General features: G+C 44.3%; 3 protein-coding genes and 1 long non-coding RNA gene across 12 annotated transcripts; 3 read left to right on the top strand and 1 right to left on the bottom strand.

Annotated features, from left to right (window-relative positions):
* Positions 1-7450: 7450 nt before the first annotated feature.
* RSPH1 (radial spoke head component 1) lies at positions 7451-15106 on the bottom strand. Its single transcript, XM_054217929.1, has 9 exons — positions 14907-15106; positions 14242-14355; positions 14015-14120; positions 12749-12839; positions 12376-12511; positions 12002-12073; positions 10023-10239; positions 9451-9594; positions 7451-7616 (listed from the first exon to the last, which is right to left on the bottom strand). Exons 1-9 carry the CDS (start codon positions 14958-14960, stop codon positions 7567-7569), a joined length of 984 nt encoding a protein of 327 aa, XP_054073904.1. The 5' UTR covers positions 14961-15106; the 3' UTR covers positions 7451-7566.
* A 10243-nt stretch (positions 15107-25349) lies between these two features.
* Positions 25350-64103, top strand: SLC37A1 (solute carrier family 37 member 1). 8 transcript variants are annotated; one of them, XM_054181792.1, is made up of 21 exons: positions 25350-25410; positions 26488-26552; positions 29552-29833; positions 31517-31598; positions 32438-32561; positions 34493-34571; positions 35445-35580; positions 37121-37197; positions 39005-39171; positions 39920-39957; positions 45551-45634; positions 48684-48815; positions 50424-50514; positions 51972-52034; positions 53775-53860; positions 54508-54556; positions 56174-56247; positions 57749-57827; positions 58394-58491; positions 60830-60882; positions 61502-64103. In XM_054181792.1, exons 3-21 carry the CDS (start codon positions 29778-29780, stop codon positions 61515-61517), a joined length of 1584 nt encoding a protein of 527 aa, XP_054037767.1. In that variant the 5' UTR covers positions 25350-25410; positions 26488-26552; positions 29552-29777; the 3' UTR covers positions 61518-64103. The 8 variants fall into 8 exon arrangements, with proteins under 8 accessions (XP_054037767.1, XP_054037775.1, XP_054037748.1 ...); XM_054181800.1 differs by lacking the exon at positions 25350-25410 and adding an exon at positions 25468-25799 and having other exon boundaries at positions 29557-29833; XM_054181773.1 differs by lacking the exon at positions 25350-25410 and adding an exon at positions 25468-25799.
* A 5251-nt stretch (positions 64104-69354) lies between these two features.
* LOC128916262 (uncharacterized) lies at positions 69355-71963 on the top strand. The gene is made up of 3 exons (XR_008468880.1): positions 69355-69482; positions 69792-69877; positions 70740-71963. It is a non-coding gene; the product is annotated as an uncharacterized LOC128916262 (long non-coding RNA).
* Positions 71964-102936: 30973 nt separating this feature from the next.
* PDE9A (phosphodiesterase 9A) lies at positions 102937-132286 on the top strand. Of its 2 annotated transcripts, XM_054192577.1 has the most exons (15): positions 102937-103024; positions 104649-104703; positions 105660-105730; positions 110400-110484; positions 114553-114634; positions 116957-117031; positions 120111-120197; positions 123347-123451; positions 124595-124677; positions 125559-125715; positions 126901-127014; positions 127689-127793; positions 129254-129382; positions 129572-129667; positions 131397-132286. In XM_054192577.1, the coding sequence occupies exons 3-15, from the start codon at positions 105709-105711 to the stop codon at positions 131445-131447; spliced, it is 1191 nt and encodes a 396-aa protein (XP_054048552.1). In that variant the 5' UTR covers positions 102937-103024; positions 104649-104703; positions 105660-105708; the 3' UTR covers positions 131448-132286. The 2 variants fall into 2 exon arrangements, with proteins under 2 accessions (XP_054048552.1, XP_054048543.1); XM_054192568.1 differs by lacking the exon at positions 105660-105730 and having other exon boundaries at positions 102966-103024.
* Positions 132287-142920: the final 10634 nt, after the last annotated feature.

Here is a 142920-nt window from a genome sequence, read left to right as displayed (position 1 = left end):
GTCTTAAATATTTCTCTTGCAATGATTTCTAATTCAGACAGTGCTGAGCAGGTGAGGACAAATGCTCCGTTGCGAAATACTTTCTTTAACTTATAAATGCTCCTGCGTTTCTACCATCCAAATCAATTGAACAGAAAGAACAGGCAGCAGAACTAGCGTCGAAACTGTATCTCAGTCTTAATGAAAGGGCAAGGGCAAACTCTTCTACTCACAAGGACCCCGCTTTCAGCTTTCCTGGGACCCCAAGTGAGCACAGGTTCACCTCTAAAGAACAACTTTTTAGGATCAGAGCTGAAATTATCTCTTTAACATACAAGGGTCCTAAGTTGTAAAATCTAATGCTTAGGAGAGAGTGAGAATTCCTAATGTGATGTGTTCATAATACAAAACTAATCAATGAACACAGGTGAAATGAGGAAAGTGTCCTCAGAGGCTTTGAAGTTATTTTTTAATAAGCAAAAGAAACAGGAAATTCTTGTCCAGCTTCAATATTTTTTATGAACTTCAAAAAATAGGTGTTGCTTTACTCCATTGCAATTTTCTTTAACTGGATCTGTTTAATTGCTTGTACTTTAATAGATGCTTTCAGTAATATCTACAGAATCTGAATGTTTTGTTTATATCTTAAAAACTGAAAATATATATTCTTTAGATAAAGACCTACAATGAAGTTAATCTATGGTGACACCTTGTGGGAAAACACAACCTTAGATTTACATGATTAAAGAAGATCTGGTGTGATTGAGGGATGGAGAAGAGGAACAGCATTTTTTGGGTTTCGAAGAAGAATGCTCCTTTCACACGCTTTGAACACATAGAAATGTATAATAATGTTTGTGACTACTTTTAGGTAGAACTGCTTGGAGAGACACTTGAGTCCAGTTTTTCCAAAAAGCAGGACTAAAAAATGCTATGAATGTTTTGTTCCTGATTTTTCCAAAGCTTTTTCCTTGTGCCAGCATTGATACTGGTGCAAAGTGAACGTTCAGTTCTGCTGACTCAGAACAGTAGGTATTTCTATTCACTTTGCACAATTTTAAATCATCAGGCGGGGAGTAAAGCAGTTGAGTAGATTTTTGGCTGTCTCCTGAGAGATTTGTTACTGAAATGCCTCGAAACAAAAAGAAATTTTTTTGAAAAGACTGTATGCAGCTGTTTATTGTGAGTTCAGAAGGATGTATGGGTCTGGTCTTGATCTTTTAGTGCTTTCTTTAATGGGTGCTTAAAAATTGAAATGTTCATGACCCTCGAACTTGAGAACAGCACAAAAGCTTTGAACAAATGAAAGATTGTACTATGGGGAATAGGAAAGAATTAGTGAATCATTTAATTTTATGGTCCAGTTTTTGTGGAGATCACAAAGGGTCTGGAGAGCGCTTCAGGCCTCTTGATTCTAACACCTAGTTAGAAAAAAATCTTCGAGAAAAACTGTACAAAACCTCCAAATGGGGTCTCCCTGAGCTTCCCGGGTTCTCGGTGTGGATACCCAGGAGGCAGCATCTCCTACCTCTATAGGTGCAAGGGATAAAAATAAAATCATATTGTTAAAAGCACTTAACCTGATCCACCTGAAAATGCCTCCTTAATGGAACTATTTGTGTAATTAAGTGTTTAGAAAACCAGGGCCTCAATCTGTCGCATTTTGGTGTTCAGATACTGCTGGGCTGGGAAGGGGGAAGCAAATAGAGATGCTACTAACACACATATGCTTTCTAATTCACAGCAGGAACTTCTGTTGCAAATGTGTTTATGAAAATTCATTAATCTAATTTTGACAGAACACATCTAAAATACAATGACCTCATTTCTCTCTTTTAAAGCTCAATTGTCCCTAAATTTGTCTGATGCTAAGATATCATTTTCCAGGTGTTCTGCCAGGTTTCTCTTGCCACCTGTGGGCTAGAAAGCTGAATAAATAACACACAGAATGGAAAATATATGTAATATAACCTATTATCCAGTACCAAGTTATTGAAAAGGACCCTGTCTTTACGAAAAATAGCAAGCTAGATGTACTTAAGAAATGGGGTTTTGTGGTCACACAGAACTTGTGTCAGGATGTTAATTTAAGACAAACTGTGGTGTTCAGTTTAAAACCATGTAGTACATCACTGCACTTGAGTAGGGTTCGGAAACTGCTCCAGCGCATGAGAGTAACCGTGTCATTTAAAAAAAACCTCTAAAGAGTCTTTTGTGGAAATAGCTCTGCCAGTGAAAACCTCCGTGATTGTGTGGGTTGGCAAATGAATCACAAACAATTGCTCGCCTTCACAAGTGGAGCCAAGCTGTTGTATTCCAGGCAGGATAATAAGGAACACACATGTAAATCTCTTTTATGGCTTTGTTTCCCACTTTATGTACGCAATAAAACATCAGCCCCTGTGGTCATCTGTGCTTTTCTGCAGGGCTGAAATCACAGACACTCACATCTGCACTGTAGTTCTCCCTTCACTTGCCCACATGGTTCAGCAGCGCTTCGTGCAGAGATCCTTGTGTCCCTGTCACACCTGGAGAGATGCTCTTGGCACAGAGCAGCAGGCTACAGATAACCCCTTTGATGGGCCTACAGGCTGAACAAGGCAGGTTACGAAAGACCCTTTCAAGGGGATGTCAAGTTTTGGGATACTGTACTGGTTTTGGCTGGGATGGAGTGAATGTTTTTCATAGTACCTTGTACGGTGCTATGTTTTGGATTTGTGACCAAAACAGTGTTGATAAGACAGGGATGTTTTAGTTATTGCTCAACAGTGATTAAATAGCGCCAAGGCCTTTTCTGCTTCTCACCCCACCCCACCAGCGAGTAGGCTGGGGATGAATGAGGGAGGGGACACATCTGGGATGGCTGACCCCAGATGACCAAAGGCATATCCCACACCATATGATGTTGTGCTCAGCAATAAAAGCTGAAGGAAGAAGGAGGAAGGAGGGGGGGTGTTTGGAGTTATGGCGTTTGTCTTCCCAAGTAATGCATGATGGAGCCCTGCTTTCCTGGAGATGGCTGAACACCTGCCTGCAGATGGGAAGAAGTGAATTAATCTCGTGTTTTGCTTTGCTTGCTCCCACAGCTTTTGCTTTACTTATTAAACTGTCTTCATCTCATCTCTCAAGTTTTCTCATTTTAACACCTTCCAGTTTTCTCACCCATCTCATTGTGAGGGAGTGAGCTCTAATACGCTCTAAAATGATCTTTCTTCATTACTGAAAAGTGAAAAGGCAGAAGGATGAGAGAGGTTTAGCATACCTTTATGCAACAAGTTTTGGCAGGGGCTCCTCCCTCTCCAAGAGAGGGATGAAAGAACTACTACTAACTAGTTTCCAAATTATCCTTAAGGTATTTCTGGAAAATAGAGTGACATGAAATGTCTCCTCCGACAAAAACACCGGTGGTTTCCGAAAGGAGCAAGCCATCTTCTTGGGAGCACTTTTTTGCACATTAGATAATTCCAGATGTTCTTAGCTGCTCTTGATTGTATTCCAGACAGGATGCATTTTTTGCAGGTATACCACTGGAGGTCACTCATGTACTAATAAACAGTACAGTACTGGCTGCTGCAGGGCAGAATGTAATTTCATAAATTATCCAAGAATGAACTCATCTTGAGCTGAAGATTACCTTAAAATGGAAACGAGTTGGGAAATATGTTGTGTGGATATTTCTCAAATTTACAATAGGATATACTAAAACTAGCAAATAAACTCATAATTTCTAGTTTTATATAAAAAGACAAAACCCCCAACAAAGCAAGCCAAGTTTGCTTTGATCAAGATCCAGTAATAATGGAAATGCAGCACTTCTCTTTGCCAAAGAAAGTAAAAAGAGGAAAAGATAACCAGATCTAAAAATGCTGACTGAAGTGACAATTGGTGTGACAAGAAATTGCAAACAAAATGACATGTAAGATAGGAAGGGAAAGATTGCATGTGAATTTTCTTACTATGACATTTCTGATAGGAGAAAAATTGCAGGAAGAAGTAATGAACTCCACTTACATGACTCATTTTTTTTTTATCTCTGCTTTCTGTTAATCCATTTTTATCACTACCTTTCAAACTTCTGGGCATACCTTTGCTGAAACTGTGAGTTGTCAAGAAAAGGAAGTTGTTAAAATGTTTTCCCTTTTTACCCTAAACTAAAAATTTAGTATAGATGCCCTGCTCCCAGGTGAAGAATAAAAAACCTGCAGGTCTTGTTTCAGCAATATCAGTACAACTTCTCTTATCCCAACTGGGCCAAAACGAGCTATTTTACTTCAAAAGCAAACTGCTACTGGCTGGGAACTCTCTACCTCGGGCTCCAGGCCCATCAACATTCATACCAATATTCCCACAGCTTGAGAGAGTCAATTGAAGTCAGACACATACATAAGTTAATAATTAAGGTATTCCTTACATACTATCAGGGAAAAAATGTTTCAGAGCAGTTTTATTCACCCGCAGAAGAGGAGAAAAGTTCTGCCCGTGGCATTTAGCGCTTGTACAACACTTTGTGCAGCTCTGCCTTCCTCAGTACTTGTAACTTACTATTTATATAATGCCATTTGATTCTGGTGCCTTCTAGGGTCCTTCTGCAGCTGCTGTCTCCCGCTGGCTGCTCCCTGATTGACAGCTTCTTGATTTAAAAAGAGCTGCATGTTCAGGAGTTAGCTGCCTGCTGGTTAGGGGGTGCTGCACTCGGTTTTTGCCTGCCACATAGGGGTGCTTATTCAGCTGGGAGGTGGGAATACAGCAAGCAGAGCTTTTGGTGGTTTGTGTGGGTGGTGAGGAAAAGCAGAAACTCTCCTGCAAACAGTGCGGGACTGTGCAACACCAGTGTTGACGAGCTACTGAGTCTGATCTCCAGCACCAGTGAAGAAAGTACCCTTTGGCACATCAGTGGTGACAGCCTAGACAGGACTTGGGCAGGGGGATGTTGTGCCCAGGTGTCTCGCTGGGGCTGTGGGTGATGTGGTCCTCCCCTGTGGAAGGTGTGTAGTGGCCCAGGTCCTCTCTAAGGACCTGCAGAAGGAGGTTTTCAGACTCTTCGCCATTAAGGAGGGTAAATGGGATATCAGCAGCGTCTCCACAGAGGTGAGAGCCTGAGCCTGAGGTGGAGGGATGTCTAGGGGCTGTGCTGGATGGAGAGATGGATGAGGACTCCCCTGAGGGATGCTGCTGAAGTTCATGACTTCCGGCAGCAGGAAAACTGTTCCTCCTCCCTGCTCAGATCTGAATGCAGAGAGCTGGTATCAAGCCCCGATAGGCATGGGAGGGGAACAGATGCTGCTAAGGGAGGCTTCAGAGCCAGTTGTGCCCAGCTTGAGCATCAGCAGCAAGTAGTAGCAGTTGGAGATCCCCTTCTGCAGTGAATAAAGGAACACGTCTGCTGACCAGACATGCTGTCATGGGAGGTTTGCTGTTCAATAGATGCCCAGATACTGAGTGTTATAGAGAGATGGCCAAGGGTCATCCAGTCCCCTGACTGTTACCCCTCATTGCTCATCAGTGTGACCATCAGTGATACTGATGAGGGACACCTGGAGCAAAACAAGTGTAACCCACACGATGTGCCCTTGATCCTCCATGGGAAGAGGTCAGGTAGGAGGGGACACAATCCTGAAAGGTAACAACTGGTCGCATGGCCGTTGCCATTGGTAGTGCTTTGGCCTTCATCACCACGGGTCCCTCTTGGAGGAACGAGGAGATCTAACAAAGTCGGGTAAGAGTATCTTTGCCAACAGGTTTGTAGATCTGGTGAGGAGAGACTTAAACTGGATACCTTGGAAGATGGTGATAACTGCTTACATTTAGTGAAGGAATGGAGTCCAGGAGTAGTAAGTAAGTGGGACAGGGCGGTGGGAGCAAGCTACCCCTTGGGCAAGATAAAAAAAGTCAAAAGGGAGCCTACCTTAAATATATGTATACAAATGCATCCAGCCTGGGAAACAAAAGGGAGGAACTAGAAACTGCTCTGTCTGCAGATGCAGAACTGTTACTTTATTGGAAAAACTGAAACACGGCGGGACAGCTCACACAACTGGAGCTCTCCAATGAATGAAGGGCTCATTAGTAAAGACGGAAAGGGAAAATGAGAGGGAGAGTTTTCCTCTGTGTGAACAAGCAGCTTCTATGCATGGAACTCTTCTCTGCTATGGACAACACGCTGGTTGAGAGCCTGTGGATCAGCGAGGGTGTTAAGTGTGGCATAGTGTTGGGAATTTGTTACAGATCCACTTCCTCACCCTGATGGCTGACAGGCGCCTTTAAACAGCTTAAGAAAGGCCACAAGGCAAACAAGAAATTTGGGACTGACCTGTAACACACACACACACACACACACACACACACAAAGTAGTAATACACAGAAAACACTGAATAAGTAGTAATATACAGAATATACTGAATTTTGTATCAGCAATCACGTGGCCAGCAGGACTACAGCAGTGATCATCCATCCGTACTCAGCAAGGGTGAGGCCGCACCTCAAATACAGTAGTTTTGGGCCCCTCACTACAAGAAAAACATTGAGGTGCTGAAGCGAGTCCAAAGATGGGCAACAAAGCTGGTGAAAGGTCTAGAGCACAAGCCTTAGAAGGAGCAGCTGGGGGAACAGGGGTTGTTTAGCCTGGAGAAAAGGAGGCTGACGGGAGACCTTATCGCTCTCTACAACTACCTGAAAGGAGGTTGTAGAGAGGTGGCGGTCAGTCTCTTCTCCCAAGTAACAAGAGATAAGACAAGAAGAAACATACTCAAGTTGCACCAGGGGAGGTTTAGACTGGGTATTAGGAAAATTTCTTCACTGAAAGGGTTATGAAGCATCGGAACAGGCTGCCCAGGGTTGAGTCACCATCCCTGGAGGTATTTAAAAGGTATGTAGACGTGGCAGTCAGGGACATGGTTTACTGGTGGACTTGGCAGTTAGGTTGACAATTGGACTCGATGATGCTAATGTTCCTTTCCAACCTAAATGATTCCATGATTCTATGAAAATGGAAGAAAAAACAGACTACAAAGGAAGAATTTAAATACACTGCAATGGTGTGTTAGGAAAGCAAAATTCAGTTTGCGTTCAAACTGGCATGGGGATATTTAGGGCAACAAGAAGAGCTTCTACAGCTACATGAACAATAAAAAAATAACCAAGGAAAATGGAGGTCTGTAATCAGTGGTCTAGTGACAGGGGATACAGATAGAGCTGGGAAACCCAACGCTGCCTTTGTCTTCAGAAGCAAGACCTCTAGGTCTCTGTGCCCAGAGGCAGGGTTCAAGGAAGAGAAGAACTACCAGTAGTGGGAGAAGATAGAGTTTGCTGCTGCAGACTTATGAGGACAGAACTTCATGAATCCAGAACAATCCCGTACTGATTTCAACAACTGCCTACCTGCTACATGGAATAAAGTTGTTGTGAGATTGTGCACTCTGAGATCATAAAATTTTGAGATACATATTCCAGACAGAACAGTGACAGAAATGTTTATTCAAAGTATCTTAACTCAGCCTTTTATGAATAAAAATATTGCAGGGTTACCATAATAAATGATTCACTCTGAAATTTCCTTTTTTTGGCTCTTTGTCTTTAGTTGTATCCAATTACTCTGCTTCCTTTGATTCATCTTCCTTATCCTCTAAACCAGTAGTTTCTGTGGAGGTGAAGGAAAGACAGGACATAAAGATGCATTTTCTTATAAAACACTGGAAAGTAATACTAGAAACTTAAACCATAATTCTAGGACTATGCTGTCTACCTCAGTCATCTTTCCTATTGCCTTTCACTGCCAATACTTGAATTTAACTGTTATACATTGTTTGTCAGCTGCCAGACAGGCTCAGTACACACATATTGACTGCCAGCCAGCCCATATGTAACTCTGGAATAGCCAAAGAATGTCTCCCATTTAGACAAATATCATAAGAAACATGGAGCAAGAAAGATGGAATTCCTGTGTGGAAAAAAATTATGGTAATGGGACGGAGAATACAAGGCTGCAAGAAACCAGATTTTGTTACATCTGCTCTTCACAGTATGCATATTTTCTTCAAATCATTTCCTCTTACTATAGCTTAATCCTGCTAAACATAAAGAAAAAGGGAACAGTATGTTGCCTAATTAATTATGGATGTAGACCTATGCTGAAAAAATGTATAAAATCCAGCTCTTTAATTCTAGCAAACAAGAGCTGGAAGGAACTTCGAGAATATCTATCACATTCCTATGTTCTCACGAATTATAATCTACATCTATGCTGTCTCTGACAGATACTTGAGTCCACTTGTTCTTTTTAAAAAGAAAAATCAACACAAAAAAACAATGGGAATACCAGAACTGCTTCATTGTGGTAGGCCAGAAAATTTGTTAGAATCGAGTTCAGTCAAAAATGTTTATTTGAGTCCAAAAGAGTTTGAGACAAACCAGGCTCAATGAACTTTTGCCAAATCCAAAGCAGAGCTATGCAGGAAACCTGCTTAGATTCCTGGTGGATCTGATCCAAGGCCAGGGATCCTGTTAAGATGTCAGTCCTACACAATAGAGAAGCTAGCTGGCTAGTCTGCCCTGAAGCAGGAGTGCACCTTCAGAGGTGATGGGTAAAAAAATGAGAGCAAATAAGACTACGAAAATTCCTGGAGTTGACCTAAATGTTTAGTGTGTATCTCCAGGCATTTTCACATGATTTAATAGTCTTTCTGATCCCTATGGATAGTGCTTTGCTTTGATTTATTGTAAAAAGAACTGATTACAAATGGATAAATTTATCTTATGTTTTCATACATCAGATATGTAAGCTTGTAAATGTCAACACTTAATAAATACAAACACCACAATTGGGTGGAGGCCTATAGGCTAAATATGAGTAATCATAGATGCATCCTTTTGTTGCTTCTTAGTAATTTTGTATTTAAAACAGGCTTCTGAACTGCCTGGAAGAAAACCTGAGCATCTGAATTCCCAATCTCTTTGGTTTGTAAAAGAAACAAATCAAGCAGAGACTGTTCAAATCATAATGCATAACAACAACTAAAATTTGTTTCTTCAGATTTGTTTTGCCTGCTTTTTAATTTCGGTTGAGAGAATAAGAATACATAGTTCCATTCATGAAAGAAAAATGGAGTGCCCAAAACCCCCTGAATTTCACAGGGTCTGAAATTTTCTCTCTCCTTTTGTAAAAAAAAAAAAAGAAGTTTGCAAATGCAATCACTTATAAACTCAGCTTTGCAAGTGCTGTCAACTGTACATGCACAGATAATGCTGCACAGAAGTGTCACTTCTAATTTGTACTGTTACAGTATATGAACTTGACTACTTAAAACCAGTTTACATCTATAGAAGACTTGCCCCCCTTATGAAAGGTAGATTCCCATGGTCTCTTCAGCTTGAAATGGACCTCTCAGCAGTAGCACGCCTTCAGTTGACTGACATACATAATTCCAAACCCTGATTGCTAACTGAAGAATGAGCATGCATGCTTCATTCCTCACCTTGATCCTCCTGATCTGGGTTTTCTTCTTCTTCTCTGCTTCTCTCATCTTCCTCTCCTGCATCCCTTACTGGGCCAAAAACTTCACTGGATACTTCTTGAAGAGAAGGCTCATCATCCCTGCCCTCAGCAGACTCATCAGTGACTGAAATATGAGAAATTAGAAATAACAAAGAAAATTAATTTTTACAAATTTGCACTCGGCCATTGTTTTCATGCAGTAACTAATAACTCATACTGAAATCTGCAGTCTTTACTCAGTAGAAATCACACAAAATTTTCTGTAACGGTTTATAATCAAGTTTGTATAACAGACCATGATATAGACTAAAATGATTCACAGGCTTCCCAAGACAGTTATATCTCATTATGCTATGTGAGATAAAACAGAGAGAGAGAGAGAGCATTTTGGTTTGCAAACTGGCTTGGAAGCTCTGAACTTTCAACATGTGGTTGGGAAAACAGGGGAAAAAAACCCACAGAACCTCTTACACAACTTGGTATTAAACATGAAAAACACAGTTTCAGGAGATAGTCAAAGCATGGAGTTTCCAGATGTCCAGAAGAACAAACCTGTAATTACTGGCATTTTTTCCATTTCAGTTACTGCTTCTGCTGCTCTTTCTCCCACTGCTTCTGCTGCTGCTGCCACCACTTGGGAGGATTCTCTGGGAGAAGGTGTTTTTTCCCCATAGGGAGTCCAGAGTGTTAATTTGGTAATTTCTGATGCTTTCCATTTTGGTGCCCCAAGAAATGAGGGTTCCTCCTCTTCTTCTACCTCTCCTTTATCCTAGAAGACAACTCATGAAATCCAGCATCTCATCTTACGGATATTAAGGGAGTAACTAAGATGATGATTTTGTGTACTAAAACCTCTTTATCTGGGCTCAAAATGGCAATGACGTAGCTTTTAAAAGTATTTACAGGTGGAGGAACTTCAGCAGTCACAAATCTTGGAAGACAACTACACTTTGAACCTTGATGAAGTCAGTTGACTATTAATAATGACCAATGCTTGCTAGCTTGCTTTCTTGAAGCTAAAATTTTGTCTCTGCCTTGAACAGAATGGCTGTGAGGGACCTGCCAACTATGTCTCCTCCTATGCCTGTCTACAGTATAACAGCAGCAAATAAGACCTAATGCTCTGTCTGGTAGATGCTACACTGTCTCTCTCACACAGGAACGCAGTGGCGTTCCAGATCTTTCTGCCTCAGTCTTTGCTTAGGGTAGACTATGGAATGGATCTAGGAAGCAGTAAGGTACTACACAAAGCTTATGTTTTTGAAATCTGAAGGTAATTTTTTTTTTATTTAAAAATTCATACTTTATTTTATCCAAATATGAGGGAGTCTTAGTAATGGAATCATTACCTGTATTTCAAGTTAATTTATTTTATTTTTTTAATAGGCCTTCAACTAAAGCAAAGAGGCAAAATTTAATCTTACTTTAGTGACAGCACCATCCCTTGCTTTACACAGTCACTACAGCATTCACATGAGAAGAAATTAGTGTTCCTGAGAGTAATGATTTTCAGAAGCCAAGTGCTTAACCTTGGATTCTTAAATTCACATTTAAACTCTCATACCAACGGCCTAATATTCCAAAATCAGCACATCCAACAATTCCCAACTGAACTGAGGATACTAGATACGCATCACTTTGGATACTCATATGAATCTGATACTTAATTTGAGCATCACTTGCTTTTAGACAAAAGAGCAAAACATTCTCCATGTTTTGCAAATCTCTATCACTAATGATAGGATATTTTTATTACTATTATTTTGTCCTTGTCTTAAGAAAAAATCATGGCATTGAAGAATTTTCAAAGAGCGTGAAATGAGAACTAACAACCTAGGTAGCAAACTATAAGCTAAAATGTGGCACATTTTCTTGAAACCAAAACAGTAATATGAAGGTACATTTCTTACTTATATAGCTATTTTGCACCATATTAATCAGAAATGTTTCAAAACATTCATGTGTGAAGGAGAAGGAAAAACAGGCCCTGATCCCAGCTGCTCCCTACATTTATTAGGAGCTGTGAATATTAAGCTCTTAACAGGACCAGAAAAACAATGGGACATATTTCCAAAACATGAATCTGCTGGAAATTACCATTTGTACACAGAGCATCAAGCAATTCAGAAATATAAGAAGAAATATTTTTCATTGTTTTCTGGTGTTCACAACAAAGTGAAATACAGGCTAAATGTACAGACAAATACATCTACATTCTTCCATAGTTTGAAACTTCAAATGTTTTGGGAAGGTCTTGATTCTTCTCAACTTTAAGCAGAAAGGACTCCTCTCTGCAAGTAGTGCAAAAATCAGACTTTGTACTTGTCAAAGTTTATACAGTAGAGAAGTTACAGAAAAAAGCAAAATGAAACCTCATTTAGTTCTTAAGAATGCACAAGTTTCTACCCTTTTTTGACAGGTTACATCTACTTTAACATCAGTATCTATAAGGCATTTTATAGATTACTCAACAATAGATTTCATTTACTGAGTTGTCTGATATGCAGTATAATTTGCACTATTTCTTTTACCTGCTCCGAATGTATGTATTCACCATGCTGTTCACATCCAATATCAAAGATATATTTGCCATGACCTACAGGCTGCATAAAGATACAAAAATGTTAGCAAAACTATAAAGTTAGTACATTCTAAGCACACAAATGTAAAATATGCTTTGCTACAAAATTCACTCAATAGTCAGTAACTAGTTTGAAAGCAAAGTTGCAGAGAAATTTGGCATTCTGTCCTGCAGATTACTTTGGTTTCTTCTGTTACACCTATGGTACCAAAAATACTACAAAAGATCATGAGCCTAGCTTCTTATTTTAAGTGGAAACAGATCATATTAAGGCAATTCCATGATAACTGTTCAGATGAATAAAGAGTATTCCAGTACACTTACATTTCCATTCAAAAACTTGCCCCTAAATCGATGGTTTAGGTAGATAAGTTCAGCTTCTCCTTCCTGGTTTCCATTTACCCAACCACCAACGTATATAGCTCCTGTGTCTTTATAGATATATCTACCTTGTCCATGCCTAAGGAGAAAATAATAATTATGCTTTGTATTACTGAATATTAAGAATGTAGAATATTGTTATACTTAAGGTATTACAGCTGTATTATTTAAGTAGCTGAAATGACTCAAGTTGGCCTAAATTGCCAAGGTCATCCACTAGCACTTGATTTGCTGCAGTCAGCCACACTTTGAAAATAACCTTTGCATTTTAATGCCAGTGGGTGACTTGAAACATCACTGCAAGAATGAAACAAACCTATTGTGATTAAACCATTCTCCAGTGTAGGTGTCTCCGTTTGCATATGTATACACTCCATGGCCATGTCTCTGGTCATTCACCCAGTCTCCTTTAATGAGAATACAATAAAAACAGTGAGATGTGGTATATTTCATTGCGTGATACAGCGGTCAATTTGGGAAGTTATTATACACGAATTATTAGAGAAGGAAAAGGAATCTATGACATCATTGTGATTCCTTACCATTCCTTACACCATTCTTTACTCTAAACTCCCGTCTTTTTTCTTCTGTCTGCCCCTCACCGCACATACTTATGCAGCTGCCTGATCTTCCTTACACTCCAAACACGTTTTGTCCATCATGGTCTATCTCCATTATCTTAAGATGAACACAAGAAGCCATGGAACATGCTGCTCCTACCTTTACATTTGGTAATGTATTACAGTTTCATTAGATAATGTGACATCTCCACTCAAATAAAAAGGGGGACTACTTTGGTTTGACTCATTTGCTAAAATTGTCCTGTCAGTCAGGGGACATATATACTCAAAATGATGCTAGATTGTGTGTCTTAATTACACTTCTATTCAAACTTAAAAAAAAAAATAAAAAAAATATAAAATCACAGGTGGATACGCTCCTGCAAGGCAAGAATTGGGCTGCTCTTTCTGCTCTCTGCTTCTAGCCCTCACAATGTGAATGTTCTTTCTTGCCTAGCTTGGAAAGGAGGGGGTGGAAATATTGTGTCTTGAAGGCTAACCGATAGGCAGAAAGTTTTGAGTACTATACTGAAAAAAGGGAAACAATGTGAGTTTCAACTTCTTCAAATTTCAGAGGCATCCCAGTCCCTGAGTAAGTGCGCTAATCAGTAGAACATTTTTTAAGGATGAACCTAATAATGTTCTAAAATACTTTATACTGAACACAGTCAGTGGTTCTAATCATCATCCAGAAATATGTAATTATACTCTCTTCTACCAAGATTGCACTGATTTGTAAAAGATGTTTAATATTTCTCAGGACGTGGAACATCCCACTTGAAAGGAGGACATGACAAGCATAAACTGCTACTAAACACCACAATTCTCACAGTAATTGACAGAAACCCACACTTCTTAAAGCTTGTAGTCAAAAAGGAATAAAACGAAAACATTTCATAGAAAATGCATCTCTTCAAAATAATATGCTCTCCAGTTCACTATCTCCTTGCATTCCAGACATGGGGAGGGAGCTGGGGTAATGTGTCCTTTCAGTTACAGAAATCCTTGCAACTGGGCTTTACCTTCATATTTTGATCCATCTGGATAATAAAAAATGCCCCGGCCATGTTTTTTGTTTAGAAGATATTTTCCAATGTAGCAAGCACCATTTCTAAACCTGTAGGTCCCCTGAAACATATTTGGTATAGATAAAATACTTGTCAGTTCTCATTCTTGTTTCAATATAGTGCCCAAAATAACAGAACTGCTGAAACATAAGCACAACCACTGTCTTCCGTCACTGTCTCACCTGTCCACTTCTGAAACCATGTTCATATTCTCCATCGTATATATCACCATTGGGTAGAAATGCTTTTCCACGTCCATGTCGCTCACCTTCTGAATTGCGTTCACCATCATACTCCTGATCAAATGTGGGGGGAAAAAAAAACCTGTTTAAGAGGGCTGTGCCTGACTGAATCTAACCTCCTTAGACACAGGAAAACAGGTGTTTGCTCAAAGCTGCTCCAGTTCAGCTTTGAATCGGAGACTGCAGGAGCACCTGGCCAACAGATGTGCTGCTTATGTGCCACTTTCCTCGGATCCTGGCACCCAGGGGCTGACACAGTACTGGCAAGTATGGACGACTTCATCCAGCAGAGAAAGTCGGGCAGGTCCCAACTGGAACGGCACAGCCCCGCTTCCCAAATCCCCATCCCCACCGATGAAGCGCCTCGGGAGCTTCCCCGGGCTCGGCAGGGCCGGCACACGGTATTTAAGACTCCCTGAGCGGGAACGTTCACTCTGCCCTTCCCCGCCGGCACTCCCCCACCGCCTGCCCGAGCCGCCCGGGGCAGTCGGCCGCTTCCCTCCCCGTGACGGGCCCCCCGCTGCCGCCGGGGCCGGGAGACAGGGCAGGACCTCCCCCGCCCGTGCTGTTGAACCGCCAGCGGCAACCCGCCCGCCCCGGCGGACCCCCAAATCGGCCTCGGCCTCCTCGGCCTCCTCCTCCGAGCTCAGATCCGACATGGCCGCAGCGTCGCCGTCTCCCTGGCAACCACGGCGCGCGTGGCGGGGGGAGAAGGAGGGGGGCTCGCGCTGTCCCGGGTGCTGAGTGCAACGGCCGGCCCCGCCCCTCAGGGCGGGGGAGCGGGGGGAGCGGGGCCGTCCCGCCCGGCCGCCCTCTCCCCACTGAGGGGAAGCGCCGGCGGCCGGCGCCGTGTGAGAGGAAGCGGCGAGCCCCGGCCGCCCCAGGAGGCCTCCCGGGAGGGGCGCGGCAGCCGCCAGAGGGCTGTCGTGTTAATAGACCCGCGGGGGAGGAAGAGGGGCGACGCGCCGCCTTCCCCCGGCGCTGGTCTCCCTTCTGCTCCTGGCGCCGAGCTGTTCCCGACCTCTACCTGCGGTGTCGTGAAACAGGCTGGTGGCATTTGAGGTGAGACACAAGAGCCCTCAGTCTTCTGACAGCTCCCAGTAGTTTGGCCGGTTTGGCCTGTAAACAACATTTTTTTTTTTTTTATTTTTTTTTTTCCCCCGTCAGGTTTAATTATGTTCAGAAATTCCAGTCCACGGATCTCACCTTTTCATTTTATATCTTCACAGTTTCAGTGTGATGAGCTTCATTCACCCACTCGACTGACCAGACATGTTCCTTTCCCCACCTTTCGCAGCCTGCTGAATCCCACTGTAAATTCGGTACGCTCCTTGAACTGGAGCCAGAAGGCCAACAGCATTCAGCTCCAGTCTCTGAAATCCCACAGGATCGTCACAGCTGGCTTTCCCCGCCATTTTCCTCCGATGGTGCAGTGGGAGACAGAGGAACCACATGTATCCTCAAGAGAAACGTGCTTGGGCTGTCACCGGCACGCCTGGAGCACTGCCCTACTGTTAGCCATCGGGCTCTGCATTTCGGGGCGCTCTGAAGAGATTCCTCTCTTTTCTATGCAAAGCGCAGCGGAACGGTCTGTCTGGCTAATTTGGCGGATCAGGACAGAGATGGGGAAATGCTCTGGCACTAATCACTTCTGGAGCTTAGGCACTGGAAGTCATCGAACCACCGTGTGATATGGCCTGGAATATCCTGTGTTTCTGCATAAATGGATGAAGGGAGAGTGCAAGTGACCTCTCCCGTTATTTTTTCTAGATTGCAGTGAACTGCTGTGGTGACAGGGGCACTGTGCAGTTCTAACAGAGTTACTAGTGAGACAGCAGAACGATGAGTCACTCAGGTTTTTACATAACTTAAATGTCTTCTGCTTTCACACATACAATGACTTTTACTTACACTAAAATTTTTTTCTTCTCCTTTTAATAACTATAATTCTCAATGATCTTAATGTGTAGGAAATGCTCTGTATTCTGACTTTTCTCCAAACCCCTCTGCTCAGTCAACTTCAACAGTTATCTACATAACTCTGGTGACAAGTTCAGCCCCCTCAGCCAGTCAAGAGCCTCCCATACTAATATGATTACAGCTAAGTCAATGCAAGGAGGCAAGAGAAGGGCTCTCCTTTCTCAAAAGGCCAAGAAGAGTGGGAGTAACTCACAAGGAAAAGGAGAGACAACAGTACATCATAGCCACTATATTAATCAGTAATAATACCCCAACTGGAAAAGACCTGCTTCATATTTTATGTCACAGTTTTTTATGTTTCATATGTGAGCTGCAGTATTCAAAAACAATCACTCTTTTAAAAGATCTTATGTGCCTCAATGGAAAGTAGTGTTTTCTTTACACAGGAAAATGTCCTAAAAATCTACCTTGGCTAAGGGAGATGATGGTGACTGCAATACGGCTCGTGCCTCCCTCCTGCAGATGTTGAAGGCGAATTGTCTTGCTGAATGCAAGTGGCACTTCGCTTCTCTGCAAAGCATCATCATCACAGTGCTTGCAGGAGCTTGGCAGGACTCGGGGCCTGCCAGTGACACAGGAGTTAGGCAAATCACCTCACTGTCACTTTGCATGGGAATTTAATGGCCAAGATTTCAAGAGAGGAGCCATGCGTGAATATGCGTGGTGAAAAGCCATTAGCTAACTAAGCACTGGGCAGAGGAGGTGACGCTTCTGAAGTAGGCAGCAAAAGGAGTGGTAACTGGTTGGAAGACGTGGTGGAGGTCACCTTATACCCTAGGTCAAAGCTTCACCACCCAAACCAGAAGAAAAACAGGGTCATGTCTCCACAAAGATATACCATATATTCAGGTAATTTTCTTAGTTTTCACAGGTAGGAACCTAAATAGCCAGTATTTAGATAATAAATAAATAGTGTTTATTTATTATGATTGTCACTTATGTGGCATATGTGTCTTTTTGTTTTCAGTTGGGCAAAGGTGAAAATGAAAGAGAACTATTGCTCAATACCATAGTGTTCTTAGCTCACAGGAAGCATTTGGGCTTCCACATTAACACACAGTTACTAATTTGAGAGTGCTTTCTGTTTAAAACATTTAAGAACATTGAAATTAAATTTTGTTAGCTGGCAGAGTTTTAAGAAGTTATACATTTATTAACTCAAAATTGTATGGTTATTTCTCTTTCCTGGACATGCCCAGCGTTTAACTAGGGAAGCCTAATTTGCATAATGGCTGTACTTTTAGTAATAACTGCAGAGTGTGCAAACTACTGCTCTGATTGCTTACCTCCTGCAGAACTGGATATGAGTGCATGTTATCTGAAGCATAATCTGCTCATTTCCTCCTTTCTCACTCTTGATGATGCCTTAGTTTCTTTTTTCACCTAAGGATGGCTAAATTCTTTTATCTGCAATAAGGTAATGTTTCTAATTATAAAACCAGTTACTTAGTCTGTGAGCGACGTATTAATTCTAAGCAGACACTGCGGCTGAGAGTTGCATGGAAAAATACAGTCGGGACACATATAGAGGTGCTCCCTGTTAAACTCGATGACGGAAATAACTGGATATGTCTTCTGGCTTCAAAGTTCATGTAGCCCAGGGTCACAGCTGTGACACAAACAGGACACAGTGACAAGCTGTCAGATACGCTCCCAATGATCACTAACTGCACTTGCTCTACGTATGTTTCAGAGTCCTAAAGGAGGAAAGGGTCTGAAGGAGGAACAGTTCACTTTTCTTGGGAAGCAGCCAGGAACTATTTATTTATGAAATGTAAACAGCTCTGAACCTAGAAGTGGCAGACAGCACAAACATCTGTGTGTTGGGATCATATAGTTTGACCTAAATGAGGGAGGCATCATTTAAAGTTTTCTATACCTGGAAAGTGTCTTGTGAGGACACCTACAGCTTGTACAGATGCATATAAGTAATGACAAGGAGGATATATTTTGTAGTTTCTGGGTTTCCAGTTGCATTTGGGTGTGTTTCAATGTCAGATTAAAGTTAAGCTTTACATACGTTACTATCGAAAGCAGGGCTGCTATCATCCTTATTTTCTTGCTCATTTTCCTTTTCCATCGAAGGGCCAACATAATACCATAAATATTCTGGTCCTGCTGATCTTGTATATAAATTTCATTTGGCAAAAGCCTGGAGAGGGTTAGCAGATGTGCTGATGATCTGCTTCTGCTCTTTCTGCTGGCTCAGCTGGCAGCTGCCGGCACCAACTGCTGGTCGCCCTGGCAGGAGAGGGCAGAAGCTGCCATAGCTGCGAGATGCCCTGGAGAAGTTCCTGGTTTGCAATTTGAGCAGAAGGTCTGTATGGAGAACGAGCTCCAGGGAAATCTGAAGCCGTTGCTGCCAGAGGTGCTTACAAATGGGAAAAGATAGTGACACAGCAAAGCAAAAGGCTGGTAGGCACGGGACTCCGTCAGGTGCCTCCTGCGGGAGGCTGTCCTCTTATCCTGCGTTGCAGGTCCTCATTTTGAATTTAGCCAGAGAGCTCCTCTGTAGGGAGGAATGGCCAAAAGGCCTCTTTAGGGTCCGCTATGCTCCCGGATCTCTTTGGACTTTACCCTACGTTGGGGCGGGGGGGGGGACACTTTTGGCAGGGCAGAGCTATTGCAGGGAAAATGCTGCTGTGCCAGGCCTGACCTTGGGGGCTCCTTTCCAGCACTGACCGAGCGTTGAAAACACATTGCAAAATGAACATAAGAAATGACAGTACCTATTTGTTCACCTCTACGCTGCAATCAGTGTCTGGCTTCAAAAGGGTGCTAAAAACACAGCAGAGTGCACACATTACCTCTGATGTGGTAAAGGTGGCACGCTTCTTAATTCACCCTAGGTGCACTTCGGTGTTCCTGCCCGCCAGGAGCTCTGTCCTGCCATGCATCCTTCTCCCAGGGGCAATGCCTCAGTGAACCAGCTTCTCTCCACTCAGCCAGCGATGTGTCTCTAGGGAGCCACCTTTTTGAATTCTGCCATCAAAATTAATAGGGAGAGTGGAGGTAATGTGCCTGATTCACAGGTTGGTTTCCTCACTTTGCATACTCTTCAGTTGTTACTGACAGAGCTGGGTACGTTGTGAGGGCCAGTCCTTGGGCACTCAAGTCAGTTTGAGTTTTGCTCTGGGTTAAATCAGAAATGCAAATGACCGTTTATTGCTTTTGGTAGGGAAGACCTGGGCAAGATTACGTCTTTTGACAGGAATTTAAAGAACATAAATCTGTTGGGAAATATTTTGTTATCTCTTGGAGGATAGTCATTTACATCTTTCTCCATATAAAAGCTAAAACCACAGTCTAGTGTACTGGTCAGTACCAGACACTAGCAAAGTGTAAACTGGAATTGTCAGAAAAAACTTAACGAATCAGCTTTCTTCCTCCTGAAAATTAATATAAACCAGGTTGATTTCATCAGCCTTTTGGAGGAAAATTCTGCATCAGGGAATCAAAATAAGGTCTAACGGGGAGTTCTTGTTTGGGAATATATATTTCAGGTCTTTTTATTATTCTGCAATGTATACTATCAGACACACTTAAGGAATTGAAAATATTTTCTTAGATTATGGGAGCAAATAGTGGGCAAAGTGAAATTTACTGTCATTAACATCAATATATTGGGTTTTTTTCGTCCAATTCAGAATGAAGCCAGATTCTGAAATGTCAAAGTCCTTTACAAAATGGAAACTTCTCTCCACACAACTCTTTTTAAGCCCTTTACAGCAAAATGAAAGCTGCTTAGTATGTTTGCATGCCAAGTAAAGATAGCCTCTTTTTGTGCTCATAGCCAAGTCCGAAAAACAAGTAAATGACCTTTCTAGTCACTTGGTTTACAGCTGCCTCCTCCAAGTACAATTAACATTGGGATATCCCAAAGGCGGGATGATTAGGAAAAAAAAGTTTGTATGAAAGCCATTCTTGAAATACCAGCAATACTTTTTTTGCATCTTGGCTAAACACAACCTTTCAGTTCCCTCCTGCAAATTATCCAAGGGAAAGCATTCTGCTGTGTTTATACCCTGCCTCCCATTTCTCTGACCTTACTGCTCATTTTGAAATACAGAGCGCATTCCATTCTTCAGACATATGGGAAAATCATCAAGTTTTTCTTTTATATATGGTGTCTCCCTTTTCCACTAAAGTGCAATAGGGATATACACAGGTCACTTCTATTCCATTTAGGAAATTGTTGCTAATGTCTTTTCTCAAGACTTACATGATAGTCAGCATTACTACTACTGCTATCAAGAAAGCAGTTGACATTCATGAGATAAATCTTATGGTCAGTATAAGAATAAAGCAGTGATAATATTACATTTTTCTCTGCTTATCTCTTAAAGTGGGTTTTGTTTCATTAAATAAACCCCCAAACCTAAGCTTCTTTATTTAGGCATATCTTGTAATGACATAAAGTGAAAGCAGCCCAATCCTTTTGTCCATACCATCTAAAGTCCTAACCTGGTAACTCAGAATGAATTCAATAGAGAAGAATGAAACGATTGAGGTAGATGGCACTAATTTGCTGCCTCCTCATTCCTGTCAGCTTCAATACCTTTGTGCTTCATCTTCTCATACATGACTTGCAAGGCAATTGCTTTAGTGTAAGCTCTCTGTTCTGATCTGCATTCTATTTTACTGTGGTATTTGTAACTGTTCTGGTATTTGATTTCTATTAAAATATACCTCAGTCCTCCCTTCTTATATAACTACCTCCAGTGATGAAGTCTGCAAGCACGAAGAAATGAAATCTATCAGTAGTCTACCTGCCTATTTTGATCTGTGCACTCCTCAGCCATTGTTTCCATAGCCATTTCTTGCACTTCCACTCAGCTCTGCAGGCAATCTAAGAAGAGTAGAAATACAGGCAAAGTAACAAGAGAAACTCTTCCATTTCCTCCTGGAAGCAGAATTAAATTCTTCAAGATAAGTTCCTCAAAATAAATGTTCTTCTTTTGTAATGAAAGATGATCTAGATGTTGTTCTGCAGTTTCCTTTTTTAATAATACAGCTTGGTTGGGGTTGTTTTGGTTTTTTTTTAATTCTGCATTCTCGGTACATTCTTCATTATTTTTCTGTGAGCAGGCAGCTGAAGGTATGAGCTGATCTGGATCTCTCACCAGGGAACCTCCATCCTAGCTGCAGGGGCCACTGATCCCTGTAGCAAAAGGTCATGCGCAGCAGCTTTGCCCAGGACTCCCTCCAGTAGATCCTACCCCAACAGACGCCACCATTGCTATAATCACTTTTTTTTATAGATGTTTCCTTAGACAGCATGAGGTGATTTAACAGCCCCACTGTCCACCCCTCTGGAAAGCCTTGGGGAGAGTCAGAGTAGCACAGTCATCACCACTGATCTGTTTTCTGAATGGAACCAGAGATCGATAGGCAACTCACAGGGTTCAAATAAATGCCATTATTCCTAAATGTCTCCTATGTGTTTTTATGTAGGAGGCCTGGAGGCAGTTTTACTGCCCCTCCCTCTCCATGTTCCACATTCTATATGGTTTTTTCTTCATAAGGAGCCTTTACTACTCAGGTACTGTCCTGGCCTGTCTTGGGAAAAGGCTGTGCTGGCACAGGGGTCTTGTCCGCTGGTCTCTTTTCCTAAAGCTACTGACTGGTGATTCTCACTAGCTTTCTGGCGAGCTAGATGCAATGAAAGTAGCAGTCTGGAAACCATGTAGTCATATTAGTGTGGCACCGTGCCGGCACTAAAATTCCTCATCAACAGGCAGGACATACTGTGCTAACTCATCTCGATAGCGCCCAGACCACAGCTGGCTGCCCTCCAGCCCTTCCTGAGCACGGACACAGCAGGGCTGTACCCTTCTCTTCCCACACATACAGGCATAGCCTTTGCAGCCTCCTTCTGTTTTGGCTCTTTTGGATATTATTTTTTTTTTGTCTGCCAAAGCTCGATGGCAGGTTATATTTGGATGGCACCCAGTGTTGATATGAATTGCTTATACAATATCCCAGCTGCTCTGTTGGAAAAACAAAGCATGCAAAACTAATAAATGCAACTCAAATCTGCGATTATATCAGTTCTGAGAATCCTGATACCTCTGTGAAATAAAGTCTAAGTAAATATCGATTTTTATGTAGTAAAATACTATTTAACAACCCATTATTATGTAAAAAAGTTATGAACTTTTCTGATCCCGTAAGACAAAGAGATCACTCAGTGGCTAAACGGATTAGCCTCGTCCATCTGTGCAATTATGGATCATAAAATATACTTGTGCAGTTTACTGGAAAGAAAATAAACACATGAATCAGCTCAAGGACGCAATAGTCTGCATTCAGACCTCTGTTCAGCCAGCATCACCTCTTCAGCAAAGGAAAGACACTGCTGACATCCACGGACTGCAAAGTGTTTTGCTAAATCAGGACTTGAGGAGTTAAGAGCACCACTCCTGTTCCCTGGACATAAAAATTAAGTGTCAGCCGGGAAATGAGATTATCTTTTCTGAGAGAAGGGCCAGCAGAAGCATGCATAAGCATCTGTCAACTCATACATCTTTACTTCTGTTTGGTTTTGCAGACGAGAACACACCCTTTTCTGTTTCCTCTAGTATCAACATTGCCAGAGGCTTAGAAAGCCAAGCTGCTGCCATGCTTGCTACCCAATACGACCATTTACTGGACTGTATCCTTCATTTGTACTCCCTTCTAGAAAGGAACTGGCAAACTATCCTTTCATGTGTTATATTAAATGATTTTTTTGTGTTCTGTTTTTTAACCATTTACTCCTGGCTGTAGATCCCATTTTATCTCCGAGGGACCTCTGGCCTTCCTTTGATACTCTGTGGAAACAGAGCTGTTGTGCAGCGAGCAGCACAAGGTCGTGCTGCTCCTTCCCTCTGTGTCCTCACTGATTTGAGGGCTTCTGGCAACTGCAGCTGCTGGGGACCAGCCCTGGCACAGAAGAGAGAGCAGCTGTGCCAAGCGTGGCAGACAGCAGGTTCCAGTGATCTTAGAGGAAGGGATTAGGAGGGACCTTTATTTTAATGGGAGACGCAGCTTCTGATTTAAGTAGGAAAAATATCAGGGGGTTTTGTGGCTGTTCGGCTTGTGCTTTTTTGCAAGTTGCTTGTAATGGAAGATAGAAAGGTACTCAAGCAAAGATAAATTCTTTAAGGAATTTAAAAAGGGCCAAGCCAACATCAGTTTAAAGAATATGAGGATCCTGCATGATGATGATAGCTGCTGTGATAATTTGGGATGGCTAATCATGTATACACACAAGTGCACTGTGATGGGTCTGACCTTTTCTGCTGTAAAGAGACAAATCTTCATTTTTGTATCTCTGTGTGTGCGCCAATCAGAATGAATGGTGCCTAGGTGCTTTCCCGTGCTGGTGCAAAAGTGCAGCCACATGATTCATGCAGATCCCTTTTCCTAGAGGAGCATTCCCTGTCTAGCTTTGTCTCTGCTAAATGGTTGCTACAGCAGAAATGGCAAACATCACCATACATAGACGTTCTGCTCTGGCTGTAACCACCTCATCTATATCTGATGTTAAGCATATGCTTTTCTACCCCAGGGAGCAAATGCCCTCTCAGTAAGACAATGGCATTTCCATGATACATGTGCTCAGAAGAATAACGAGGCTTGAAGTATTTCCTTGATGGCTTCATGCACCATCACAGAGGGGACAGTAAATGTGGAGAGCTAAAGGGGCTGTGGGACATCTCTGTTTATGCTCCACCTCGAGGTGCTGAGAGTCACTAAACTTAGCCATGCTGCTCAGGACATCATCCATTTCAGCTGAGCTGGCGAGGGTTTGGGGCAGATGATTTTTCCTTTGGATTCACAAGGGACATGGGACTGTGCGCAGTTGCTTTTTGACAACACTGTCCCTTTCCTGAGACACTGGACAAAATGGTGGTTTGTCTTATACTGCGCAGGACAGTTCAGTAACAGCTGTGTGAGACCTTTTGATGCTGAGTCGTGGCTTTTGCTTTTATCTGTGAACCAAAATCATCTCCTTAGATAAGATTGATACTAATCAAGAGCAGTGCATTAGCTTTTCAAGTAGGAACTTCGTAGCATTTGGGGACATGAAGTGAAGACTCTTTTTTAACTTCTGATTCACTGTTTAACCTCTGATTCACCTCAGCTAGAAGGATGTCAGCCTGAGCACGAGACATCATCTGCCGGTGAGAAGCTTAATAGCAGCAGGTTGTGCAACACCCAACTGCACTGCAGTGCTCTGGTGCAACTCCCAGGCCCCAGTTCTGCAAATGTTCTTATAAGGGAGAAGCGCTTGTTTGTTGACTGGGAGAAAGTGAAGGAAAGATGCCACCGGGGCCCTGGAGCAACGCCAAGCAGGTGTCTCAAGTGTTTGAAATGTGGGGCCTCAGTAATACCATTCTGGGAGCCAAAGAGTTCCTTTTATTAGTATTAGCAGCATAGAATCAAAGAATCGTCTGCGTTGGAAGGGACCTTTAAGATCATCCAGTCCAACCATCGACCTAATACTGACAAAACTACCACTAAACCATGTCCCTCAGCACCAAGTCTATCCGTCCTTTAAATACCTCCAGGGACAGGCAGGGCAAGACACAAAATAAAACTGAGCTTTTCAGTAAGTGCCTTAGGTGAGCTGCTTGTGCCAGGCAGGTGACACTCTACAGGGGACAACTGGTTATACAGATAAATTAAAACCTGCACCAGGTAAATGTTAGCAGCTATACAGTTTTGGATGAAATAAACAGCGTAGGGTTATGCGCGTGTGTGAGGTGGTCATGATAAAGAAATAAACCCGCAGCTGAAAGTACCCGTTTCTGTAAGTAACTAAGCTTTGAGATATATATGGTTGCCAAAAACTAAAAAGCACTGCAGGATCAGGAAACCAGAAGGCAAATAAAACAAATATATTATTTCATTTTTAAAGAAGTGCCACTGATTTTTTTTTCCTCAGTTTTCGGGTGAGCTGCTACGTGATTTCTTAACGTTTGCCGTTTGGCACCAGAAATACCCTTGCCTATTTCGGGCGGGCAGCCCGCTGTGAGCCACCCCCGCACGCCCACCGGGGACGGGGATCGCCCCGGCCATGCCGGGCCACGCAGAGGGCGCCGGGCCGCCGCTGCGGAGCGGGAGAGGCCGCCGGGGTGACAGGTGGGTCGGCGGGGACGACGGCCAGCGCCGGCTCAACCAGCGGCTCCGCTCTTCTCTCCACAGCCCCGCCGCCCCCTCACCGGCGAGGCCCGGGGAGCCGCGGCCGGCGGGGGAGGCCGGGCCGGGGGCAGCGGTTCCCCCTTGCAGGCTTCGGCGGCCCTTACAGAGGCGGCCCTGAGCCTCCGCGGGGCGCCCTCACCCTCCTCCTCCTCCTCCTCCTCCTCCTCCTCCGCGGCGCGGCGGGGAGGGGCCCGGGCAGACCGGTCCCGCCGCGCAGCTCCCGCGGCCGGCCGGCGATCCGCAGCCGCGCCCGGCCGTCGGGCTCCGCGCAGGCCAGGCAGGAAGCAGGAAGCTACCGGCGGCGGGGAGGGCAAGAGCGGCGGACCCGGGTAGGGTAGGCTCAGCTCGGCTCGGCTCTGCGGGCGGGAGGCGGCTGTGCACCTGCCGTGCCGGCGGCGGGGGCGGAGCGGGGGCGGCGACGCCGCTTCCCGCCTTGTGCGGCGGCGGTGGCGGCAGTGGCCCCTTTCTCCGCAGGGCTGCCCGGGGGCGCCGGCCCCGGCTCTCGGGAAGGCGGCTGCCGGGGCTCAGGCGTCCGCCTCCCCAGCTGCCGCCCCCGGCTCTCCGCTTTCTTTCCTTCACCCTTTGTCTCGCTTTCCCCCGCTTATTTCCCCGAGGCTGCGAGAGACCCCCTGCCGCCGCCCCGGCCGGCGGGGTCAGGCCCCGGTCCCGGGGAGGAGTGTTTTTGGGGGCACGCCCTTGGGTTTCGTTGGTAGCGGAGGGGAGTAATTGTGTGCTTTCTGTGTGAAATGGAAGGAGATAACGGCCATTTGAGGTCTATGGCCGGTGGATTTGGCAGCCCGTGGCTCAGGTGCCGGCGCTGCCGGGTGTCACCCACAGTCTGCCACTTGATCTGCCTGTGTCCAAAGGCCCTTCCGAGTCCTTGAGGACACCCTGGTGAGGGCTCGGGCTGTCTCTGCGTACGCAGGATTAACGTCAGCCCTCCCGGGGCAGGGGACAGGGTTGGCAGTACCTGGGGGTGGTAAAAGCCGGTGACAATTGACTGTTTCCCTGAAACAGGGAGGGAGCTGCGTTTTTCGGCTAGCGCAGTGGGAAGCCTGAAGAAGCGATGCGAAGTTTGGAAGGTAAATATGGATTCGAAGTAAGTACTGGAATACTGCTGTACACGTTGCAGGGCAACAAGGAGGAAGCGAGAGTTATTTGTTGGCACTGTCAGGTAAAGGAGTTGCTGAAAATGAAAAGAATGTGAAACCGGTTTGAGTGATTGGAGTTTGTCCTTGGGCTTCGTTAGTAGAACAAAAATATAGAGGATGTATTAGTATACTACCAGTTATGCGTTGTAGCCTGTTAATGTAATTTCTGAAGAATAGTTTGGTTTTAAAGTCTGGTTTAATCTACAGCAGGATGTGATCTTTATAACCTGTTATCACAAGTCTTATTGCCACAAGTTTCTTTGCTTCTGTGGAGGAAGTTTTATTTATTTTATTAAAAGCCCGTGAACGTTAGAGGAACTTATGGATATATGGTGACAGAGGTAAGCTGCTGATGAGTAAATGAGGCCTCGGGGGTCTCTGCCTGCAGCAGATGAAATCAGCCCCTGTCATATAGAGTTAGTTCCCTAAATGCTGCTCATAGTCCAGTCTTCTTTGCTGGGGCCTTGTGACTTGGGATTTACGGCCAGGATACGCTGTTAGGAAGCTGGTGTGAGTATGGTCTGTGCAGCAGGTGCACAGATGTGCAGCCTTGTGTGACCACTAGCATTGAAACCACCTTTTTGTAAGACGTGTGAAGTCTTTTTCTGCTTACACTAAAGCTGTTAAATAGTAACTTGCTAAACAGTTACTTTTCTGTGATGACAATTGACGTGTCCCATTATATTTTAAGGGAACTGTTTAAAGAGATTTATGACATCGGATCTTTGTTCTTTGCTGGACTCTCACTTTTTTCCTAGTAGATATTTCTGTCTGCTCACCTAAAGTGGGGTCAGTTAAGTAATACTTTTGGTGTTTGGGATAAGTGTGAGAGAGGGGAAATGGGGTTTGGGATCACCCTGAAACGGATCTGTTACTGCTGTAAGAAAAGTTCACCCCTATTCTGGGCTGCTTGTGCCCACCTCTTTTTCTTCCTACCTTTCTTATCCCACTGGAGCTATCCACAGCTCATTTCGACCTGACACAAAATTACTGACAGGCAGTTGTTGGTTTGAAATTAAGAGTTAGCTGACCTAACTAGCTGGCTGTGGCTGTAAGGGGCAGTCCCACCTTTAGTCCCTGCTGCTTTGGATTCATCTTATGTAGCAGTTTGGTGGTGACAGAGTGAGTTAATATTCTCTGTTGGACAAGCTGTTTTTCAGGGCATGTTTTCTGATGGATCAGCCACCCGTGAACCATGGCTGTATGACTACCAGGTCTGACACAGAGGGAGGCAGGGACCTGCAGCTGGGGGGGTGGGAGAGGGCAGGAGAGCGTAGGGTTGCACTTTCCCTAACCTCTGCAGCCTCACAGAGGGGGCGGGAAGCTCGTGTTGGGTGGGAATGATTTTGGTGTTTGCTGATAATTGCACAACCAGATACCTGATTCAGGGCCTGGGGGAGGAGGTGGAACATGCCAAACGAGATTAGCAAGTCAATTCACTTTTAGGGGAGGAAGGTGTCAAGCTGAACCAGGCCACTGTGGAAAAATTAAAGGTATGACAAAAATGTGTTAACATAAGGGAGCAGATCCTTGATCTTTTGGTGGGATACTCTGTTACATGAGGAGGTACTAGTTTTCCTCCTTTCTTGGGAAAAAAGCCTATGTGGATAGTGAAGCGTTCAAGTTGCCAGCTTTGACACAGCAGATACTGTTTGATGTTGTCATTCAGCTGGCTGAGGAGGAGTAGGCTTGCTTTCTGTAGTAAGATGGGGGAATAAAGATGAGAGGAGAGAGGTTCACACTTCTGCCTGCCCAGTGGCAGCCTCTGAAGTTCCCAGGCTAAGACAAGCCCTTCGTCTTGGCAAGTGTGCTTTCTTCAAAGGAGAGTTTGCTTTGGCTCACCTGCCGGGATTTGCCAGGAGAGCTAGTCCTGTTATCCTACCAGCTTCCCATCCAGCCACATGGCAGTGGCTGGTGCTGGCGTTAAGCCCTCTAGCTGGGCTAAACAGGAGGGTAGGGGTTATGTTGCAGACCCCGGTGTGTTATTTGGCATCCTGCTGCGGTGACTCTACTGTTAGCGCACAGGGAGGCTTGGCTTGCACGCACGAGTTGCAGTCACACCTTTTGCCTACAGTGCCTGTTGTCGTGTCACTCAACAGTTGGCTCAGACTTGCTGCGAAGTAACAGTGCAGCTAGTCCCTCATGCAGTGCCTGTAATAAAGGGTACTGTGCATCTTTTTCTGTTGAGGGGCTTTGGCCCAAATTCGAATAAACAGGAGGAACTCTACAACATTTTAAAACCAACTGAACTGATGCTGTGACAGGCTCACTCTTCCGTGCATGTCACGTACAACGTGAGCCTGCCATCTCCCTTGTGCTGGATGAGCTGGTGTAGGGAGCTCAAGCAGTGAAAAAACTTTTTTTTTTTTCTCTTTTACAAATTTATCTGACGGTGTGGTGCTTTGTGCAGCACTGGTACTAGGAGAGGGAAATCAGGCTGGAAGAGGGAGTGCTGGTGAAGCCCTACTGGCAGCATTGTTCAGCTGCCCCCACTCTCAAACTGAAGTCTCTATTCTGGGCTGAAAACACTACAGTTGTTTTTGAACGAATTTCAACCTCATTAATGTTTCTGATGTGTTAAAATAGATCTTTGTACAGTGGGGAATTGCCTATTTGTAGTCTTTCTGGAACAAAAGCAGAGTGCTTTGATGTCAGCTGGTTTTGGATCATGTTGTAAGTGCATCTTTTCCTATTGTCCCTACTGCTTTATACTATGCTGATTTCTCAAAATAGATTATACGTGATAAAATTCAGGAAAAGCTGCGATTTACATTGGCTTAAAGTTCTCCATTACATTTTTGATATCTAGAAGGATAGTTGTGGTAGTTACTTGTTTCTGAAATAGATAATTGCTGATTCAAATATTATGATTAGAGAATATTATAATAACTCGATAAGAATATTTACTTATCAGCTTCTCTTATTTGAAGATCAGCAATTAACAAAAGCAGAGCAAAGAAATTTGCCACGTCGTGACTGAAGGTACATGAAGAAAACCTACAGGGCGATCAACTTAGCAGCATATCTTCCACGTTTGTTAGCAGCCTACCATTGCACGGCTTTGGGAGGATCTTTGTTACGCATTCTGAAGAACAGATAACGTTGTCACAAGTACATAATTGTGTTGCCTAAAACTTGATACCAGTTGCAGAGTAGATGGCTCAGCTTCCTCCTGGGATTCGCTTCATCACTTCATTTACACGAGATCAGTGGTAAGTCTTGAAGTATGGTGCTGATCTTTGGTTTGGACAATGTGAGTTTGTATCTGGGGAAGATGATGCTGTTGCCTTGTTCTGTTTTTGCTTTTTCATTGCTTAATATATACAGCAAGAAAATATAGTCAGTTGTCTAAAAAGTAAATATTGCTGACATGTAAAAAGTGAGATACTTTGTTAGGGGAACCCAGACAGACCCTTATTAGTCAAGTGTTCTAGAGAATAAAGCCTTTTGTCCTTTTCTTTGCAAGTTATGTATTTGAAGGGTTAAACTTCAGATTTTTATTTTCAAACTCTTTGGTGGGAGGGGGTGCTCGAGGTTAGCTTTCTTATCCTAACCAGAAGTGTATTTTCTCCTCCATGATTTGATGTGTAATATAGACTTATAGAGTTACAGTTTTAGTTCTTGCTACTGTAATATTAAAAAAAAACAAAACAAAACCAAAACCCTTTCCCTTTTGGAAAACTAATCCTGGAAGTTGGATGGCATCAGTTCTTGTGCTTTCTGAGATAGAATACTGAGCCAATTGTGTGTGAATAACAAAAAAATAACAAATGAAAGACGAAATACTTCCCATTTGAGCAATTTTATCACATGCTTTCTCTAGTAGAGCAGCAAGAACAAAGTCATTTCAGTTTTATCACTTGTGAGGATGCCTTCAATTACGGGGTGAATAACTCAACTGGCAGTATAACTTGCTCTTTTTTAATGTCAATGTGATTATGCCAGAACTATAAAACAAGACCCTTGTTATGATCATAGAATCTATGATCATAATCTATGATTCTATGATTCTGTAAAAGTTTATAAGGCAGAAAATGATTGAGAAAGGTTAATTAAAAATTAGGGACAATAGTAGGCTGTGTGATATCAGACCTTTGTATGTATGTCGTTAAAAGCACAGATCCCTAAAACGCTCTCCTCCTTAAGCAACTGAAACATATGCTGCAGGTAGAGAATAGAATAGATCAGATTATCTTTGTTTAACCCTTGCAGTGACAGGGAATTTGAGTTGTCCTTTTAGTTCAGATGATCTGCAGAGAAAGACCCAAGTATGCCAATGAGGTACAAAGGAAAATTCCTTCCCAATCCCAAAGCTGGTTAATTATGTTCATGTGCTCCAGCTGACGGTACACACAGTCAGTGTCAGTCCCTTAGTCCATCTCCAGAAATGTCTGATTTCCTCTGTTACAGAGGAAGGCAAAAGTAAAGCAAAATCCTAAAAGCAGGAAGGAAAGAAAGAAGTAATAACCCACAGTAGCCAAACTGACAATTCACAGAGCTGTCATGTCCAAATCCTGCCAGAAAACTGGAGGAGACAGTGAAATGTGAAATCTGGTTATCAGTATGTTTAATGTTGAACTGCCTTTTAATAGTCCACAAAGGAAGGTTGCAAACAAGGCAGATCAGCTCTGTGGACTCCAGAGCGCTGCCGTGTGGTCCTGCCCGTACCTGTGTGCCAACAGGCTCCCTCCCAAAGCCAGATCAGAGCAGATGTTGTAAAGCAGCAAAACTGCTAGGGTGGTTCTTCAGGCTGTTGGAGAACAAGAAAAAAGTTGTCTTCCACTATTCCAAGATTAACAATGACACGTGTAATGTTTTTATGTAACTTAGTGCTAAAAGTAAATCTGAAAAAAATAATTCTCAAATACTCTTTTTTTTTTTTTTTTATATTGTAGGTATAGAGCCTTCATTTTCTCTCTCACTTTCCTGTTGTATGCCAGCTTCCATTTATCAAGGAAACCTATTAGTATAGTTAAGGTAAGCAAGGTCGCGTCCTTGGTTAAACATCCTTCTACTCCTGTCAAACACGGAAGTAGTTGTCTCTTTAAGTATTTCCTTTTGTGAAAGGCAGTGTTAAACTTTACCTTGGAATGGTTTAAAAGATGAAAAACTGATAAAGCTCGTACACGGTGACACTTGGTAAACTTCAGTGAGACCACACCTAGCATATTGCATATACATCTGATCTTTGGGCTTAAGACTTGAAGCAGCTATGCCTACACTTAATTCAAGTGAATTAATCTAATTATAGGTATTTAAGAGTTTAGAGGTTTGCATTCATATGTTTAAGAAAAGTTGCTCATAACTGATGAGACAAATGTGATAAAATTCTATTGGCATGTACAAGGCTGTTCAAAGTACTGTTGAGCATCATAGTCATAGTTGTCTGTACACTTGGGACTCTGTTGCCAGTGGAGCTGGTGGCAAAATATTATCTAATTCTAGATTTGTTAGGTTATAATCTTTGACCTGTATAACTTGCCAAACACAAATCAAATCCCTCAGGGCTGTATTGTATACAATGGATGAGTAACAATGGGCAAAGTAGCTTGATGTTAGTGAAGAATTTTGAAATTCTGCATTATCAGAAACATCAGCTCACTGTAACACGTTGTTTCTAACCACATAATTACTCTTTCATGTGATGGTGGCTTCATCCAGCAAAATACCGAGCCGTTAATAACAGCTAACAATTTTACTGATTTCAGTGGGTTTGACACAGGTTCATATAGAGCTAGAATTGTTAAATTTGTTGCTGTATGGGGATTAACAGCCACAAGTGTATTTTCCATTTTCAAATTTCCTTTCTGTATCAGGGAGAGCTGCATAAGCATTGCGCTGCTCCACAGGAAGTTGAACTCAACGACAAAGAATATGCTGCTCGGATTCAGCCTGTCAAAAAGCTGTCTAATGTATCTCAGTGCGGTTGGGAACCATTTGGTAAGGGTTGTTTTCTTGGTTTTGTGGGGTTTTTTTGTTTTTTTTTCCTTTTGTAATAATGAGCTGATATTCATAATTAGGTTATTTGCCTCTCTTGCTATTTCTTCATGTGTGGGGGGATTCAGGAGATGTGTATGGGAGGGGTGTTTTGTTTTCCATGTTCTCACCGATGTTTTTTCCCAAAGAAAAGTTAAGTTGTGAACTTACCTTATGGTATCTTTCCTACTTAAATCACTTAAACAACTGACATTATTTTACCTGTTTATAGCTTTGAGATAGTTTCAGTACATCAGTTTTCAGTCAGAAAATGGGATTTGTCTTTAAATTGTCTATTAAGGAAAAAAAGGGTGAAGAATAAAATAAATCACTATAATTTTCTGCTGTTTTAATGCAAGGTCCAACAATCATTTAAAGGAAATTACTTGGTGTTTATCTAAATTGGAATTTTTCAGAGTCCTTATCTGCCAGAAAGAATATTTTTCTTCCCATTTTAATGGAGAAAAATGGGAGACTTTACTGCAGAATAGAGTTGACAACTTACTGAATAGCTTATGAACCTGGCCTTTCACTTAAATATTTTCCTACTTACAATTAAACTTGAATTTAATTGTATTTGAATTTAATAGAGGTTCTGAATCATTCCTTGACACTTTTATCACTACCAAGAACATCAGTGAAGTAGAATAGTCCATTCTGTCAATGTGCCAGTCTATTCCAGTCTATCTAGCCATCCGTTCTAATTATTCTTTAATTAGCAATTAAAAAAAAAAAGTCCTACTCTGTTCAAAGATAATTGAAGATCTGAGCTCTGGATTTTCTGTGGACAAAATTCTGTGTATTAACTGCCTGGTGTAAGGTAATCAGTCTACTGAAATGACTTAGTCCCACAGGTTTCCAAATGTATTGGGACGCAGTTAAACTTAGTTGTTTGTTGGGTCTTGTCCCTGGACAAGGGGAGACTGAGGTTGCTCGTCAAAAATACTAGTTAGCTTTCCTAATGCAGACTTCTGAGCTCCAGTGTCCTCCTTTTTCCATAAACACACAGATTATTGCAAAGCTACCCCCTTGGGATGACACTCCAGACTTCTTGTTTCAGCTCTCTTTTTCAGGCAGGAAGGCTGGCCGGCTGGGAGTAACACTGAAAGAACGAATGCTCTAATAACTCTGACTTTATTCCCAAAATCAATGGGAATTGTGGCGCCTTGCAAATACACAAACTGGCTTTCTTGGTATGAGCTCAGGTCTCTTTGAGACTAGACTTGGTGTTTCTGTCTGGGTGGAGTCCCTCCTGCTCCCTCCATCCTGCTGACAAGTTCCATTTAGTTGTCATTCTGGTCATTTGCTGTACAGAGCAGAGCCCTGGTTGGTTTTTTATAAACAGGACTTCTATCTCTGTGCCTTAGGAGTAGTTGGAAAATGAAATGCAAAAGGCTTTAACCATTTAAAAAAAAAATATATATTAAGCTGATTCCTTAAAAACCTATATGATGGATCTATATGATGATTTTGACTGTTAGGACCTCACATGTTTGCAACACATCTTTCCACTTTTAACAAAGTCCATAAAAGTTTGGGGTTTCTTTTGTCTAAGGACTTATAAGAAAGGGGCACCTCATTAATAACTGATGTTTCTTCTCTTTCAAAATTCTGTTTTGAATAAGATGGAATTAAGAATGGGCCTACCAATATTTTCCTAATGTGCTACAGACAAAATAATCAGTTGTAGAGGTGTTAGGGTTTTTTTTTTGTTTTGGTTTGGTTTTTTTGTTAAATAAAATGTGTTTTGCAAAATGGATACTTAAGTCTAAGAGTGCCCTTTGAAAATTAAAAGTCAGTGCATGTCCGCTTACATTTTTCTTGTAATATGTAAAAATGGTTGGGAAATTACTGGTACATTTAAACTGACAGTTTGTTTTGATAATTATTCTTAGATAAGAACAACTACAAACAGTTACTGGGAGCGCTGGATTACTCATTTCTATGTGCGTATGCAATTGGAATGTATTTAAGGTAAATCTTACTCTCTTGGAAACCTGCTTCATGGCTTACTGTTAGTATATGAGGCTGTACCGCTTCTGAGATACTGTCCTTTCCTGCTCTAATGTTTCTGGTGAAGAGAGTGAAAACTTGGATGTAATTATCCCACCTCTGTGCTAGTTGCTGTGGAAGAAAATGCATCATCCTGAGTCCCCAGTGGTATCATAGCTTTTGGTTCATAGGAAGTTTCCCTACCCACCCCTGTCCTGACTGTCTTGTGCAGGAATGCTTTACAACTGACAACTGAGCCTGTTGTTCCTTCATATTGCATACGAAGGACTATATGCTGGAATATATGTCGCCAAACTTTATCAGTCTCCAGCTTGCTCATGTAGACTACGCTGATTGTCCTGGCTTTCTCTGTAGTCAAAGGACAGAAGCACACACCTCCTAAAAATAATAACAAACCCATCTTAAGATGTGCAGTATTAGCTACCATTTGGAGATGAATCTTTTTATTGACTAAAACCAGAACCTTCCTAACTAGAATCATTAGCAAGGGAGACAAGTCTCACTTTAAATTGCTGGAGACACGTCGCACCTTACAGGTCATTTGGAAAGTGACGATGTAAGTAAATAGCTTCCAACGTGCTCCAGGAGAGTATCTCCCCAAAAGATGGTTGTGCGGATGTCAGCACTTAGCAATTAGGGAGCATGAAATGTTTGTTGTTTTTTCCTGTCAAGTGCTAAAAATTGCTCACGTACTGCAGATGAACAGCAGTTACCAGTAAAGTTTCTCCTCAACCAGAATTAAACAACACAAAAATATTCTTTATTTGTGAAGGCTTGGGGTACGATCTGATTTTTAATTGTCACCTTTCTTTTTATTTCCTTCCACATTCCCAGTGGAATAATAGGAGAACGGCTGCCTATCCGGTACTATCTGACAGTCGGGATGCTTGCTAGTGGATTCTTCACTGCAATGTTTGGATTGGGTTATTTCTATAATATACATAATCTGTGGTTTTACATAATGGCCCAGGTAGGCACGATGTTATTTAGATACTCCGAGTTTCCATGGTGCTGTTTAGTGTTGTATTAGGGGTTTTTTCAGTTGCAAACAGTGATTAGTGGTTGGACGGGAGGATGTAAATGCTGGCATGCGTTGTCATTGATGACAGGCAGAAATGATAGAGTGGAGAGCCCCAGGTTTTATTTTTGAAAAATGTTTTTTTTGTGGAAGAAATCTTTGAAAACAAATTAAAGCATTTCAGTCTGTGTCAAATCAGTGATCAAATCTTTGCAAGCTTAAATGTGGGTGAGTTTTAAAACAAATGTATTTACTTTTGTCAGTCTGCCAAGACCTGAGTGACGCATCCTGGCTTTCTCTGCAGGAAAATTACATTTATGCTGCTAATGATGAACAGTCTCCCACATTGGTGTGGCTGAGAACAGGCAGCTTTTGTAACGAGATTCATTGTGTGGGATTTTTCAGAGCGCTTGTAGATCTAATCAGGCGTCACAAGAATATTTAGCATCGACGTGATGTGGAATTTAGCTCAGGACCAGGATATAGTTAGCACTCGTGAGTCATTTCGGACAGGTCTGCGCCTCGCACTGCTGCTTCCTTTGTGTTATTGCAGCAGCACTTTCACCGCTGACACGTCTGCATGGCATTGTGCAACGCGGCATGCAGCGATACTAACTTGGGTACTGCAAGCTTTTATAACCGTTTCACCAAGTCATCCGTTTAACCGTGTCACTGCCCCAGCCCTCTTGGCTTATATGGTTTCCAAGACAGGAGCTGGCTCCTTTAGGATTAAGCTAACTGTCTCTACCAGTGCCGCACTGCCTGGTGTGCTCACTGAGTTCTGTAATACCAAGGGTGGTCTCGCACCACCAGCCTAATTGGTTTTTGTTGGGTAGAGTGAGGTTGTTTCGTTTCATGTTCAAATGCTGGTTGTACGTGTGAATTATTGTGTTCTGATCTTTGTGTTAATGTGTAATTCTAGATAGGGAGCTTTTTAGGAGGTGAGATGAGCTAGGGTTATGGTCTGTGCAACATGGAGGCTGAAATAGCTCTTACTTCAGCCTGAGTATAGTAAGTTAAGTTTCTCCTCTCAGTTTATTTACAAGTGCCTGTTAAGCATTTTAAAGTTAGTATTCAAACTAACTTTAGTTAGCCTCCCCTAACGTTTTCTTTTTTTCCACTTTGATTGCAAACATGCTTTGCTTTATGTTCAATTTGAGATAAGTAGTAGTATGTTGCTGTTTGGGCATGGGGAATTCATTTCTCTGTTCAGCGTAATGTGATTTTTGGTAAGGATGTGATCGATTTACAATTTTTTGTGGTTTAAATCATGAAATAATTTGAGAGATGTAGGCAGTGGGAGGAATCTTTGCAAAAAATTGTAACTTGTTTATCCTAGGAAAAGAATGCTTTGAAAACCCCCTACTCAATTTCTAAATTCAAAGCATTTGTTTAGGCTTCCTTTTCCCAATGCAGCACTCGGCAGGAATTGTGTAGGAACCTGACTTATTATAGGGTATGTTTATTTATTATTATTTTTATATACTTTCAGATAGCTAATGGGTTGGTGCAAACCACTGGCTGGCCAAGTGTCGTTACATGTATTGGCAACTGGTTTGGAAAAGGAAGGTAAATAATACGTAATCCAAAGTTTTGGAAGTACAAATCAACACGTTCTGGGCTGTAATATTATAGTCAAATTAAATATCTTTCTTTTGCTTCAGTGTTTTTTTTTTGGGATGAAACAAGCAGTTAGGTAGATCCTTGAGAGGAATTTTCTTTGTTACACTGATTAGTTTGTGTCAGTTTGAAATATTCTCTCTCATATCAAAACAGTGTTCTGTGGTAGCTCTTTAGTCTGATGTTTAATTTTTCAGATGAAATATTTCAGAACTGAATTAAGAATAATTCCTGCAAATATTAACAGTCTAAACCCACTTTTAATAAAGGCTGTTATTATGCCATTTTAATGTGGAATTTGTGTGTTCATTTGTGTTTCAAAGTAGTTGTCAGGGTGCAACTCTAAAAGTGTCTTTTTGTCTAATGTCTCTTTTTCTAACACACTTACAGAAACTTGAAAATTTAATTAAAAAAATAAAATAAGTATGACATCGGATTTAACTTTTTATCACTTTCTTTAAATCATCTTTTTTTTTTTTTTCACCCCTAATCCTATATAGAGATCACTCATTATGTCTATTGTCATATCATACAGGAGTTTTCCATAAATTTTGCATGCTAAATCCATTGGCTCTGATAATGGTTGATACAAGTAGTAATGCTGCTGTAGTGGCATCCGTTGTAGACACATACCATTGAATGAAAATTATTGTCAATTGTCTCAAGAGAAGGACATGCAACAATAAAGTATATGCTTTCTATATAAAATCACGGGATAGTTAAGAAGATGTAGGCTCAAACTAGTTTTCCATAGTCCCTGCAGCCTTTTTGGTGAATGTTACAAAACAGAGAATGATAACCATCAGTCATACAGTACTGAAAAAAATTGGTAAGTCTGTGCAAAATAAATAGGTTTATTCATATTTTGCTTTGTGCAAAAGCAACAGCCTTTACTTCTAGGAGGCTGCATAGTGGACTGGTGGGTAAAGCTCTGGTTTGAATGTCAGTGATCTGGTTCTTGTTTTCATTTTGCTACAAATTCTGTGAAACATGAGCAGACCTCTTAGATCTTGTCTTCATCCAAAAGAAAAGATTTGGTTTAGTTCAAATTAGGTTGCTCCAGGTAAACTCCAGCTGAGAGCAAGGCAGTTTTCCCATGACTTATGAGGAAAAAACCAAATTGCTAACTGTCATGATTTCAGTAGGATTTTTGTGGTTTAGGTTAGCTCAGCTGGAGCCTATTTACAGCAGCTCTAATCTGGGATTTCCAGGCAGACAGCAAGTTGATGTGTCTGTTAGCCAAGCTTGTGCAGGTGTTATCTTCTACTAGTGCCTAGCAAGTCCACAACGTGATCAGAAAATACTGAATTTGCCCTACCTATCCTGTACAGATTGTTTTCTTCTGCATGATAAGTCTAACGTATCCTAAAAGCATGAGATTATCGGTGCAGTGTGTTTCCAGGAAGACTTTCATTCCCAGAAGCATCAGACTTAGTGTGCATATGCTATGCAACATCTGCATACTTGTTTCTATTAAAGAAACTCTACCCAGAAATAAGCAAACCCGAGTGGTGCCATCAAATGCAGGATGAGTTCTGTCATACACAGACTATTTAGAACACTTCTATTAATATTTGGGTTCCTTGAAATTGCCAGATGAAAGACTAGCATAAAGAAGTGGTCAGTTAAAGAACAATAAGATTGCAAATATTTCACTGACACCACAGATGAACAGTCACTTTTGATACGCTTTTCTCGATATAGTAATGCTTATTGTTGAAATAATAAGAAATGTTTGTGGTTTTTTTAAATGCAGGAGAGGTTTGATCATGGGAATCTGGAATTCGCACACTTCAGTGGGAAATATCTTGGGATCCTTAATTGCTGCTTACTGGGTGTCTACATGTTGGGGTCTCTCCTTTGTGATGCCTGGTGTAATCATTGCTGTGATGGGAATTGTTTGTTTCCTGTTTCTTATTGAACGTAAGTGCTTTAATGGGATAGAACCATGGAGGGCTCATTATGGGTGAAGAACACCATCTGTTTAAGCTAAATGACCCAGTGCAAAGTATATTCCTCAAGCTATGCCAATACTTACAGAACTTCTAGGAAGTTCTAGAACACTAGATGGAGAAGAACCTGTGTATGTCTAAAGAGTTTATATGCTCAGACTCTGGCATACCTGAGAGAGTAAGGCTTCAGAATTCGGTCCACTGCCCTGTCATTACTGCCCTGTCTCTATAAATTGTTCAAGTGTATCTTAGCAGCATGTCCCAACTGGCTGCAGTGTATATTCTGTGCTACCGCTGAAGCCATGCCATCTGTATTCTGTGCTGTGAAATACAGAAATCGGATGATAGAGCAAGTTTTGTGACTTTAAATTAGACATTAAAAAGGAATGCCTTGTCTTGTCCCTATGTAGATTCAGAGATATTAGTACGAATGCTTATTACTGTAACTGTCCTATCTCAGGAAGTAAAAAGTTCTGGGGATATAACGAATGCTGTAATGAGCTGGACTGCTAGAATAGCACTTAATGTGGTCATAGGATGGGAAGGGTACCATGGAGCACCCTTTTCTTTCTCCCTAAAGATACAGTTACACATTTCTACCAGGACTACTTCTGTGTTGTCTGTACTGTTGGTTTATTGACAGTAAATTACACTGGTGTTTTAAGAGCTATTCATTATGCATGTTTCCACTAGTAACTATGTGTGGTATTGTATTTCAGATCCTAAAGATATAAATTGCTCCTGCACACCATCCAGTGTAAGTGAATGCTTTTTCTATTTTGATTTTTGCCTCCTAATACACATGTTTATTATGATAGTTCTGGAAATCAGATAAGCTGCCTGGCCCTTTTGTTGCCAGGCTGTTATAACTAACCCTATACTTGAGGGAATGATTGGTCTTCTGTGCTTCACTGGTAAACCAGTAGCTTACTTTCTGTCAAAGCAATGTGAATCAAGAGGTGGATGAGTTTGTTTTAACTAAAGTTTTGGAATAGATGATCTTACTACAGTAAACCAAGTAAAAACTGTTCATCTTTTTTTTTTTTTGAGTTCTCTAACTTTCCTCCGGTCTTCCTGGGCACCTTCAGAGCATTTTGACCTATTCTCCTGCTCTTGCCTTCCTTGTTTAGGTATGGCATAATGAGATAGTTGCCAACCATATTGTGTGAAGGGTCTTGCTGTGTGAGAACCCTGTATTAGACACTGCAGAAAGTAAAGAGCAAACAGCCCTTTTGCTGACATAGTGTCAATGAACCAGGCATCTGTGGGCTTGGGGATGGAAGGTGGGATGTTCCCTGGAATAGAGGAAAGCACAGTAGGAGCACGTGGCTAGGGAAAAGAGGAAGCAAGGGATGGATATGAAGCCGAGGTGAAGATATTGGCGCAATTAGTCTGTGTCAGTGAGTTTAGTCATGATATAATGTGGCCTATATTTAACCAAAACTGGCATTAATGAAGAGCTGTGAAAAGGAGAGAGAAACGATCTGTGCTTAATGGTATGGGTCACATGACAAATCTATGCTTTAGTTTTTGTGACATCACAGAATAATTTAGGTTGGAAGGGATAAGACCTCTGGACATTGTATGGTCCTACCCTCTGCTCGTGGTAGGTCTAAATTTGACATAGGATCAAATTGCTTAGGGCTCGTCTGTCAAATTTTGAAATCCTGAAGGATGGAGATGCTGTTTATACATACATGATTTTTTTCTTTTTTTAATATACAGTGAGTTCTTAGACTGCATTGATCATGTGTTTTACTGGTATCAAGGCAGTGCATCTTGCTATTTATGAGAGCTTAGACTTAAAGGACTTAAATTTCGGCAGCTTTACTAGATGTAAACATACTATTACCCATACAAACTGTGGAACGCATACTGCCTGGATCACGAGGGAAAACGCAACTCTCTTGGCGCAAGAGTTTGAAAATCCAGTATCAGAGATTGACCGCTCAAGGCATTGTTGAAGCAGGATTGAAGAGTGTGTCTGTGCAAATGTCTAAGCTTTCTTTGGGTTGCTGAACATTGTGTGTATGCGTCCTTGTGCCACTGTGGCAGCAAAACTCAACTTTTAATTGTATCTAAAATGAAAGCCTTTTCTTTAAGTCTTAGTATAAGGTTGTTCAAAACACAATTTTAAAAGTAGGTTGGAAGTAGTTAAGCTCTGGTACCAAGATGTTTGCCCAATGTTTTGGACCAAAAGTTCGTAAGACATTTTATGTACTCAAAATTAAGTAATGCAGAAAGCCATGTCAATGGCCAAAAGATGTGCCTTAGAAAGCTTTAGCTACTATGTGAGGAGATGATTCCTTCCTTTCTTGCCTCGTGCAGCTCTGACCCAACAGGAGGGAGGCAGTCCGAATAGAATGAGAGAAAAATAACAAGCGAGGGAAGGGAACAACAGAGTGAGCATTAGGAAGACGGGCTGTGCATAACTTCCTGTAATAGAATGTCATTTGTAGCCCAGTTTCGTTTAGGAGTGTGCTTGCAAGTTCATTTCTGTTTCATGTTCCATAGGACTCTGGTATGTGTTTGTCTCTAATGAAAACCTAGAGCAGCGTGTTGCTCCAGGCTCTTTCTCCTTTGGCTCCCAGGGATCTCTGGGCAACCGGGTCTGCCACATTTTCAACTAGTTTTTTGGAAGAATAGTAGGGGGAGATTGGCAAAGAAGGTCTTAAGGTTTCCTGTGGGTGAGGGCAAATCTGGGCTGTTGGGGAAAGGGTTGGAGGGAAGGACCCAAGGGACATGTTTTCCATTGCTAGGGGATTACACGTGGAGATGGTCTGCACGTGTAGGTATACGTGAACTGTACCTTTCAGTTGCAAGTCTCACAGGTAGATTGTACAGGGGTGATTGCTGGTTTTTTTACCACTCTCCCCAATAGTTTCAGATAGGTGGCTTTTCGAGTAGTAACTGAAGGCAACTTTTCTAGTGTGTGTTATTTCCTCTTTACCAGTTAATGAGGTTTTTCTCCTCATGCAAGTTACTCTTGGTAAAGCTTCTGAAAACTTTTAATGGTCTGTGAACTCCTGTTCTTAGTTTGTTACTGAGAGGTAAGGTGTGCTCACAATGCACTCTGTATTTTTCATTTAATTCTCTTTCATGTCTTAAAGGTAACTTCTGTCAAGTATGAGAATACTTTAAGTGACTCTTAGAGACTTCTACCGTTTTTTTCCTTAGCTTTTATGTAGTTCAGAAATGCTCCCATGAACACTTCAGCTGCTGTTTATAATACCTAGAGCATTATGTTTACAGAATTTGCTGTTAAGCTTTATGGAAGTAAATGTTTGTTTGTTTCAAATACACTTTTACTGGAAAGCATAAATAAAGAGTTCTGCACAGCATGTTGCTCATATGTCTTAAGGAACCGGTATGGAAAAATTTGACATTCAGTATCCACTTGCCATGATATTTTTAACAAAAATACAGTATTTTAGGAGCTTTTTTCCCCTCCTTCCATTCACCACCTTTTTCCCCAGTCCCAGGAAGGGGCTAGTATTTGAATTAATCTCCTCTAGGACACCAAGAAGATCACTGCTCCAGGCACAGTCTCACTGTGTAGGGATGCATTTGACCTTCTGTTTCCCTGGAAACCTTGCTCTCCAGAGCAAAAGGCATCACTTCTTCCTTCCCTGTTCCTTATATTCACATCTGCAAATCTTGTAGGAGATTTATAAAAGTGCTTCCCCACCTGCCTTGGACCCTTCAGTTTAAGATTTGCCATTGTCTTGGGAAGCTGTATGCCATTTGAATTGCTCAAATACCTCTCTTAGACCTGTGTGGTCTGCAAAGTACAATGGATTCTAAATCCTTAGTAATAGGGCTCACAGCTTCTGTTAGCTGCGGGCAGGGTGGTTTTAGAAGTTAAGGAAATTACTAAGGTAAGAATAGAAGTTCAGGAAGATCTACAAATGCAGATGTGGTAGTGACCGTGTCTGATTTTAAAGAAAAAAATTATTGCTAATTGAGGGAAGGCTCATGTAATAAAATAGACTGTTTTTACTGGGAAGAAAATATTTCAGCCGTGTTGTTCAAGGCATAGAATTTACTGGCAGGGATAAAATGCTAGCTGTCCTTTTTTGCTCAGTCATTTCAGTGACAAACTGAACAACCTGTGTGCTTTTGCAGATAGTTAGAAATGTTTTTTCTAAGAAATTAAAGAAACACACACACTTGCTTTGCTCATAAGGCTGTAGTAGGTCTCTGGACAGATGCCTTGGTTAGGTGCAGGCAACTCTGCCAGCTGGTGCCAAAAGCCAAACCCCAGTGTGGAAGAATGAGGCCAGTTAAATTTAAGTACAACTAAAATAAATGTTCAACATGAGGGAAGGACTTAGGGTAGATTTATATTAAGATTTATAAATCAGATTCATCTCTGTGTGATATTGCTATCTTCAAATAATTTGGTCTACTGTTTATTTGCAGCATGATTGTGAGCCAAATATTTCCACACAGTTTGTAGTGGTGAGTAATCAGATTTCACTGAGTTGTCCAGAAGCACAGGCGGCGAGCCAGGCACAGAGCCTCGAATACATGGATCTTCTTCACTCACCGATTTCTTGGGCTGTGCTTCATTTGCTTGTATTCACTTTGGCTCTGGTTTATAAATCTGAAATTTGTTTCAAAACAAATATTTGAGTACAATAAAGCGCTTTTAAATGCCAGCGTTGGAGGTGTAATCTATAACTTTACAAAAGGCTATACCTATGACAAAAGCAAGCGAGAAGTCAGTGTGCTTTCTTAAGCATTGGTGCACTTTCATAATGAAAGTTAAAGAGCAGATTTACAGGTATTTGTGAAATGTGATGATTTATAACTGGTTTTATTGCTTCTCATCTTTTCTCCCTGTACCTTTTTTTTTTTTTTCATAGGTAAGCATGTTAGTTGCAGCACATTCATACAGACCTGTCTTTATGTTCTAGGAACTTTCTTTAACCTGACTTTGCATTTCTAGGAAACTTAGCTCTCTTTAGCTCCTGGGGCAAAGTGTTTGTGCATTTGAAAGATACCAGGCTGCAGTTTTTATCTTCTGAAAAAGAGAAAGAAGTCTAAGTATTAAATGTGCAGCCTCTCAGTCTAGTCCTTTTCCCCAGACATTTCCTCCTTACCACAGTAAATCTTATTTTTGACAGTCAAATGAAAGTGTCTTTAATTTTTTTTTTCTCTGCTGAGCTGCTGAATAAAGATGTAGATGACTTGTCTCTAGATAATGGATTTTCTTCCCCACAGATTATTGTAAATCACTTTTTTGACAGGAGCCTAATTTTCTGTAAGATAAAATTTAAAAATCTGTTTTATCAGATGCTGCGGTTTTGAGTGTTTATCCTTAAAATTTTTTTGCCTTCTTAGAAGGATTTGGTTGATGAATGGCAGTTTGCCTAAAGAATACTGCAATACATATTGTTGCATTTTTGTTGGGGAAGAATTGCATAGTGATTGATTTTGAATTAAAATGTTCAGTGTTTTATTATTTGTGGTGGGGGGGTTTGGGTTTTTATTTGGGGCAGAGTTTGGGGTTTTTGTTTTATTTTGCTTTTTTAATGTGGCATCCAGGGTGTGATTAGAAACTTAAACAAATATCTCATCCCTGAGGAATGCACAGTGCCTCTTGTGGTCTTAGCAATAGGTTGTCCGTACCTGACTGCAAACCTACTTTGAAGCTGTATATGTAATTTGGTGGACAAACCTTAATGTCCCTGACAAATCTTTTTTAAACCAAGGATCTCGGAATGACGTTTACCAATGAATGCAATTTTTGTTGTGAACTGATACACTAATGTGCTTGTTAATAAGTAAATATAACAAGTAGGCCCGTCTGGGGCCCAAAATACAGCTTGTCCTTCCTGCCCACAAGAGCACAGTCCCTTTCTGGGTTAGAAGAGTAGTGTGAGCGTAAGATAAAGGCATAAACTTTTATCTTAAAAGGGATAGGAAAATGAAGAATCAAGGTTTTCCTGAAACGAAACAAATTCTCTGTTGTTGTGAGGATCATCTTCTTATGAGAAAAAATCGTTTGCAATGTCAGTGAAAGTTCAGTAGAGGAAAAAGCAGATAAATATGTTAAGAATGGCGTGACTGTGCTCTGAATTCAGCATGCTACTTCTGTATAAAACCAGTATGAAATTAGCCTTCAAATAAATTTGTGATTGCATTTTATGTACATTGCTGTAGGTCTGCAAAAGAAGTTTTAAAACCCAAAATACACAGTTATTTAATGAAAGGCGCTTCATTTTGCGTTATGTTTATGTTACAATGCACAACGGTTTTTGTTGCAGAGAAATGATCAACACTAATGTAGTCCTTTAAAAAACAAGCAACAAAAGTATGGGGGTTTTTTGTTTTGTTTTTTTCAGAGTTCTAAAACCATCCTGAATGGTGCATGTCGATTCAGAGTCCAGATGCCAACCTTAAATGCTAAGGAAATGAGCAAACCTCAGGTAAAATACAACATATTGTTGTAAAATAGTATAGAAGACTTCCTAAAGCTCACATGGAATATTCCCATAGATTTACTATTGGTAAAGATTGCTCTTCATTTTATTATGCTGAAATCTACTTCCATCTTCATACAAAATGTAACTTCATACAAGAGAACTAAGCCTTATCTAACATAAATACTGCAAACTGAGCTGAATAAGTCAGCATGCTTACTCACTTGGTCTTAACTTGCGATCTTCATCCAATTCCAGCAAAAGTAATGCACTGCAAAGTATTTTAAAGATAGCCATTTGAAATCTTTAAGCTACCTATACTGTGTTTGTCCCCTCCTTGCAGTCTCACTTCTCTCCCTTTTTAATGTAATAGGTGTATGTACTTAGAATATTACACACGGAGACAGAGAGTTCTAAATGTGAGCAATTACTCACAGAAAGCCTGCTTAAAACTTGTGCAGGTAATTCTCACTGGAAACTGAATTCTGGATGTGCCCATATGTTGGCAAAAAGACATTTTATCTTTTGATGGACATGAACTAAAAATTTCCATTTGAAATTTTGTATTTGTATTCAGTACACTTGGCACATCATATCCTGAGAGGGTAACTTTTTTTAACTTCTTTCAGTCTTTTACAGGAAAATAGAAGCTTTTGTTCTTTTCGTCCTCTGCCCATAAAATAATAATCAGCATTCACAGAGTATAATAATCAGTGTTGATGAAAAGGTTTTGAAATTTTTGTGAAGGAAACACTTTACTCATAATTTCAATCAGTCTAGCTTAAACCCTCTCTGTATGGAGTTTATTCATATTTGGTTTTAGCTGCCCAAGAATAGTCTGCAGCCTGAAAACCATTTGTCAGTATTATTTCACAACCAGCTGGAAGATAAGGGGAGAAGATCTAACAACATCAGCAGGTGTCTTTAGACCAGTCGTGAAGACAATTAAAATATAGTCAGGAAATTAGTAGACAAAGATTTCTCTTCTAACTCTGTTAGTAACTCTAATTGGCACCCTCGCTGTTGGCCTGCACTTGCCTGCAAGCGGGCAAGGAAGACGTATCCCCCCCCCTCACACTGACTGCTGCTCCGTTGTGAGCAGGACAGAGAGGCAACATGGACAACAAAGCATGAGAGCACTTGCTGGCAATCCTGTCAATATTCCCCCTTTTTTTAATTATTTTTTTTTCCCCTTCCACCCTGCCAGCTGGGTTTTATGTTTGTAATATGGAGTACTAACAAGGCTTTCAAAATAAATTAATAAAAAATTAAAAATCATTGTTTGTCGCTGTTTGGGACCCCCTGATTTTCTGCTGGTGACAGAAGATAATCTTATTCCTGTCGAAGTGGAGTTGAAGTTGAACATCTTTCCTTCCTGCAGTGGTTGTGCTACAGTTATGCTGAGCTGATTATCGGAGTCAGCTTTTGTGCCTGCACAAACAACAGATGTTTTGGATTTATGAGCTGGTCTCCTCCAAGCACACTGGAATGGCAGCTTTTACTGATTTTTCATTGACCTCTTCAGTTACTGTAAAAAGAAGGCAAATATTCAGGATATGCAGTGATTAGAAGCAGAATGTGGTTTTGGCTGCGTTACCTGAATACCTCTGTGTGTTCATTACTGCTTATATGAGGTTAGCCTCTTAAAAATTACACAAAATCGAGGGATAATGAATCCTTCCCCAGCGATCACGAGTCTGCCATATGCCTAATCACACTCTATGACTTGCTGACAAGGCTGCACAATGCTATCTCTGCCAAGCACGAAGTGCTTTCTTTATTTTATCATTTGGCTATGTAGAGTATAAAAATCCCATATTGTAGATAAAAGTTTCCTGCATGAGTTGCTAAATAAGTTATTTGGACTTCGGTCACTTCCACTTCAATATTTAACCCTCTCTTCTTAAATAGGCTTAGAGCTACCTGTCTGAGCAATGCGCAGCATTACCTCAGACAATCCTGATCAGGTTTGCTGTGCAAATTGTGCAAAAGATTTTCACATAAGAAACTATCAAGACGTGTCTTCCTTTGAACCAGTGAGCTTGTTCTGCATAAACATCCCTTTTTTCCTTTTTTTTTTGTTTTTATTGTTAGTAGCTGATGGTTTGAATTGCTACTGTTAAAAATAATTCAAGTTATGAAGTTGCTTCAGTAATGCAGAAAATAAATACTGATGATGATGCAGTGACTCATGTGCCATAGCATAGATTTACAGTGCTGTGTTAGAGGTCTCTAGATGTTTTCCCTGTCTTCTAGTTCCTGCTTCATCAGGGTGCACCGTCTCTTGTAAATCTTGGATCCTATCTGCCAACCCTCTACAAATGTTTTGGATGCTGTATGAGAGTTTCTAAAATAATACTAAGTGCCTAGGCTCAGGTGCCCAGATGGTTCCCTAGTGTTTTCTCCCAAATGCAGTTCTTTAAAAAAAAAATTTATTTAAAATCACTGAGTGTTAAATAGCAGGATTGAATTTGAATTTTTCCAGCACTTGATTTTTTTTTTTTTTTTCTTTCTTCCTCCATCATCTTGCCAAATAGTAATCTGAAAGCTTTCATCTTCATAATAAGTACGGGAAATGGAATGATGTGCTGTTTGATTTTTACTAACCTATAGCCAAATATATATGTGAGGCTTAATTCTTAATAAGGCTTTATTCAAATGCACAAGAACTGGAAGAAAGAAGACGGTATGTAGAATACGTCCATAGTTACTAAGAGTATGCATCTAGGTAAGTTTCTCAGCGAGCAGGTGGAAGTGAGGATAGCTGTAGGTAAACTCCAGGCTTTTATAATTTGTGGATTGCAATGGTCAAATGAAACAGACATGAAAAAATAAGTGATTGCTTAGCATAAAGCGCTCAGTATCCATAATTCAATTGGAAAGATGGCCTGCATTTAAATTGGTGAAGAAGATTGATGTTACGGAGTCTGAAAAATGGGCTTAATATTTGTATAGAAGGAAGATAATAACATGCTTTTATACAGAAATGTGTTGTAATACTGAGTAGTACATTGTTCCTTTCTTTTTCATATGGTGTTGCTGGGGGAAATTGCAGGATCCAGAGATGGAGCATTTGCTTATTGACAGTGAAAACTGCAGTGTGTCACTGAACTCCAGCCCTGTGGCCACTGGGGAAGGTAGACACGGGACATCAGCTATCAGCTTCTTTGGGGCCTTGCGAATACCTGTGAGTACATCTGCTATTCTTGTCTGTTCCTCCAAGAATTAGGTTTTGCCTCAGAATCCTTATTACCATGAAGTTCTAGATGGAGTGGTAGATGACATTAACTTTGCATCACAGGCTTTGATTAGCATCTCTGGTGTATATAGGCTAAAGCAGATCCTGGTACACAGGACAAGGTGTGCCCTTCTCCGAGGAGAAGTGAAAAATCAGTACAAGAGTACTCTCTTCCCCAGTAAGCAGATGGCATAAGCTCATTGGTAGCATCTTAGAAACTACAAGCATCTAGGCTTCAGTGCCCATGTAAATGGCTTTTTTTTTTTTTTTCTCCTCATTATAAGTAATATTAGAGCAGCCTGTAATGTAGTGGTTCACTGGTCTTAGAAATGACACGTGGATATTAAGAATGGAATAGCAAGCTGAGTCTGTAGGCACTGCTCTGCATCAGAACTTCCTTCCATGGCTTCCCTTTAACACACTTCAAAATTGTTTTTAAAAGCTTTAATTTAAAAATATTTTGTATGGTTTATATTGAGAAGTTTAAGATGGCCCAAACGTTTGCAGTGCTTGTAAAAGGAAAGAAAGGAAGTTTCTTTTAGGTCAGAGACAATTGGCCTTGATTGTCCTCTCAGCTTGAAGTCTAGCAGCTTCAATGGGATGCACAAGAAGAATTATATACAAACCGATTTGGACCAGGTATAAAGGTATATAATTCCCAGCACTGTATTCCTGCATGCTCTTGTTCTGTTCAGTCTGATCCTCTCTCTCAACTGTTTTTCCTGTGGCAAAGCGGAAATAATGGGTAGAAAAAAATTGTGGCTGACACCTGCAGTCTCTGTAACTCTGCAGTATTTTTCCTGCCTGTTGTTGGGAAGGGTCACAGCTGTATGTGAAGTAGAGCCAGCTGTGTATGTGTGTTGTCCATGCACGTAACTGCAGTGCTCCATACCAGCAATGTAAGAAATCCTGACTCGAACAAAAACATATCAGATGGCGAGAGGAATGAAGGTAGGTTAATACGGTAGTTTAGTTGCAGCCCTGTTCAGTTAGCATACTTTTCATGTACCAGCGGGAAAGAGGATGGAACAAATTAGTTTTTAGGTAGGTCTATGCCCTGTTTGTAACATACTCTTACCACATATTGATTTGAACTGTGTCATACTGGTTAACTGCGTGTTTGCAAAGAGTTAAACAATACGGGAGAGCTTGTAAACTCATCCGAAGGATTGATCTAAAGAACACAAAAATATGCCCATTTCTCTGGAATACACTCCAAACCTGCTATAATGCTATATCAAAAAACTCTTTACATGAGGAAAATGCGATGCAGGTCCCAAACAGTATCAAATCCTTCCTGCTCATTTTGGTGTTCTCTCAATTTTAGTGTTCAGTCAACTCAGTACAATTACGAGAAGAGAAAACAAAAAAAAGAGGAAAAAAAAAGTCTGCTCTGATTGTCAGGTTTGTGATCTCAGGGAAAGAATGCTTCTTGGGAATTCTTAAGAGAAAAAGAAAAGCCTAAATGCTTCTTAGAAACCATTTTCATAATGGTCTTTGAAAGCAAATAGCAGCCTCTATGAAGATACTAACTTCCTATTTCCTTTATTCTCTTAGGGAGTCATAGAGTTCTCCCTTTGTCTTCTGTTTGCAAAACTGGTGAGCTACACTTTCCTCTTCTGGCTTCCCCTCTATATCACAAATGTAGGTAAGTACCACAATAAGGGTATACAGAATTATGACTACAAAGTGTCTGGAAATAAGAGCTTGAAATAAATAAGAGAATAAACATTACTGCTTCTGAAATAGGGTATCTTTGCTGTAGCAGGAGAGTTGTAAGTCACCAACTGACATATTTCTTAGTTTTATGAATTCAGTATTATCAGAGGGCATTTTTAAAACAAACAAACAAAAAGACTGTGGCTTTGGCTCTTGCAAACCAATCAAAAAAGTTTAGTTTCTAATAATGTTTTCAAATGATCCAAGTGCCTTATTAAAACATATGCCAAAAATCTAAATAAGCTTCTTTATCTGTTCAGTACTGCTGTTTTGTTTTGTGCTGTAGAGTAGAGAGGCAGGAGTTCTCCTTAGCCAGAGAAATACATGTTCTTGTGAGTCATGATGTGACCTTTAAACGCCCAGCTAACAAAAAAGTTGTCCTGGACAAGTATGGTGCTAACAACCAGCAGGGAGAGACACGTTGAACGCCCTATGAAAACACATAAAGCTGCAAATCCTATAGCTGAAGGCTGTTGTATGTAGACTCCAAATAACCAGTGCTCCTGCAAGACTGGGTACCTTGAAAGCAGTGGAGTTTTAATAGAAAGGCTAGGGATATTTACCACAGTACTGCCATCTGTGCTGTGGCAGATGTTGGTGACGTTATGGTAGTGCCACTGCCACCACTGTTTTAGCACATGCTGCTCTTTCAAATGTATTTCAGAGGCTTAAAAAAAAATAATACCAGGGGGTTTAGAAATTAGCTCCTTTTGAAACGTCACACTGAACACAGTGGGACTTAGTTGCCAAACTTTCTGATGTACTTCTAGAAGTGTACCCCGTAGCGTATCAGTAACTACATCAGACTAAATATAAGTATGTGCAAATAGTGGTTTACACTGCCCATGGCAAACAGTGGAGTTGAGGAAATCCCTGTCTCTTCCTAGTCCTCGTAAACTGCATGTTGCATGTTGTGCCAGGCAGGGTGGCCAGACATAATTTAACGATGAATATTACTGGTCATGTGATGGAGGTTTCCAGGATGAGACTCTGGAAGTGATCCAAATGTATGCTAATCAGGCTTTTAGAGCAAAGAGCCTCACTTAGGAGCATTGGTTAACTGCTTATGAATCTGTGGCTGTTCACAAATAGGAATATTGTTAGTCCGAACTTTAACAATCAACAGCTCTGTTGCTTGGACTGTATCTATAGTTAAAGTGGTGAAGTGTCCTGCCATGGGTGTAATTGCGTTCAAAAGACTGTATCCTTGAATAACCAGTTCTAATATATTTTTATTTGTCTCATACGATGACACCTTATGGTAGCTTATTCCTGTGAACAAGCAGTACTTCTGTAAGATGCCTTTACGTAGCATGACAAGACTGTGGTGAGTTTTTTACATTTTGTAGTCTGGAAATGAGACAAATGTTTTACTTCCCTCACTAGAGCATCTTGATGCCAAAAGAGCCGGGGACCTTTCTACGCTGTTTGATGTGGGTGGAATCTTTGGTAAGTTTTAATATTAATATTTCATCCTTAATCAGACCAACTTAGGAAAAGCTGTAGTGTGCACAGCTTACATATATTATTAATCCTTGTGCTTTATGTACTCTGAAGAAGAGTGGCAGTAAAGGTAGTAAGCTGAGAGCTAGGTTAGACATTGAAAACCTAGTAAAATGTCTTTAAATTGAACACAGAGCCAATGATGTTGTCCAGTACAGATTGTGAGAGCCAGATATTATGGAATCTTTTAGCTCCATCAGCTCTGGCCCATGGCTCTTGGCCACTCCACCTGTCAGAGTATTTTTGTTTTGTCACTCTAACATAAAAAAAACTATCCCAGCTGTACAGTTGTGTATTTTTTGTGGGCACAAAGGTGAGCGCCCACAGCTATTTTTCCTTGATGCATTATGTAGCTGTATGTGATAAAATTGGGAGATCGTAATAATAATAAGGATGAGACTATTCCTTTGTAATTTGTGAGGCAATTACAGAATAATTAAATTTTTATGTCAGTGCAGACAGTATAGCTCACAATAAAGCAAGCATAATCATCTTGATGCCCAGCTGATTTGTGTGACCTGCTGTTCCCCTCCACCTCCCCCAGTTCCCTTATGGAAACAAGCCCTGTATCAAACTATTGAAAAATGATGCTCACGATGGGGAAGTTTCACTGGATCAAGAGCTATGTAGACCCTTGTAGTTCGAGATGCAGGTGTTAAGGTGTGTTGCAGTTACTGTTCCAGTCTTCTGCTGGATGCGACTTCTGCCATTTCACGCTGTTCTTTTCATCACAGATAGCTGGAAGCCAGAGTTAGTAGTAGCTTAGAGATGTGGGTGAGTTCTTTCAGCAGCATCTTATTCCACTGTGAATGCAAGCTTAACAAGGTGCCAGTGCTGCTTGGACTTTATGGCTTTATGTTTAAATTTAAGTCAGATACAAACACTTTGGAGATGGGTGTATCTGGGAAAGGAGAGGCAGGCCTAGCAATGTTTAGGAATCTGGAGAATCCAGTGAACTTCCTTTCCTTCTCCCCTTACCAAGTTCCCTTTATATCATTTTGGCAGCTCCTTCCCTCAGGCCTTCCAGCCCCCTTCTGCCATATGCTCTGATGAGTACTTCTGTGTACAGTCGTTGCCAAACACAAGGAGCAGGGAAAATTAAAGAGCCTGAGTGTCTGCCTGGAAAAAACCCCGAAATGTTTCATTTGCCCCAGGATCTAGAATAGCTCATTTCCCCTGGTTGCAGTGAGACACAGAGAGAGCGCTCGAGAGCCAAGTTTATTGTTGCATGTGAGGAGTTGAGACCAGTGAATAGCTGGGCACAGCTGGATTCCAGGGTGCCAGCAGTGGAGCCACGTGACACCTGGCAAAAAGGCTTTATGCATTCAAAAGCAGCAGAACAATGATTTCTAAATATTTCTTCCATCTCTATTCCACCCCCACCCCTGTCATCTTGGTTATTCAGTTAGAATAAACAATGAGGAAGAACAACTGTCTGCTTCTGTTATCCTTCAAGTCAAAACCGGTTGGGTTAATAAGGATCTTGCTAAGTGCAAATTATCTTGTCAGTCACATGCTTTGTGTTGCTGTGTAGAACTGTACGTTAAAAGTTATATCGTGTTTTTTTTTAATCTGGGTTGGGTTTCATTAAGTATAGCTGATATCTTCTGTGTAAAACATGGACAGAGTGCTTTCTTCACACACCTCTTTTTTTTTTTTTTTTTTTTTTTTTTTTTTTCCTCTCAGGTGGAATTTTGGCAGGCCTGATTTCAGACAGGCTGGAGAAGAGGGCATCAACCTGCGGAATGATGTTATTGCTTGCAGCACCCACAGTAAGAATTTGCCCCTCTCTTACAGCTGTGGCTGAGACTTTGACAGCATTCCTTGGGAAGTCCTGCAAACAGCATCTTCTAACTTGGATATAAAGAGTTCAGACCAGGTTAAAAGCTGGCATGGAAAGTTGAGCATGTGAGCAAGTATAGACATTGAGGCTGCCTTTACTAAACAAGCAAACAAGCCTAATATATTGCTTGCTGTAGGATCATATGGAAAGTTTATCATTCTCTTGTAAAACTTGATGTTGAGTTCTTAGCCAGAATTTTAGCTGCTCAAGGGCTAAAATTTCTGTGCTATTGCTGTTGGAATACTGGCAGTTGGACACATGAGATGCATTTTTCTTTAATTCTTTTGTGAATAGTATTCTGTGCTGTGTTCAAGCTGGTGATTTGAGAGTTTAAAACTGAGTGGTCTCATAACACAGCCCTTTCTTCTGAAAGGTCATATTGGGGAATAGGAGCATATCCCTTATCTCCCTCCTCTGTCCAATCAAAGAAATATCCTGCTGTGGTCTGAAAAGATTTAGTAAAACCTAGAACTAGCTTTCACATGATACCATTTTGTAGTTAACGTGGGGAAAATGGAGAACCTAGGTTTAGTCCCTATGCTGGTATTCAACATGTTTGATTTTTCATCTTCACAGTTGTACATGTTCTCTGCAGTCAGTAAAATGGGCCTTGAGGCTACTGTAGGTGAGTATTTTTAAATTATTTTTTGCCTGGCTTTCTGTGAACTTTTCACTTATCCTTTGGTGCTCTTTCCTTTTCCTCCTCCCCTGCCCCACTTCTTTTTCTTTTGTTTTCTCCCTGAGAGAAGGAAGTCTGGAATCAAATTCCCTAGACTTTGCTTTCCAGGCTTTTTACAGGGTAAGGAACGAGGCTAGGAAATAAGTTAAGGGGTGGCATGAGAACAGTGATTCACTTAACATTATTGGTCTTCTTTCTGGAGCTTGTTGTGTCAGCACAGGCTTTATTATATTCCAAACGCCCAGTGTCAAAGGTGTTTAAAAGCTACTTATGGTACTTTCGATGGCAACATTAAATTTACTTGTACAAGCTGAATTCACTTGTGGGTTTCTACCTGTTACCTCAAAACAGAAGTTGAAACACAAGTGCTGACAGTAGGCCCCCTGGTTCTTGGTGCTGTACAAGCAGAGAAGAGGCTTATGGGTGGCTCCCTGTGAGCATCCCCTGCTCTTACGGACAGTTTGGTCAGACTTTCCCCTTTCTCTGACCTACCAGGATCAGTAAAGGCCCTGGGAAGTGCCTTTTGACTCCACCCTGTCTCCTCACATTTGAGAATTCACACCACAGAGTAAGCATTGCGGGGAGATACTAATGTATGTTCCTTTTCCTCCTTGCCCAATTCTGTAACGGGGTGAGGGAAGTCAAAGAGAGATTAAACCATTTGAGAACCACAGGCTATGATCCGTTCAACCATTTGAGAACCACAGGCTATGATCCGTTCAACAAAAGCAAGTGTAGGGTCCTGCACCTGGGAAGGAAGAATGCCAAACACCAGTATATGTTAGGGGCGAACATGCTGGGAAGCAGCTCTGAGGAGAAGGACCTGGGGGTCCTGGTAGACAGCAAATTATCCATGAGCCAGCAGTGTGCCCTTGTCGCCAAGAAGGCCAATGGCATCCTGGGCTGCATAGGGAAGACTGTGGCCAGTAGGTCGAGGGAGGTCATTCTCCCCCTCTACTCTGCGCTGGTGAGGCCACAACTGGAGTACTGTGTCCAGTTTTGGGCTCCCCAGTTCAAGAGGGACAGGGAACTACTGGAGCGAGTCCAGCGTAGGGCAACCAAGATGATTATGGGACTGGAGCACCTCCCTTATGAGGAAAGGCTGAAAGAGCTGGGACTCTTTAGCCTGGAGAAGAGAAGGTTGAGGGGGGACCTGATTAATGTTTACAAGTATCTAAAGGGTGGGTTTAAGGAGGACGGAGCCAGGCTCTTTTCAGTGGTTCCCAGCGACAGGACAAGGGGCAATGGGCACAAGCTAGAACATAGGAAGTTCCATTCAAATACACGGAAAAACTTCTTTACAGTGAGGGTGACAGAGCACTGGAACAGGCTGCCCAGGCAGGTTGTGGAGTCCCCTTCTCTGGAGATTTTCAAGACCCACCTGGATGCAGCCCTGAGGGATGTGCTTTAGGCAATCCTGCTCTAGCAGGGGAGTTGGACTAGATGATCTCTAGAGGTCCCTTCCAACTCTGAAGATTCCGTGATTCCGTGATGTCTCCTGTTGTTATGGTTAACAGTCTTTCAGGCAACTCACATTTTCCGTTTTTGTCCAACTTGCAACAGTGATGCTGCTTATCAGTGGTGCCCTGGTAAATGGCCCTTATGCGCTGATCACCACTGCTGTCTCTGCTGACTTGGTGAGTTTGGCTTCCCCTCTGCTTCCAGCATAGCAGCTTTGGCCTCCAGAGAGAGCCCTTTGAGTTCTGCAGGGTCATCAGTGAAGGGGCTGCATTGTCCCAAAGCAAAGGGATAAGGAGCTGGATAGGCAGTGCTGAACTTGGCCATGGAGATTGTTTTGGAGTTCGTGCATTAGTACAAATGAGCATCATGCTTGTGAGAATCTTCTAAATTATTCTTGCCTACTAACGAGACAGGCCAAATCTTGTAGATGACAGCCCAAAATGAATGTGAAGGTTGCATGCAAGGCCAAGTCTCTGTACAGGTGCCTTCTCTCCTTTTATACTTTGCATCATTAAATGCGGGGAGGGACTGTGTCTGTGTGAGAGATGAGTTAGAGACTGAATTCGTTTCAGTGCAGAAAGCTATACCTGGCACATACCCTTACTTTTGTCCATGCTACCCTCTGCCCTTTCTTGAACTGTTACTCTGGTTGCCAGCACAGGTCAGTCAGTCATAAATGCTGTGTGAAGACATTGACTCTGGTACCTTTCACTAGCTAGACTTCAGAAGGTTGCTTTCAAAGGTGCTGGTTCCTTAAGGCATAAGTCCTTAAGTTCCAGAGGCAAAAGTCCTCTAACAAAAAGCACTCTAAATACAGGAAAAGGAGCAGGACAGAAATCTCCAAACTTCCTCCGGAGCACTGTCCTTGGCCTGGAGGTCTTGGCAAGACAAAGGTGGCCACTACATGTTGCCTGTTTTTTAGCCTTAGCCTTTTTGAAGGGGCTGCTAGCTAGGAAGTGGGGCCTGACATCGCAAGATCCCTACCTAGCCCTTGGGAAGAGGGTTGAAAATGCCCACCAATTCCTCAGATGTCAGCAGTCAAGCGTCTGACACAAGCAAATATATATCACTGATTACCTGACTCGATTCTCTTTAGTGTACTGGAGGTAAAGGACTGTTTCTTTTTAGCAGTTCTCAGAACCATTCAGTTTTTCTGTCGTTCTACTAAGTCACTCCCTTTATCAGCTGTTTTTTTCTGAAGACCTGCCTTCTAAAATTGGGGCTGAACAGATCAAGAATTCTCTGAATTGGCATTTCAGTATATATCTGTAATTCTGGTAGTCTAGTGTTCCTGTCACACCAGTGATTTTTTTGTTGTTGTTGTTTTTCTTCAGAGCTTTGTTGTATTAGCCGGGGAAAAGATGGCCATGGAAACAGGCTTGCAGCATAATGCAACGCTTAAGTGCCGTCCTTGTTGCTTGAATCCACAGTGTGTAGAACAGAAAGCTTCTTGGCTCCTGTGGTCTAAATGACATGATTTAAAAAAGGAGAATGCTCTACGCAACAAGTTGATAGGGTAGAAGGCTTCTTTAAGTAGTGATAAAAGGGTTTGAGCCAGAACACTTAAGGCAACTTCACAATGTACATCTGATGCGGAGGGTTGTGAACTAGATGCCACTGTAAGGACTTTTCTAAGTTCGGCTCAGAATGGTTCTAAGCAGCCTTTGTCGCTTTAAGGGTACCCATAAAAGCCTGAAAGGAAATGCAAGAGCCTTGTCCACAGTGACAGCGATCATCGATGGAACAGGATCTGTAGGTAAGCCCGAGCTGTAAGGTAGCCTGCCTTAGCTGTGGGAGGTTAAAACGAAGGATCTTTGAGAACCTAGGGTCTCTCCAGTTCACATTTTGCTAGGACTCGGTAAAGCTTCGGGGATGGGGAATAGAGCAAACAGCCTTAAACCTGTCTAGTGGTCCCACACCTGAGGGAGGGAGGAAGGAAGAGGGTGGTAGTCTGATACTGGACACAGCAAAAGTAGATGCCATTGGGCTGTTTCTGAGATCAGGGATGTTTTATTCCTGCCCTCTGCACTAGTATGTGGAAGGGAAAATTCAGTAGCGTTCAGCTTAATACTGGGTGGGCATTTTGTTGAGCCAAAGGCAAGCATTTCTCAAACTTGTAGTCTTCCAGCTTCCCCTGAGTTAGGTTTCCCGTTGGCTTGCAGATGTACCAGGAATGTTTTGCACGTTCTGGGACCTTTTAATACATAAGGTAATACTGAATTAACTAGGTGGAGAAATTGATATTCTAATTCAGAATAACTATCTTTCAGCTTACTAAATCTTAGATTGCATCATTCTGACAATATCAATATTATATTTTAGGTGCAGCTTTGGGACCTCTCTTAGCTGGTCTTATTTCCCCGTCTGGTTGGAACAACGTGTTTTACATGCTTATGGTGGCAGATGCATGTGCCTTGCTAGTAAGTCTAAAAACACTATTTAGTTGCTATGTATTTCCTTTGTGCTAAACTATCTTAAAATGCAAATTCTCCCATTTGCAATTTCAGTACTCCATAAGAAACTTCCAGTTGTGTAGGAAGTTTTCAATTAAAGAGCAAATTTGCTCATTGTGAAATTCTCATCTAATTTTAATCAAAAGTGCAGATAAGTTCTGATGCACTTAAATTCCTGAGCAAATGCACATCTGTTAATTGCCGGCTGAGCAGATTATAGCAGGCATAATTGTAAGTGAACCTTCATATGTGGACCTAGAAAATGCCTCAGATTCCACTCACAGAGGAATTCGTTCCGTTTTCTTTAAAGCCAGTTTAGCGAAGCGGTAACAAATGTTTTGCTACATTGCTATATTGCCAAAATCACCGCGATAATGAAGCTGTTGAAAGTTAATACATCACATTCTCCAGGTGGGCCCTAAAACTGCTGTACTAGGTTAGATGAAAACTGGCATCCTAACTTTTGACAGTAAACAGGAGCATATGTTCAGGGGAAGGGAATGCAATACACGTGGTGGCTTGGTACAAAGCACATCCATTTTCCTTTTTTCTGCTGTTTGAGATCCTGTCTAGGAAGATGTGAAAAGGTTTTGTGTTTGGCTGGGTTTTTTCCCCCACTTCTGACTTGCCCTGCTTTGCTTTTAAAGACCAAAGAAGACATGAGATGAGGCAGGGCAACTCTTACTGTGCCTTTGAAGTCAGTCTTGCTGCGCCCACCTGTAAGTTAGCCTGTGGGTTATGTTTTTGAGTTTGCCACACGTTTTCCTGGCAGGCATCTGTACCAGCCTTGTTCTCCAGCAGAGCGGAATACAGCTATGACTACCTCAGAGGCGTCCTGAATGTCACCTGTTTATCCTCTCCTTTTGAAGTCCTGGGTAGGAGTGCTCGTGGAAGGGCAGGGTGACTGTGAAACACTTCAGAAATACTCCTTCCTCTGTACTGGCTGTGCTCAGACAAAACCCTCTGCCTGCACGGTGCTGCACCGAGCTCTGTGCCCCTGCAGAGCTAACGCTGGGTGTGTCAGACCACTCTTTCCTGACAGAAGAAAAGCAAAGTCTTGCTTTGAGTTACGATTGAGGCTTTTTCTTCTAAATTTCAAGTTAAACCCAAAATTTTAAAGTAAATTTTTCCACATTTAAGATGTGAAATCCCTGGAAATTAAGTAAATAAACTAAGTGAGTTAATAGTTGAAGTGTGCTGCCACTGGAGTCAGCAGCTCTATAAATCCTTATTTGTGGTGTTTTCAGTATGAGGTATTCCATGCTGCAGAGTGAGTTTTGGGAGATTGTTGTAGTTTTCCCAAGTAGACTTAAAGCTCTACTTTTTCCATTTATAGTTATTTATTAAAACCAAATGAAAAAATCCCACATTTTTTTTCAGCGTCAGTTAAACTGCCTTTGTAAAGCTCTGCTTTTGAGAGGGTTGACTCTGTGCTGCTGTAATAAATCCTGGGTTTTGTAACTTTTGTTCTATGTTTCCTGTTATTTGCAGCACAGCATATTGGTGCCTGTGTTCAACTGTTATTTCTTCAAAGATATCTGGAGAGGCTTTAGCCTCTTGCGTGGTATTCAGCTCTGTCACGCTTGGCCACTCGCATACCTTTGAAATGTTAGGTTTAACTTCTAAACCCACCAATACTTATAATAATGAAGAAACTTCTATTTATAACAGTAAGTCTCTGAGGATAAGGAAGCCCTTAAAAGTGAGAAACCCTGGAAATTCTAATTCTGTCTTTAATTTACATGTGAATTGACAAATTTCATTTGTAAAATCACTTTCTTGGGTACTTTTACCCAAAAGGTACACCTTTTAAAGTGCACTTGAAGGTCCTGATCCTGCATGCGCAAGTAAACATGGCTGACTTCAGTCATCTTGACTAATTGTGGGATTAAAGCTTTTCACACACATGGAGCTGTTTTTCAGAGTAGCAGCTAAAATATTTTTAAGCTCCAAAATTTCCGTCTGCCATGTATTCTTGAAGTCTTGGGTTCCCTCTGCTGGTTTCTTTACACATGTGCTGGTAAAGTAACTTCAAAAAGCCATTCTGTTTTTTACAAAGAAATTGATCTCTCAAGGGCAAAAAGGAAATTATTTTCCTCTTGCCTATTAATTGTGGAAACTCCTCTTCCAAACACTGAGCATCTGTAAATCTTTTTTTTTTTTTTTTTTTGTTAACCGAGTTCAGCATTACAAGTTAATGCTTCAAACAAGGAACTCTGAATAACGGTGTATATCTTATCCTGAAGCTTAGTTTATTTATGTATGTGTATAGATATTAACACAGATACTGTGACTGTTTTTACAGTTCTTACTCCGTCTTATTCAGAAGGAACTTCGGTGTAACGCAGATCATACCCTGTAAGTGTTATGCATGGTTATTGCTCTTTAATAACAGTTTAAAAACACGTTACTAAGCCTCTGCCTCATAATACGTCGGTGTAGACTGAACGTGTTAAGGTTTCTGTATGTCCATTTCTGTCTGGTTTAATTTTGCTTCAAAAGAGTAATCTTGTCTTGATGTTTTCAAATCATGAACATTTTTCTTAAGAACATCTTATTTTGAAAAGCATTTGAAAACAGGTGTCTCTCTCACAGTCTCTTAGTTATTGTTTATTTTTTCCCAAATATGTAATCTTCCTGGTTTTTCATCATGGAGCATCCAGGTGGGGATAAGAAACTTGCTCTGTGGTTTTTTTTAACAGTTTCAAATGTAACTTTTTCCAAAATGTTTCCTTTAAGGAAAGGGTGACTCTGACTTCACAGTGTTTTTAATTGAGGAAAAAATAATCCACTGAATCAATACAGTTACAGTTGCGTAATCAAGATCTAAATTGGGCCCCTCGGCTGTAGTTTTGGAGAAGTAAAATGGACAGAGAATAGAAAAACGCGTAGCAAGGGATGGATCCTGCATTTTGAAGTTCGTGGCTGTTATGCCTCACACCTCAACTTTTCCTGTCTGATTGCTGTTCTTTCCCAGGTTTAAAGAACACTGAGCTAACAGACCGGATTTGGAATATGGACTGCGTAACAGATCAGAGCTCTTCCCTGAAAAAAAACTTAATGGAATGCATTATTCTATATTTAAGAGGTTCTATTTGGTGAAGAATTTTGCACGTTTACTGGAAGCAATGTGAGAAACGCAACTGGTAAATCCCTGAAGCTCTTATTTTTGCACATGAATAAGTACCTCAGGATGGCAACTATTCAGCAGATGAAGAGACAGGAATTGTGGGAAGGTTTTAGCAGCGCGCCTCAACTGAGCCAAAGAGAAATACCAAGTGCCTTTTTATTTCTTTTGATAGGATGTTTTTAATTAAAATGTGGAACTGTGTGTTTTCCAAAACCAAGTCAAAACTTGGAGCAGAAGGAAGTTGAAATAATAACAGACAGTCTAGCAGTGAAATGTCCCAGTGTCAGTGAGCACAGTATGTATCCCTTATGTCATCTTGCGCACATCGAGGGCATTGCTTTATAGAGGACAATACTGCTGATTATTAAGATGCGCTGCTGTTAGTATTTGGAAGCTGCTCAGACAATAATAACCTCACCGTATTATTAGTTTTTAACTACAGCACTACTTCTAATCCCAAGGACAACATCCAGCCTTTTGGTAGGTAATGAAATGGAATTTACTGTTGCGGTGTACCGCAGTTAGCAGTTTTCACAGGCTCTCTGGATGAATGTTAGTCCTCAATTAGGATGGTGCAAAAAAAGAGTCCTAAGCAACCAAAAGTAGATTATAAGACAGAATTTCCAGTGGGGGGGCTCAAATGATTTTCAGGGCATTATAAAGTAGTGGTGCGAACGTCATGTAATTGTTGTGCTGTTCCTTTAGGCTGGGTTGAAATGAGAAGTTGTTCCTTTGGGGTGGTAGAGAACTGTGAGCTGCCGTACTTTAGTACTACAGGATTGAAGAGATGAGCTGCTTTAGAGCCCACTGCCACAGTGATCTCTGGATACTCCCTGGTTTCGGTGCCGGTGGGTGCATGTGGAAGTCATAGTCAGATCAGGGCCTTAATAACCAGAAATCTTTCAAGTGGCTAATTCAAGTGGCACTGAATTCCAGATTCAGAGCCAAAAAATATCAGAAAAGAAAAATGGCCTAGCTGGTAGGTTGTAAGAGAACATTTCAGTAACTAGCGTTACCCAGCAAATAGACGGTGTAATGTCTTCAAAACATATCATTTCTTTGTACAGCTGTCGCCTTTGCGAAACAGATAGTTTCTGTGATTTCTTTTTTAAAGATGTACAAAGTAAAAAGGAATTTTTTTTGTATGAGGTGTTTATACTTAGATCATGAAGGCTAGATAATTTAAACTGTGTATTATTCTCAACTGTATTTATTAAAGCTCTAGGCATATGTCTTGTTCTGAACTGTGCTCTAAGTTTTGTGAAACAATGCAGTAGTCTTTACACTTGATTAACAAAACAGCAGTCTCTAAAATAGTCCTGGAAAACATGGAGGAATGTTCTCATCGGCTGCTGGTGTTGTCCATGTGCTGGCACAACACTTAATTCCCAGGACTGTTTTGTAATTTTTCGGTCTTTGATCAGTTATTTTACTGGTTTGATTCACCACGTGCATTATGCTTGACTTGAACAGCAGAAGGACGTGTTCATTTTTAACTGTTTTGCCGAACAGAGATACAGGGAAGACCTCAGTCCCACAAAGACGCAGGGAGGGTACCAAAGTCCTTGCAAGTGAATGCTCTACGTAGACCATGCCCCTGCAGTTACCCAGATGAATGGTTGACTTCACGCATTTTGAGTAAACCTGTTGAGACCAGTGGGGATACTCAACGTGTGTGTTTGTAAATCTGTGCTGTGTTTGGACTTTAGGCTGTAGTTAAACGTGACAAAGTTCTGCAGCAATGTTACTTGAAAGGACTTCCATCCTGGTGGCATGGCATGCTGGCTCTTGCTTGGCCAGGCTGACTCTGGGGGACTGCTCGCCAGACCAGGGGACTGATTTAGCCTCTGATAGGGGAAAAATAACATTGCAACCCCAAAACAGCTGTACTGGCACAACTTCAATGGCTGTGTGAGGAGGGGGAGGGATGGAGGACTTTCTAGCTGAAGACGTCAGTCCCTTCCCTGCAAAAAAGGTATGTAGAGCTACATACTAGTTTATCGAGATAATTTAAAGTCTTAAACTCCGCTGCGCTCAGATTTTGAGAGGCTGTTCCCTATGGGCTGGAGTCTTAGGTTAAAATGCTTTCATCTGTATTTAACAGTTACAGGTTGTAAAGATATTTAACTGTGTTTTGGATTTTACGTGTTTTACTTGTTGGGGCTGCTGCTGTTATTTATTTATTTATTTGAATAGCTTTTGCACTGCAGTGATTTGGGTATGGGATGACGACAATGTTGGAGGTGCCAGGCTGAGTCCTTCCTTCCACCAGTGGCAGGAGGGAGGTAGGACTCCTGGTGTGTCGACGTCTCCTTCCTTGCTGATGTGCAGCATTTCAGTTCGTCCCAGCTATGAATTTGTTGGAGAAAAAGATGGAAGGTTTTGCTTTTCTTTCTTAACAACCCTAAAGGTCTCCCACGTTGTGAATAAACTGTGTGTTTTGTTAGTATTGGGTGTCGATATCCATTAATCTGGAAATGAGTGAGACTGACAAAATTTTGTGTGTAGAAATGTGAGTGACCAGTAGGTAGAGCCAAATTTAAGTATGACTGCAGGGTTTGTTTGTTGTTTTTTAATGCTGGTTATTGTGAATTTTATTCATTTACCATCCTGTCTTGAATAAAAATAGATTCCTCTTTAAAACGAGAAATGTTGATTACGTCCTCTTTTACATCTCCGTGAAGAAATGCACTATATATTGCTTGGAAGGATAGACAACCCTGCTGGGACAGTGCTCCTATCTCTTGTGAGAGTAATGAAAATGGTTCATTAGGAGAACAAATTAGAACCTTTATTTGGAAAACAGTGCCCTCCTCAACTTGAACATGTGATTTTTATTTTTTTTTTTCATTTTGTGGGATTGTGGGTTGTGCAACATCAGTATTTCCAATCAGCTGCATCAGATGGGTATATTCTGCCTCCTTATTTCAGTCTAGTAGAAAGGAGGGCACTCACCTCAGTCAGGGACTGAGTCCAGCTCCTGCAGCATATTTTTAAGGTGACTTTTTTTGTTGCCTGCTTCGCTTCCCCTTCAATTTATATGGAATTGAAATTGAAAAGCTTCATCTTTTCACTCTACCTCTCATCATCTTGAACATTTATTCTCTTGATTCTGTTATGATGTTTGATGGGATCTGCGTGCCTCTACCAGAGATGCAATGTCCAAAACGGCAGATGTGCTGGGGAAAAACTGCTTGGAAAGCCAAACAATTTCTGGTTAGAAAAGGTGCCTGAGGGCCTTGGACAGAATTTCTCATCAAAATGTGCCCAAAGTGTCTCCCAGGAATAGGCAAATAATAGCTGGAGCATCTTATAAAAGAAGGGAGACTTGGATCCAAGTTTCCGTTCCGCCTGATTTGGAGCAGGAACCTCCAGCAGAGTTCTTGCGCCATCATGAGTGCCCTGGCTGTTGCTGGACACGCTGCAGTGGCGGTTTGTCTCCGTTGTGGGTAGGAAGGGTTTATAGCGTGGGGAAAAGATGAATAGGTAGCAGGGGTGGTGGTGGTGTATTCACAGCTCACTTTGAGGCTTCTTATGCCTCTGAGTTGAGCTGCTAACCTGCTCCGTGCACTGATACACCTATTCCTGCGTGTTTCGCCAGCTGGGAAATTGCAGAAGTGATTTAGCCATCTGCTTCAGGAGGTTATTCCGTGTGTTTCTGGCATAATATCCTTAGAATAACAATGGAAGTCCTCCATGTGTGTTTGTGCCAATGTCACACTGCCTCAGATTTTGGCTGACCTCATCATGTTTACGCTCAGGAATCTGTTTGGTCGCTGCTGGTAGGTTTCTCCAAGTGACTGATGTGTGGGGTTGTTTATGTGAGAAGTGCTGCTCCAAATTAGGTAGACAGAAGATGGTATAAATGAAATCAGAGGATGTTTAGAGCTGTTGGAGGCAACTCTTCTTCATAGGGAATTAATTTGAGGAAGATTGTTTACAATCCTATCAAATGATGAGGCCCAGCATTGGTAACGGTGGTGTTCTCTGGTCTGAATGAAGTTTTATGGCCTGCATATTATACAGGAGGCTAGATTAGATTATTTCATAATTTGTCCCAACCTCAGAGTGTATCTCCTACGATGTTCTGATTGCTGAACTATGTCACTTTCACCTTACAGCAAACCTGTTCTGATTTTTGTCTGCTAAACTAGCCACGCGATGGTATGGCCTCTTCCTCCTGCCCTCCGCTTGCAGGCTGCCGTGCCTGTGCAGGGACCGCAGACGGTTCGCTGGGAGCATCTGCGTGCTCTGCGGCTTTGGTAACCTTGAACTGCATTTTCTGCCACGCTGAGTTAAAAATCTGTCATCCTTAAAGCTAGGGAGGGAGAAGGAGAAGATTTAAGTGCTGGTATGCTTCAGCCTCACATCCAATGGCCTTAACGTTGTGTTATATGTCACGCTGCCTCAGAGTTTATTAAACGCGATTGCTATAAAATCTTTCTTCCCTTTTTTTGTTTCCCTCCTTTTGTTTAGTTTCCAGTTTGGAACAAGGAGAGAATTAGTTAACATCACCAGCTGATGCTTGGGGTTTATTTTTTCCCTCTGTATTTCTCTCTCAGCGTAGTATATACCAGTTACCCTGCTCTGCAGAGAAACTCTGTAAATTGTGAATACAAGAGCCAAACTTTCTTTAGGCGTATTTCAGGGATTGTCTCCTGCTTCATTGTCTGCTTGTCTCCTGCATCGGGAGATTAGCTGTCAAAAAGGTGTTGAAATTCTCTTTTGATGCTGTACTTAACTGGAGGATTCTAAGGATGTTTTCTTCACTTCATGATGATACTGGGGGTGGGGCTTCTCTCCCTCCTTCTCTTATGAAAGCAGCTGACAAACACTTTGCCGCATTTCCACAATGCTCCGTCTGGTCCAGTTTGTTTCAGGCGGAGGAGGCCGCTAAACTGACTTCACTTGTACTGCCATGTAAGTAGAAACATTGAAACGCTGTTAAAAGGCTGATGCACCAGGTAATGTGTCTCACTTAGATGGGATTCCAAAACATTTCCTTCCTGGTGGTTGATTACAATCTTCAGGCCAAGCTTTTCCAGCCGTTCAGAAATGGAAGGCATTTAAGCACTGTTTTCATGAATGATTTACGCTGCAACTTCACGTCATAAGGGACTGTCTTTCTGGCTGAGAGTTGATATATGTGTTCTCTGGTATGCAATAAAGGTACGTACACACGCATCCGTGGAATATCCTTGCTTTTGGCTGTTAAATACCTATCCAGATGTAAATAAATACAAATGAGTCTGGGGTCTTGTTGTGGTGTTTTGGTTTTGGGGTTTTTTTGTCTGTCTTTTATGTCTATCTGCATGTTAGTGAGGTTTTAAAACAAGAAAAAAAGGCAAAGGGAAGGAAAGTACCCATTAACGTAAGTCAGCAAGAAGGCCGCAGTCAAGAGCTTGAACAGATTTGATCTGAAAAAGAGCAAGAGCCTTTTTGTATGAAAAATTGGCTACAGGTAAAGAAAGGAAGGGCAAAGACAGAAAGGTGATTCAATTTTGGAAATGAAAAGAAAGAGGAGGACATCAAGTGATGACACATAATTAAAATGCAGGGTGTAATTGGGATACTGTAGAAATGTGAATGTGGGATGGAGTAATGGTAAAAACGCAAAGATGGCAAAGCCGTCTGAGTTGGCTGGGAAACCAGAGAGAGAGGTGAAAATCAGGTGTTGGGATTAAAAAAGAGGGAAGGGTAAGAGCCACCTGACCCCAAAGATCCTGTGTGCTGAGCGGCATTTCTGGAGCGAGGGGGCTGCTCACCCCGTCTGTCTCTGGTGGGCACTGGGCTTGGGTTCAGGAGGGCCAGGGGGGCTCCAAGGGATGTATCCAAGGGGAGAGGGCTGCCGTGGCTGGATGTGGAGCTGGTCAGCTGCTGGGTCCTTTCTCCCGTGAGGTAAACAGATGCTTTGGCCTGAACAACCTTCCAATTTTTCAATTACGTGAGCATTCATTTGAAGCTTGGCGTTTTTGTGCCCACATCTGTAACCCTTTTTTTTTTTTTTTTTTTTTCTTCCTCTCCTGGGACTGACTGGTTCCTGTGCTTGTAAGAAACGCCTGGGAGGGTTGGTCCCATCCCAGTGCTGGAGCGATCGAGGGTTTCTGCAGGTCCCCGCGGAGCTGTCGCAGGACTTGCATCCAGCAGTGTTCAGTTGATTTTTCGCTTTTTGCCAGCAGCACATTCCTTTGCCCATGTGGTGGCAGGTTGGGCACAGGGCTAGATGAGCAGCTGCAAAACTTGAGGGGGGCTGAAATTTTGGAGGTCCCTTCTAGGCAAGGTGCAGGGCTGTCCCTGTAGAGCCTGGTTTGAGTTGCTTCCACCATCTTCAGGTTACCGTAGTTATTTGAATCTGGGCTTGGGACGAGAGGCAGTGCTTCAAAACTAAACGTCTTAGAACCTAAATTACTCTGATATTTGCGTTTATCATACTAATTGATTTTTCTGCTCTAATCACATTTATAGTGTGCTTTTAAAAATACAACAGAAAAACTTGAACTAAAACTTACTTCTCATCTTTCCTCACCTGTAGAGGTCACTTTCTTACATGAACCTGGCCCTGAACTTGTAAGGTTTCTCCCAATATTGCAGGATGTGGATTTCATATTTGTTAGAAAATCGGCTTTTTGTGGCCTGCCATCTATGACCGAGTTATTTTTTTGTTTGTTTGTTACGCATAAAGATTCACGGAAGGCAAAACCTTGGCGAGGTGGTATTGGATAGGTGAACTGGGGCAGAGCGGGGTGAGGGAAGTTGTTCAGCCTTTCCCAACTGTGAGTACTTTGGCAATTGTACGCACGGGCCGCAGCGAAGGTGTAATCCCTTCCAGCCTTTACTCCGAGGAACTGATTGCCCTTTTGCTTGCGTAGCTCAGGAGCAAGCATTTGGAGAATCCAAAAACTTTATTTAAAGTCCTTGCCCCCTTGGGCACTGCAGTTTTTTTTAGTTTGTCTGATACCCAAATCCTTAACAGGTGGCCTGAATTTCTTAGGTTATTCAGAAACCAGCAGCAGCTCCACGCGTTGAGGTCAGAACTCAAAGCAGCAGCCTGAGTTCATGTGCTAAATCAAGAGGGATACAGATGCACACACACGAATTGCAGCGCAAATTGGGGACAAGCTGGAAGGGCTGGATTTCACTGCCCTATAGGTACGGGGAGACTAGCTCAAAAGAGAAGTGACAAAAGGATCGGTAACTCCTGAATTCTCACCTCATTTTTGTCATGCGAAGGGCAGTCGGTGTAGGCAGCCCGTGTAGCCGAGTGACGTACAGGTAAAACCTGTGGAAGGAGTGGGTTTCTTCTGACTGTTCTGCCAAACAGAGTGATGTTATTTCTGCAGCAGAGGATGGAGTATTGTATGTGAATCTGAGTCATCCTGTTTCGCTGCAGGCCACGTGAGACTTCAGCTTAATAAGTACAGCCGGTTCTGAATCTATTCTTAAATCGCTCTGATCGTCTGGTAGGAAACAGCTGAACACTGCGTTGTTCCGTGGCAGAATTTGCACGTTCCGTTTGATACCGATAGGTGTAACCGCGGCACCCGATTTAGCCATCCCTGTTAGAAGTCTTTATAAAACTTCCTCCCCCTTTTTCCTTTGGTTGCAGCTTTCCAGTTATGTGAAAGGAAGAAAGCACGTTAATAAAAGAACAGAGGAGCGCACAAAAAAATGTATCAAAAGCACATTTTCTCTCCCAAATAGAAGAAAGAGCTGAAATGGCATGCAAGGTCACCTGTGCTGGGATGACCATCACCCCACTGAAGCGTGCGTGTGTTCAGCTCGATGCCAGCCCCTCACTTTCCTCTTGGCTGGGTTAGGGGTTTGGAAGGTAAGAAAGTTTGCTTACCTGCTTGGCGCTGAGGGGACTCCACTACCCCAGCGGGTCTGCCTGGCCGCTTGCAAAATGGTGTGCTTGCTGAAAGCAGAGAGAAATCGTGAGAAACCTTCTGGTTTCCATGCTGTGATTTTTTTACAGCGGCAGTTCTCAAAACAGGGGTCACCAGCCCAGAAAGGCAGAACTGGGCTGACTGACGAAACTGGGGTGCAGATGCCTGAGAATCTGCATTTTAGGGCTGATATTATCTGTATTAGAGCTACATTAGACAAACTTCCCATACGCATCACACTTTGCCCATAGGCAAATCGCGAGACTCTAAACCCAGATTTCAGCAAATAATTGTTTGAGGAGGATGAAATCCCTCTCCAGCAAAGCACCTAGAAACGGTGAGTAAATGAAATCCCCTGAACATTTGGAGTAGAACTAACAGCTCTAGTTCTGGAAACAATTTTCACTGTCATTTGAAATGAGACCTCTTGGTAGAAAGGTTACAGATGATGTAAGTCATACAGTAATGGGGAAAACAAAGCTCCTGTATTTGCCTGCTTGAAATCCTCTAGTAAAACAATGCATTTGTCAAAGCAGCATCTAAATGTCATTTCTGTCTGTCATCGGAAAGGAAATGTTATTCCTAAGCACAGACTGGTTCCTACACACAGTTTTTTCAGCTTTCCCAGGCCCATAAAAGCAGGCAAAATGGATCATTAGCAGCTCCCGCGTGTTCACCTTATGCGTCCCTGTAAACCTCAGGAACTGCCTTCTGCCTTGTTTTTGCTGTCTCTCTCTTTCAAGCACAGTTGACATTGTCCACGTAAATGGGTTCTGCTGAGAACAACAACAAAAACAACAAAAAAACCCATGATAAACTGTCTCACTAGTCTTTTTGGTTTTAGGCCAAAAAATTTGATCTAGTAAGCACTCGGGTGCTGTGTGACTTTCCAACAAGTTTAGTATTCTGTGGCACAAGTCTATTTTCAAGCAAGTTTGTCCAAGCAATTACTTTGTGAATTACAGTTCGATTCACCCGGAATCGAATCCTGGATCATTTCGGAGCCTGCAGCCTTTGCCGGGCTCTGCCTGTGCAGGTGTCCAGGCTGTCGGCGGCCGCTCACACTCCCCGGGGGGATGCGCTGGCTGGTGGAGGCTGGGCCGGGATGCCAAGGGCAGGATGCTTCCATAAAGTGATCCGCGGTGATGGATTTTGTGTCTCAGAAGGACTCGGCCAAGCTTAAACCTCCTCTCTTTTAGAATACGAAGCAGAGCCAGGCGTTGAAGCGGGCAGGCTCTCCAGCAATTGCCTTAAAAGAAACAAGGAGCAGATGCACCCAGAGAGCAGCAGCGGCAGCGCTGGGGAGAAACGGGACTCCAAAGGCACAAGAAGAGCGTGCAGCTCCTCTCAGGGAGTGGTGGGATGTCTTAATCTTGTAGGAGGTTTGGGTGTCCTCATGGGAGGACTCCGTGGAAATTCCTACAAATAATATTCAACAAGGCAGAAACAGCTCATAATGGTGATGTTTTGCGTACTGCAATGTGATGTGATAGGACACTAGCAATATTTAGTTCCTGGTAGCCACCACGTGTCTCTGGGGATGTGTGTGTCGGGGGTTTATGCTGATAAGGCCATACCTTAAGGATTTATAGACTCACGCAGAGACGTGTGTGCACGCAAAGCAGGCACACCTCCCAACAGCAGCTCTTCAGCAACAGGCGCAGTTCTTCAAATAAAACTCCGGTCTCGGTCGCTCACTCTGGGAACGTCGTGTGATTGGGCTGGAGGAGGGGAGAGGGATGTGTAATAGACAAGTAGACCAAAAGCACCATTTTATTAAGAGAAAGTGATGTGTTGCCTTCGGCCCTCCCCCTAGCACTGGCGAGGGTCAGGCACTCATAAGCTCCAAAGTAAGCAGGGCTCGGAATCTCTGCAGGAATCCTGTTTTGTTGGTGAGTGATTCTGGATCCGTGGCTTTCCTGCTGCTCATGGGCACCATTTTCTTGGGCAGAGGGGTGGCGCGGGGCTGATTGCACTGGTGGCAGGAGAGACGGATGGCAAAACGGTGGGGAGCCTGCGCCCCTTGGATAAAACGGGGCAGGGTGAGAGTGTGGAGCCCCCCCAGCCATCGCAGGTGAAGACACCGGGGCAAATAGTGGGGAGCAGAGCAGTGGTCAGAGGGGATGATGATGGAAGAGCAGCAGGAGAAACCCAAAAAAAGAATAAAAATGCAGGGCTAAGGCATGAGGTTGGAAAGAAGAGCTGGGGACAACGCTGTGCCCCTTTTAGTGGGGGGCTGCTGGGTTTTTACTTTATTTCTGTGTGTTTACTTTATTTCCGTTTGTTCTTGGTCTTCTCAGGTTTTTGTCCAAAAACTTGTTTGCTGCCTATGGGAAGCTTTTAGACGGTGGCTGAGAGCCAACGGTGCATTTTCATCAAATATTTGGGCAGAGGGGGAAATCCAAGGAGGGGAAAACCTTCACATCCAGTGTCCAGGTTGTGTGGAAGCAGCTGAAGGTGGGAGGATAAGGATTTAAAAAAAAATAAATAAAATCCAGGTGAATCCAGTGAAATCCATTCAAAGCAGCAGGAAAAAGAAGGAAGAAAGGAGGAAGAGGAGGATGAAAGACTAGGAAGGAGACGTGGCCTCAGCTGTATTGGAGTGTGATGGGAGAGGATGCAGCCGCTAACAAAGCCCCTCTGGAAAAAGTTTCCCACTAAAACCCAGCAGCTGTCACGCTGGGAGCTCTCGAGGACAGCCGTGAGGGTTGTCCCAGGTGATGGTCCCCTGAGCTGATCTCCTCAAATTTGAGGCTAAATACGTGTTGTAGAGCTGGCCTCAACGTGGTGACATTGGGCCCTTCCCTGTGCAGGAGCGAGGAAGGGAAGCTCTGGCCTGAGTTTGCTTTCTTTACCTCTTGCAATATCTTAGACTTGAATGTTCACATCTCAAGACCAGTGTTACTGGTCCCAGGGTTCGCCTGGGGCCACCTCTAAGAAAGGGAGGGTGCAGGAGGGCAGGGAGGTATGGGCTGAGACCCAGCACCCTGGTGTAAGCCTGGGCTGTGCAGGGCAAAAATCGGTGGAAGGTGGAGAAAGGGTAGTGAAAAATCTTTACCAAAAAAAAATAAATACAACTTTCATGTGAGGCACTCCTTCCCCCTGTAAGCTACTTCCAATTTAATTTTTTGTAGCACTTCATTGCTGCCCTTTCTCCTGACCATACTGTTAATTTATGATATTTACTGTTTTCCTCAGGAAATGGAGTCCTATTATTACATGAAAATCTCAGTTCAATTTTGTTTCTTGATGAAAGTTTCTAGCTTTCAAAGTTGTAGAGGAAAGCTCACGTACGTGACCTGAACGAACAGTCAAGTTCAGAAGATAGGAGACAAGTAAAAAGAAAAAGCAGAAATGCGTTATTTGAAAGGAAACGCTAATGATTTCTCACCCAATCTTTTGAGTTTCTTTGGTCATGACCTGTGATTTTTAGAAACGGTGACAATGCTAATAGAGAGAAATAGGGGAAAAGCATCACTGAACTCAACGTAATTTTGGAAACTGCAGGAATAGTTAGAAGTTTCCCCATTTCATACAGCCTTCAGTATTCTGGTAGAGCGGATCAGGCACGCTCAGTGCTACCTGAGGCTTTTGTCATCCTTTTCACACAGTATCTGTGGCTCTGTTCTGGCCTTCCATCCTAACAGTTGAGACTCTTTAATCTCTTTATTGAGAAAATGCGTTTCTGCCCATTAATGGAAACGGGACTGAATGATCTGTGCAAACAGAACAAATATCAGAAAATATGTATGTTATAGAAAAATGTTGTGTATTTGAGGTATTATCTAGCCACCTATGAAGGTCTGTATTTTCATAATCATGTTAAAATAGGTCTAATATTTTATGCACTGCAAAGAACTATGCAAAGTCCCTTCATGTTGACACCCACCCCCTCCCCCCCAGGAATTCACGTGGCTAGCTCTGATTTTTATGGGACGCAGGCATGATGCAGTTGAGGTACAATCTCCCCACCCGGGGTCTGAACTTTGCCGATGCACCTAGCCTGCATCAGAGAGAAGGCCGTGAAACGTTTCGTAGCCATTCCTGCTGACGTGACGGTGGGCCGGCGTTGTAAGGACGAGGCGGCACCCAGGGATGAGTCACGGATGTGGCAGTGATTGCCTCCTGCTCTGCCTATGTCAGGTCCTCGGCCCAGACACAAATTCCCCAGGCCCCACATCTCGTGAACGTGTGAAATACGTTAGGCCAGGCTGGCACCAGTATTAGCAACCCTGCGTTAAGCTTCGGGTTGCCAAGACTTTAGGGTGTCTGGTGGCTGCTTGTCAGAAAGCTGGAAATAGCTGATTTTACAGTGAGTCACTGAACAGCTCTGAGCTGCTCAGATGGCAGTCTCCCAAAACAGGCATCTGAAGTTACTTCGCTTTCCTGCACCACATAAAATGCCAGGCAGTTTTCTTCAAGTCGAGCCATGTATCGCTTCCCTCCCGTTTGGGAGCTGGGGCTGTGGCCCCCGCTCAAGCTTCCCTGCCAAGAGCATGAGCCAGCCTTGTCCAGGAGAGGGAATTGACTTTCCCACTTCTTGGCTATCACCCCTCTGAGTGATCTAGCGGGTGACTCCAGACACAGTTAATTTAATTTTTTTATTTTTTCTTTTTTTTTCTCATCAGCTCTTGAAAGTTCCAATTGGGTCTGCTAATTTCTTCCATAACCTTATGAAAAAGCAGCTTTTTATAGCTGGGCTTTCCCAGAAGCTCTATACCAGGGATCCAGCAACGCTGACTGCGTGTGTCGTTAGCAGCTAGTTAGAGTCTGTGTGCGTATGTATGTATTGCAGGCTTCATACCGTGTGTACATATGTATTGCAGGCTTCATACCGTATACAGCAGTGCCTTGGGCAAGATTGCAAGGCACTCTGCTACTCCTGGCTCCATGCTGATACTTTAAATTAAGGCCTAGGAGCAGATAGCTGGGTTGCAGAGATGGGAGGAGAGTGAGAAATGCAGGGAAGAGGTGGAAAAGGGAGAGCAGAGAGGGAAGGGAGCCTGAAAATCAAGCAGAGAGGTTGCAAGGGAAGAGAGTGCAGCCAAGGCTCTCCGTAGGCAGCCGACAGCACACCGCAGCGGGGCACGGGCCACGGCGATGCCCGAGGTCCTGCTGGCTCCTGGCAGGGAGAAGAGGTCGCCTGGGGAGGTGATGGAAAGCGCTCTCAGCAAAACCAGGACATAGGCGTTGCAGGGCCTGTGCCAAGGACCCGATGCTGGCCCGGCAATGAAAAGAAAGGCTTGTGGAGGCTGAGTTTCCTCCACACCCGGCGGGGAGCAGGGAAAGGCGACGGGTTTGCAGCGCTGGGAGACCTTCAGGAAATCAACTTGGGGAGCTGCCAGGTGTTGCGAGTGCTTTAGAAAACAGATTACTAAAAAAAATGTTGCTAATGTAGAGCTGGAGAAAGAAGGTTTTTACTTCAGTTAGACAAAAGAGGAAAGTCAAGAAATGCCAGATGCTGTAATGGACACATGCTTTCATTAAGTGGAAGGATCGCTGGGGCGGAGCCAGGAGCAAGCTGGGGAGCTGCGCTGCTGCGCGTTGAAGGGCCAAATGCAGGCTTTTAGGGCCCTTATAGACAAATCATATAAAGGTCTCAGTATTAATAATTGGTCACTCTGTAATTAGCATTAAATGTGATCATTTCCAGGACCAGTCATGTGGAAACCTGGCACTGTATAAAAGAAATGTGCAAAGAAACGAGCTAAAATTTCCATATACAGCAAGCCATATACCTTCCATAGGCTTTTGGAAAGGAGTGAGAGCTGGACTGAAAATGTCGGTCATGCTCTCCGACGGGCACGATGGAGGAGCTTACACTGGCATGGCCATCGGTTCAGCTGTTAACAGCGTAACCGCCATGAAAAGTTAATTCCTGCATAGGCTCGACCCTGACTTACATGTTTCTGGGAGAGAAAGATCTAGAAGCAAGAGTGGTGAAACACCAAAGACGGTGAAAGGAGGGAGAGAAGACTGAGTGAAATAGGGAGGGGAAGAGGAGCTGGGGGAGCGAAGGGGAAACCCTCCCAGCTCCAGGGGCAATCGGGTGTTCCGGTAGGTTTGAGGGAAATGGCATGGAAAGGTAAAGCAGTAAGACAAGGCCCTGTGGGAACGTGGAGACAGACAGACATGTGCAAGAGACCTTCAGCTGAAGGAGGGGACCTGCAAGGGAAGGGATTAGTGGGCAGAGGAAGCAGCTGAGAGACTTAGATATGGAGTAGGTAAGGAAAAAAGTTGATTTATTTAAATTATTATTCTCTGCTTTTTCTTCTAGGCAAAATTTTTTCAAAATGTATCGCCTTCCTTAAAATACTTGGCTTGACTCATACTCCGGCTGCCCATCCCTTCAAAGGCCAGGCTGCACCTTCCCGGTCTCAGTGGACCAGGAAGCATTTCCAAATAAAACCCGAGTCCCTAATTAGCCCCCTTCACAGGCACCAGCGTACTTTCTGTGCTTTGCACAAAACCTAAGGTTTTTCCCTCCCCAGTCTCCACCACGGGCACCTCTCCCTGCCCCTCTGGTGGGGGGATGAGCTATTTGGTGTTGAGTCCAGCCCTGCGCAGCCTCCCCAGGGCACAGGGCAGGGACAAGCACCGCAGGCAGGGCACCAAGAGGCCCATCGTGGAGGGCAAGGAGAGCCAAAGTACGGGAGAGAGTCAGGAAACACGATTCAGTGACGACTGGTGGAAATGCGTTTCTCTGAGGAAAAGTGAATGGGGGATTATTCACTGAAAGGTTTAATTTACCTGGCTTCCCCCCCCCCCATCTAAATCCCTTTGAAGAATACTGCCCCGCACTCCCCCGGTTTGGATGTACATTTGCAAGGAGCACTTGATTTCTTGAGCAAGAAAGCTAGGTTTTAGAGAGGCTAGGGGTCATGATCTGCAGTGGGTGCCACCGCGTGAGCACAGCTACTTCAGGACGGGTGAAGCCATCCCTGGAAACCCCATCCCATGGCTGTAAATAGGTGACTGTTGTTGAGGGGGATGCTTCAGAGAAAGGATGGATTTTGGGAGGCTATTGCAGAAGGATGTTGCCACCTCGAGATGCGTCTGAGAGGGGCAGCTCCTCGGAGGGGCCACACAAGCTGGCAGGCCATGGGAAAGGCAAGCAGAGGCAGCGGCGGTGCTGTCCCTGCCTTGTCCTTGACAGCTCACTGCCTCCGTCCCTTGCAGCTGTGAGCAGGGGGGACAGAGCGGAGGGGGATGGTACCATGTCACCCCATGCCAGCCCTGCATGGAGAGTGGCTGGGGCAGCCCTCTTCATCCCTAAAGCTTTACACTCTCCCTGTAACCATGGTTTGCAGCAGGGGGGGATCTCGACCTGTGTAAAGACAGTGTGGGTGTTTCGTGCCTTGACAGCAGTGAGCCTGAGTGCAAACCGCGTGTGATCTGAATATCCTACAGTTACACCTTGGAAACCCTAATAAAGCTGCCTCTGAACCGCATACATGGAGCAGACGCTGGGACCAGGAGACAGAGGCACCTTTTTTACTCCTTGGGAGAAGCCGCTGGCGTAAGTGACATCTGGCTGGGGCACCGCCAGATCGGCGGGCCAAAGGCTCAAGCCCCACAGCCCTCTGAAAGCCACATCTAGTTTTAAGGGTTGTGTGTACAAAGTGGTGTGTGTTGGCCTCAGTAAACAACTTAGCAGAGAAGGCAAAGCAGAGCTGTGCAACACTTAATGTGCCGCCTGCGGTCTGGGAGATAATAGCTTAGTGCTGCCTGTAGCTGGTCAAAATGCTCCTTTAAGGCATTTTTACCAAATGATGGAGAAACATCGCCTGGCCGTATTGCCAGGATTTGTCCCAGCTGATGAACTGTTGAAGGGTTGAATAAGATAGGATAATTTTTCCAAGGCATTTTTGTCCCATGTTGCACAGTGTATAATGAAATAAGGAGATTCAGGAGGGTTAAACCAGCTAAAGGAAGGCAGCCATCTCACGGAGGTGCACATCCCCTTTGATGAACACCATCTTTTGTTGCCTTTGAGCTTTTGTAGATTGAATTCTACATGAAAAGTTCTTGAAAAGTGCAGTAGTCAGCAATTTTTCCAACAAGTATTAATGTAATTAAGGGGGGTGGGATGTGTGCTGGAGCTTAAGAAACACAATTTAAATACACAGGGATAATAGATATGGCAAGAAGGATGGACAGGCAGGAACAGGATCATCACCTGGATTTATGAGCCTGTCTTTTTGCTGGCTGGAGAAGCTGGTCGTTTTTTTAAATAGAAATCAAAAGGTGGATGCTCACCGGTGTGATATTCTGATTGTTAGATGTTTCAGTGATGTGTGATCAAATCCTGCAGTGACCTCGTCTGACTACTCGTGGAGTGGGTCATCATGGGGGAGATCTCAGCTTCCTCCTCTACAAGACCAAATGCTCCACGTGCATCTCCCAGTGTGAGTGCTTTTGCTGCCTCCTTCTAAATGGCTGCATTTTTGTTGTCATGGCCATCTTCCTCAGGTACCTGCTGCTTGTCAAGGTCAATCAAGTCACTTGGGAGTGAACCATAGTAAAACAGGATTAAGGCAATGCTTGGCAGAGCAGGGAATGAAATGATCTCTTGCAGAAGTCCCGACCGATGCACAGAAGGAGTGGGGTTGATGTGGAAGGGCTGTTGCAGTGAGAGAGGCTGCGCCCACCTCAGAATAGCCATGGGGATAGCCTAGAGCACAGCCTAGGGGATTAGCCTCCAGGGTAGCTTACAGGATGGCCTATGTGACAGACTGCAAAATAGCCTAGAGGATACCATAATGGGTAGCCTTCAGGACAGCTTATGGGACAGACCGTAACATAGCCTAGGACGCAGCTTACGGGATAGCCCCACTGTGGCAAGGGTTCTCTTCTGGAAGACCAAATGCCTGCTCCAAGCTGGCAGAGGAAGGACGTGAAGCAAAGGCTTGCACCTCCCAAAAGAGTCACCTTGCTGCTCACTGGCTCTGAGAGCATCAGAAGTACCACTGGCTTTGGTCCGAAAGGCCAGCCTGGCTCTTAATTCCACACTGGCTCCGACTTCCAGACTGGCTCCAGGACCTATTCAGCCCTGCCGGCTCTTAGGAATCCTCTTCACCCAGGGAACGAGCCCTGCCCGAGTGTTGCAGGGGGCAGCCGAGGGTGCACATCGTGCTGTGCCATAGCCCATAGGGCCACACTGGCCTCCTCTGCAGGTCAATTGTGCCTCACTCATGTCACAGTGAGGGCCTGGGGTGGGCAGGGAAGGCAGGACCAGCCCCACTGCCAGAAGCCCAGCTCTCCCAGACTGCAGCGCAAAAGAAGCCGGGAGATGGTTTTGCAGCTCCTCCATCAGAAGCCGCAGAAAACACCCAGAACTAATGCTCACAGGACGAGCTGTTTCCAGCCGCTGTGCGTGCTTGCAGCCCATCAGGCAGCTTCTCCCCTGCGAGGGCGGAGGAGATGCTGCCTCGAAAGCTCTGTCCCCCTCCGTGACCAAGCGTCACCCGCCGCCGCTGCTTTGGCTCCCCGCAGGCGCAGGCACTGCAGCACGGCACAGACATGCAGCAGATGGCATTTGGCATCCACTCAGAGAATCAACTGTCGGATGCTTTGCTCTCCCTCCCGGTTTTTGGCTGTGTCTTCCCATGGGAGATGCCTTTGCCAGGATACTTCACTTACTTAAATAACAAATTCCTTTACTCCGGGGGTGGCACAGAGGGTGTTGGGCGAGAGCATAGGCTTTATGCTTTCTTCATGCTTCTGGAGCTTGCAGAGGAAAAAAAGTCGCTGCTTTTTCTTTCCGTCCTTGTAATGGTAACAGGAGGGATGTGGAAATTAAGCTGCCGAATTTGAGCTGAGACAGTCCGAGCCCCGGCAGCAGCGGGTGTCTGAAAGGACACTCCCAGCACAGGGCACAGCTGGGAGCCTGTCACACCGTTTGCAGGGTGCGGGCAGCTCACCAGAAGGGTCGCCACTAATTAATAATTACGGTCCTATTTCACCACAAAACCAAATGACATCTCTCGCCAACCCGATGAAGGAGGTTTCCCCCCCCTTCTGGGGGGATAAGTACCACTTGGTGTTGTGTGTAAGAGGAGGTGGTCAGCCCCAGGGTCAGAGCCACAATGCGGATGCCCAGCAGCTCCCAGCCCTAAAGCCAAGAGGGGTTGTTGCTATGGGAATGGAGAGGGCACTTGCAGACAGCATCTGGAGCCCGTGTCTTTCCCTGTCCGAGGCAGCTGGATGTGGAAGGAAGCAAAACTAAAAGGAGGTGGCAGAGAGAGACAGAGGCACAGCAAAATGCATGCATGTTAGAGGAGGGACCTTCCCAGAATGAGAGTACAGTGGGATACAGAAGAGCGGGGACACCAAACTGTCAGGCAGCGGTGGCTCAGCTTGGTAGCATAAACCTTATTTTCTGCTCTGTTTCACACTGGAAAAAGGTCCAGTGAAAGCCCAACAGTAACAAGATGGGATCTGCCTCCTCAACTTACCGGCCCAAGTGTATTTATTTGGATATTGATGGAAGAATTCAAAAGGTACTTTTGCTGTTTTTCACAAAGTAGTGTCTCCGGACGCAGCAGTGGCTGCGGGCTGTGTTTGCTGCACGACCTATTTCTGTAACGCGAGTTAGACGCGTGTTTGCATTCCGCGCTGTGGCGGGCTTCACGTCTCTTTTTAAGGGGAGGGGGGAGATCTTGAGTGGCTTCTGTTTTGTACACGGATGTTTATTTAAAGGGGAAGGGGAGGCTGGCAGCAGGGGAGGGCTGGGCGCTGCCAGCTCTCGCTGCCGGTGTGGGGATCCTTGGTTTAGCAGCCGTGTAGGCTTCCTCTGCGGGAGTAAAGTCGCAACGTGTTTACAAAGTTTTGCCTGTGGAGAGGTTTTCACCCAAGCATTGGGAGCTGGAAAGCACGGCGTGCCGAGTAATTTGGAGATTGCCTGCCGGAGTGGGGTTTAGCGATGGGCATTTTCCTATTGCCAAGCTGACCGGCAGGCAGGTGCCTGGCTGTTGTGCGATGGGGGTGTGCCGACACATCGCCGGGGGGCTGCAGGGTCCCTTTGCCAAGTTGTCCGTAAACGGCGATAAATGTTAATTAAAACTTTCGCTTCCATTAGCCTGCCTTGTTTGCTTAACCACGGTTCACAGCACAGGGGAAACTGCGGGAGAAATGTGCTCTGGCTGCAAGGGAGAGCTCGCACACTGTCGAGCTGACAGCCCACTGCTTTTGAACAGAAACAATGCCGCTGCATTTTTGCAAGTCGCTTTTTTCTTCTTTTTGTCAGCAACTCTTTGGCCGCAAACCAAGCGCCCTTTTTTTTTTTGTAATAGAAAGCCGCTGCGGGGCTGAAGAGCAAGTAAATTCTGACTTGCAGAATTCAAATCTCTCTCTCTCTCTCTCTCTCTTCTTCCTGCTCTAAATTTTAATTTCACCCAGCCTCGCCTTTTGTTTCTGCTTTAAGAAGAAACAGCAAACATACCCTTTCCCTTCCCTTCCCATTGCTGTATGAGTGACCGCAGAAACGAGGTAAAGGGAGAGCCGATACTTACAGTCCTGTCCCACCACGCACGCCTCCGTTGCCTACAGTCCCCTCTGACACTGCCCTGGAGACCCACCACGACTGCCAGAGTCCTGTCCCAGGAACAAGACCTCGGATAATCCAAATCTGCGCCAGGTCCTCCACAGCAGGCTGCTCCTCTTCATACACCTCGGGGCTTAGATGTGACGGTGGTCCCTCTGCCGCCCTGGGCTCCTCTGTATCTGTGGGCAGAAGCGTGCCGGCTCTACTGAGCTGAAGACGCCGCTTCTCTTTTGCCGGGGCTTAATGAGTTGGTTGCCTGGTAGCCCTCGAAAGCAAGGCTTGTACGGAGCTCTCTGGCACCTTTACTGTTCAGTGCAAAAATGTTTCAGTATTTTGAAAGGGTGGCAAATGTTTCCGTACATGTTGGTAAAGCACATCGTCTGTCATCTACTCTGTTTTTTTAAAAAAGTAGCATTTCGCAGAACCAGTCTCTGGAGAGTAATTTTGACGCTAAAAATGCAGAAGAGGCACAAACACATGAGCAAGCAAATGCAAACCCAGGCGGCAGTAAGGTTTTTTTGCTAGATAAACGTTATCTGTTTCTTTTGTCAGATGTGAAATTCCATCTGTGCAATGTTTGGAAGGATTCCTGCAGTAAAAATGCCATGTAAATGGGGTTCACCCAGGGGTAAGCAGGGCATAGCTCAGATTCTCATGCCTCCTCAGTAACAACTTCATTAGAAAGAAAAAAAAACAAAAAAACAACCCTTAATCTTCCAAGGAATGCAGTATTGGAAGCTTCTAAAGGGAACTCGTTAAATCAATGCTAAGCTACTCGTCAACCCAGTAATGAGGTATGAGCTTCGTTATAACAGCGCTTGTTGAGTTTGAAAGCGCTCAGCTCCAACTCGCAACTGGCTTGCTGGACACCGCGGAGTCATGCAATAGAACTGGGCATCCCCCCATAGCCCCATAGCACTAGCTGCGATGGCAGGTATTCACAGGTGATTCTGTGTGTCCGTGGCCTCATCCTGAATTTCCACCGGTGGGGCCGCAGGGCGTGCTACTGGCTTTGGGAGAAGGCGTCTTGCCTTGGCACTGGGGTAAACGAAGGGGCGCAGCAGGCGCAGAGAGCCACGTGCCGCCTCCCCCGGGAACCTGCGCGTTGCAGACGAGCACTTGAAAGTGCTCTGCAAACGGGAGCGTTGAATTCAGCTTAAGTAGGTTTGTGTGTCAGCGGGTCCAGAGGGGCACAGCGGGGAGAGCAAAGGAACGCGGTGATCGCCGGAGGAGAGTTTGCTGGCTTTGGAAGCCTTCTCAGCAACTCTTGAAATAAAGGAGGCACCAACAGCAGGGGTTGAACGCAGGACCGTGCCTGAGGCCATCATGTCCCAGAGGAAGGGCTTAGGTCCATACCTGCAAGGCCAGCGCCATGAACACCCAGGAGTCCCGTGGCCTCCTGTGGGAGGCTGGGAGCAGAAGGGATCCCAGCTCGGTGCCGCTGTGCATCACTCCTTCACCACACTGGGGAAGCCTAGTTCTCGCCTCAATAACATCCTCGGCTCCTGCCCTTTTGCCTCAGCCCCATCCCACCTTCACCCACAAAGGCTCCCAGTCATTTGTCACAGATTGATAAACTGACCTTTCAGAGGCATGGGCAGTCTTCACCAAAGCTGACCACAGGGACGGGCTCTCCTCCAGCGGGCAGAGTTGTCTGAGCATCTCCCCATGCTTGGGCAGCACGGGCTCTGCTTGGGAGGGACATGGAATAACCCACCCCGACCCAGCAGACACCAACCATGGAACCCCCCCACAGGCACCTGAGTTCAAGATCCCCAAAGGGGTGGCTTTTGTGTCCACCAGGGGAAGGCTTCAGGCTGCTGGTACCTGTGTCCTGGCCAAGGGGCAGGGGATGGGGGTGGCCACCTGCCAAGCTAGTGGAGGTAGAGCCAAAGGTGAGGCAGGAGATGAAGGGAAAAGCTGTGTCAGGGCTGCTGGAGAGGGAAGATCAAAGGCTTTGTAGCATTACAGCTGCATGCTGAACTGGGGCTCTATGCAAACCGGCTTCAAAGAGGTCACTTGTTCTTGGAGCTGGTTGAAAAATGAAGTTATGTGCTTCCTATCTAGCACCTACATAAAGGGGATGCACGCCTGGGGGAAACAAGCACTACTCGGTTTATTTATTTTAAAGGATCCTCTCACCTGGAGACACCCAGCAATTCATTACACGTTTGCCTGGACACACACCTCCCTCTGCACTTCACACGCATGGCTGGGGCTTAGCACACCCGGGAAACACGTCCCTGTCCCACCCCTGCCACAGCCTGGTCTGCTGCCAGGCACAAGAGAAGGCGGTGGGATGGGGGAAGAAGCCATGGCCGTGTTTCATATAGGATAAGGCGATCTTGCAATACCACCGTGGACGAAGAAGTCTCAGTTTTTTCTGGAGTGCCACTAGATGGGGTCAAGCACCCAAACCCCCAACCTGCCGGCAGAGAAGAGAGGTTTGCTCTGACAAACTTAAGCTGGATTTGGAGTCTTATTTTCCTCCATAACATTTTAACCCTTTGGCTGCATTTTTAAGAAAAATTCCTATTGAATCTGTTTCAAATTAAAAATCCACCATCAAGAAAATGTTCCCCAGCCCATGCCCAAATTTTTTCCATGAAGACACTACTGGGGAACGTTTTCTTTTGACCTTTGAGATTTAAATGGTAGCAGACCCAAACCAGCCAGTGGCTATATGCCCAGATGGGTGGCTTCATGCCTCTCGTTTTCAAATGTCACAGGTAGTGGCTTTGCTCACAGAGCTGTAAGGAGTTCCTCTGAGAAAAATGCTTAATTCAAGAGGATTTCTGTTTCCAGTGTCTTACTTAGCATCACATTTGTAAAAAGAATGGAAAGTCCGAGGGGTACAGAGCCTGAGCTGATTGGAAAAAAGAAAAGGACTGCTGCCTTTGTAAAGGATTCAAGGAAATCACTTGGTGGTATTTTCTTTCTCTTCAGAGAGCAAGTAAAGAATTTTGGAGCCATTTTGCTGGCTGACTGAGTCATTTTGGATGCCAAACAGAGAAATAACCTTAGTTTTTTCTCAAAGAAATGTATTGAATTCAACTTTCTGGGGGTCTACTGTACTGACCTGTGGAGCAGGACACTGATCCATCCACCGCCATTGTTCCTCTTAGCCCAAGGCCCACGATGAACAGTACAAAGCTAAGACTGCACTTTGGTGCTGTGGTTATTGCATTGAAATGTCAGCGCATAGAAATCGTTTCTGTCATGTGAGCTTTTATTTTTAATTAGAGCAACAGCAACTGTGGTATAAATGCAAACCCAACAGATTTTTCCAAAGCTCGCCATGCTATTTTTAACACGCCAAACTGGATTCAGATTAAAAACAAAACACAGCAGAAAAATAACGGTATGATGATCAGTTCAAGGAGATTAAATATTTTTGCATCCCCGTGACTCTCTTGGCACAGCAGGGCAAACATGCTCTGTGGTGCCCATGGACCCAATTCCCTGTCTGTTTGGACCAGGGATTTAGGGCAATATTCTTTCAGCTGCTGGCCATCGGACGGGTGCACAGAGAGGGGGGTTCACAGGCAGTCAGGACATGGACACCTCCGGGGGCCACTCTGCCTGGCCAGTGTTCGCAGGTTCATCCTGCACATAGAATCATAGAATGGTTTGTGTTGGAAGGCACCTTAAAGATCATCCAGTTCCAACCCGCCTGCCATGGGCAGGGACACCTCCCACTAGACCAGGCTGCTCAAAGCCCCATCCAGCCTGGCCTTGAACACTTCCAGGGATGGGGCATCCACAGCTTCTCTGGGCAACCTGTTCCAGCGTCTCACTACCCTCACAAAGAAGAATTTCTTCCTAATACCTAATCTAAATCTCCCCTCTTTCAGCTTGAAACCATTACCCCTCATCCTATCACTACACTCCCTGATAAAGAGTCCCTCCCCATCTCTCCTGTAGGCCCCCTTCAGGTACTGGAAGGCGGCTATAAGGTCTCCCTGGAACCTTCTCTTCTCCAGGCTGAACAACCCCAACTCTCTCAGCCTGTCCTCATGGCAGAGGTGCTCCAGCCCTCTCGTTGTCACATGGACAAGCCGATGCCAAAACTCTCTTTAGCATGGTGAGGCACACATATGTTTTCGTGGGATCAAGGCCATTTTCTTAGTGCTGGCAGATCTCTGTGGGCAAGGGAAGGTGCTTGAGTCTGGCCAGTGGTCTCAGCTCACCTTGGCTCTCTGATTTTAGCTGGCCCGGGTGAATTCAAGGCGGCTGCTAGATGTTCTCATTGTAAAGCAGCAAGAAATGGACAGCGGGTTCCTAAAACTCCATCATGTTACAGGACATAAACATTTTAAAGAGTAAAAATGGCTTAAAACCAGACTTTTAAAAAAGTGAGAGAAAATGTCATACTTGAGGCCTTTCTCTCTCCTGCTCCCCCTTCTCCTTCCTCCCCAGCGAGGGCTCTGCAGAGTGTTTAGAGAGCCAAACCATAATCCTAGCACAGCTCTGTAATTCCAGCATAGCTCCATAATTCCCCTGCAGCCATCACCTGAAAAGGCTTGTTTACTGCTGTTTATCTTTCTGAAGTCACATGCAGTCTACTATAATTATTACAGTTTGTGCTCACGTTAGCCAAGACAAAGCGTAGGCCTAACGGTCTCCAGCTAGCCTTACCTATGGATTCAGACAAGCCAGCTGTAGCAACCTATGCTCCTCACATACAAACTCTTCTGTCTTAATACAAACAAGACAAAACCATTTTGTTTCTATCACCTTTCTAGTGAACTGCAAATGGGCCTTTCACAGGCCTCTCACCGTACCTGCTTTTCCTTACTCCCTTAACTGACATTATTACCCTTTTGACAGTCCTGTATTATCAAGCCTGCGGTAATGTCAGGCATTAATTGTGTGAGTAGTTTTGAAACAAGCAGCCCAGCTTCACTCACATTTAGTGAGGACATTTGGTGCTGAAGCATCCTTATTATCGAGTTTAGGAAACATTTCAAGCTTAATGCATTTATGTGCTACAGGGTTAATTGCACTTAGTACTCCATTAGCAGCAATCGTGTGCCGTTTTTGTGTTAAGTAAAGCCAGAGTATAAACGTTTCTGTTATTTGTCAAAGCTTGAAATAACTTTTATGTCATCTGCTGCAGAAAATAAGAAACTTTCAGCTCAAGCCTCTCACAACCAGCCTTGCTGGTTCCTGGTTACATTCTGCCATTAATCATTAGTACCGAAAGACTGAATAGTAGCAATATGTTCCTTAGTATAGTCACCAGGCTGCACAAGGCTCTCTTTAATATAACCTGGATTCCTCTGCAACCCCAGTGACTCTAAAAAGTCATGAGATCATTCCTTGATCATAGTGACAGAGCCAACCCCTGCCATGCTGTCCCTCTCAATGGGCGTCCAGGATTGCCCCAAGGGTCACACGAATGAGTGTATCGTAGATGTTTTCTCTTTCCTGAAAAAAGAAAAATCGCTTTTCCCATAGTGCTCTGTTCAAGGATGTTACAAGGATGGGAACTGCAACTTACCATATAGCCACGTGCTTTGGGATCCTGATACGTCAGCTCTGTCTGGCAGCTTCTGTTTCTCATTTTAGGGTAGTGTATATAATTGGAAACTAATGGGATTCACCCCACTTAACTGTTAACCATAGACATCTAAAAGTTAGTGATGACTGCTCCAAGCTAGTCACACAGTTTCCCTGTAGTCACTGGGGAGGTGGGTGGTACCTTCAGAGGATGATTCATCCCATCTTAAACTGGGTTTTGGAGACGTGTGGGCTGATTTACCCTCTTTCTCTACTGGCAAGAGAGGGAGTCTAGCAGCGCCCCATGCGTGAGATGCCAAACTTGTAGATGTTTGAAGTTACGTCAGGTGAATCCCACCCGTACATTTCACTTAGGTGTCGTGTTGAAATGAATGTTGTTAAGCCACATCACTGCCCGAAGGTTAAGTGTGAATCAGCAGGACTGCAGACCTCTGGCTGTTGGAAGTAAAACATCTACCACACTCCTCATCCTCTAACAGAAGCGGTGTTTGAAGAGCTCGGGGGAGCCTTCGTTTTCACTCTCAGCTGAGGGCTCTCACGCTTTCGTCCCCACACATGGCAGATGGCAAATCTGGAGTACTATTTTTAATACTGCTAAACATTTGAAGCTCAGATAAATGGAGTGGTTTTCCTAATATCAGCTGTTAATTGGTGCGAGAAATAAAAAATAGGTATTTTGGATATACCTGGGCTCATGCTATGCCTGTATCTGAATTCAAAGAATGAGAAACCTGGGAGATGTTTAGATGTGGGGTTCTAGCTAAGACCTCTGTTGGATGTTGGGAACTATGACTGATAAGGTCATTTATCACCCTTTTTTGAGGAAGACCTATTTGACTACGTGTATAGAAATAAGAATTCCTTCCATTGATTTCTACAGAGTGGTATCTAACAGTTCTGGATCCTGCTTCGTTTTGATATGGACAACAAAGGCCACTGGAGAGACAGGGAAAATCACAATGAAAAATTTCACATTAGCCTTCTGCCTTAGCAATTCAGAAATCCTCAGTGGAAGCTGCTGTTACAGAAGCAGCAGCATTTTCACAGTCCCTGCAAGATACATAACTGAGTTTTACCAGACTCTTTTCTGACACACTCTCCTCCAGTCTCATTAGTGAAAGATTATCATTTTAGATTGTTTCAACTCTGCACTTTCAGCCCCGACTCTGAACATTGCTCACTGAGCTGAATCAAAGACATCACCAAGTGCTAAAATTCTTGAACACAGCCAGTTGAGACCAGCAAAAGGAAGTAGGACTGGAAACTGAGGATAGGCTGGCTTTGAAAATATGTCTGCATTATTTATTTAGGAATTTTACTAGGGTGAAAAAAAACCCAAACACGAGTTAAATTCTTGGAAGAAAACCCAATTACCAACAACAGATCAGAACAGGATAACATTTTGGACAGGGTTTATAGTTTACAGAGGGGATTAGCTGTTCTGAGGATCAAATATAGAACAGAAAATGGACTTGTAAGCTGTGTTTTTACCCATCCTATCTGAAAGGAAAATATAATGTGATTAGTTGTAAGCTGGTGGGTTGCAGAGTATATGCACTATGGTCCCTTAGTAATATCTCCATCACAATCCTTAATATTGAACTGCTCCTCTGAGTGTGAAAGTCAGCCACAGTAGCAGGGGTTTTAATCCCTGCTCTTTCTGAGAGGGTTTTTAAAATCCTTGTCCTCAACCAGAGGTGGACACTACGGATTAAGAGACAATGGCCCCTTATTTCAGAGGAAGACGTTTCAAAAAAATGCAGAACTGTCTCCAGGAAAGAAACCAGTCCCACAGAAGTGAGCTCTGGGCCAGGAACCAGGCATCCCCATCGAGTCACGTTGTCCTACTTCGCAGTCACTGCATGCTTCATCAAAATATTATTTCCACTCCAAAAAGCCTCAGTTATTATTCATTCTGCTTTTCCCCCCTTTGCTTCATGTTACTTTCTAAGGCAGGCAGGCAGCGTTCCCCACTTAAATCAAATGGCTGCTTCTTGGTCTTGATGGAGAATTATTGAAATGATCAAGCTGAGCACTCAGGGAACATGGTTTCCTGTCATTTTTTTCTACACAGGGTAGAAGTTTTGCTAACAGTAACATGGACAGAAATATGACATAATGTTAACTCTCAAACAAGGGAAATGAATTGTTTGCAGATGCTGCATCATTTTTGAGGAGTACATTCGTTTTCCTCCTGGCACAAATCCAAGGGAAATGCAATTAACAGGATTTATATGTGGCTGATTTTCTTTGTGGCATTTAGTCATCAATCTGCAGGCTGAAGCAGAGGCCTCTTTTTGCTTTCCCATGTGGTGTATCACCTCTGTGACTCTGCTTATATGATTTTGGCTCTGCCTTTGCTGTCAGAAATGACGCTGGCAAATGAGTGTCTTGTGTTGTCCAGTCTTCCAGGAGCCTCTCATACCACTGGGCAATAGTGGAGTCCCTGTGTCCACTCCTTCTCACAGGAGTTGTGTCAGGAGCTGCACCTTTGGCTTTTTTGGGCTGTGCTGACCTGCATGACTATGCACTTTTTTGATGTGTATTATGGGGAAACCTGCCTGTGCCCTATACATGCATGATCTTAGCCCACTACTACAGCTGTAGAAACTGCTGTGGTCTCCTGCCTTTGACCTCTATTATTCTCCATAGCAAGGTCTCAGTCCTGTCCTGTCCTAAGCAGTGATTTCTTCCATTGAGGGGCATTAATGCATAGAATGAGGTGCTGAGACATGTTGCAGCAGTGTCTCAGCTGGGATAGGAACCCAGGGATAGGAACAGGGACGTAAGCAATATGGTGACTGTGGGTCAGAAACAGTTGAGACAGGTTTGAAGGAGGAGCCCCATGGAGACCTGGGCTGAAGAGCAATTGTTTCAGAACATCTGCCCAAGTAAGGACATCTTCACAGGATGGGGTAAGATGCTCACTTCTTCACCCAGTGCCAACAGAGCTGCCTATCCTCAAAGCTGCAGGTCAACCCTCTTCCTTGGTCACAGGAGAAACCATGTGTCCCATCTGTCTGAAGTATGGCTGCAAGCCAAATGTCACTGTATTGCCTTCATGTTGCTAATGTCCCTGCAATGATAATGGACTTTAGGCAAATAGGATTCCTATACTGTGCCAGAGACATCAATAGTGCGCATTACTGTCCTCCTGTCTCTCCAAAACACATTCCAATCATGTTCCATCAGCACAACTGACATCAACTTTATTGGGAACATAAACCTGCAGGCAATAACAGGAACAATTGCATATTGCTGGGAAATGTCTGAGGCTGGCTGCTTTGTTTTAGAACAGAAGGATGCTGGTCAGAAAAGCTCAGCAGGTTGCAATAGAATCAAGAAAACTTTAGTACCATATGCTCTTTGATTAAAAAAAAAACACAACCAGCTGAGAACAACCATCCTGAGATGAGTATTAAAGTGTGGTGGGTGATTCACAAATCCACTTTTAGCAAACTTAAGTAAAAATACCAAGTATGGAAAGCTAAAAACCATGTATGGAGGCAGCTCATAATCTAGAAAATAGTATCTACAGTCTTAGTTTTGCTTCCCACTCTTTCACTATTACATGGAGTAAAGGAAGCATTAAAATTCCTCCTCAATGCATTGAAAGGTCCTGCTGCTTTCTATGAGTCAGGCCGGCTTTCTTCCCTTTAATGTTTTTTAATATTTTTTTTTTAACCTTTTCCTCTCTTATCTGGCCTGGTCAATAATAATTGATTTCCAGAATAAGAAACCTCAATACCTGAAATAGCACTCCTGGCACATCACAAGCCTTTACCTTCTGTTCAGCCGCAATTAACATCATCTCCTCAGCTACTGCATGTACCAGTTGTTGTATCCTTCAATACTCTGTCAGCCAATTTTAGCAGCTATCACTCCAGTAGGATGCTGTTCTGCTAGGAGTGGTGTTTCAGCCCCATCTGAACTCAATTGGCTATGTTTTATTGCTTTGTATATTATTACTGCTGTATTTTAATAACCAAGGGTCAATCACTGGGCAAAGCAGGCTTTTAAAACACACACGGGTATTAATCCCACCCATTGCCCTGGTAGCGGTTACTAGCTACCTCAGCAATCACGTGCCTTGATGTTTTATAAAGTAAAGATATCACCTGGTGTAATTTCATCTGGGCCAGAAAACAGGGAAGGTGGGTGTTCATGCATGTATCAGCCACAGCCACCTCTTGAGGTGACCAATATCGCCCTCTTCTCTACCACAAAACCCCTGATGCTTCCCTCAAGAGTAAGAGGGCTCTTCACCACCTGTAAAAACTGATGTCTGAAGTCTTCCTTCAGCATCAGTTCTAGTGTCACAGCCCAGGCACAACAGGACACAGCCACTCTGGTCAGATCTTGCCATTTTGTCCTTATACTCCCATTACTTCAGGCTCGCGGTGTCCTGAGCTGTGAGCAGGCATTAGCAGCTCCTCACTGGCAGAGCGTCCCACAGTCTCTCCCATGGCTTCGCCATTGCCAGTGTCAGAGGTCTGGGTCAGCACCACAAGACAACTCTGAATGAGAGATTTCCCCTGGGGTCTGAAAGGCACCTTAGAAAAGGCTCATGGGAACCGTGTTACTGCAGCGTTATTATGATTGAGGAATTAAAGAGCTCAAAGGCCAAGACTGCTGGAGTGAGGCTGCAGGCTTAATTAACTCCTGGCACCTACGCCTTTCGGAAGAGTCTTTAATTAGATGATGACACGCTATTCTTCTAGCGTGGTCGTCACCTTACAGAACACATGGGGCCTGCTCAACTGGCCAGATCTGGGGAGGGCAGTGGCAGCCCCTGCTGCCTGCAGCCCCCACTGCCCGCAGCCCCTGCCTCCTCCTGGCAGCATGAGGCAAGGCAGTGAAAACAAGCCATTGGAAGGACATCATGGGTGACATGTTCCTCATTTTCTGGGTCAGCAGCATCGAGGATGATCTGTGTGCATGCACATCCCCTGTGCCCGCCATGGACAGCAATGGAAACCGTGCCTGAGAATATGGGATGATACGGGTGGTCGTGAGGGGTGGAAAACAGTGTTTCTAGTGAGGCACCCACAAGGAGAGGAGACTTTTGACCTTGAAGTCCCTGTGCCTCAGACCTCATCTGCAAAATATAGCTTTCCTGCTCCTCCTGAGTTTTGCCATTAGGTCTCCACAAGTCCCTTTGAGCTGCTGCATCCTGAACCCAGAAGCTCTTTGGCTATTTCTTCTTTGTGGGTGTGAGGGAACTGAGCTCCAGTGCTGGCCAGGAAAGCTGCCCTGCTCCACACCAACACGTCCCCACTGCCTGCAGCCACCCCGTTGACACCAGCAGCCCCCAGACAAATCAGCCCCAATGCTTGCTGTTGTTCCTGGCTTTGAGATGATGAGCCAGGCGCAGCTGCAATGAAGCATTTTATTTCTATGGTGGTTTCAAAGCCTCCAATCAAAGGCACACAGAGAGGCTTTCTGTCCTGCACCCTGGCTGCAGAAGAGCTCCTCAGCCATGGATCACCATCATCCATGTGCCCTGAAGGACATCGGAGTCTCAGGGAAAATCGTGGCATGGGGTCACATCATTGAAGGCCACATCGTAACAGGGGTCAAGGGGATGTTGCTCTCCCAGACCCACCACTCAAACAGTCTTCTCCACATAGAGGCTGCCTGGTGTGCATGGAAGGGCAGGGGGATGAAAAGGTGTTTGGGGGTGTGGGAAAGTCACAGTGGCAAATTTTGTAATTCAAGGTCAGAGCTCTGCTCTAAGAGCAGGAATGATATAGCCTGACAGACTGTAGGAAATTTGGCACAACTGGTGGGGCAAAAACCCTCTGTTCTGTTTAAAGCTAGTTTACACTGGTGTAGTTGAGAAAGCAGTGCCCTTTTATACCATCCAAGGACCTCCCCAGATCTGGGCTGTTTTCTTTGTAGATCTGGGCTCTTACATCTTTAAATTTGCAGCTCTTATCATCCTGCAGCCATACTGCATTATGAGATACCTTTTGCTCTCAGTTCACATACTTTATTGCTCTACTTCTGAACAGTGCAATTAGGTCTCCAGAGCTTGCTTGCTTTATCAAAAAAAGCACAGGTATTACACGGGAGTAGAGAAATATTCCAGCTCACAAGTCAAATCAGATAATTGAAGTAGTAGGATAAGCCTTAAAATTAGCCCAGTTCATGCCTGAATAGAGTTCATATCTCACTGGGAACTAATCGTCCTTTTCTCTTCTTTGTCTTCATTTTTTTATCCCCTGCTGCTGTTCGGTTTGGAAGGTGATTTTTAGTAAATATTGCAACTCCAAAGATATCATGGACCTCTTCTGCATTGCAACAGGGCTACCAAGGTAGGTCTTTCTTTTCATTTGTGACATTCATTTCACTTTTGTTGCTTTACTTCTGGGGACAATTTAAAGATAGGCCCCAAGTGATGCATTTACCTGCTATTCAGGCTTCTTTTTTGTTCCAGTGTACTGGAAGAAGAAATCGGGGCAACCCAGAGAGCACCAGCTACAAATGTGCACAAAGCTCAGGCAGGCATTGAACCACCTCAATGCCTGAGAAACAAGAGTGGAATAGAGTAGAATAGAAGAGATGTAGTATAAATAGATATAGAAGAGATAAAGTCCTGCAAGTGCCGAAGCCCAGCACTACATTTTTGCCCATATCGAGTGAAATGCAACCATATGTTTAGAACCTGGTTTTTAGGGAAAAACTTGGGGCCAATGAGAAGCATTGCCACTAGATGACAAGCTTTGTATTTAGACACACTACAATCTAATCCCAGGTATGGGATATCCCAGCAGAACCATTTTACAGAAAATAAATATCCCCAAATCCATTGCCCAGGCCAAGCATTTCCCTATTTGTGTTGTCCAGCAAAGTCCATGCATCTCTCCTGCTGTAATTTCCTGTAGGGCTTGCTTACCTTAACCCTCAACCTAGAGAACAGCATCTGACTTAAATTTCTGTGTTGTGAGGGATACAGGGTTGGGTGTTGGTGTATGTCGAGGTGGGAGAGGCCAGTGCGTGGTGGAGGGTGCCATGGCATAGCACCCAGCCAGGTGGTGGTGCAGGGGGAGGGAGGGTCCTTAGTCACAGCTAGAAGGGACCCTCTGCTGTCTGCAGACAGGCCTTGAGCAGCACAGGCCAGATGCACAGCAGCATGCAGTAAGCCATAGTCTTTACTTTTGTATATGCAGGTTTACAATACAGAATAAAAACACAGGAAAAAAATAAGCCAATCCTTTAATCATGGGTTTATTGCATGACTCCACCTCTGGGAATTGAAATATAAAATTGTCTATATTGACTCAGAATTTGCATAAGCTGCTGGACATAATTAATGCCCTTTGCTGTTTATCCTGGCTGTTTCCTCCAGTTTGACATTAGAGAGGTTAATAACTGTCATTTGCATAGGAGAGTCAAATACTTCCACTCCATCACCCAGGAAACTTTGTTTAGCAGTTTTAGTCATTCATGAACAGGGTGTTCACTGCATATTTGTCATTTTATTTTCATCAGAAGACTTCTACAGAACTGTTCATTTCAAGCAAGCTCCTGGAGCCACAGTAAACCTCCAAGGTTTACATCTGCACCTATAAGATCACACCTAGCACAGTATAAAAAAAAAAAATGGCCTCATATTCAGCAAGGAATTTTTTTTGTTTGTTTTGGTAAAGGAATAACTAGAGACATTCATAGCACCGGTAGTCATTTGTATAGTGTGAGTCAATATGCCTTTATGCAAATGCACGTAGCATGTCTCTATGCATGATAGCATAAACAGAGTCATAGATGTTCACATGCCTGCAGGGCTATGACCTCATTGGCATTATGGAGACGTGTTGGCATGGCTTCTATGACTCGAGTGTTGGAATGGAAGGATACAGGCAGGGGAGAGGAGGAGGGGGTGTCACCCTCTACGTCAATGACCAGCTGCAGTGCATGGAGCTCTACCTGGGGATGGATGAGGAGCCGATGGACCAAGAGCTTACAGGTCAGGATTAAAGGGAGGGCAGGGACAGGTGACATTACAGTGGGGGTCTGCTACAGACCACCCGACTAGGAAGACTGAGTGGATGAGGCCCTCTATAGACAGACAGGAGCAGGCTCATGTTCACAAGCCCTGGTCCCCATGGGGGACTTCAGCCACCCCTATATCTGTTGGAGGGACAACACAGCAGGGCAGAAGCAATCCAGGAGGTTCCTGGAATGAATTGATGATAACTTCCTTCTCCAAGTGAAAAAGGAGCCAACAAGGAGTGGTGCTATGCTGGACCTTGTTCTCACTGACAAGGAGGGGCTAGTGGGGAATGTGACACTCAAGGGCAGCCTTGGCTACAGTGACCATGAAATGGTGGAGTTCAAGATCCTTAGGGCAGTGAGGAGGGCGCACAGTAAGCTCACTACCCTGGACTTTAGGAGACCAGACTTTGACCTCTTGAGGGATCTGGTTGGCAGAGTACTGTGGGATAAAGCCCTGTAGGGAAGAAGGGCCCAAGAAAGCTGAGGTACTCAATGACTTTTTTGCCTCAGTCTTCATCGGTAGGTGCTCTAGCCACACTGTCCATGTTGCAGAAGGCAAAGGTAGGACTGGGACAATGAAGAACCACCCACTGTAGGAGAAGATCAGGCTCAAGACCATCTAAGGAACCCGAAGGTGCACAAGTCCATGGGCCCTGATGAGACAAATCCACAGGTTCCTGAGGGAACTGGCAGATGAAGTTGCTAAGCCACTATCCATCATATTTGAGAAGTTGTGTCAGTCCGGTGAAGTTCCCACTGACTGGAAAAGGGGAAACATAACCCTCATTTTTAAAAGGGGGGAAAAAAGGAAGACCCAGTGAACTACAGGCCGGTCAGCTCACCTCTGTGCCCAGCAAGATCATGGAGCAGAACCTCCATGGAAAGGCACATGGAAAATAGGGAGGTGATAGGTGACAACCAACATGGCTTCACTAAAGGCAAATTGTGCCTGACAAATCTGGTAGTCTTCTACATCGTTGAAGCGTCTACAAGGTTATAACACTGGTGGATAAGGGAAGAGCAATTAACATTATCTACCTGAGCCTGTGCAAAGTATTTGACACTGTCCAGCATGACATCCTTGTCTCTAAATTGGAGAGTGTCAAGGTTTAACCCCAGGTGGCAGCCAGAACCACACAGCTGTTCACTCACTTTCCCCTCCACCCCCACCCCCTGCAGTGGGACAGGGGAGAGGATCAGAAGAGTAAAAGTGAGGAAAAACTTGTGGGTTGAGATAAAGATAGACTAATAGGTACAGCAAAAGCCACACAGGCAAGCAAAGCAAAACAAGAAATTCATTCACTGCTTCCCATGGGCAGGCAGGTGTTCAGCCATCTCCAGGAACACAGGCGTCCATCCCGCATAACAGTTACTTGGGAAGACAAACACCATCACTTCAAACCTCTCCCCCTTCCTTCTTCTTCCCCCAACTTTATATTCTGAGCACGTTGTCATATGCATGGAATATCCCTTTGGTCAGATGGGGTCAGCTGTCCCAGCTCTGTCACCCCACAACTTCCCATGCATCCCCAGCCTACTTGCTGGTGGGGCAGTATGAGGAGCAGAAAAAGCCTTGATTGCCTAGCAACAACCAAAACCACCAGTGCACTTTCATCACTGTTTCTCGTTCCAAATCTAAAACATAGCACTACACCAGCTGCTAGCAAAAAAGTTAACTCCATTCCAACTAAAAGCATGACAGAGAGACATGGATTTCATGGATGGACCGCTCATTGGATAAGAAATTGGCTGGAGGGTTGCACTTAAAGTGTTGTAGTCAGCAGCTCGATGTCCAAGTGAAGACCAGTGACAAGTGGCATTCCTCAGGGGTCAGTATTGGGACCAGCGCTGTTTAACACCTTTGTCAGTGACATAAACAGAGAGACTGAGCGCACCCTCAGCTGCCGAGTCGATGTATCACAAAACATAGCTTTTTAATAGAAATTATTAGTTGATGAGCCAACAGAATACATGAGTTAGCAGGGAGCAAAATCTGCTCTGAGACCAAAGATGATCACTCTTAACATTTTGCCAGAAACATCTCTGGTAATTGAAACAGGTGAAGCATCAAGCCTACCCCGTCCTGTGCTTTGACCCTTCCTGCACCAAGGGAAAATGGGTCCAAGACAGTGCCAGGCCAGGCCAGGAGTGCTGCAGGAGAGAAGGTGGCTACGCACCGTATGCAGCAGCACAGAATTTCAGACAGCATTTCTAGGTCAAATAAACCTCTTTGAAACATGCTTTTCAGGAACACAACAATCTCCCTTTTGACAGCAGACAATTGTATGGTGTCCATTGATCCGACAATGCCTGCAAACTCGGAGAGGTAAGCCTTGCTGCAACCTGCTCTTTAAAAACGGGGTCAGGCCCAAGGGAAGGGGTGGTCGTTGCCTGCAGATGCCTTTTGTGTGCAGCGGGAGATGAGAAATTCCCTGAAGGGAGGGAGATGACAGCAAGAATTGCATGCTGGCTTATAACATTAATGTCTGCTGGTTTTGAAGAGTTTAGCTTGTTATTAAAGTAGGAGCAATTGTGTGAGGATAAAATACCGCTTTTAAGTGTTTAATGTAGAACATCTGTTCCCCTCCCACGCTGTTTGCTATCACATGTGAAATACAAACCGCTTTCTGAGTGTTGCAAACATCAACCTTCTCTGACTCTTCCAGGTCTCCATACAAAGTGATACCTGTTGCCACTGGGCAGCTCTCAGGTAAAACGATACTTTTGAACTGAATTTACTAAAGCTGAATCTGCAAACATTTGCCCGTGGAAATTATGTGGCTATGACGCAAGAAAGAAAGATGATGGTGTCACGGTTGTAGCTATGGCAGAATTGGAAGTGTTTGATCACAATGTTCCAGAGGAAAGCTAAGAAAAAGTCCCCAGATTTCAAAGTATTTGAGGATGGTGTGGAATGGCTGGGGTCCAGGGGACTTTCACAGTGCTTAGCTCTGGTCTGAGTCAGCACCACTGATGTCCTGGGGAAAGTCTCACATGGAGCAGCGTTTTTGGTTTTTTTTTCCCAGGCAATGCAGGCAATGTTTGAAAGCCTATCCTGCAGTGTTTTGTTAAACTTGCTTATCTCTCAGCAAAGCTCTGCTGGAAAGCTGAGCACAACATTTGAACCCCATGTTATTTCCAAATGGCTGAGGAGAGAGCATAATTTCTGTTGTGGGCATGGCAGCTCTAAGTGTAATAAATATTTAAATACACCTGACAAAATTAAAGAGGCCTTGATGAAAGAACGTGTCTGGAACACATTCCCCAGCGTACAGCACTGTTCTACTCCACAGGCAGGACTGAAGCAGCACTTCTACCATTTCTCTTTGCCTACCAGTGTCACGCTCCAGCTAGTAGCACTCACACACTGGAGCAGAGCACTTGCTTGGGGCAATTCCTGTAGAGCATCTGGCTCACGGTCTCTCTCATCTGTGTAACCGCAGTTATCTCCTGCCACTCGCTCCGAGGCAGCCTGAGCAAGAGTCCTAGCCTGTACGCTGTGGAGCTATGGGGAAAGGTTGGCTGCTGAGGCAGCAGGAGGGTAGGAGACATCAGCTGGGGACGCAGTTTGGAGCGGTAAAATGAGAAGATAGGAGAGACAAGGGGCAAGAGGTTAAGATTATCTTGGAAATGTACACTGCACAGAAAGAACAGGAGGGAGCCAGAAAGTCTGTGGCTGGAAAAAGGAGTTCACAGGAATGGGTGAAGCTCTTGGATTTAGGGAAAGGCAGTTTTGCTGGTCCCACCTCATCTTATTGTTAACGCTGATTGCAGTTCCCACCTCTTCTTGCTTAGGCTCCTGTGTTACACAAGAACACACAGGGTCTCACAGCACTGCCTTTTTTTTGGATGGGGAGGCGGAGGGAACCAAAGCCACTCTCTGAGGTACCCACGTCTGCTGCGGCAGAAACATCTGTGGGAAAAGGGCACAGCAAGGCAGTGCAGCAGGATGTGCGGAGAGGGCAGAGAGGCAACAGCAGGGAGTTTGTGCATGCAGAGAGCAAAGACAAACAGAGAGCAAAAAGAACAAAGAAGCTAGGAAACGAGGAAGAATTTTATCACAGTAAGTTTGTTACAAGCCATAACCAGGTCCCATGTCAGCGACTGCCGTTGTTGCCAGAAGGAAGTAGGCAAAGCCGAGGGACATATGCAACTGCTAAGGGAAAAGAAGCTGTCTCCAAAATTATTTCCCTATTGTAACAAACTCTGCTGGAACAGCATCACTCTTCCAGTCCAGGAGTACACTATTTGCATTATCAGATCAGAAAAGGTGGGGTTTTAGCTGCAGCCTGTGTCTCAGTGTAGAAGCTGGCGTGAGTAACCAATAGCCTTTTGGCCCAAGACGGAGGAAGAGCAGTGAATGGAGCCCGTGGGGCTCCACCGGGGAATGCCACTGTGTTATACCAGCTGGGAAGCTGGTCAAAGGGCTTTCTAGAAAATCTGGCTTTTTTTTTTCCTAACATGAAGCTAACCGTATATTTTTATAAGACCATGTATGACTTTTCTCACTCTCCCAGGGACCTCATTTTTCACCCCAGCTGACAGCACATGGCTCTGCTTTGTGCAGAGCGCAGCTCACTCTGTCAGCAAGGTCTCTCTTCCCTCCCTGCTTTTTATAAAATAAGGATTTCCAAAGATCTAAGCTGAAAAGGGCAAGAAAAATTCTGGAAGTAGCTTGCCAAAGCATAAGACAGAGTCTGCTATGGAAAGAGGAGGAGAATTGAACCAAGTGTGATGGAACTAATGTTCCTTGGTATCTGTTTCTCTTTCACATGGATTGTCATTAATCTTAAGCATTCCTGACATTTTGCTGAGAGTAGGAAGAATAAACAGAGTGGGAAATTGTTCCTCTTCATTAAAAGAAAAAAAAACAGCTCTGTTCTAGTCTTCACTTCTTAAACAACTGTGCCTTCGTGATTCTGCTTCCCAAAGCAACTCAACCAAATACGTGCCAAAAAAGGGGTCACCCCAGTTTTCACAGCAGTGGGAGGTAATGCACCTCTTTTCAGCAGTATCCCAGGCAGCTGGAAAAGAGTGACGCACGCTCCAGCGGAACAAAGGCTGTAAAAGGTGAGACTGGAAAATACGATCCTTTGGGAGGAAAATATAAGCAGTGGCTTTTATCCAGAAGAGCAGATATCCACCGGAGTCCTGTTAAGAAAACGTTCTTCATTTCCTGGCCATAGTCATGGGAGGGGGTTGGAATTAAAAAGAAATTATTATTCCAGTGAGTGTCCATTGGATGCATCAGCGATCGCCGTATCACCACGGGGTCAGCTGTCTGCAAGGCAAAGGCGGGGGCCCAGCTGGCCGGCTCTGAGCCCGCGAGGCCGCTGCATCACATGCTGTCCCTCCTCCTGCAGCCCCGGACCAGAAGGCGTGCGGCTATCTAAGCAGATCATCAAACCCCCAGTGCCAAACCCTTCCTTCTCTCTGGGGTGTTCAAACTCCCACGTCCATCGAACGGGCAGCTTCTCTCTCCCGACAGGGGAATGGCTCTGGTCTGTGTCCTCGCAGTGGAACAGGCTCAAAACTCACAAACTGATGTCTGTGTTGTGTCTGTAATTAGCAGGGTTCAGGCACTCTGCAATATTGCTGGAGATGCCAATTAAATGAAAAAATCCTACTAGCAGCACACTCTTGAGAAATACAATTGAAGTCTGTTACGTTTCAGAGAAAGGCGCTGTTGTGGCTCTCAAGTGAGCCTGATCCACCGTGGTCCTAAATGAGGGAAAACATGTGCAGGGGCTTTCCTACCACTCCAAAGTTAGAGCAGCAAAGCACACAGGTGGCTGAACGAGCCCTTATGGATCTCACCAGGGATGCGACCTGAGAGAGCATGACATGTGCCAAGCTCAGCCCCAGCTCTGTCTACACCTCTGTCTCCAGCTTGTTCTGGTAGGTCCATCAACACAAGCATCCCCTCATCCCTGATGAAACGGGTGAGGAAACCCAAAGACAGCGGTGCCCGATTGGGATGGAGGCCAGCATGCCGGGACAGCTCGCCACTTGCCATTTCTTGCTCAGCAGCTTCAGTGCCGGGGAAGCCTGCCAGTGTCAGAGCCGCTTGGCCAGGCTGAGGCTGTAGGCAGAGACTTCACTTCCCACTTCACCTGCCTTTCAGTTTTTTGCCTCTTCAACTAACAAGCTATCTAGTAGAGAATAAATCCCATGGTCTCTACCTAAGGATATTGTCTTGTAGTGGGAGAGCTAGCTCGACCAAGACCTGTGTGGCTACCTGCTAGAAGGCCCATGATCTGATTGGGTGCTAGCCCTGCCTTGCCCGCTGCTGAGCCCACTCGCAATGTGTACAGCTGCGCCAGAGGTCTCCAGGGACTGCTTTTTTTTTTCCTGAATGATTAAATACACAAGATCTTGTGCAGATTGCTATTGGTAAAGTGACAGATGCTTGTCATTATGTCTAAATCTTCTTATTCAGGGATCTCTCTCTTCTCCTTTTGGAGGCATATTCATGCTCGCAGCTCAGGGAAGAGGGGAAAAAAAACCCTCCTGCCTGCTGCTCCTTACACACATCCCACATGGATGTGTGCATTGGGATGGGGGCAACTCCATCTCCTGCTCAACTGCTTCAGGATTACTCACATAAGCAGGGACTTCCATGCGGCAGCCCAAATTAACCTGAGCTGCCAAGCGAATTTGGCGCTTGGTATGACGTGATTCACGGATGTGGGCTTGGACTTGAAGCACCCCCCTTCCTGAGGCTTTTGTCCACCTGGCTGGTTTTTTTGTGTTTTTTTTTTTTTTTTAAAATTCCTCTGACTGCCCAGATTCAAACAAATTGCAGAAAGGGAAATACAGACGGGAGCCTGGGCCAGGAGTACAGGCACACGTGAGAAAGAGACCGTGTGTCAGGAATTCACCAGCCTGATGCTGGCAAGGAAAGGCAGACGCCCACGTCCTCACAGCTTTGCTTGGCCACTGCAGAAAAGACGATGGGGGGTGGAGGGTGGGGGGTGGAAACCACCCTGCCCCCACAACCCCATACACTCTCTGTTTCCACCTCGTTTAGGTTGGCAGGATGTTGAGGGGAGCCAGGGAGGGTGGGAGGATGGAGGTGTCTCCCCAGCCGTGATCCCGGTGTGTAAGATGGGAGAGGAAGAGTCACCGCCAAGCAGGGCGGTGTGAAGCAGAGGGTGCACGCCAGTGCCATCTGTGTCCGTGCCCACATAACCTGAGCTGCCCCAGCGTGTACCTAGTCCCCGTCTGGCAGGGAAGGTGAGCACTCACTGCCAGCTCTCCGATCCGGCTGCAGCAGGAGCCACAGGAAAAAAATGCTGCTGCCCCATTCCCGCGTACCTGCTTTCTGCCTGGACCTGCTGGAGATGGGGCTGCCGGGGGGGAGGGCAAAATGGCTCCTTGCTTTGTGATGTCCTGGCCAAGCTCCCTGCTGAGCTCGGCAGGGGCCAGCAGGTGAGGAGCCAAAGTCCCTGTGCCTGCAGCGAGCGCGGGAACAAACCCTGGGAAACCTGGGGACGCCTGAGCTGGCCTGTGCCCTGCCCAGCATTACGCTGTTGCAGCGTCTTCTGGAGGGTTTTTTCCTAATTTTCATTTGTCAGCTCTAAAACACCCTGTGTATTGTGCAAAAATCTGACTTGCTGAACACCTGTATTTGCAAACATTGCACATTCACGGTGACAACAGGGGGTGAAGCTGAGAAGAGGGTTGCTGCTGCGCTGTTGGCTTCTGGCTTGCTGCAGGCAGGAGCTGGCGATCCTCAGCAAGGTGAGCGGATTGCCTCTGCCCATGCTATGTGCAGTAGGATTTCCTTTTCCCAGAGGGAATCGCAGAAAAACCAAAGAAGGAACAGAGGGAAAAGGTAGCTGCGTGCACCTGGGGTATCAGCCCTGCCCAGAGGTATAAAAAAAAAAAAGAAGGCAGAGGGTAATGAAGGGAGCGAAAGGACACCTAGTCTTCCTGTTTTTCAAAGGAGCGGGCAAGCGCAACTGAATGATGTTGGCGTGATGTCTCATTTCTTCAGAATCAGGGGTTAGCAGAGGTCTTCCCCTCAGAAGGGAACAGGGCAAAGAAATGGATCTTTGTCTCTTTAAGATGAGACGAACTGCCACTCTTAGTCATATATCTTTACTGCACCCTAGGGTTATAAAAACATACATCTTCGTTTTGAAAGTCTTTTATTACATCCATAAACATCAGATTGCAGCTGACTGTTCCCTGGATGAGAATGTCCTAGTAGTCCAAGTGAGTTTTGACAGGGGGAGGGAGTGAAAGTAAGATTGGTTGTTTTTTTTTATTGGAACGGTGTTTATAGGGAACTTGTCAGTCTCTGGCATGCTACAGCCACTGTCAGAGAGCTGAGCGGCACCGAAGTGAGAGGACACGGGTTTCTCTGCTTATTCTCACTGTTGGACTCGGGTACCATCCCAGGTGCTGCATACGGTAAGCTTTCCTCCTGTCTTAAATAGGATGCAGTGTTTGCTTTGTTTCAGCGCCTGGATTTTCAAATGGGTTTTGTGAGAAAACTGAAAAATGGGTCTCTGAAAAGAACTAATCCCTTCATTTGCTCTTCTAGCCGCTCCGCTGGGAGTCGGAGTACAGCAAAAAAAAAATAAAAGGGGAATTAGATCTGAGACTTTCAGAGCACAGAGTGCTTGCTCCATTTTAGAGACACAGGGGTAACAGCCAAATTGTTTTGACCAGAAAAGTGAATGCTCTTGACAAGTATTTCTGACATCTCTAATGCCTGAGGAATTGCAAATCCTTTCAACAGGTACAAGAGCTATTATTTAGCAATACATTGTAAATGCTGAGCTGTATTTCTGTCTGATATGTTTTGCCTGGGCGATTGCACTCGTGAGACATCATGCTCCCTCAGGCAAGTAGCTTCAGAAATGCCACCGGGGTATTTCTACGTAGGGTATAAATGGGTGTTCTATAACCTGCAGCGTGTATATGAGAGCATGCAACGTTTCCGCTCCTTGAGCATGAGAAACCAAGAGTACATCCACATTGCAAGCATGAGAACGACTGCAGCACAGTGCAGTTTAAATTAGCTGGTGGGGGAAAGTGGGAACAATCTCGAAACAGCAGCTCACAGCTCAGCAAAGGCTGAGTTACGCTTCCCCTGTCTGTGTGAATACAGTCTGGACAGACTGAAAGATGGGAAAACATTGCTATCGTACTTCTTCCTTCCTGAAGTGTACTGTCCCTTGAAATCTGGGGTCTTAGTTTAAGGACTCGTTTGCTTTTCCCTGCATTAGTGTTTGCAATCCTGTGATGGTCTTGGGAAGGGGCTGGGGCTTCACCAGGCTGACCTTCTTGTGCTGGCTGAAGCACCCCAGCACTGGAGTTGGCAGTGGGAGGTGAGGAGCTGCCGATGTGAACGCTCCCACTGCCGCAGCAGCTCAGGCAGCAATGGGATCCCCATGGGATCCCCGCAGTGGGTCTGTCCAAGTTATGTTCTCAAGGAAAAAGGGGTTGGGAAACTTGTGCCCTGCTGTGTCCATCCCACGAACCAGGAAAGGCGGACCTCATTCGGCAAAGGCAGTCACTTTGGCATTTCCCATTTGCCTGAAGTTTATGCATAGCAGTACAATCCTTAAGAATTTGCACCAAAAAATTGGTCTCCAGGATACTGTCCCAGTGTACATCTGAAAGGCAAGCTGGGTTTTCTTTTCAGCATAAGCTGTTGCACTGGTGATGGGCACTCTGGCACAGTGCGCTGATGGTGTAGAGGCAGTCCTTGTGATCCAGACCTTTCAAAAGTGGGCGGCGATTCTGGGTGAAAGGGGTCTCCTTTCCAGAGAGTGCTGCCTTAAAACAAGCCACCTCTCAGAGACCCAGCACCCCCAAAAAACCTTCTGAGAAACCTTGGCTGTAATCTGCAGGCAGAGGAAGGCAGAGTCATTCACAAATGCTGTTCACTGTTAAAACGACCAGAACAACTTTTTGGTTAAATGCCTCACCACCACAGCTGGAAGTCAGGATGTCACTTTGCAGGGGGGTTGAGGGTGTCTTCTTTCCTCTATCATTTTCTGTTATGTCTCCCTCCTATTTCTTTCAGAGAAGGAAGAATTGTTCCAGAATTTATTAGGACAGATTGCCGAGCAGTTCTCGAGGTAAGAAGCTGAACATCATTATTAATTTAAAATGTTATTTCTTTTATCAGCCTGAAGTGAAGTTTTCACAGGAGGCAGAGGGGTATTTAATATCTCTTTCAAATCCCGCTCTTCCTGCCAATTTTAGACCTGGTACACACGTTATTTCCTGCTGACAGCAATATCGTAGCTTAAGCCAAAAGTGATTTTGGCAATTATCTTTGATCTAAAAAGGAGAACAAGTTGTAAATATAAATGTTCTTATTGTGCTCCTGCCCTCTTAGGAAGCAAAAGATATGCTTCTTCATTGAACAGTCAAATCATAGAATCATAGAATCATATAATGGTTCAGGTCGGAAGGGACCTTAAAGATCATTTAGTTCCAACCCCCCTGCCATGGGCAGGGGCACCTCCCACTAGACCAGGCTGCTCAAAGCCTCCAATCATCCAATTTGTTTCATTTTTCCCTTTATCACCCAAACATCTCTCTCCTCCAAGAGGATTTCTCAACATCTGTACAACTCCTTAGTTTATTCTAGCTGGTTTCAATAAGTCAGATTCAATCCCACAACAGCTCAGCAAATCACTAGTGTAACTCAAAAGGAGGAGGGCTTCAGAGCGTGCAGACACCAAGATGCTGCTGTTAGGCGAAGCATTATCAATTTAGCTTTGCTTCCCTGGGGGGTACAATAACAAGTCACTGCCGAGAGAGGGGGTGATGAAGTGTTGCAGAGCTACAGTACATTCCCAGGGCCATAACAAAATCATTTGTTGTTAATTTTTCTGAAAATTAAACCCGGGTGTATCTTCTGCATAAATTTTAGCAATTCCACGGAAAATTTTCTTTTCCTTACGGCAACCGCGTTGGACAGATCAGTCCTCTGAAAAATATAGACATTTCTAGCAAAAGTCCTTTGTACCTAGGGTAGGTACGGCACTGAATGTATAACATTAATACATGAGGGTTTTCTTTTCAGGGTTTTTAAAATCAATGAACTGAAAACGGAAGTAGCTAATCACTTGGCAATGCTGGAGAAAAAGGTTGAATGTGAGTGTCCCTTTCTTCATATTGCAGTGGGAACCGGTGTCTCAGACCCCCCTCTCCCCCACCTTGCTGCCCTCCTTGTACCCCGCTTCTGTCCTGCTCCTCACAGCCCCTCCGCTTTCTCCAATCGCTCGTAATTTGGCCAGCCTGGAGCCCGAAAGGCCGCAGGCCAGCCTAGGGTGAGGCATGGGGACGGTGGGAGCCCATGGTGGCACCCACCGGCAGGGTGAGGCCGGGGAGGGACCATGTTGCAGGCATCTGAGCGCCTCCCAGCCTCCTCTTTGAGGGGCCATCGAGCCCTCCGCCAAGCTTTGGGCTCGGGGGCCACATCCTCCTGCTCCCACGTCCCTGCAGCAGAGGGTCTCCACCACCCGCCTCCCCGTCCCCCACCTCCGAGCCCTGTCCCCGCCACGTCCCCGCCACGTCCCCACCATGCCCCAGCAAGGGGGTGACCCCCATGCCTCGGCAGGGGCACTGCCCTCACACAGCCAGGCCCTCACCACCATTCCCCCCTCACACGCCCGGGCCCTGGCACGGGCTCCTGCACCCTGTAATTAGTTACAGGAGGGTAACGCCGCTGCCTGCCTTCTACTTTAAGTTGGACATTTGTGCAGGTTGAACACGTCTCACAGAGGGACTTTTCTCCCTTCAGACATCTATGCAAGCGGTTGGGTCGGTCCTTTACTGCTGACTGAGGCCCCGCGGCCAGCACTGATACCTGACCGTGTTTCTGCGCAGTGCCAGTCGCACCACCTTCCTCTGCCGGGAAAGGGCCCGCCATGGGGCGAGGCCGCTCCCCGCGGCACAAACAGCGGCGCCAACACCCAACCCTCCATGGGCAGGCGACACGTGAGCCAGCGCCTGTGGAAATACAGCCGGGCGGGCCAGGCAGCGGCTCCTGGGCTGCAAACGCGGGGTTCACCCCTGTCTGGCCATGTTGCCGGCCGGACTGCTAGGCAGCATCAATTTCCTCGCTTGTTCAGTAACACAACCCTATTCAGTTACTGTGCAACAACCAAGTTCAGTTCATCTGGTCAAAGAGATCCCTTTCTGGTTTTCTGGGGGTTTTTTATTGTTTCCACCCACCACCACCACCACGCAGCATCTGACTTGCTGCTTCTCAGTATCTTATGCGGAGCACAGGTCCCTGAAAGGCAGGGAGGGGGTGTGGATAAGACAGGGAGGGGGTATGGATAAAGCACTGTCACCCAGCACCATTTTGATACCAAAGGCCACATCCTCACAGATACGCAGCATTTCAGTCAGGATCAGGCAGGATCTTCCCCAGCACTACAGCTGCAGCGACAACTTACTCACTAGAGCTGGTTGGGGGGAAGAAAAAAACAAAAACGTTTCTTGTTCGTGGAAGAAGTTGTTTTCTTGAAATTTCCCCTGACCAGAAGCTACCTTGACCCTGCAGCTGCTCAGTGAGACTGATGCCTTTGTCAGCATGAGAGGAGAAAATGTCCTTATTCAAAGAGCAGCTGCAGGGGAACCCCCCCGCAGGGGCCACCCCAGGCGCAGACTCCCAGAGCGGTGGGAGCCCTCTGGCAATGCCCACGAAGTGGGCACCCTATGGTGCGCCTACCCCCAGCACAGACCTCTGCACAGAGCCCAGGTAGCAACCCGTCCCAGTCTGCTTGGCTGCAGTGTACCCAAGGCTCCGCTAATTTATTCTTTTGTCCAAAAGAGGGGAAAAAAAAAAAAAAAAGAAAAAAAAGGAGGGGAAAAAAATTAGCTCCGTCACTCTGCATTTTCTGTGAAACTTCTGACCAACTCCAGTCCTCGGGGCTGAATGCCACGGGCTGTAGCAAATGAGGCAAGCATTCCTGTAGGTCTTCCTATCTCCTTGGCAGCCCAGGCAAGCGACTAATCCCAGCCAGCTAGGAGCTGCTTTTGGCCGCTTGTTCTCCCCAGTGACCCTCAGCTGCACCCTTGCACACACGCTGCCTTTCAGCACTGGCACAGTGGAGGGAGATAACAAAGATTTGGAGATAACAAAGATTTGCATGCCACCGCAGGTGGGGAAGAGTTGTGCACTTGCACTCTCCGGCACTTTTTGGCTGGTTTAGGGAAGGCAGCCTACCCAGAGCTGCCGTGCCATGCGGGTGAACTGAATTCACTGGTCCCCAGATGCGGCTTCTTTCTGTAAGTGGGTCTCACCGCTGATGGAAATAGCAGGAGATATAGCAATCTGCTGCCATTCTGCCTGAGCGTTCGCGATCCCATCTCCAGCAGCCTCAGCCTGTGGGAAGGAACTCCCTGGGTTGCCTGTCTACAAGTGCACCCATCTGCCCGAAATCAGACTTCCAGAACTTGCAACAGAGCCAAATCTGAAACATTTTGAAATAATCGCAGGCTTTCATGTTTAAAAAGCAAAACTGTGAGAGAAGGGAGTGTCCAGCCTCTGTCCTCGAGCTGAGTTCCTAGAGGTTGCTTTAAGAGCTGTGCTTCAGTGCTGGATTCAGCCCAAGGATTTCTTTAGACAGCACAGGGTCTTTTCAGAAGGTATTTCTTGCTGCAGAATAATATAATGGGCCTTTAATCAGCGTTCATGACAAGGCCATTTATCATTTACAAGCCAAAAGTGAAAAGAGTTGTGCTTTTGTTTTGCCTTTCTCCTGCCTCCTTCAGAGATCCCTTTTCCACCACTTTCACATGTGACCTCCAGGATTTCTTCCCCAGAGGGGACGTGTGTGGGGGGATAACTGCTCATGACAGCGCTACATCTGCACCTCGCATAAAATGTTCTCAGCTTCCTTCCCGTTACTGTCTAGAGACCGCATCACAGAGATGTGTTTTCAAGGAGCCAAATCTTTCAACTGATTTTGAAATCCCATCTAAAGCTTGTGACTTCCCCTTGGAAAATGGGAATGCTTGGTCCCATGGCTTGACTTACTCTGTATTCACACAGCAGCCCACACACGAATATGGAAGCTGGCAAAACCCCTTTACAATTTGTAAGCATCTCACATCTACCTTAAGAAAATAATTATGTAAATTCTCTGCTCCCCTGGAGAGGTTTTGGAAGAAAACTAAAGAGACGCAATACGAAAAAATGCTCAGGGCTGCCATTTTGCACTATCACTCCTCTTCTCTCTGGAGTTGCCTGCCCCACTACCCTGTCAGTCTGATAATTCTGCTTTGCTCTCACTGCTTCAAATAGGCACCGGCCACCATTTAGACAGTTTGGCAAATGGGCTACCCATGAACTTCTCCTGGATGAATGCACCGGGGAGATACATAGCAGCGCGGGGCCTGCAGGTAGTGGCAGCTGATCGTCGGCAGCTGAACAGGTGCCCAAAAAAGTGCAGACAGATATCCAGAATGAAGATATTGAATAAGCAGGACAGCATCTGGCCTGTATCATCACATTGTGATCACCCAAAGAAATTGCTTGCAATTATGCTAGACAAAAAAGCATTTATCTGGAAGTGGGATTTTTAAGTGGAGGGTATTCCTGTAGTCAAGTATAAATCAAAACCCTTTCCCTTTCCTCTCCTAATATGTGGCATTTTGGACTTGATTCATATACCTGTTTTTCCCCTTTCCCAGTTCCAACAGCAATCTTTGTTGTTACTAGCATAAAGAAAACAAAACTGAGGTCTCTGCTTATCTACAGAGTTGTGCCCTTCCGAGGCAGTTTTTTTATCACTTACATGCTACCCTCCAGATAAGTGTGATTTTTACTATTATTTTCTGAGAAAGTCACTGAATACTGATTGTACGATTGCACATTCTGAGTTCCCTGAACCGCAGCTTCTCCGTGCAAACAATGAGTTCAGTAAACAAATGAGCTGTGAAATGATTGCATGTGAGTGACATGTACTTAATAAATGGTGCTGTATTATGTCCTTGAGCACGCTGATAGTTCAACGAGAGGGAAAGAAAAGGGAGAATATTCTCATACTTGCACTGCGTTAGGTTCTCACGGCTATGTGGAATGAAGTGCATTGCTGCATAAACAGACAATCAAACTATTTGCCTTGTGGCCCTCATAATTACATACAGAAGGGGAATATAGGATTTTTGTGCCCTGTGCAGAAATAACCTTTGATTACAAAATTGATTGGCAAAAAGAAGTGACAGATTTTCAATAGTTAAAAAAAAAAAAATTAAATCAATCATTAGAGCAAAACTTTTCAACATTTCTGTCTCTCTCTCCTGCATTCTCACTTTGATTTCTCTGTATCTAACAATGCTGCTCAGAGCTCCTTAACGCTCTGCATGAACTTCCAAATTAAAACATTCTATCTTAATGGGAATTCTAATCCTACTGGGACGTGTTTGCTGAGCTGCGCTTATCATCCCATCACCGGAGGTTTTTTTTTGCTCAGGATTTCCTCTGATTCGTGTTCTACAGCAGAGAAGTGAAGGCACTAGAACAGCTGACTGCTGCTAACAATTGTGGAAAAGCTGAGACGTTATAGCCGTTCTGTGAATTAAAATATTGTAGCTATTATCTAAAATTGGCAGCAGAGAATTCCTATGGGTTTTCAAGATATATGGCTTTGGCAGCACCTGCATATGTGAGAACCGGGGCAGACTGTAAGAGCTTGCTTGCTCACTGGATAACCCCACTGTTAAAGCCCTTTGAAATTTGCACAATTGTGAAACGAGATCCTTCGACTTTCGCCATGGTAACACCCCTGTTGTTTTCCTTTGTTGACAGTGGAAGGCCTGAAAGTAGTGGAGATTGAGAAATGCAAGAGCGACATTAAAAAGATGAGGGAGGAAATGGCAGCAAGAAGCAGCAGGTAAGTTCTGCTTTGGACCTAACCAAAGAAATAAGCATCTGGTTTCAAACCCTAATGCGTTTCCGCAGAATTGAGTTACCTTCTGGGCTTAGAAATAAAGGAACAAGGAAACCAATAACCATTAAGGACAGTGGCTTTAATTTAACATTTGAACATCTATAGCCATTCATCTGTTAACATAGCTGGGGCCGCGGGAGTAGAGAAAAAGGTCTTGCAACAGACAGTTATTTTTCACCATACAGAATGGGAATTCTTCATCCAGATTTACTAGGAGAGAGGGAAAGGGAAAAGAACTTCTGCAAAGTGTGGTATTTGGTTGGGAAACAGCTAATGCTCAAATCAGCTCCAATATATTCTGGGAAAATATCAAATAAATATGTAGCAGCTCTTCTAATGATGATCTCATGCTATTATAAAACATACGTTTCAATTTCAACAAGAAATTGGGAATTTAATTTCTAATTCAAGGGCTCACTGTGATTGTGAAGCTTGGTTTCGCTGTAATTATTAAAACAACAGCAGAAAAAATTGCATTTTGCTCAGTATGCGGTCTCGGCTGGAAAGTCTGCCCCCTGTGTCACTGAAATACCCCGTTAGGAGAAACAAACCATCACTGTGAGATTATGAATACTTCTGGGAAGGTTGCTGAAGAAGGATATACTGCGGTGCTCAAAGTGCGGGTGAAAGGGATTTTTCTCAGCAAACGTAACTATGCTATCTTGACAGCCTCTCTCTTTTTCTTCATTTGGGGTCAAATTCTCTGACCTTTAATCAAAGCTATTTCCTATTAAGGGCAATGGGGGATTTGCTAAAAGAATTAGGCTTTATAATCACTCTTTTATAAATTTTGCTATCAGATATGTCAGGAGGCACAGTCTTAATACATCCCTAAGGCCAAATTCAGCTGTCATACTAGCATAAATGCAGAGTAACATTATTAACCTCAGATTTGCTCCAGACTTATACCAGTAGGATGGATTGCAGTTTGCCCTGTGACTTGCATCACTTCTTGTTCAGGTGTGGGAGGAAAAATCATTAGAAAAATCAGAGCTCAGATGGGAAGCAAATGCAAAAACATGTACGCTGATTTGTGCTGGGTGTGGTGTGAATAATGCGTGTGCCCGTACTTTTCCTCAACTGTTGTAGGGAGCTGGGAGAGCTGCATTTATAAGCATAATGACGCACAGGCAGGTAGGGAATGAAAACCAAAAAAAAAAAAAAGAAGTTACAGCAACTTCACGTTTGCCCAGTTGCTGCCACACACATCAGGAAGTATGAGATTGTCCCAGCAGCAGCCATGACTCATTCCTGTTCCAGATCTTGTCACCTTACAATCTATTTTTTGTAGTATAAACAGCAATATGTTAACAAGAAAAACAGGAATGGGGAGTGTTACATTCGCCCAGTGCAGCCAGCTCCAGCTGAGGTGTAGTCTTCACTAAGGGCTTGTAGTGAGATATGACAGCCGCCAAAAGACAGAGACCAGCATGGAGCGTGATGCTGGAAAGCTGTGGTAAAAAATGGTGCGGTGCTCAGCAGCAGGTAGTGCTAGGCACAGATGCTCAAGCTAGCTTGCTCTGAGCTCACACCGCGTAGCTGCTTTCGCTGAAGCAGGAGCCTAACTTGCTCTGCTCAGCATCAGTTTGTGCCATATCCGTGTGGGAGCCACCTGTCACAGCTCTTCTTGGTTGCCTTGAGCTGGGTCTTCCTCTTCCCTGCTGCACAAAAGCTCCTCTTCCTTGCACACAATTCTGCCCATGATTATCTGTACCCTAAGGGCTTGGGTCTCAAAGCAAGCAGCTAGATGTGGCTAGGTGCAGTGTGTAACCAGAGATGGCTACGAGTCACCTCTTTTTGCTGTAGGAGTGAGGAGAGGATGCTCCTTGGTGGCTGGCCATTAAGAGGGACCCCATCAGGAGCTGATAAAGAATGAGCTGTGGTTCTCTATTCCTGAGTGACCACGGCTCCACAGGAGCCATGCCACTAGCCCGCAGTGACTCCAGCCTACAGGTGCTTCACCCCAGAGCGGCTGAGCAAGCTCTCTCCCATTGGCGTGAGATATGTCCATGCTGTGGGGGGGAACAGGGGCATCCCAGAACAAGTGGAAATGGTTTTGCTGCTATTTAGACTTGTCATCCCCTGTGCAATGTCATTTGCTAGATAATGCATTACAGTTGCAATTAGGGATCACATTTAATTTTAATTAATGTCAGAAGTGTGTGTGAGTCCATAGATTCCTTCAATAATATCGCAGTGTACATAGCTGTATTCTTGTATGTTTACATATTCTTAAATTCGCTGTTACATTACCAAACGACAGAGTAAGGATGAACAGCTAGGTTTATAAAAGTCACCACGCAGTGTGAATTGTGCATCTCTCCTCTTCAGAAGAGCAAAGCAGCCCCACTCACATCCCCTCAAACTGCTTTTTTTGCTAGTCTGCTTTTTGCGCTTACCACCAGCAGATGCTAATAACATTATAGTGTCATTTAAATTCATGATCATTTGCAAATACAGTTTTACATTTGTAAAGCTCTAATGCATCCTGGCTCTAGTGTGTTCCTCAGTGTGGTAGGATGAAGGCTTCAATGTCTTACTACAGCTGGGAATTAGAGATAGTTGGCTGACCCTCAGCTAACCCTGGCAACCTGCTCCAATTAGGGCAAGGAATGCCCCAATCTCACTATTTTTATCCTACTAATACCCCTCACAGTGGAGTTTTGAGGAAACAGCTTTAGAAAAGATTAAGATGGCTTTTCACCAACTGAGAATCTCCTTAAACAGGGCAGGAAATGGCAGCTGGTTTGAAGCCAGCTGACCACCATGAATTGTAAGATGACATAACTTTCGCAGGATTCAGACAACACCATCAGAAATTACAGCAGACATCAACGTTAAGAGGAGAAAAGAGACCTGTACCAATTCCCAACAGAGAAGAGAAGCATTAAAAAGAGATGAAATACAGAATATGCAAAATAATTTTAAAAGGGACAAATAAAGTTAATGGACTAATTTGTTTCATTTCTTTTGGGGGGGGGGGTTCTTTTAGCTTCGTTTGGCAGGAGGCTCGAAAAATGAGAAAGGATAATCCAAATGTTAGGACTACAGGCATAAATGCAAAATGCAAGCAGATCAACCTCACATGAGAGTTATTAAAAGTCCATGTGACAAACTACCTGGAGAACATGTGCTGAGTTAAAGTATCACGAATGCCATGGGTGATCCTACAGACCTCTTAGTTTTATTGTGCCCCCTGTGGCTGTAAGGCAAGAAGCCGCTCTCACATTGCAATGCAGCAACCCAGATGTTCTGCAAAGGTTGTAAGGCTGGTGTGCACCTCCCACCGTCATGGTCCTCTGCTCAGATGGGATAGCATCAGCTTGGCTCTTCCACATGCAGAGGAAGGAAGACCAGAAAACTGCCAGTGGGTGCTGGTGTTAATAACCAGGCAAGTGTTAATTATCTATAATTGCTGGTACCAGCTCCCTTCCTCCATGACCGGGGAGCCAAGCAGACTGTGTCTGCTGAGCCTGTGCCTCACTGCTGTTGTCCTGCCTGAAGGGCAGCAGACAAGATGGTCATGGAATCAAAATGGATCGTCTTACCCAAGCTTTTACGAGGCCTGGAGCTGGGCTGCAATAAGCCATGGGCTCAGTGGGTGCCTACACTAGTGAATAAGCACAGGCATGCCAGTGTCCATACGCAGCATGGCCCCTGGCAGGGCTTTGCCAGGACCACTATGCCTGCCATGGACAGCAAAGAAAGGAAAGTTACTTTGTTTAAATAGAAGTGATTGGGTATCCATGGATACACGCCTGAAGACAGACGCTCCTCTCTTGAATTCAAATAGACGGAGAAGGGGCGACGAGGGTGTTGTACAAGGGGAGAAAATCCTAAAGAGGATCCCACTTTTAAAGCATTTGAGGAACACCACATTGGACAGGAAGAGGCTGGGGAGTGGGGTAATTCTCCAAGCGATGCCTCCTGAGAGACCAGAGTACTTCCGGCATTTTTCGAGGCACTGCGGTTCTGTTCCTACAATGTTAAGAGCTGAATATTTCATTTCAGGACTAACTGTCCCTGCAAGTACAGCTTTTTGGATGAAAACAAGAGGCTGACTCCGCGTCGGGATGTACCATCCTACCCAAAGGTACCACTCAACGCTTGCTCTTCCCAGAATCTTACTGCGTGCTTGCCATCCTGACAAGTGCTGGTTTACAATTCATGACTCCCTAGCCATCGACCGCCTAGTTATTCTAAATCCACAGACTGATCCAAAATCCCTTGAAGCTGATGGAAAAAGCTGTCCTTGCCTGCAGTGACTTAAAGTTGGATCCTCACTAGTCTTTAATACTTGAAATCTCATTAGTGTTTGAAATGTTAATGAACATTTTGCATTCGTCAACATTTAACGCTCTTTTGTCTAGTTATATTTGTTTATTCTCCATGCTCATACTGAACAATCAAAAATAGCCCATGATGTTGTACTCAAATTGAAAATAATGCTGCTGCCTGTTTTCTCCTGATGGATTATTTTTTAATTTAAAAAGTAATTTATGGGGTTGCATCACCTAGGGAAACAAAGGGAAAATGCGACATTGGATTCTCTCCAGAATGATTCATTGTCTCTGTGAAAATGACTTAGTGTATTTGCTAGAGAAAACAGTAATGCTTAAAGAAAAATGTCTACTGGGCAAGTACGAGCACAAATCCACAGTGATGAATGAGGCTGAAACCGTGAAGCACACAGGACCTTTGGTCCTAGCACCGGCAGTCTTTGCCCACAGGAATTATTCAAAGCTACCAGGTTACGTCTGCCCGGTGCCCAGCTCACACCTTGACAAAACACCAGCTCACACGTGCGCAAATCATAGTTCGACAGTGGGCGTTTGCTCGCACACATCAAAGCTGGTTCAGCCACTCTGAAGTTCACGTGGCCCCATGTGATGCAGGTGTATGATATGGACGTGCACCCCTGCATATTTGTCTTCTGAACGTTACAGAGCAACGAATTATAAGTTCTGCTGTTTATTCCGCTCTGCCTAGCAAAAGTGACCTCTAGGTCTCTGAAACAGACATCACGAGACTTACATTTCTTTTAATTAACTTTTGCCCAAGAGGCTTGTGCTCCTGATGCTAACACATGTTTTCACAAAACGTATCAATTCTAAGCCAGATTTTTTCCTTGATAAAAGATATGTCAGATCAGCCTTTGATATACTGCTATGATATTAGGATCTTGAATTAACAGCAAGCGCTACAAAGAGTTGTACAGACTGGCTGCGGAATAAACTGGTAGTCCGTATTTCTCTATTATCCCTGACCAAAGCTCATAGGAGTTTTGGTTTTAGGAGTTTGGGTTCTGTTTGACAGATTTGCAAAATTTGTTATCAGTTGTCAGCTGCTGGATTTCGAGTACACTGAAAGATGTCATTACAGCACTGTTATCAAATAACAAATCTGTACTGCTCATTCACATTTCCCTTGCAGAACGTCATATTAAATGTACATTCTATATGCAAATGCAAAAATCATTGCCTTCTCAAGAAGGAAAATTAATCTTCAGTGTTATTCTTCCTTGGATTAAGTATCAACAATTGGATGGCTCAGAAAATTTCATACACCTGCTTAGTACAATAAGCCCAAACTAATTAGAGACAGCCATGGTAAATGGGCCAATCAAAGCTCCAAGGTCTTTGTATCCCAGAAAGACCCCGATCAATAGAGTGTTGAGAAGATGAATCGGTAGAGTCCAGATCTCCCTTGGTCTTTTAACCCTCCACATTCTTTTTTTTTCATTTTGTGTACAAATTGTAACTGGCCGATGAGATTGATTTTGTTTTAAGCCTCTGAACGTAATGATAAAAAATCACTTGAATCTTCCAGGCTGACAACCAATTTGAAAATGTGGGCGTTCTTGAAAAATACTCAAAATGAGAGCATAAATCATCTGAAAGTAAATATATCATAGCCACCAGCTAATTTAACACTGTAAGCATAGACACTTCACACCATGCAGCCATGACTGGCTGCATTGAATGACGCTGATGCTCTGCAGGCAGCAGAACCAGTGCAGCTGGGGACAGGTCTGTGCCCTTTAAATCCCTGTGCTGGATTTACCCACAACCCCATCCATAACAATTCCGCTCTCCTCCTCTTTCTCCCAAATCCTCCACTTCCCTACTCTGCAAGCATCTCCAGCTGCACGCCAGCTGGTGCCATGGCAGGCAGTGGGCCACCTGGGGGCTTGCTGCCCACCAAGCTTGGGCATCCTGCCATGACCATGAGCAGCCCGTTGGGGAGGGTTGAGGGGCGCTGGGCAGGCAGAGGGAGAGATCAGTTGCTCTCTCCTTGGGAAATATGTCTAAACCCTGTGTGAATGGGACCCCGGGATGCCCAAGGACACGCCAATAGCAGGTTCCATGCCAGGGTGGGGGACCCTTACTTATGCTGACTGCCTTTTTGTCTGCAGTACATGCTGTCCCAGGAGACCATCGAAGCACTACGGAAACCAACCTTTGACGTCTGGCTGTGGGAGCCCAACGAGGTAAGGTTGCCATGTTGGCTGGGTTAGCACTCTTCCTGAGAGCCAGCAAGGCCAGAAGAGCCCTTTGACATGGTCTGCAGGGCTTTCCCCCTTTTCTGCCCCTTACTCTCTATACTTTTTTGAAATTTTCATATCGCAACAGAATACAGTACTTTTTCCTAACATATGCCAGATAGATTATGCTAATTATCATATCCTGACTCCTCTTTATTTTTTCTTTAATCTCTTCCTAGTAACATCCCACAACAACCGATGCACTATTATCGCCACATAAGTTCTCTCGTGTCATTTTACCTGAAGAAATCAATCCCTAGCAAAGTGTATGATTAAGCATATCACCAATAACTCCGCTCGAATCAATAAAGCAGCGTGCTGCTGTGTGAAGCCAGGCAGAGGTGCATGCATTCATTCACAACCTTTTAGGCAAGGGGTTTTCTGCGATGTATTCTGAAGAGGTTGCAAAGCTGCATGCAGAGCCTATTAGTATTTTCTTATTGCTATTGCTGTTTTTCTTATTGCTATTAGAATTATTCATTGTGCATCACTTGTACTGCAGAAGGTTCTGGAAAGCCCATGTGTAAACCTCTGTAGAAACATGAAGGAGAAGGAAGTTTCTGTAATGGCCAGTTTATAATGTAAAACGAGATTCAGCAAATACAGCAAATCTCACCTAGGAAAAATGTAAGGGAGAACAGGACTAAACCAGGATTTTAGTGATGGGTTTTTCCCAAGGGAAGGATTGGGTGGTTCTAGCAGCACTCCCAGCAGCAATCACCTTAATTACCTTCTCGATCAGATGTTGTGCATACAAGTGTCATTCTGGCTCAGCACCTGCAGATCAACAAGACAAGGAAAAATACCCCATACCCCACCCACAGTAACAGCATATTGCCTTCAGGATATTTCATCTGGCAGGACTCTCTGGTGGCTTTAGCTCCATCTCTCATTCACACAGGCTGGCAGATCTTCCCTTGTGCAGACCATGCCAAGCAGAGTCTGGCGGTCTGCAGTTACTGCTCCCTCTCCATCCCCTTTTCTCTGTACCGTGGCCATACAACTGCTCAGGCAAAATTACTCACCCCTAGCTCTTGAATGCCTGTCAGGTCTTTGCAGCAAGAGAGAATTACGACCTGCCAGGTGGACCATAACACTGTTGGCTCATTGTTGTTCTGACTATTAAGAAAGAATAGGGAGACACAAAAACCATTACCCACGGATTCTTGTGTGCTGAGGCATAGTATTTTAGCACAGTAACTCATTTAGAGTACTAGGAAACACTATATGGTGGCATGAATGAGGTTAACAAGAGGGTGCAGAGATTAGACGTGCCCTGCAAGGAGGAGTGCTGCTCAGAAACAAGATACTGCACAGACTCTGGTGAACCAAGCACCATATGGGTTTATGTCACCCTTTAAGCTCTGGTTTACGTTTACAGAGAATATTTCAATTCTGTCAGTGCTTGTTTAGCAATGAATGTTTGCCCACATGCTCAATGTGGGGGGGCAGGTTATAAACCATAGTCTTCTGTAAGCAAATTAATAACGTTGTGCTCTGCAGCATCTCAGTAAACAGAGCTATGCAGCAAGCTTGCATTCTTGCTAAATGCCCACTCACTTTCAAGCCTCAGAAAAGTCCGATATTCAAGCTTTTGTTGTTGACCAAGAAAGCTAAAAATGAAAACTGAGATTCTCCTGTGTTCAGGGGCAGGAGCTTTGGGACTCAGAGTCACCCTGCCACTCACCCAAAGCTCTCTTGACAACAGCTGGAGGGAGACAGGCGTTTCTGAGGGTAATTCAGCCCTTCTGGATCAAGTTTATTGTCTCAGAAAGTCTTTTCTGAAACTATTGCGAAACATATTCTCCCTCAGGGACTAGGAACAAGACAAGGTGGTCTGCAGCAAAATGCTGGCCTTGTGATCTGAGCACAATTCAGCTCGTGACATTGTCCCTCAAGCCTTGCAGGAAAGTCTCTTCCTGTTCAGCTGACTCAAAACCGGCCCCCTTGTTACTGCATGAACTATGTATATTCCCTGGATAAATATAAAGTTTCATTAGATGAAATCATTTTTCTGGAGGGTTTTTAAGAGCCTAAATAACAGAACCCTAACTAAAAATGTCTCCAAGGCCATATTTGTGACATTACACTCATCACATTAAAACTCCTGGATCAGTCTACAGTCTAAGAACTGCATCTGCTAATGTAATGGCTACATTTCATCCCCTCCAGATTTTGCCTTCAGAAATGGGCATGCAGATACATAAACTCCTGAACTCCTGGAAGCCTGCTCATTCCTGACCAGCTGTTAAGTGCCCAGACACCTCAGATTGTCAATACCTTTCTCTTGCGATATTTTCAAACCCAGAAGAATAACCGGGAATGGTAGTGCTAAACTACTTGCACCCTGCTTCCTACCACAAAGCAAATGTTGTCTCAAAAGAGCAGCCTGCCTTTGCATTTCAGATACAGATAACTTCATAGTTACAGTTTATGGGAGTGGATGGTCACAAACCTGTTGCAATTGTGTAGTGTTATGACGAGAGTTCTTTTGTTAATCAAGAAATGTCAGTTAAGGTAGTGGATTTAGGAACTCAGTAGAAGTCATAAAGAAAGAAGACATTGATACATGTCTAGAATAAACATTTCTTCAAGGATCTCTTATTTTCTGCTGTCATTTTCTATACAGCTAGGGCCTTTGGAGTCAGAGGAAAAACTCCCTCTGATTTCATTGAGCATTAGAACATATCCCAGCTGAATTAGAAAAATGGCAATACTTTTTTGTGAGAAGGAATCACTACGATACACATGAATCACAATTACTAAAGAGAGCTGGTGCGATTCAAAGCCCTGCACAAAACCTATGAAGTCAACAGCAATCTGTCTACTTCAAAAAGCTTTCAGAACCTCTCTATCTCCCCTCTTGCACTATCTTTAATCATGCAATCTTTGAACATCTTTCTTTCATCTTAACAAGAGGGCTCTGCAATTATTAGATGCTTGCAAGAAGGAAATTCACTCTGCAATGTATCGTGAAGTGAAGTGATATTTACCAAGCCAATAATCTATCGGTCTCTGGCTGCAGATGCTGAGTTGTTTGGAACACATGTACCATGATCTTGGGTTGGTAAAAGACTTCAACATCAATCCTATCACGTTGAAAAGGTGGTTGGTAAGTATTTCAAATTACTGATATTTGCAAGTTTTCATATTCAAAAATCAATAAACAATCCATTTAGTCATGGAATTCACTTGACTCACATGAGTAATCCCACTGAAAGCAGTCAATCTATACAAATTCTTAAAATTTAAGTACTTCAGCAAATGTTTGCATTCTTGTGGTGACAGATGACTTTTTTTTAACTGTTTTACATGTTCAACTGTTTTACATTTGCTGAGCTTTCTATTACTGAAAGCAGTTCATTTCTGGTGAATGCTTTTGGTACCTAATGTAAATGGAGACAAGTGTCTTCAGACATGGCCAAAAAAATCCAGTATGTGCAGAAATCATTAGGTGTGCTAAATCACAGGGAGTAAAAGAGCAAGGCAGGAAGGAAAAGGAATTGCTGAGAAGTTAAATAACTTCCTTTGCCTTGGTTTATTAATGTTGAGCAAGTTGCAGAACTGCAAGACGTGATAAAGATGAGATCATACCAAAACTATGATGCCTAAGGAAGAAACACTAGAGTATTTAAAAATCAATAAGGTATCAGGTCCACGGGAGAGCATAAGAAAGAATTTGCTAAAAAGCTGAATAACATATTTGCTTTCTCAGAAAAACCCACCATGTTCCTAGAGAACTGTAGAACTGTAAATATTTTACCCATTGTATAAAAAGAAGAATTTTAGTTAGTAAAACTGAAGAGTTATAGTTAGTAAAACTTACATCTCTACCTGAAAAACCAGTTGAAACAATAATTAAAAACATCATGATATGAAGTTCATTATACAGATGTCTCATATGATTCCCATAGTGAAGAATTATATCTCACTAATCTCTTCTAATTACTTGAAGAGTATGGACAGAACAGAGGGAACTGTTTTACATGATTGATGTAGACTCCCAGAAAGGCCTGAACAAATTCCACGAATTCAGAAGCTGGCTAGAAGACATAAAGCAAAACACTGGATTCATCCTATCACGAAGTACAGCAAGAGCAAAAAGCACCTGAGCACCAGCATATGCAGGGCAGTGACGGTCACTGCTTGGTGTGCTGCTGCCAGCTGAAGCTAACAAGGCATTAGGCTGATCTGGAATAAGGGATAAAGTGGGCCAATGTTACTCTGTGTCCATAGAAGGCATAAGGCTTACCTGGAATTTATGCCGGGTTAAGGACTGGTTAAGTCTTTTTAGAAAAATTGTATGACTGCATTAAAGGAGATATAAAAAATGATCAAGACCTAGGAAATCTCTCCCCAAAGAAGGTGGATGAAAAGCTCAGTATTGTTGACCCTAGAAAGCAGCTGAACAGAAGGGGTGGGATGAAACCCAATACAATCAAGGCGAGCACAGGGTAGATAAAACAGAAAATTTCCTCCTCCTGTCTCACAGCCTGAAAACATGGGAAACAAGGTGATATGTCAACACACACCAACATGCCACCCACAGGCATTACTGCAGGCAGTTTCCTGTTAGCTTCTATCTCCAAGTAATTTGTTACCACTAGCATTTAAGACAGCCTCGTTCTGAACAACAATGCGAGTTTATTACGTATTTTCTACATAGGTAAGACAGGGTGAGGTTTCCTTTCTTAAACATTAGCTTCACAGAAAGAAAGATGGTTAAAAAAAGCCCCAAGGACTCTGCTTCCAACTATGATACTTCCCCAGGCACAGTATGGGCACCAGTTTGAACTTAAGTGGGTGAGAAAAAGCCACCTCATGCATATGTTTACTTTCTTGCTCCCACATCCACTGGCTACAGAAATGTTCCAGAAAGGGGAGGAAAGGATGACTAATACAACCCAGTCGTTCCAGCCCTTCAGTGCTCTGAGTCAGGAGTCCCCTGGGATGCTCTGGGCTCCACTGCTGGATGTATATGTTACATCCCTGCAGTGTTGTATGGTGCCTGGGCATGACCACAGTGTCCGTGTGGAGGCTGTGAGATACTGCCCACCACCTGTGAGCCTGGCTGTCAACCATATTGTGCCATTAGTTATTCATTTTTAAATAACGTAATATATTTCTAAAGTCCTTGCTGCAGAATAGTCCGAGCTTTTGCAATGAAGTCCCCAAATATTGAATAAGCGTTGAAAACCCACAGTTCTCTTCACCTCATCCAGAACTTTGAGGCTTCCTAGAAGTCAGGTCCCAGGTTGAATGGTTCGATCCTGATGGGGCTTGAGGACTCTTAATATAAATTCACTATTTAGCTGGAAAACGGGACACTGATTCTGTCCTTGTCATTTATTCAGGCTCAGTAATTGAAAGCATGTGCATAAGGGCTCTCTAGGGTCCAGGCTACGGATGATTCAGTAGAAGGGGACCAGCAGTGCTGCTGATGCTTGGCTGTTTTGTGCAGGACAGGACACCAAACACACCAGTGCATTGGTAGAATGATTGTGGCGTATGTTAACCCAGCTGTGACAGCTTCACACAGCAAGCCTGGCTTACAGCAGGGAGGACACACGGAAAGACAAGCTTTAGCTTGCATTTGTCATGAGGACACATAGCCAGGATCTGTAGAAAGTTAAAACACACAAAAATCACTCCCACGTGCCTATATGGCTAAATCTTTCCCGTGCTGCCTAGCGTAGGAAATCCACACAGGCATGCTACTGCATAGTGCATATACACTCACATCTTCACTTTGCCAAGCAACACTCCCCAAAGTGCCACCTCTGAGCGTTTGCAAACGAAACAGCAACTACGCTTCAGCCTTGCAGATTTCAAAGCTGCAATTTGCATTCATCAAGAGAGGGGAACAGGGATGTACTTTACATCTTTAGTAACCTGGGGTTCTTTACACAACCCAAAGTCACCGTTTAACCACCTCATGATTTGAAATACAAATTCAGGATGAAAGCAGAGAATCGTATCTCAAGACTGAGATGCACTTGCGGCTGTGCTGGGATGTTTACCCATTGCTAGCTGGTATGAGAGAGAAGTTGCTATGAGGTTTATCTGCTGACAGATTCTTGAAAGGCAATAATCTCCCACCCTCAGAGTGAAGCTCTGGCCTTGCAGAAAATAATACTGGACTCCATAGGCCTTCTGTAGGGATTCTTACGGTGCTTCCAGGGAGGCTGGGAAGTGTATGTAATCATGTTTTTCTGAAAAGCGCCCTCCTGTCTCTGACTGCTTCATTCCCTCTCTCTGCAGCTGTGTATTCATGACAATTACAGAAACAACCCCTTTCATAATTTCCGTCACTGCTTCTGCGTGACCCAGATGATGTACAGCATGATCTCACTCTGCAGCCTCCAGGTATGCCCCCCACCTCAATAGTGTCCCTCCATTTCCATCACGGGGCACATGTTCGTCCACTGGGCACCACGACACCTGTGCCACTTTTCTTGCGAAACAGGCCATTGGCTTTGTGGCAAGTGATGAGTTTTGCAGTAGCTGCACATGTTCAGTGCCTGGGGAGAGGAGGTGAGGTGTTGCATTTCCACTTCTGGCTGCCCGCTCATCCATACCATCCCAGACCCCAAGCACCTTCCCAGCTTTCTGAGGGTGCTGGGAAGCTACCTTCACCTCCTGGGTATCTCCAGTTTGTACACTGAAGATCTTTTGGCACTCCAATAGTAAGAAACATCTATGCATCAGATCTAAAAGCCTACTGAATTATGGTCCGTGGATATGGTGTTCATCTGTGACACTGTATGTTCCAATTAGAGGTTATCTCCAAATGTGTGCTTGCACCTGGCTGAGCTACTGGAAATAACGCCTTGCATGTACTGTATGCAAGATTCACATTCAACCTGTACTTTGCCCAAAACTATAGGCATCATCTATTTTCACTGACTGGATAACCTGTGTTTATATATTCATTTCATTTCTGTACAAAACAGATTTTAAGCAGTTAAAAACCCCCTTTCTTTTCCATAGTTAAACATCTCAGTCACTAAGTCCATTTTCTTGCCAATAAGACTATGAAGGAAAACTTGCTTTAATGGAAGTTCATCCTACCCGGAACCTGTGGGAATGCAACACTTACTTAATTTTTCTCACTCTTTTCATAACTTTAGTTAATGCAGACTGCAATGGCAACTAAGCTATCTTCCAACCCTCCCTTAACTAATCAGGATGCTCAAATGACTTGTAAGAGACTGTACTAATATCTCAGTGCTTTTACATGATCTCTGCACTAATAGTAAGTTTCAAGCAAATTGCCTCCTCTGAGCTGCAGTTATTTTAATGCAACAAAAGCAAATCTGACTCATTTTTACTGGAAGGGAAGGCAGAATTCTGTCTTGACTGAAGTAAACTGATCTATGAAAAAATACTTCATTTTGCTCTGATTTGCATTCTCTAAAAAGTAAATGTGGGTTTTTTTCATGTATTTTCATTTATGGGGATAAAGGAAGTAGAAATTGTAATACTACATTAATGTTTTGTATTTTGTAGGAGAAATTCTCCCAAATTGACATTTTGATTCTCATGACTGCAGCCGTATGCCACGACTTAGACCATCCAGGCTACAACAATACGTGAGTCTGTCCCTTGCTTGCATTTCCCTTGTAATATATTGGGAAGGTAATACCAGCTGGCATTTTTTGGTAGATCAGGTTTTCCTTCTCACAGCTTGAGCTGGCCATGACCTTCCCCAAGGCCCTGCTGTTCACTCACACGTGGGCCAAGGCAGAGCTTCATGCAGAAAACTCGGGTCTGCGTTGAGGTTACCAGCTGTCCTTGGCTCTGTAAAGGAAAATGCTTTTTCAGGTTTCTATTCCAACACTTTCTCCCACCTCTGAGAAAACAAGGTGAAATGTTTTCAGCTGAGAGGGCATAAATGATTATAGTTCCATTGACTGAAACGGAATAATTACACTAAATGCAAAGAGTGATTTATCTTAAACATTATGTCATAAATCATGAAGTGGATGTTATTCAATTTATTATCATGTGAGGAAATTAGAATTGTTGACCCATGGACACTTTTGTGTGTGTGTATGTGTGTACGAAAAAGAGAGAGAGAGAGAGAATCTAATTTATTTGTAGCCATTCATTAAATAAGGGCAGAACCAAATTCTGCCTGGGATCAGTGAAAATCTCTCCGTTGTCATTAGTGGGGGTTGAATGAAGCCCGGACAGTTCCTTCTGTGTTTGTTCTATGTCATTTTAAGCTACAGAGACTTGGTAAAATTTAAAAAGAAAACAACAAAACTACAAAACTACAGGGGAAAAGTGCCTGAGATGATATTAAAGTAATATCTATCTTCTCTAAAAATCTGATTTTGTATTAACAATCAAAAAATAAACTGCAGCTAATCGAATAAATATTGAAAAGAATGTAAATAAAAGTAAGCAGCACGGTTTAGAGCAGCTGGTGTGTGTCTGCAGGAGTTCTCATTGTTTTTCTTCACATCAGCTATCAGATAAATGCACGAACTGAGCTTGCGGTACGCTACAATGACATCTCCCCACTGGAGAACCACCACTGTGCTGTGGCTTTCCAGATCATTTCCCAGCCAGAATACAACATTTTCTCCAATGTCAGCCAGGACCAATTCAAACAGATAAGACAGGTATGAATGCTGCTCCCATCTGTGTCATACAAACTGTTCCTGAAGATGTAAGCACGCACAGACTCCCTGCTGTACGATGCGAGTGAATCATTCTCCCTAGAGGGCAGGACTGAAAAAGCCCCTCACACTGGAAGGATCCAAGAGGGATTCTTGGAAAACTTCCACAGCAGCACTCCCTGGAATGTCTTGCTGAGAAATAATGAGTGCATCCTGACTATTAAAGCCTATGACATTTTTGGGGTAGATATTTATATTATCGAAGGAGCCAATTAGCTCTGACTGGGAAAGGATTAAGCTCTCATGGCAGAAGTTTATGCTTTAAGAGAACATTGTATTAATTGTAACAGGGGCTTCAAAATGGGAAAAGATCTGCAGCAGCAGAACACTGTACTGTTGGAAGAGGCTCTGGTGGACTGGGAGTCATCACAGCTATCTTTGAGACAGTGAACTATGCTACAATTCCCATTAGAGCACTAAGGGCCAAAATTCAGTCATAGTTCCACGTTACACCTTCCTTACACACCAAATGAAAAAGCAGACCAATGTAAGGGCTCAGATACTGGTCTGGCTGGAGTTACTGATTCTGACAGTGCATGGGAAGCAGGCATGGGCCCAAAATGGATAGACCAGTATGAAAACGCACAACTTTAAATTAACCACATGTTTTCCCATCATAAACTCTGCCTAGCAGGAGGATATGGAGCTCCTAACACATTGGCTGCATCTGGGTATTTCAAAGCCCTTAATCCAAGGAGGATAAGCACAGAGGATATCCACATCTACTGATCTTTGTCTCTTCTTAGGGACGCTAAGAGTCAGCAGCAAAACCTATAGTGCTTTCCAAGGAGCCAAAAGTGGATCTTGGCAAACAGAGTGTAGCTTTTAACATCCCGTTGTACAGTTTGTTTTTCCACAATTAGTCAATGAGAAAGGAAAAACCTCAATGCCTCTTGAATATCACACCAGTGTTACAGATCGATCCAGCCATGATTTTAATATACCATGAACTCCTTATAACCCTCTTCCAGTTTGCTTGGCAGTTTCAAGTCAGACACTTCCCCTTTCAGTGTTAACAATGTAATGCATTTGAGGCTTTTTGTGTGTAAGAAAGACCCTACTTTGCTCTGCAATAGTAGACTTTGTAAAGAATGTCAAGTTAATATGTGAACACGTTTTCTTTGCTAGGGCATAATTACGTTAATCCTGGCTACAGACATGGCGAGACATGCAGAAATACTGGACTCTTTCAAGGAAAAAATGGAAAATTTTGATTACTCAAATGAAGAACACATGACCTGTGTAAGGAGGTTTTGTAGATTATTATTTTTCTGTGCGTAATGTTAAAGCTTGTAGATTAACATTCATTTGTTTAAAAACCAAAATTCAATATACATTATCAAAAATTAATCATTCCTACATCCTCTGCCCCACCAAAAAGAATTACAATTTGGAAATGCTCTATATAAAATAGATATTCCAGCTTTAGAAATTCTGGAGTCCCACTGAGAAAAAAAATAAATTTACTCTATCAGGAAACAAATTCTTATTGTCCATTACTGTGGGGCAAAAAGTATCCACAAGAGTACAGACTCTAGTCTCCTCGGCTTCCTAACCCAGTCGTCTTTGACATCCAGGGAAGCCTCTCCCCAGCTGCCTCTGAGTGCTCCACAAGCAACTTCGTGGTCATTTGTGGCTGAATCTCTTCATGCAGCAGATAAGGACGTGTCCTACTCTGACACATCCCAGGGCTACAGACAGGGAAAGCGAGGCAGAGAGGGGATACAGGGTAATTACACAGGGTAATTGAGAGAGTGCAAAAGAATCCAGATCATTTAAGGCCTCGGATTTAATTCTAAAACTGTCCTTTCTGCTTGCAAATATTGCCTCCCATTGCATTTTAAAGGCATAGATTCTGGATAGGGGAAAAAGGGCTGGTGATGAGACTGCAGTATTAAAGTATTATTCTCTTTCAGCTGAAGATGGTACTGATAAAATGCTGTGATATCTCCAATGAAGTCCGCCCGATGGAAGTAGCGGAGCCCTGGGTAGATTGCTTACTAGAGGAATATTTTATGCAGGTAAGAATGAGGGAGAAATGCAGTTGCACAAATTGCTGCTCTTCCTGAATTCCACCTCAGCTATAGGTGCTCTGCTGTCTGACAGCCCAGTCTAGCTCTAGGATGGAAAGGCTTCTTTTACAGAAACTGGGAGAAGGATGTCAGCAAGAAAAGCTGTTCCAAAAACAAGTGAATGCAATTGACTGTAATTTGCAGATGAAAGACAATAGCAACCTAGAAATCCTAAAGCTAGCAGGCTGAAGCTTGTTCTCTGTAAAGTGATTGCTTTGCAAGTTCATTTGACGTATAAATGATTTTGAGCTGAAAGGGCAAGAGCACTGGCAAGAGAAAGTTGTCAAGTAAATGATATCAAATTTCACACAGCAACTACTTAAGATCATTTTCACTGTGTGTGAACATTTGCCTAAAGAGAAAGCAGATGGCTTGCTGAGGTGTGAAAAGTCACGCTTTAAGGTCCCCAAACCATTGCTCCTCACTGGATTCCCAGCTGGACACAGTTTCTGATTGCTTAAAAAGGGATCCCTGGAAGAGCATCCCTCAGCTGCCTCCGGCACTCGGGCTCCCGAGCAGTGTGTACGTGCTGCAGCAGTGGGATCTCAAGAGACACACAGCTGCAGTGCTCTGAGGAGGAGATGCCAGAGCTTTCTTGTGTGTTTTGTCTCCGCGTTGATAGGTGCATGCTGAGGAGGTCTTCTCACATGAGACGGACACCTTAAATGATGTGTCAGAAACACTCCTCGCTCACTGCATCTGCAGCTTTTTACTCAAAAGTGCAGTATCTGTGTGCCATACTGTTTTGGCCACCCAGCAAAAGCACTATGTGCCAAAAGATCCAATCATTGAGAGATAAAGTCTGCTACAGGATATCCGTTTTGCGCGCACAGTCTGTGACCTCCTTGCACGTGAACCCACATAGAAACAGTGAGTCAAGTAGGTAGCTTGATGAACTCATTGCAGTCAATGGAACTGTTCTCCATTGACCTAGCTAGCTAGAACTAGTTTTAATCATTATTACAGAAGGATATGTAATTTCTGGTTGAACAACTGAAAATAATCACCCTCTAGGGAGTGATGAGGAAATCAAAGAACTTCTCTTCCAGAATGGCATAAGCCATTACCACTTTTCTGAATGCTCAGAAGTATTTTACCTCACAAGTCCCATGGGTTTGCAAAGGGAACCAGGTGGCCTCATTGTCCTGTAAAGCCTGGAGGTGAATGCTTTCATGCCAGAACTGCACAGATCTAACTGAACAGAGTTCTCTCTATTCAGATGCTTGCTCTTGACAAAGCAGGATACATTGGCCCGAGGGAAGCATATTGCTATTCTGTGCTATCTTCAGACACCACTGAGATCTGTATCTGAAGGCTACTGCTCTTTTGCTAGTGATCTACTTGGTGCATTACTCTCCTCACAGACTTCTAGCTGAGATTAATATTTGCTAACTCTGGATTTGTTCCAGAGCGACCGAGAAAAATCTGAGGGGCTTCCAGTGGCACCGTTCATGGACCGCGATAAAGTGACCAAGCCGACAGCACAGATTGGCTTCCTGAAGTTCGTTCTCATCCCCATGTTCGAAACAGTAACAAAGGTAAGTCACCCAAGGCCAGAAGCAGAAGTGGGGGCATGCAGTGCTTCAGTGTTTGCTCTGACAGGTGTTTAATTAGCCAGGGAAATGGGGATGTACAGTTCACACCCTGTCTTTCACACCATTTCTAACATGTACAAGTTAATGAGTACAAAAGGAAGTGTTGAGACTCTCTTTCTTGTTTTCACCTAGCTATTCCCAGAAGTGGAGGAGGTGATGCTCCAGCCCCTTTGGGAATCCAGGGACCGCTATGAGGAATTAAAACAGATAGATGATGCTATGAAAGAGGTAAGATCTAAATATCTCTTTGATAAAGCAAAGGTTATGATTGAATAAGTCAAACATTATCATTTTATAGCCACTTAATTCCAAAACCGTAGGAATGTTTATGGCATAATCATAATCATGAGAAACACATTCATTACACCTGGCTGGAGAAAGGCGTGTGTAAGTCTGCAGTAAGTCTGCACAAGAGCATGCCCTTGCAGAGTCGACCGGGCACCACACAAGTATGGATGTGGGAAGGGAGCTGCTTCCAAGAGAGAGACCTCAAGACAAACCCCGGGGATAACTACCAGAGGGGAGCGTGTTAGCAAATAGCTTCTTCCTGGAGGGAGCTGCCTTCCCCCGGGACAGAGTTATCCTGGGCTAGATTGCAGCAAACTGTCCGGGGGTTGGGCAGTTCAAGGCATTGCACTACCAACACATAAGTTTATTTTCTGGGCAGAAACTTCCGCTCACATGTCTATCATCAAGGATGTGCTGGAACTTCTACAAGGAATTACCCTCTAATGCATAGCACCCAGTAGGATTAAAGACACGACCAGTGGAGTCATTTTATGTCCCAGGCTGAGTGGGGACCTCCATTTGCAGAGTGTCTCTCATTTTGACACATGAGACTTAGGGGAGATAGGATGTACATGTAACCACGATTGGTCTCTCCGGCTACATCTGTGTTGCCTGACAGGGTGGAGACCGAGGCCAGGCCCTGGGCGCAGGTGCCCCATGCCCACAGTGCAGCAGCCGACATGCTGACTTGGGTCCTGCAGTGCCCTGCAGCCTGTGACGCTGGGCCTGCACGCCTCTTCCAGCCCTCCTTTTCCGTGCCAAGGCACACGACAAAACCTGCTCAAATGGCATCACCGTGTAGGGGTTTTCTGACATGAGCAAATTAAGCATGGAGACAGGATGCTATCAGTCACTCTGTCATTAACATAAATTAGGAAGTGCCCTGGAGCACTAGTTGTGCTGGTATTGTTTCATAGGTGGGAAATGAAAGTTCATTCACTTGATCATCCCTGGCTGGATGCGGGGAATAGTAGCTTTCTGGTGTAGCTCCCACCTCCTCCCAAGTGCTTTGGAGGAAAAGCCCCTCAGCAGTACAAACACTAAGGCTGGTTAATCAAAAAACTAGATGGGGTTGGACTAGATGATCTCCAGAGGTCCCTTCCAACCCTATGGTGCTATGATTCTATAAAAAAGCACATGCTTTGAGGGCACTAAGTTATAAAGGAGAAGAAAGTCTTTTAGGCATTCTTCAGTTTAGTGTGGAGCTTTTCACAAAGGAGAGAAAACTACTCAAATATGACTGCCACACTTTCTGAGTCCCATTCATCTTTCAAGTTGAGCCGAGATTTTACTTCTGGTTTACAGAAGCTGTCAAAACAGAAATTTTACGCAAACTGAGGGAGCTTTAATTATGGCATATGGGCATAAAAGGCCTCATGAAAATAGGAGATGCCTGAATTCGTAAATATCCTGAAACAGGAGGAGTTAGTTAATAATCTGAGGGCCTAGCACAGCAGATGATGAGAAAGACTGAGTGCTGTTTACTCAGGACGTACATCCAGAGCTGTTTAGATGAAAAGGTGCCAGTGATATACCAAGCTTCTGCCTGTTATTTCCCAGGAAATGTTGCACAAGCGTTGTAAAGAGATGGGTGTTTGACTCACAGCAGTGCTGTAAAGCAGCACAGTGTGAGTCAGGGGTATTAATCCTGCTTTGCTCTTTGTTTCAGTTGCAGAAAAAGAAAAGCGAAAGTCTGACCACCAGCAGTACTGAAAAGTGAGACGAAAAAGCCTTTGAGCAAAACATAAGCCCTAAGGTTATTCTGGTTTTGAGAAATGCTGTATTTGCCAAACAGACATGGTGGCTATGTCAAAATCCAACTGGGACGATGTACGCGGAGAGATGGCAGGCATGGATGCCCTGCCTGCCTGCCCGCCCGCCTGCCTGCCCAGGCACCTTGTCTACAGCCTGCTCGCACAGGCGCTGCCACCAGCCATCAGGCACCGAGGGCTCCTCTCACTCCAGCAGGCCCATCGCAGCCCCCCCGGCAGGACTTAACCCTGTGGACATTGCAAAAGTTGCAGCAATGCTCAAGTCTTCAGCAGATTTGCCTTTTCTGTGACCACACTGACCACAGTCTGTAGAGACAAAGCGAAGTTTAGCTAAGGAGCCTTTTCTGGAAAATGCAAATTTTTCTGGCATCCAAAAACAAAAGAAAAAATTGTTTTAGTCAAGATACTGTGTATATATATATATGTACAGCAGTATGCTAATTACAGCATAGCTTAACAGATGCTTATATTCTGACCAGGGTACTGGCATTTTATTTTTTTTTGCCTAGTAGGCCCTAATGACACATTTCTCTGTAATATTCTCTGAATTTTATAGTGTTCATAGTACATGCAGAAGCCCAGCATAGTGGATGCAATTTTTTTTTGTTTTGTACAATAGAAGAAATCAGAAGAAACCTTCATGAGTTTGCTGTTCGCTTTGTGGCCTGGTGCAGCTAGTTGTCACGGGATCCTCAAGCACGAGCAAAGCAGGGAGCACAAAGCTGAAACCACTGTGCAAGCATATTTTTATCCTCATGGATGCAAAAAGCAACAACAAGAAAAACGTTCAAAGATGTACAGTTGTTTTTTTTTACTTTTAAACTGATCTGCTAAATAATATATTCTTCTACAGAAACGGGTGTTGTACTTGTTTTCTTTTGCGTATGCATTCAGGTGAGAACTGGCTCTGTTCCTAAAGACAAATGCTTTCACAATGAATACAAGGTAAGGGGCTGTAAAGGAGAGGGGACGGTCAGTTCTCCTTAAGAGGAGAAGCTTTAGAAACATTTTTTGTGTTATACTTGCATCATAGCCACAATACCAAAAGAGCTTCACTTCCCTTGATGACTTTGTAAAGGTTGGGAGCCAAGCTCTGCCCGCAGTTGCAGTCATGCAAATGGCCAGCAGGCAATACTGTGATGGATTCCTGTGCACTGCCTCGCCAGAGGGGAGGCTGGGAGAAATCCCCCGTAGGCATGCAGCCAGCGAAGCATCCTACATGTTGCTCCAGTCCTCCTTGGCTCATCTCCTGAGGCTGCCACATCGACTTTGCTAGGTGTGCCAGCAGTAAAGGTAACACTAGTGCTGTGCCTCTGCAAAGGCCAAAGCCGCCTGTGTTGTCTTAGCTTGTTTTTCAGAAAGAGACAAGCAGGTGGGGGACAATCTTGCCCTCCATGAAACACCTTAGGAAGCTCAGCCTCTCTGGCAGGTGTCTAGTACAAAGCTCACTTCTGAACAACAAACTCTGCCTCCTGCTCTGGAAATTCAGATTTATTCTCCTGGTGTTTCTGCACATTAACTGCAATCTTAACTCTTATTTCCCCCCAGTGCCATTTCCTGTGTTTGGTCTCTTTCCTTTGCACAAAACTGTATTACTTCAGCCGCTCTCCAGTCTCTCAGGGAGATCAATGTTACCTTGAAACATTCATCCCTCTGCCCTATTCCTTCTTGCACATTTTCAGGACAGACCCCCCAGCTAGTTCTCTCTGCTGGTGCCTCTTTCTGCCCAAGCTGCCTTCTCCTTTAAACAGCTTTGTGTGTGTATGGTTTTGGGCTTTCTGCTGCAAACCAGAAAGGCGTCTGATCCCTGGATTTGAATAGTCCTGGAGGACTCCAAGAGAGATGGGTAGATCCAACCAGGCACAGGGTCAGCTCCAAGCTACACAGATATCTTCATGAATGGATGGACTAAGCCCTAGTATTGTTTAACCTCAGACATTTGATGCTTGAAAGTTGGATCTGAATTATGTGGTTTGGGCCTTTTTTCTGTACTAAATCTTAAAATCCAAAGTACATGGTGACCCAGATTGTTCTGCTGTGGAATTCTTCACTTCTTTTTCACAAGTAAATCAAATTTACCATCTCCATTCAGGCAATTTTCTGACACAAATCAGCTCCCAAAGCAGATGAGCTGTGCAGGAGCTATAAACAATTGCTTAAGGTATGCCAAGTCCTGCATTGAGCTAGTTACAGTAGATGAGAAAACCTGCTGTAGGAGCTTGACTGCACCCTCCTCCCACTAAAAGTGTTTGAGTTAGATCCTGATAGGAAGTTTTGTTTCAGTTGGAAGGATTTTCTCGGACCATAAACCCTAATCCAACAAGTATTTATGCATGTGCTTAACTCCCACAAGCCTAGTCACGGACCCTGGCGTACAGTAGCTAATTGCATAATGCAGGAGTTTGAGAACTGATGGCCCTTGGTGCTTGTTTTGGCTCCATCATTTTTAAGGGTAACCCGAAATCAGTTTATTGATGATCAGAAGACATTGGTGAAATCCCGCTGACTTTATTGGAGCTGCATCAGAAAGATGGAGAAGGGAACGCGACCCATCCTCAGGGCTGCACTGGTGACTGCCACGACGCTGTAACACGCTGTGCAGCTTATTGAAAGAATAGGCAACATCCAGGCTGCTCTTCAGAGACAGCTGTAAAAAAGACTACATGCAATCACAACCAGCTATTGGTATAAATGGGAATACCACGGCATTTTTAATCTCATTTGCCTTTGTAGTATTAGATTTCTAAGAGACAATCCTCCCAACATATGTTTAACCAAGAGGAATGCAAGGCATTCTCTCATAATTCTAGTTTCTTACACTTTTTCCATAATATTTGATGCAGTGATTCATATGCAAATTAACAGATTTGAGAATCTCGGCAATCAGCCCATTAAAATGTGACACATTTTCAGGCTGACATTTTAAAACTACACTTAGCGTGAAAAAAATATTTTTTGAGGCAGCCAGACAGATGTCTCAAGTGTGATTTAATCTTTTCTCTCCCTAATCCAATGAATAAGAGTGACTATTATATCTCAGCGTTGTTGTTTCAGGTTACAGTAGATGCCTTGCAAAGAACTTTCTATGATCTGTTGGATGCATCTTTTCAGCATCATGACAGTGCCACAGGCATCCCAGCCTCACAGCCCTACTCTTACACTTGTGATCAAAGATGAACATGAATCAGGTTATAACTATTCCACACCATTTAGCTCAGAAAGCTAATGATGAGCCCTGGGATTTTACTGATTTTTTTCAAATGATGGGATCCCACAACCCCGTACTCACTTCATTTTTCAGTATGGCTTTCATAATCGGATCAAACTAAGGCTAGAGTGTAACTGCGTGTCTTGGGAAGGAAACAGCTTTTTAAAAATGTGAATACCCCCACAGCAGCCGATTTGCAATGAAAATTTAGTGTGTGTTAAATACACGGGTTATGTAATGCCAAAGAAGTATCTGTACATGGAGATTGTTAATCTCAGTGCTGCCTCTGAGCAGCAATAATAACAGCATCTGTTCCATATGGGAGTGAAGCAAAGTGCTGGTGCAGAGTATGATCCCATCAGGAGAAGCACTGTCAAGGAGTATTCCATTTTCCTGTTTAAACAGTGGGCTTTTACTGCAAACTACCCCTTCTGTCTGGAAACACCTGAAGAACAAGTCTTACCTTTCCGTCTGGTTTGCAGTATTAAAAGCACACACATACTTCATTTTATCCTTCTAGCATATTGTTCTGGGGGATTTTGTGAAGGTTTCTGTGAGAGCGCAGACACAGTAGGGCAAATGACCTACCCTACTAATGCAAAATCTCCCCGTATTTACCTCTTTCCCACACTATCATCTCCTTGATTTCCCTGTGGCAAGTTGGGGTATAAAACACACCTGTAGGTGACAAGGAGCACTCAGCCCCAGCCTGCAGGAAGGATGTATGTGAAAGGACAGCTCTGATGTAGGGCCATCCAGCCGCTGCTCTGACTCCCAAGGTAAAAAAATTATTTTCTAAGAGGTTGCTCTGGAGTCAGGTACATCCCAGCTCCAGGCTGTGGTCCAGAGGACACCAGGCAGGTCCTGCCCTCCTGAGCCACTCCCCTGTGTGTGCAACCCTCTGCCATGCAGCACCCTTGCGATGAAGGCTGTTCAGTGCTGGCAAAGTGAAGCAAAGACTTTCTGAAGTGTGTTTAAAACTGCTTGGATGCTGCTTTTCTAGGAACATGGCACTGCAGCGGGCAACCTCTTCTTCCTCTCAGCTTTCCAGGGGAGTGTCTAGGCAGAGGTAAAGTTTGTACTCTGAAAAACTGGCGCATTGGAGTCCCGGTCTGTGTGTGGGTGCTATGATAGCACAAGAAACCACTAAGTCTTAATAATAAACCCAGCTCTACCACTGGCTCCAAATACCACCTGGGGCGAGTCACCAAGCCAGTGCTTTCCTCTCCTTTCAAACACAGACCCACCTCTGTAAAGCACCTTGTGGTATCCGGATGTAAAACGCTCCTCACTGCAAGAACCAAGAGTTACTATTTTCAGAAAATGTTACTTCATAGAAACTTCTAGCCAAAAAAGACTTGTTAGAGGTTCTCACGAATGAAGAAGCTGTAACTGACAAGTCAAAAATCTCTTTCTTTGTAAGCATGTTGTAGTAGATACAGCTCTTTGCTACAGCTTCTCACTATCACACACACACAAAAAGCTTTCTGACTATTTTGGCATGTTATCAGGAATTACAGGTGTACTCAGGCACATACACACACACACACAAAATGGCTATCTGTAGACACTTTTATAATACCACTCTTGGCTCTTTTGCAAGACAAACTTAGAACCAGGAGGGTTTGGAAAGTGTAAACTAGTCACAGCCAACATTTGCTATAATGTCTCTGAGGAAAAAAAATAATCTCTGTTTTCCAAACTGTGTGGAAGCACGCTTACTGCCTGGCTGACAGACCCAGTAGATCCTCTGCCCTAAAGGAAGCTCCAAGGTGACAGGCACTTGGAGCAGCTCAATTTCTTTCTAGAGGAAAATAGCTTGCTCTCAGCCCGCTGATGGTATTCTGGGCTCAGGACAGCTGGGACGTGCTCCAGGCTGAAAAGTGCAAGAAGAAAATCAACACGAAAATATATAAATCCTCCTCAAATCTGTGTGCCCAAGCCATGCCTTCTAGCATGCTGGGCTAACAGCTCCCCTGGTTAACCCCTGCAAGCCAGATGCCTCTCCAGCTCGTCCCACAGCTCTCGTGCCACCGGAGGGCTGCCAGGCTCCGCAGTCACCCCAGAGTACACAAGGATGTTCTAAGGCACCTGTAACAAACGGGCCTGTGTTCGGACAACTAAGCTGTAAGCCATTAGATACGCATGCATCTCAGCAGACAGGCAGACCCAGACCTGTCCATGGCCTGGCCTAAACCAGGAGAGCACACCGAGTCAGAGGGATGGGCAGCCAGGTCACCGCGTGGTATGGGGACATAGCATCCCCTTCTAATTGTTCAGCCTCATATATTACAGGGCTTTTTTTCAGGCTTTCCCAGTTAGGTTTAGTGTTTAGCTGTGCGTGGTTTGCTCCTGGCATGGTGCCTCCAGCTGTTCATCTGCTGCCTGACCTCCCCTCTTCCCCACATCTGAGAGCTGAAAATGTCCCCCCACAAAGGACTGTTGTTGACGGACACAATGGGCTCTGACCACTGTGGCTCTTGTGCCCAGGCACGACCACCCTCAGCCAGCATTGCAAGGGCTTCAACGTAAATGCAAACGACTGGGAAAGTGAAGGCCACACAAAGGGGATGATGGCTCTGAGGCTGCTCTGCTCCTTCCGGCTTCGTATCAGGGAAGCTCTTTGAGGTTGCTTTTTGAAGGGGAGCTTCTTTTTTGGGCTGGATGGGTTGGTATTTTTCAAGCACTATTCCACCTGGCCCTGCAGCACTTGGTCTGCTTTTCAAATTAACATGCTGGAAATGTGGCGGCCATGTTCACGTACTGCTGCCGTCAGTGCCAGGGGATCAGCCAGGCCTTCTGTCACACAAAAGCTTGTCGGGCCTTTACATTTGGGGCCACATAAAATGGCACCGGAGGCCAAAATCCCCTCTTGTAGTCTAATTATAAATCATAGAATCATAGAATGGTTTGTGTTGGAAGGGACCTTAAAGATGATCTAGTTCCAACCCCCCTGCCATGGGCAGGGACACCTCCCACTAGACCAGGCTGCTCAAAGCCCCATCCAGCCTGGCCTTGAACACTGCCAGGGATGGGGCATCCACAACCTCCCAGTGTCTCACCACGCTCACAGTAAAGAATTTCTTCCTAATTTCCAATCTAAATCTCCCCTCCTTCAGTTTGAATCTGCTACCCCTCGTCCTATCACTACACTCCCTGATAAAGAGTCCCTCCCCATCTCTCCTGTAGGCCCCCTTTAGGTACTGGAAGGCTGCTATAAGGTCTCCCTGGAGCCTTCTCCAGGTTGAACAACCCCAACTCTCTCAGCCTGTCCTCATAGCAGAGGTGCTCCATCCCTCTGATGTAGCCTACAAGTGGGCCTGTGGCTCTGGAAAGCATGTGGTGAGGCAGAGCCAGTGCCCAGGCCATGCAGCAGCCCAGACAGGGTGGCGTCGGTGGCAGCACAGCCCTTGCCACAGGCACCGAGCCCCCTGGGGGACCACAGGGAGCAGAGTGCCTCTAGGCCACCATGGGAGCTTCTTGGCTGCTGGCCCCAGCCTTCCCCCTCAGCCACACGGGTTGGTAAATGAAGGGAAGGAGGAGAGTGGTGGGTAGAAACTCTCTGCCGGCCATCTCATGTCTTCGGGAAAAGTGTTGGGGGGGGGGGGGGGGCAGGGGGGGAAGGGACGGGAAGGATAGAGTATTTCAGTTGTAAGGGACCACAATGATCATCTTGTCCAACTGCCTGACCAAAAGTTAAAGCATGTTATAAAGGGCATTCTCCAAATGCCTCTTAAATGCTGACAGACATGGGACACCCATTGCCTCTCTAGGAAGGTGGAAAGATTTTCCGTTTTGATGAGCAAATTCCCCCCCCTCAAAAAAAATATTCTGTACTAACTTGAAAACTTGAAATTTCATTTTCTTTACTAAAAAATCCTCAGCTAAATGAAATGAACATTCAGAGCAATGCTTATGTGTTGCTTCATTTTTGAGCTGTTGTTTCCCTTCCAAAAAATGTTATTAATTTCAGGTGAAGTTATCCCTGAAACAAACAAACCCATGATGTCCCCATTAGAAATGTTTTCCACTGTGTTTCCTTGCCCTGCTTGGAAACAACCTGCCCAATTTACTTCAGCCCACAGGCAATGCCATGGTGGTTCTTAGCAGCGTCTGGGATCCCTCCTCCGGCACCCTTGGACCCTGTGGAAGATGGTGGGGAGCAGAGGATGGGGCTCAGGCTGTGGGAGCTGTGCTGGCAGCGGGTAAGCACCTTGCACACGAGGGGAGGTGGGCAAGAGCCTGGGACAGGCACTGGTGGGCCCAAACACCACTTGCAGCAGGAGCTTGGGGCCTCCTTTCCCACCAGCAGCCATCCCCCAACTGCTTCCCAGCACCCTCCATGGCACCTGGACTCGCAGCGGGGCTGGCCGTTGGGGTTTGGCTGCAGGGAGATAGCTGCTTATCTTGGGGAAGAGCTGGACAAATATGTTCCCAAAGGTTACAGGATAACAAGTCTAAAACACCGTGTACTCCACAAAGTTCACCAGGGCGATGTGCGTGTCATAAATGACAATTTCATTTCTTCCAGGCTCTATTTTTTTTTCCTCCTCACTCAAGACTTTGATCCTTCTCATTTTGCTGGCTACTGTGTGTGTTGCCAAGGGCAGATCTCCAGCTGCAGTGACTCGTCCTAGCTCCTTTGCTTGCAGAGGACATGCCACTCATTTTAAGAAAGGTGAGCCAAAGTTGCATCACCCAGAGCCGCCGGAGGCTGGCCACGCTCTGCCAGAGAAGAGCGGCGAGTTTCCTCTCCATCTGGAAGCCAGCCTGCATCCAGAGGGATCCTGGTTTGTAGGATTTGGTGGAGAAAAAGTACAGGAATCTCCCCTTTGTTTATAGTGTTTCATTTCATCCTACCGGCTGTTTCATTTCTTCATCCTGTATGGTGATTTACTCATTGACCTGTGCTTCACAATTCCATTTCCATCCATGCAGAAAGCATCAGCTGCTGCCCGATCTCTGCACAGTGCCAAGCACCTTCGTGAAAGACTGGGCTACGACAGGTCACCCTGCTTCAGCTGCTGGCAAGTACATTTAAAAAGCAGCAAAAATGCATTCATCTTATTTTATTTATGTATTTATGTAACTGTTTTGACTAAGGGGAAAATTGTGAACATGCAGATAGTGGCACGCACAGTTTTGAACCACACTGAATAGCTTCCTTTAGGCGTTGTACGGAATCGAGGCTCAACATGTGCCTTTTGCATGAAAATAAATAAAATTAAATTGAAAAATTTAGAAGATGATTGATATAAAAAGTTTGCACCAGTTAGTGTGGTAGAGCTCTTTCTTTCAAACATCAACTGTGCAGGCTAACATAGGAGGCTTACTTTTTTCAAAACTGAGATTAAATCCATTATTTCCCATGTAATAACCTTATAACACCTCTGAATTTATCTCTAGGACAAAGGTCTTTTCTCATCCCAGCTGTTAAAATTTAACTAGGGAGACAATAATCACCTTGAAGGACACACTGCACATGGAGGGGGATTTGGTAGCGTGACTTACAAGAGGAACTCAAAGTTTACAGAGCAAGAATGGTGTTTGCAGACTGTAAAAGAGAATAACAACCCCTGGGACATTCTTTCAAAAAAGAGATGAATCCTGCACTGCGCTGCACGGGAGGATTTGCTCTCCATACAGCGTGTCAGAATCAAAGCCTGTTTGCCAGAAAGGGTTTGCCTGATTTTTTTTTAAATTTCTTTTTTGAGCCCTGCCTTGTTTAGAGCTCAGTAAAAAGCCAGTTTCACCACCATAAGTTCTACCAGAATTCGCCCTCTGAGTGTGCATTTAGACTGCGCAGGTTTCCTGAAGCTGTGGGCAGGTGCCTCCAACTTGTTGCCTGGAAAATCAGCTTCCCTGTAAACAAGTCAGATAATCAAGAGCAGATAAGAGTGCCTGCATCAGCGCTGGGCATGTGTGCACATGCTGCCCTTACTCTACTATCCCAACTGTCGCTATATTTTTACCACCAGGTGACTGGCAGCATAGCCATGGATGCTCTGTGCTGTGGGGCTCCCCATTCCTTCCTTGCCCAGCAGACGGGGAGGAGGTATCACCGTACGCATTAGAGGGTAATCAGCAGCCAAGTCCTGTTACCATTTCCCTCAGGGCACAGCAAGAGCATTTTGGTCTGCAAAAAGGGGATCTTGTGCTCCAGTCTGCACTCCCAGCAAGGACAGCCCCCTGAAAGTACCACAGTTGCACAGCTCACCTTTTTTGGGGTGATAGACATGACAATGACCAAGGTATGATACTGCTAGGTATGGCAGCACCACTGTGACCTTCACAGAATCACAGGATGGTAGGTGTTGGAAGGGTCCTCTGGAGATCATCTAGTCCAACCCCTTGCCAGAGCAGGGTCACCCAGAGCAGGTTGCACAGGAACACGTCCAGGCGGGTTTGGAATGTGTCCAGAGGTGGAGACTCCACCACCTCTCTGGGCAGCCTGTTCCAGTGCTCTGCCACCCTCAAAGTAAAGAAGTTCCTCCTCATGTTTAGGTGGAACTTCCTGTGTTCAAGTTTGTGCCCGTTACCTCTTGTCCTGTCACTGGGTACCACTGAGCAGAGCCTGGACCCATCCTCCTGACACCCACCCTTTAAGTATTTATAAGCATTGATAAGATCCTGCCTCAGTCGTCTTTTTTCCAGACTGAAAACACCCAAATCCCTCAGCCTTTCCTCATAAGAGAGATGTTCCGGTCCCCTAATCATCAAGACTTGCCGTCCACACTAAGAGCTAGGGAAGCTGGCAGCAAGGATGCAGCTAGAGCAATGGAAAAAGCAAACCCAGCACCCCCAAAATCCCCATCTCATCGCCCCAGCTTCATCCCCAGCCTTCCTAGAGGGAACGGGTCCCCGGTTTGAGGCTGCTCACCTCTGCTTGGCCAGTGCTGCTAAGACTGGGGGGTGTCAGGCTCAGGAAGGGCAGCAGAATCCCTGCTGAGGACCTCCTATTGCATGGGGTCCATGCAACATGCACCTCCCACGGCAGTGCCACGGCACTACAAAGCCAGAGAGAGATGGGGCACTGGCACCCCCTTACCTGGGCTTTGCATTTAAAGAATAAACCTGAGGACTGTGCTGGCCCTGACTAAGGAACAATGTACTGGGCACTACTGCCAAGTAACCAACGCAGAAAATAAGAAGCACTGGCCACCTGGACACAAGAGTTAAATGCCTTCATGCTGCCGGTGTATTTTTCAAGTTGCAGTACAGCATTTAACAAAGTAGGTTTGGCAGTTAGATTTGCATACAAATTTGCATACCACCTCATTAGACTAAATTACAATTAAGCATTCAACGCATGCAAGAATGGCAGATGCGCAGGCCTAACAGGTGACTGTTTTATGCTACGTGACGGCTGTGGTGTTTACATCAGACATGATTATTACCCTCTTTTGCCCCAAAATTCATTCATTAGCTTGCATCAGCTCCATCCATCTCCCACATTGTCCACATCTGAAACCTTTTATCTTCTCCAGTTTCTCATTTTTTCAGACTTATATTATTATCTACTCTACTCCATTAAGAACCCCTTTTTAGCCCATCTAAATGTATTCTCATTTATGTAAAAGCACCATAACAAGAAGGAAACACATAGGAGCCTGACATTTCTTTTCATGCCGGTACTTACTGTTCAGAATGTCCTAGAAGAATATTAACGATGTCTGTCTTTTCACAGGTGAAGGGGACTAATCATCTGAAAGGACTCTCCATCTTTGGAAGACACCGCACCAAGCAGGCTTTTTCATTATCCTTTTGCAAAACACATTGAAAACCCTTGGATGACACCCACATCAGTCTCCTCACTCCCAACTGCACAACCTCTGTGTTAAAGAACTGCCAAGGGAGGATCAGAGAAGAAAATTGTGCAAAATTTTTACATTTTCTGATTCTTAAGGAGTTAGCAGTTAGCCACTCTTCTCAGTGATTACAGGGTGCTGGCAATAAACAACTTTTGTAACCATCATGTGTCTGTAAAAGCTGCTGATCACTTTAAACGTCTCTGCCAGGAATACGATTCTGTAAGTAATGTACAATGTACCACCCGTAGGCTCCAGCTCTGAGCGGCCCCACAGACGCGGCTTCCCAGAGGGACGAGCAAGCTGCACGGCCACTAAAGCCACGACTGCTAAAGATGGAGCCAACGCTTACCCTCTCAACACTGAGACTGCCGGTATTTTCTCCCTCTAGATCAAGTTGAGATT

The sequence above is a fragment of the Rissa tridactyla genome, chromosome 1, assembly GCF_028500815.1.
Source record: "Rissa tridactyla isolate bRisTri1 chromosome 1, bRisTri1.patW.cur.20221130, whole genome shotgun sequence".
NCBI lineage: Eukaryota > Metazoa > Chordata > Aves > Charadriiformes > Laridae > Rissa > Rissa tridactyla.
The sequence above is the reverse complement of the archived record's forward strand: the minus strand, read 5'-3'. Positions and strand labels throughout refer to the sequence as shown.

Bases quoted from the DNA above. Each gene is read 5' to 3' on its own strand.
- RSPH1 (XM_054217929.1), bottom strand. From the start codon at position 14,960: ATGTCGGATCTGAGCTCGGAGGAGGAGGCCGAGGAGGCCGAGGCCGAT. The intron at 14,356-14,906 runs GTCCGCCGGGGC...ACATTTGATCAG, and splicing joins AGGCCGAGGCCGATTTGGGG to GAGTATGATGGTGAACGCAA. The intron at 14,121-14,241 runs GTGAGACAGTGA...AATATGTTTCAG, and splicing joins ATGGTTTCAGAAGTGGACAG to GGGACCTACAGGTTTAGAAA.
- SLC37A1 (XM_054181792.1), top strand. From the start codon at position 29,778: ATGGCTCAGCTTCCTCCTGGGATTCGCTTCATCACTTCATTTACACGA. The intron at 54,557-56,173 runs GTGAGTATTTTT...AACTTGCAACAG, and splicing joins GGGCCTTGAGGCTACTGTAG to TGATGCTGCTTATCAGTGGT. The intron at 57,828-58,393 runs GTAAGCCCGAGC...ATTATATTTTAG, and splicing joins CGATGGAACAGGATCTGTAG to GTGCAGCTTTGGGACCTCTC.
- PDE9A (XM_054192577.1), top strand. From the start codon at position 105,709: ATGCTGGAGAAAAAGGTTGAAT. The intron at 127,794-129,253 runs GTAAGAATGAGG...GATTTGTTCCAG, and splicing joins TAGAGGAATATTTTATGCAG to AGCGACCGAGAAAAATCTGA. The intron at 129,383-129,571 runs GTAAGTCACCCA...GTTTTCACCTAG, and splicing joins TGTTCGAAACAGTAACAAAG to CTATTCCCAGAAGTGGAGGA.